The sequence below is a fragment of the Elephas maximus genome, chromosome 12 (genome assembly GCF_024166365.1).
Source record: "Elephas maximus indicus isolate mEleMax1 chromosome 12, mEleMax1 primary haplotype, whole genome shotgun sequence".
NCBI classification, from domain to species: Eukaryota; Metazoa; Chordata; class Mammalia; order Proboscidea; family Elephantidae; genus Elephas; species Elephas maximus.
In genome coordinates, this window is record NC_064830.1 from 88971105 (window position 1) to 89110509 (window position 139405).

At 46.8% G+C, this 139405-nt stretch overlaps 9 protein-coding genes across 14 annotated transcripts in view; 3 read left to right on the forward strand and 6 right to left on the reverse strand.

Annotated features, from left to right (window-relative positions):
- The window catches only part of CLN3 (CLN3 lysosomal/endosomal transmembrane protein, battenin), a 10132-nt gene extending 4210 nt beyond the window's left edge, over nt 1-5922 (reverse strand). For both annotated transcript variants that reach the window (XM_049903797.1, XM_049903798.1), the window contains exons 1-9: nt 5841-5922; nt 5591-5669; nt 3875-3971; nt 3018-3083; nt 2525-2604; nt 2299-2384; nt 1758-1830; nt 907-1050; nt 1-91 (exon numbers count right to left, since the gene is read on the reverse strand). The exon at nt 1-91 is cut by the window's left edge and continues 22 nt beyond it. In XM_049903797.1, coding sequence (XP_049759754.1) covers nt 1-91; nt 907-1050; nt 1758-1830; nt 2299-2384; nt 2525-2604; nt 3018-3083; nt 3875-3971; nt 5591-5669; nt 5841-5886 — 762 coding nt within the window. In that variant the 5' untranslated portion in view covers nt 5887-5922. The remainder of the gene's footprint in view (nt 92-906; nt 1051-1757; nt 1831-2298; nt 2385-2524; nt 2605-3017; nt 3084-3874; nt 3972-5590; nt 5670-5840) is intronic.
- Nucleotides 5884-12996, forward strand: APOBR (apolipoprotein B receptor). Of its 2 annotated transcripts, none has more exons than XM_049903796.1 (4): nt 5884-5972; nt 8654-11671; nt 11757-12022; nt 12111-12996. In XM_049903796.1, the coding sequence occupies exons 2-4, from the start codon at nt 8684-8686 to the stop codon at nt 12178-12180; spliced, it is 3324 nt and encodes a 1107-aa protein (XP_049759753.1). In that variant the 5' UTR covers nt 5884-5972; nt 8654-8683; the 3' UTR covers nt 12181-12996. The 2 variants fall into 2 exon arrangements, with proteins under 2 accessions (XP_049759753.1, XP_049759752.1); XM_049903795.1 differs by lacking the exon at nt 5884-5972 and adding an exon at nt 8022-8311.
- A 50-nt stretch (nt 12997-13046) lies between these two features.
- IL27 (interleukin 27) lies at nt 13047-17683 on the reverse strand. Its single transcript, XM_049903799.1, has 5 exons — nt 17578-17683; nt 15287-15459; nt 15106-15204; nt 13987-14145; nt 13047-13396 (listed from the first exon to the last, which is right to left on the reverse strand). The coding sequence occupies exons 1-5, from the start codon at nt 17606-17608 to the stop codon at nt 13139-13141; spliced, it is 720 nt and encodes a 239-aa protein (XP_049759756.1). The 5' UTR covers nt 17609-17683; the 3' UTR covers nt 13047-13138.
- A 16317-nt stretch (nt 17684-34000) lies between these two features.
- NUPR1 (nuclear protein 1, transcriptional regulator) lies at nt 34001-35591 on the reverse strand. The gene is made up of 3 exons (XM_049904653.1): nt 35382-35591; nt 34775-34924; nt 34001-34295 (listed from the first exon to the last, which is right to left on the reverse strand). The coding sequence occupies exons 1-2, from the start codon at nt 35494-35496 to the stop codon at nt 34788-34790; spliced, it is 252 nt and encodes an 83-aa protein (XP_049760610.1). The 5' UTR covers nt 35497-35591; the 3' UTR covers nt 34001-34295; nt 34775-34787.
- Nucleotides 35592-44722: 9131 nt separating this feature from the next.
- On the forward strand, nt 44723-88288 carry SGF29 (SAGA complex associated factor 29). Of its 3 annotated transcripts, XM_049903087.1 has the most exons (10): nt 44723-44901; nt 72964-73054; nt 78574-78649; nt 79322-79394; nt 85444-85508; nt 86419-86548; nt 86635-86781; nt 87012-87047; nt 87155-87317; nt 88081-88288. In XM_049903087.1, the coding sequence occupies exons 2-10, from the start codon at nt 72980-72982 to the stop codon at nt 88195-88197; spliced, it is 882 nt and encodes a 293-aa protein (XP_049759044.1). In that variant the 5' UTR covers nt 44723-44901; nt 72964-72979; the 3' UTR covers nt 88198-88288. The 3 variants fall into 3 exon arrangements, with proteins under 3 accessions (XP_049759044.1, XP_049759046.1, XP_049759045.1); XM_049903089.1 differs by lacking the exon at nt 44723-44901 and having other exon boundaries at nt 72968-73528; XM_049903088.1 differs by lacking the exon at nt 44723-44901 and having other exon boundaries at nt 72968-73054; nt 73443-78649.
- A 164-nt stretch (nt 88289-88452) lies between these two features.
- LOC126086615 (sulfotransferase 1A1-like) lies at nt 88453-92428 on the reverse strand. Of its 2 annotated transcripts, none has more exons than XM_049903086.1 (8): nt 92339-92428; nt 90681-90865; nt 90466-90591; nt 90286-90383; nt 89665-89791; nt 89476-89570; nt 88767-88947; nt 88453-88640 (listed from the first exon to the last, which is right to left on the reverse strand). In XM_049903086.1, the coding sequence occupies exons 2-8, from the start codon at nt 90826-90828 to the stop codon at nt 88528-88530; spliced, it is 888 nt and encodes a 295-aa protein (XP_049759043.1). In that variant the 5' UTR covers nt 90829-90865; nt 92339-92428; the 3' UTR covers nt 88453-88527. The 2 variants fall into 2 exon arrangements, with proteins under 2 accessions (XP_049759043.1, XP_049759042.1); XM_049903085.1 differs by lacking the exon at nt 92339-92428 and adding an exon at nt 91844-91923.
- Nucleotides 92429-93070: 642 nt separating this feature from the next.
- On the reverse strand, nt 93071-95983 carry SLX1A (SLX1 homolog A, structure-specific endonuclease subunit). The gene is made up of 6 exons (XM_049903090.1): nt 95489-95983; nt 94931-94982; nt 94525-94851; nt 93482-93609; nt 93239-93326; nt 93071-93157 (listed from the first exon to the last, which is right to left on the reverse strand). Exons 1-6 carry the CDS (start codon nt 95674-95676, stop codon nt 93128-93130), a joined length of 813 nt encoding a protein of 270 aa, XP_049759047.1. The 5' UTR covers nt 95677-95983; the 3' UTR covers nt 93071-93127.
- BOLA2B (bolA family member 2B) lies at nt 95763-96889 on the forward strand. Its single transcript, XM_049905044.1, has 4 exons — nt 95763-95846; nt 96032-96250; nt 96340-96437; nt 96747-96889. Exons 1-4 carry the CDS (start codon nt 95763-95765, stop codon nt 96844-96846), a joined length of 501 nt encoding a protein of 166 aa, XP_049761001.1. The 3' UTR covers nt 96847-96889.
- A 2079-nt stretch (nt 96890-98968) lies between these two features.
- Nucleotides 98969-104747, reverse strand: CORO1A (coronin 1A). Its single transcript, XM_049904227.1, has 11 exons — nt 104625-104747; nt 102790-102988; nt 101410-101532; nt 101162-101291; nt 100885-101069; nt 100605-100724; nt 100253-100357; nt 99995-100140; nt 99826-99883; nt 99510-99725; nt 98969-99182 (listed from the first exon to the last, which is right to left on the reverse strand). Exons 2-11 carry the CDS (start codon nt 102985-102987, stop codon nt 99078-99080), a joined length of 1386 nt encoding a protein of 461 aa, XP_049760184.1. The 5' UTR covers nt 102988; nt 104625-104747; the 3' UTR covers nt 98969-99077.
- Nucleotides 104748-139405: the final 34658 nt, after the last annotated feature.

A 139405-nucleotide genomic window follows, 5' to 3' on the forward strand; every position in this document is an offset into this window, starting at 1 on the left:
AGGGCTCATCAGGGGCTGCCGAGCTGCCGTCTCTGCCTCTTCTTCCCCTCCAGGGTTCTGGGGTGCCGGGGACGTGAGCGAGAAGAAATAGCTAAGAGTGGGGAGAATGAAAACAGGGTCAAAGAGCCTGTGTTGGGCTGGCAAGGCCCTCAGAGGCCATCTAGTCCTCTCCCTCTCAGGGTGGCCCCCCAGTTGTACACTTCTGAAAACAGAGCGCTCACTACCTCTCAAACACCCTATCCTGTGTTAGAGAACACCAATTGTGGAAAAAATTTTCCTTCTTTGGAGCCGAAATTTGTTTCCTTGTTGCTTCTACCTATTAACCCTCATTGTAACTCCTGGAGTCAGCTCCGTTTTCTTGTAATTGTTACTCCACAGGTTGTCCTAGCTACCTTATGTCATGTGCTCTCCCTGCTAGGGCAGAATTTCCCAAGTTGTAGTCACTATGTTTTCCCTTCATGGCAACGGCCAAATCCACACGCGTCCTGTATGTGATATTCTTTACTTAATATTTTACTTCAAACTGACTCACTTTCTCAATATGGCCTTGTCCTAAGCAATAACCTGGGGAGCCACAGGCGAATACATGTGAAAATACACACAGATTTCATAAAGTCCACCCTTATACCACCAGAAATCATCTTGGGAACCATGCTGTGCTGGGTGCTTCACACACGTCACCTCACGAAGAACTAAGGACAACTGTCATCATTTGCGATATGAGAAAACTGAGGATCAGAGAGGTGAAGTAACTTACCCAATGCCACGCAGCTAATAAGCAACATTAGAAATCAAACCGAGGCCTACTGGAGTCCAGAACCCACATCCCCTCAAAACAAGGCTGCAGGTATCTGAAGACTGGGATCGTGACCCTCTCTACCTTCATCCCAGCCCAGAGCAGCTCACCTGGCCAGCAGGAGGGCGGGGATACCCAGCATAGACAGCAGGGTGTGCTGTGGGGAAAGGCCAGCCTGGGTGAGGCCCAGGTAGGACAATGCCCCCAGCAGCCCTGCTCCCCCAGTCCCTGAGGACCACCAGGAGATCACAGCCCTGGGAAGAGAACACAGGGGCATTCAGAAGGATCCAGGCCAGCAAAGGACAGTGAAGAACAAAGACACAAGGTAAACATGACCCCAAGAGACAGAAAGGGCACATAAACCAGAGACTACATCAGCCTGAGACCAGAAGAACTAGATGGTGCCTGGCTACAACCGATGACTATCCTGACAGGGAACATAACAGAGAATCCCTGAAGGAGCAGGAAAACAGTGGAACGAAGACCTCAAATGCTCATAGAAAGATCAGACTTAATAGTCTATGACTAGAGGGCCTCAGGAGTCAAGGTCCCTGGACCTCCTTTTAGCCCAAAACTGGAATCATTCCTGAAGCCAACTCTTCAAACACATATTGGACTAAACTATAAGATAGAAAATGATACTGGTGAGGAGTGAGCTTCTTGGCTCAAGTAGACACATTAGACTATGTGGGCAGCTCCTGTCTGGAGGCGATATGAGAAGGCAGAGGGGGACAGGAGCTGGTTGAATGGACACGGGGAATACAGGGTGGAGAGGAAGAGTGTGCTATCTCATTAGGGTGAGAGCAGCTAGGAGTACACAGGAAGGTGTGTATAAGTTTTTGTACGAGAGACTGACTTCACTTGTGAACTTTCACTTAAAACACAATTAAAAAAAAAAAAAAAATGTTTCCAGGTCAGCAGTGAGCATCCTCCCCTCTCACCACCCACTCTGCTCACTTACCTGGGGTAGAAGGAGGTAAGTGAGAGGAAGGTGATCTCCCCCAGGCCTGACGAGATGCTGGCCAAGACCACACCTGCGGGAAGACAAGCACGGAGGTGGCCACACCTAGCCTGTCCCCGACTACCCCAGTCCCCTAAGGTGTTTGACCACAGCCTCCTCTGCTCAGTTCAGGAGAAAGGCTAGGCTCCAGACCTGCAGTGGAGCCAACCACCTCCTCCACCATGTCTTCTCTTGGAAAACGGTACTTCCTGACTCCCGGTGATCAAACCCTTCATGTCTCTTCCACCCCCAGCACAGCGTTGTGGCAACTCTTCTCATCTCAGACCCCATCCAAGCCCTCCATGTCCTTCCGTCTTCAGCATCACCCCCCCCTCCAAGTTGCCCTCATCTCCTGCTCATGACAGCCTACCAGGAAACAGCCCTTCTCAGGGTTACAAAAATAATCCTTTTTCATCTGGGAAATTAGGGAGATTCTCCCTACCCCAAATGCTCTGTTGAGGTTTCTCTGGGCCCCACAGCCAACACGGAACTTCACACTCACCACATAGGCTGGTCTCCACGGAATGAGAAAAGGCAACCAGGATGAAGCTTCCAGCAGCGCTAATGCCACTGACGAGAACTCGAGGGCTGAGAGTGAGAAGGGGAAGGGAATGAGGAAAGGCAGGCCTCTGCGCCCAGTACCCCAGCCCTGCTGCCACCTCCTTCACCCTCCCAGCCTCCCACTCTCAGAACCCACCTGCCCTTCCTCCCGCCACCCCCGCTCAGACCTGTAAGGCAGCAAATGAAGGCCAAAAGGAGCCAGCAATTTGATGAGGAGGGTGGGGAGGATGTCTGCCAGGAGCACCGCCTGGGACAGGAGAACAGAATGAGACTCCAGGCTGTCCTAGGAACATCCCTCCCAACCAAGTTGCTGAGGAAAGCAAGGAACCAGCCAATCAGACTTGCTACAAATATAGGCTCTAGAGTTGGACAGATCTGGGTTTAAGCTCCAGCTCTGCCAGTCCTTTGTTGTTTTTCAAGGCACTTACATTCTCGGAGCCTCAGTTTCCTCATCTGGAAAATGGGGATGATGACAGTGCCTGGCCCACCGGACTACTGTGTGTATTAAATGAACTAATATATGCTATATGCAAAAAGGGCTCAGTAAATGGTTGTTTTAATTATCCTAATCATAACAGTCCTGACTTGGTGCCAAACAGTTGGGAGTGAGGCCTATAGAACCAGAGGGCCTGGGTCACGGGAGGACGAGGTGGCACTCACAGCTGTGGAGACAGAGTTGCAGTCAAAACGAGATGAGCCATTGTGGGGGACAGGTGTTGGGTCCACCTGATGGAAGAGAAGAAAATCTTCATTACTCAGGGAGGCAAGAGGGTACACAAACAGGATCTGGCTGCAGTCCCAGCTTTGCTATGACTTGAAGGGTGGCTTTACGTCAGCAATGGCTTCATAAGACCTCAGTTTTTCTATCTGCACAATAGTGGGAGGGGAACCACAGAAGTCTGAAACTAATGGCCCACAGGCCAAAGATGGCCCTACAAACAGACTTTGTTTGGCAATACATGCAGGAGCTCTCATATAAAAATCTGAATTTCCAGAATCTGATCTTGGGTCAGCAAGGTGGTGTCTGCTCCCCTTGGATGGGGCGTGTGCCTTCCAGTTCACCACAGACGAGCAGTTCTTAACCAGGGACAGTTTTACCCTTCAGGGAACATTTAACTATAAACGTCTAGAGACATTCTTGGTTGTCACAACTCAGGGGTGGAAGTGACTACTGGCATCTAGTGGGTAGCTGCCAGGGATGCTGCATCTCACAATGCACAGGACAGCCCTTCACAACAGAGATCCAGCCCAAAATCTCAACAGTGCCATGGCTGCAACACTCTACCGTAGACCATAATCCAACCCAGCCAACATTTGAGTTTGCAAACCCCATACTAAGTGATCTCTTGAAGACCCTGCCTACCCTGAGGGTCTAGGAGAATGAGAACTTTAGCTCCTCTGCCCTACTTCTTGGCCACCCTATTGAGTTTTTCAAGGGGGTCTTTGCCCCAGGGTGAGTCCATCATCTTCCCATACGGGCCAGACATGGTGGTGGTGGTAGACAGGGCAACACTTACATGGCTCTGGTTCCCAGGCGCCCTCTGGTGTCTGAGGATGTCATGGGCAGCACTGAGCATCACCACGTAAGAAAAGTTGTTGCAAAGGCCCAGGAGCCTGGAGTGAGCAGGAGAGTCCTTAGTCTCCTTTAAGTCTACCATAGCCCTAGCACAAAACCTCCCCCTTACCTGTGCCTTCAATCAGCTCCCCCTTTTTAACCCCACATCACCAGATCCCATTTCCATTCCGTGTTGGGGTTAGAAACATGGGCCTTAAGATCCCAGACATGTGTTCACATCCAAGCTCTGAGATCTCTCCCAGGAAGGTTTCCTTGATCACTCTCTCCTCTGAGTTCTCACTATGATTCAATCCTAGGCATTTCTCATCCACTAACCCACTGCTTCTGATGCACTGTGGTACAGGAGAAAGATTCCCAAGGCTTGAAACCCAAAGAAATATGTTCAGGTCCCAAGTCTACACTTCCTACTTGAATGTTCTCCGTCTACTCATGTGTAAAATGGGGATACACATTCTTCTCCTGGCTACCTCACAGTGCTGTGTAAGGATCACAACAAGATAACACAGAAGCCCTTTATGATCCTTGAGGGATTTTGTTTGCTTAATCTCATCTCTGCCGGACAATGAATACGGAAGACCAAAAAAAACCTGATGCCTGTGAATTGTGGTGTTGGCAAAGAATACTGAATATACCACGGACTGCCAAAAGAACAGACAAATCTGTCTTGGAAGAAGTACAACCAGAATGCTCCTTAGAAGCAAGGATGGCGAGACTGCATCTTACATACTTTGGACATGTTGTCAGGAGGGATCAGTCCCTGGAGAAGGACATCATGCTCAGTAAAGTACAGGGTCAGTGCAAAAGAGGAAGACCCTCAATGAGATGGATTGACACAGTGGCTGCAACAATGGGCTCAAGCATAACAACGATTGTAAGGATGGCGTGGGGCGGGGCAGTGTTTGATTCTGTGGTACACAGGGTCCCTAGAAGTTGGAACCGACTGGATGGCACCTAACAACAACAACAATCTCATCTCCCAGAGCTACATATGCTTAGTGACGGGAAGAAAACTGGGCACAGGGCCAGGGATTTCATAAATGTTATTTTCACAAGTCTGTGAAGTAGTACTACTACTCTTCCCATTTTACTATCAGGGAAACTGAGGCTCTGAGAAGTTAAGTGACTCTTAGAAATTCTCACATGGAAAGTCATCTAGCCACTTCCAACACAATCTGCCACCAAAATCCTTGCTGTTTCGGTTAATGCTAGAAGTATTTCCCAAGGGGCAGTACTTGAATGGTTTTCAGAGTTAGAAGGATGACCTTTGAAAAAAAATCTTTAGTAATGATGTATTTATTTAAACGTGTATTAGTAAAGCATTGGCTTCCCATTTAGAGTAATGATTTAAAGACTTCTTAAAAACAAGCGTATTTAAAATTTTTTGAAGGGTGAATTGGTTGGAGGATAAACAAATAATCCTACACCTGGTATGAGGATCTGGCCAAAACACAAAGGTGGTAAGTAAATAAATGAGTGAACTTTGGGGAATCCGCAGGCAGTATCCCGGCAAAACAGGTAGTTCAATAAATATTTGTGGATTCCACTCCTTTTTCGAAGCCCAATCCTTTTCCCCGCTTCCTTCCTGTGCTGTCCTCTTCCCGTCCCTTTTCTTTTCCCATCCCATCTTCACTTTTGCTGAACTCTTGAGACCACTCACCAGAAACCCAGGGCGTTCCTCCAAAAGGCGCCGTGCTGGTCCAAGAGAGGGGACCGGCGTTTGCGGGTACTCTCCTCCCCTGGGGGAGAGAGAAGAAGAACATGACCCCGACTCTGCTCGAAGGTGCACGACGGCCCTACAGGGCGTCCCCCGCCCCGCCCCTTGCCGGGGCCGAGCCAGGTTCCAAGTCCGTCAGGTAGGTCTCAGGACAGAGGCTGTCAGTCCCCTGAAGGCGGGCCGGAATACTCACCCTCGGAATCCGAAAGGCGCCGCCACGAGCCCGCACAGCAAGCCATGGCAGCAAGTTCGAGTCCCCCGAAGGGGCCAAGATCAGCGAGAGCTCAGAGTTGGCTTCAACCAGGCAGACAGCCGTCTGTGACAGGTGAGAAGGATCAACGCCCCATGGCCGGGCCCAGCTCCGACCACTCCGGTGCACTCGCGCCGGACAATCCATCCCGCACAGCCCGGACTCCAACTCCCGCCCCTTCTCGCCCACCACGTCCTACCCGTCGGACTCCACCTCTGCCCCTTCTAAAGCTTGGAGCCCTGCAGCCTGTACCTTTAAGAGCAGCTGAGCGTTCCGCAGCAAGGAGCCGCAGGTTGGCGGGTCACGTGACAGCACCGGCGGGCCCCATCACGTGCTGGGAGGTCTTCTCCACTTCCGGGTCCTCCCTCTGTCTCCGCTTTAGGCCTTCCCCAGCTTCGGGGCATGGGAATGGGAGGAGCTGGGAGAACTCTGGAACCACAGATTTTAATTTGGAGCGGGTAGGGTTTTTTTTTAGGGTCAGCAAGAAGAGCCGGCAAGCAGAGCCGTGACGTAAAGTTAGCGGCGGCCGGGGCCCTGACAGTACCCTGCCAGCACTAGTCATGGCTGTGGGCAGCGTCCTGTGCTGTCTCGCGGCCCTCTCTTGCCAGAAACAAATATGGCCATCTGCCTACTAATTTCAGACAGGACTATTTTGCCAAAAACGAAGACGGCCAGTTTCAGGTCATTCGTTTGCCTTCCTATCTGTTGCCCTTACAAATCGTTTTGTTGTTATTGTTCTTGTCAGGTGCCCTTGAGTTGGTTCCGATTCATAGCGACCCTATGTACAACAGAGCCTCACAGTCGTCCTTATGTTTGAGCCCATTGTTGCAGCCATTGTGGACAGTATGGCAACTGGCAGACGCGTGGTGCAAACAAATCGTTTCAGGAACCGAAAATAAATACTCGCCTAAGAGATTTGATAAATTATCTATTTGCAGTATTCTAGGCGTTAAGGGACCCCGTTTTTCAAAAGACCCTAGAATCAATAATCACAAATGAGAAAACAGGTACAAAAAAGAAAAGTTACCGACAATCATACAAGCTTCTAAAGGTGACCTTAGAAAGCCTTTCAACAGTAAGATATAAAGCTTTAGCCACAGGGAGCCATTGTGAGGGCTGCTGCGGGATTCCTGCTTGCTTCGGTGTACCTAGACCAGATGATTCTAAGGCCTAATATTCAGATTCTGTAATCTTATCGAATTCTTCTAATTTCACAAAAGAATGGGGCTGCGGGTGGAGGTGGGAGATCACTTCACATATTCTCAAATATGGAGTGATTCTTTTATTCAACTTTCCTCTAGGTGGCTGCCAAGGCAGCCTCCTGAGTTCTCTTAGTCGAGTCCCTCCCCTGCGGATCTCTGCTATGGGCTTCCAGCAGCCTGTGTCCAGCCACCTCCACCAGCTCTGTGCCACCACCAGGTCTTGAGTGGTCTTTAAAATGTGCCCCCTTTGGTGTGCTTCCCAGCTCACTCAACCAATGAAAAATGGGCTCCTACTACTCAAGCACAATGTTTAAGAGCTCGGCTGTTAACCAGAAGGTCGGCAGTTCGAATCCACCAGTTGCTTCTTGGAAATTCAATGGTGGAGTTCTGTTCTATCCTATAGGGTCGCTATGAGTCAGAATCAACTCTCCAGCAACGGGTTACTACTCATGCAAGTCTCTAAAAATTCGGCAGTTTCTTACATGGTTCCTGCTCTCAAGGAACTCACAGGAGAGTGGGAGGCAGGCACAAATAAGCACAATACAAAGTTTAGCCAAATTCTCTTTCGCAAGAATGACCACAGATGGAGCCACCGATACAAACCCTTTTTCACCGTTACCCAAAACCAAACTCGTTGCAGTCGAGTGGATTCTGGCTCATCCCAAAATGAGAAGCCAGCCTGCCTTCTCACCAGGCTCAGAGCCCCCTCCTCACTCCCACTCCTGTCCCTGGGCAAAACAGGAACCACAAACCCCAGCTTCCTCTCATAGAGTGGCTGTGGCTTGGGGGGAGGCGGAAATGGCTGAGGTGTGAATATAAGACCTGAGTCACTTGAGCTGCAGCTGCCACATGCCCCCTCCCCGTCCCCAATTCTGAGATCCTCCTGCTCCCTTTTTTTTTTTTTTTCTCTTTCTGGCCTCGCCCTTGCTCCTTAGCTCCAAATGTGCACCTGAATTCCCTGTATGATGCATACCCATTTCCCAGCCTGGGGTGGAGGCTACCCGTGGGTATTGGGGAAGAAGAGGGCAGAGCCTGGGGTGAAGATGCGTCAGGAAGAGACAGGGGAAGAGGAAGTGTCTTGCGCCTCAAGAAAGACTGGCTTGTCTTAGTGTGTGGGGACGGTCATTGTCGACTCTCAGGACAGAGACAGACAGGATGGACTTCCTTCGGCTACACCTCCCTGGGCTGCATCAGGCCTTGAGGGGGGCACTGGTGAGAAGGGCAAAGAGATGCCAGAGACTTTCACTCTGCTCCCTGGGGCCTACACCTTCCCTTCCCCTTTGCGCCTCTCCCTGTACTGGAGATTCCTTCCCCAGATCAGGCAGCCTTCTAGTCCAGTTTTTTCTGGGTATAATCCCCCCACCTCCACAAACACATCCACATACCTAGGCCTTTTCTTCTTCCTTCTGCACACGCTGTCTTCCCTCTCCCCCAGATCCCAGAACCCTTCTCCCTTATCCAGGACGTCTCTGCCACTCCTCCTCTGGGCCAAGGCCCCTAGGGAGAGACTGGGCCTTACCTCAAAGCCCTTTCCCCTTCCCCCTTTTCTTCTAGGATTCCTTCAGCACCTTTGTCTCGTACCTCATGGGAGATGAGGTCCCCACTGCAGAAGGGAGAGAGGCTCAGGCAGCCAAGGAACTAGGGGAGGTGGATACAGGGAGGCCAAAGAGGGCTGCGGAGAAGGAGGAAGCTCAGGAGGCCCTGGAGCACCTTGGAGGCAGCAGAAAGGAGGGGAATGGAGGGCTGAGTGGGCCTGCAGAGGTCGGAAGACACCAGGAGGAAAGTATAGCTGCAGAACAGACCTGGGGTTGGGGAGGAGGCAGCTCCCATGGGTCCCAAGCAGGCAGACAGGACACTGGGGCCTGGGAAGCAGCCAAGGTTGCCAGGTGCCAGGAGCTGAGTGCCCCCTCAGAGGCTGAGAAGTCTCAGGCGGGGTCTGTGGTTGGCAGAGACAGGAGCTGCCAAGCCCAGGAGAGGCAGGAGCCTGGTGAGCAGGAAGTGAACACAGAGGAGAGACTGAGAACCTGGGAACAGGTGGAGGAGGAGGAAGAGGTCAGGGCAAGAGAGCCAGAGGTGGCCGAAGGGGAGGAGTCAGGATGGACCCAGCACAGGGAGCCTGAGGGGAAGGCTGGTGTTGGGTGGCAAAACGAAGCAAAGGATGGCAAGGAGGCAGAGCAGGCGGTCAAAGAGGCAGTTGCAGAGGAGACCCAGGCGCCTGAGGCCAGAGGGCCTGAGAGCGAAGAAGAGGTGGTGGTAGTGGTGAGGGGTGACCAAATCACAGGGGCCCAGGAGCCACAGGGCCCAGGGACAGAGCCCGAGGTCTGGGTGACCTCAGGCAGGGAGGAGGTCAGAGCAACCTCAGGTAGTGAGGAGGCCTGGACAACCTCAGGCAGGGAAAAGGCTGACCATCCAGCAGTCAGGGAGACAGAATTTGGGGCAGTCCCTGGAGAAAGGACCCCAGAGGGTACTGAGAGTATCTGGGCCCTAGATGAGGCCTCCAGGGGAGACTGGGAGGAAGAGGTGGATGAGAAGAGAGAGGTTGAAGAGAGCCTTTTCCCCAGGCAGACCCAGGCCCTGGGAGCTGAGAGAGTGGAAGAAGGGGCTGGGGGTCAGGCGGCAGGGAGGGAGGCTGCAGGAGCCCTGGGGTCAGAGGAGGAGGTAGAGGAAGGCTTTGAGGACCAGGCTGACCAGAGCAGGAAAGAGGGTAAGGGGAGGCAAGACTCAGAGATTAGGGCTGATCAGGCCAGGCTGGAGGAGGTCGTACAGGCAGAGGAGGCCAAGGAAGAGAAAGGGAGTGGCTGGGCCGCAGAGGTCCAGTTGCCCCAGGACAAAGAGGCAAAAGGGGCTCAAGGTGATGCTGACTTAGAGACAACCCCAGAGGCCAGGTCTGAGAAGGTGTTCACAGGGCAGGAGAGTGAGAAGGAGGCTCAGACAGGCGGAGAAGCACTGAGGGTGGGGTGGGGAGGCCTTGAATGTGAACTAACTGAAGGCCAGGAACCTGAGCTGATGCTAGGGGCCCAGTCCCCAACAAAGAAACCTGAGGGAGGACAGGGGGTTAAGGAAGAACTCTGGAGAGCTCCAGCCTTGAGCAAAGAGGAAACAGAAGGGAAACTGGAGGAAGATTCCAGGTACTTAGAGAATGTACAGCCTGATATCCATGTCTCTGAGGGAGAAGCCTGGAGAAACCAGAGGAGAAGGGATGTGGAGGCAGGAAATAGCCAGGAGAAAGCAGATGCTGAGGAGGCTGGGGAGGAGGCTGCAGGAGGCCAGGCTCTGGAGGCTGAGGCCGAAAGAGGCCAAGAGTCTGAACTACTGGCAATTGCAGAGGCAGATAGGGAATGGAAGAAAGCAAAGGACACTGGGCGTGGGACAGAGGAGAACGAGGCCCTGGAAGCAGAGAATCGGGAGCCAGGTGGGAGCCGAGGGGCAGGAGCATGGGCAGGCCAGTCACTGGAAGATTCAGAAGCCAAGGATGTGGAGGTAGAGGTTGTGGTACCGTGGGGAACAGACAGAGCACCTGGGAGAGAATGGAGGCTGGAGGAGGTGGCGCTGAACCTCCAGGACAGCGAGGACGTGCAGACCAGAATTTCTTTGGCTACAAAGATTGTGGAAGATAAGGCAGCCCAGGGTGTAAAAGAGACCGGGGTGGAGGAAGGGCCAGAAGAGGAGGCTGGGAATACCTGGGAGAGGGAGTTCAAGAGAGGGTGGGACTCAGAGGAGAGAGAGGAGGCTGGAGGAGATGGGGAGCTGCCTGAGGCCCAGCATGGGGAGGCTGCAGAGGGAGAGGTCAGAGGTGGGCAGGAGTTCAGCCTGGAGAGCTCGGCAAAGGTGGGGGTGACTGGCAGAGGTCACCAAGCAGAGGCTTTTGAGGCCAAGGAGGGAGAGTCTGAGGTTGGGGAATCTGCAGTGGCAGAAGGAAGCTGGAAGATGGATCACTTTACCTCAGGCTCTCATGTGGTGACAGCAGAGGGGACTGTGGCCATGGGGGAGGCTGAGGGGCTCCCAGGAGAGCAGACAGTGGAGAGAACAGAGGTTGGGGTGTGGGAAGCAATGGAGCAGAGGGTAGACAGTGAGGGGCAACGTGGGGACCCTGAGGGAGGGGCACAAAGGCCCCTTGATTTGGAGGATGTTGAGGTGGCTGGAGGCCACAGGCCAGAGGCTGAGGAGGCCGGGGAAGCCAAGGAAGCCAGGAAAGGCAAGGAGGCCAGGGAAGCCAAGGAAGCTGGGGAAGCTGAGGACATCACCGAACCTGAGGAGCCTGGGAAGCCTGGGGAAGCCAAAGAGGCTGAGGAGGCAGGGGAAGCTGGGGAGGCCAGGGAAGCCAAGAAGGCTGAGGAGGCTGGGGAGGCCGAGGAGGCTGGGGAAGCTGAGGAAGCAGGAGAAGCCCAGGAGGCTGGGGAGGCCAACGAGGCTGAGGAGGCTCATCCAGAAGGCCTGGAGGATGTAAAGGGCCAGAAGGAACAGCCAACAATCCAAGACCCTCCAAAGGCTGAGCCCAAGCTACATGAGGCAGCAGAGGCTGCAGAGACCACAGGAAGTGCCAGAGAGCATGCTTGCAGCAGCTGGAATGAGGTGAGGACTCTGGGCAGGGTCCAGGACCAGACAGAGCAGAATCTTGAAGCCAGGCCGACAATACTCTGTGTCCCCTTCCCCGCAGGCCCTGCTTCCTGGGTCCCGCCTGGATGTCTCTGTCCCGCGGAGCCGTGTACTTCTCTCCCGCAGCTCCTCACAGCGCCGCTCCCGGCCCTCTTTCCGTCGGACCCCTGCACCTGCACCACAGGAGGAGCCCCCCAGCCCACCACCGGAGGCAGACCTGTCAGCCCCCCAGCAGAGACTTCTCCAGTCAGTGGAACCCCCAGAACCAAGCCCTCCAAAGCCTGAAGGGACCCCAGTGCCAGCCAGAAAAAGGCCCCTGGGACACGGGTAGGCAAGGGTAAGGTGACTGGACTGGGATAGGGAGGAGGCTGTGGACCCGAGGTCCAGCTCCCATGGGCCTGTCTTCCATCTCCAGGTTTGGCCTTGCACACTCTGGCATGATGCAGGAACTGCAAGCCCGACTGGGCCAGCCGAAGCCCCAGTGACTGGGATCTGAGATCCTGGGAGACAGGCCCTGAATGCCATCAGAAGGCCCTGGTGGGCCCTGCTCCTGCCAGCTCCCTCTGCAACCTAGAGACAACCTTTCCACACTCTAGGCCTCAGTTTCTTGTTGTGTTGTTCGTGGAGCTGACAAAACCAGATGTCCCTAAGGACCTTGAACTTAAAGAGGCTGATTCTCCAGTGCAGGCTGGTGGACCACCTACCCCACTGGGGCTACTTCTCACGGTTCCTGCCCTGATTACTTCCCCAGTCTGTCTCAGCTGTCTGGAGGTTTGAAAAGACTTGGAAGAGACAGGGACAATTATCCCCACAGCCCTCTCCTCTCTGACTCTCCCTCTGCCCCACCCCCCACACCCACACAGAGCTATGTAGGTGCAATAAACCTCCGGAGAGGGACCCAGCCCATGGGGAAGGGGTTTTGGAGGGTCTGAGGAACACCACTTAGAATCAAAGGTTGATGGATAGCAGACCAGCTGTCTTGGGCTTCCAAAATGGTAGCTCAGCCTCAGAATCCTGCTGGTTATTATGGAAACCACGAGCTAAGCAAGCCAGAATGGGGGACCCCAAACATGTAGGAGCAGAGAGGAGTCCAGGGTAGCCAGAGGCTGTAGACTCCATTCCAGGCCTTCTTGCCCTTTGGGTCCCTTCTCTGAAAAGAAGTCGAGGCAGAGAGAGGAGCAAGAGTGCTTTATTAGGCACCCAGCACAGTGGCCCAGCCCAAGGAGGACCAGCAGGCCCTGAAACAATAAATAAACCATCCTCTCCCTGAACAATAAATAAATATCTAAGAAATAAATATCTGTCAAGGATTGGAGGGGCTTTAAGTTACTGGGTAGGGGCTGGGGCTGGGGCTGGTAGAACCGTGCCTTGTCTAAGGCAAGTGAGCTGGAGGCTGCCGTGTTGGTTGAGATTCCAGTCCCAAAGGGTGAGGGTGAGAGGAGGCTAAGAGGTCACACTGTCAGGTCTGGGAGCTGGGTATCCCAAGGCCTGGGCTGGGTTCCCAGCCTGGGAGAGCAGCAGCAAGTCCCGCATGGCCCGAGATAAGACAAGCTCCAAGGAGTGCAGCAACTGGTAGGTGTAGAGGAGCTGGGGCCAGGACGCCTGGGCCGACATCTGTGAGGGGCTGCCCAGAGCCGCCAGGAGCAGCTCCTTTCCCTCCTTATTCTCCTCCTCAGGGAGGTTGAATCCTGCAGCCAGCACCTGTAAGGAGAGGCCCATGGGTCAGAAAATGGCCAGTTTGAGAACCTAAGAAAATCCTTATTCCTTTTTTGTACCTAATAGTTTATAATGACATCAGTGACTACAGAGTCACCCTTTTCTTGGACAACCCCTGCTTCACATCTTCTGTTATGTCATCATCTCATGTGACATGCCCAACTTTTTGGTCAAGAAAATGGAAGTTATAGACCAAGATGATACTCATGGGGCTGAGTCACTCCTCCAGGATGGCCTTGTGGATCTGGGGCTCAGGAAGTTCCTCTCTGCTCTTAAAAGTTGTCTCAGTACCAGAAACAGGCAGAAAGGTGACGTAGCTGGTTTTGATTCTACTTGCATTTTCTATTCTCCTTTGATTAAGGGTAAAATTCCTATTTCCCTTTGATGTTTAGGAGGAGCCGGGTGATGTCAGAGGAAGAGAGGGAAAGGAAACCAACTTGGCTGTAGGCCTGCTGATGGAGCGTCTCCCTGTAGACTTGCCCAACCTGTGGGCAGGGAGTGTTTTAAAAAGGGAGCCAATGAGCCTCAATTTTGTGTGTCAGACTCAGGTTGAGGAGGGTGAGTGGGCACCCTACCTGGAAGTGAAGGTGCTGTTGCAGATCCCGGAGATCTAGCCTCATGGCCCATAGCTGCATCCTCTCTGAGCTGGTCCAGCCGTTCTGGCTCCCCAGCCCTCCCAGCAGGGCATGGAAGGGGCGAAGCATCATAGAGAGGAAGCAGAGTCTTTCTGGGTCCTATGAAAAAGGAGGGCAGTGGTCAAGAAAGGCCCCCAGGCCAAGGATGACACATTTCAGACCCAAACTCATCACTATCTAAGTAGCATTTCCATCCTCATCTTTAACCCCTGTTCCCATCCCAAACCCCAACCCTATTCCATCCACATATCTGTTCTCATCCTCAACCCCATCTCCATCCCCATTCCCTTCCCATGTTTATCACCATTACCGTCTCTAGTCTAATCTTTCACAGTCTTTGATCTCTATCTCATCTCTATTCTCAATCTCATTTTCAGCCTCACCCCAAACTCGTCTCTAATCCCAACCCCAAACCCAACCCACGATACTTTCAATCTGCAACTCCATTCAATTCCCATCTCCAGCTTTGTTTTCACCCTCTTTTCAACAGTCCCCAGTCCCATTCCATTCCTATCTCCACATCCCATCCCCAACTTCTCACCTAGTTTTCATCCTGCCTTCAACCTCTTTGCCATCCTCATTCCCATCCCTAATCCCAACTCTGTCACTCCTTTGTAAGTCAACTTCATTCTCACCATCTTTCCATCCCGTCTCCAACCCCATTCCAGTCCCATCCCCACAAGCAATCCTCATCCCTTCTCCATTCCCCATGTCATTTTTACCCTCATCTCCAACCTTCTTCCCAACCCTAACCCATTCCCATTCTCATCCCTAACACCAACTCCATTCCTCCTCCATACTAATCTCTATTCCCAATCCCATTTCATTCCCATCCCCACCTCTTTCCATGGCCAGTGTCACTCTCACCCTCTCCCTAACCTAGTTTCCTTATCGCACCCTATTCCAGCTCCTTTATATCCAATGGCTTACTCAACCTCATCCAGAATCTATCCCCAGATTTACCCCCAAATCCATCTTCGATTCCCAACTTTACCCCATCCTCAGCAGTCCCAGCCTTATTGGCAGCTCCCCTCCCACACCCCACCAGCCCTCACTCACAGGGAGGTGGCGCCAGGCCTGGAAGGTCAGGGAAACATTGGGGAGCTGCTCTCCCAGGGGCAGAAGGTCTAGGCTGACTCCAGGCAGGTGATGTTCAGCCTGTGGGGGAAGGTCTGTTAGTGGAGCCAGAAGAGGTTTGGGGTCTGACCATCCCCAGAGCCGGCTGGATTAAGGAACTCACAAAGCGGTGGGCCAGACCCTGGACCTCAGAAAGCAGCTTCCTGGCCAGACGTAGGCTGACAGTGAACTCCCTCTGCAGCTCCTGCAGGCTCAGGGGGGGCCTCCCTGGGGGTCTTGGAAATCCCCAGACACCAGCCCGGGCCAGGAGCAAAGACAGCAGCAACAGGGTGAGCCCTGGAGAGATGGGCAGAGAGTAGGCAAGATGAGGGGAGACTCTGGAGAAGGAAGGCGAGGCACCTTTCTGAGCACGTGTTATGCCAGCACTGTGCGGGCCGTTTCACAGGCATCATCCCACTGACTCCTCAAAACCGATAATGAGAGTCCACCATGTGGCATTAGGTGCTATACGGCATCTCTGCATGAATGAAAGGAAGGCACCCTAGCCCCCAGGCAGACTCAGCCCTGCATGGGGAACCTACCTTTGCAAGCAGATCGCAGGCTAGATTTTGACCCCCGCTAACACCCCTGGCCAAATGTCTTTTTCAGTGAACAGCCTGCATAACTGCATATGGCAGCCTGTGTGCTATTATTCTCCCCATTTTGCAGATGAAGAAAGTGAGGCTTAGTAGGTTGCCTTGCCCAAGGTGATATAGGCAGAAGGTGGATGGCTGGGACTGAATTCTAGATTTGTCCAAGCCTGTGTGCTTCCCCCAGGGACCTCAGAAGAGGCAGCCATCTGCCCCTGCAGTGGGCACATTTTGTTCTGCCAAGGATTCCTTGGGCTCAGCCAGGTGGCTCTAATGGCCTGAACTGGCCACTGGGGCCTGCGGGATGGGCTGGCAACATCAGAAGTTCTATCCCAGGGAGTCAAAAGGACAGGTTGGTCCAGTCTCCACCAAAGCAGGTAGGTCACTGTGCAGAGGGGCCTGCCTGGGGCAAACCAGACCTTTATCCGCATGGTGGGGGCAAGAAGGAAAGGGACTGCCAGGAGGGGGAGTAGGGCCAGAATGGGAGGCTGAACCTCCGTTTCTCATCCTGGTTCTTCCCTTGAGCAAGTCAGGGTCCCATCTGTAAAATGGGGGAGCTGAATGGCTGGTTTCTGAGGGTTCTCCCTGCCCTGTGTTTCTTGGACAGAGGGAAGAAAGGTAGTGGGATGGGAGCTCTGGGAAGAGAGCTGTGATCAGCAGTTTCTCCCGCAGGAAAAGGAAATCTAGTAATCACTGGAGTTACACAATTCTCCTCGAAACACAAACCAAAACTGGCCCGTAAGTCATCCCTGCTCTCCTTCTTCTCCATGCCTCTTCCCTCTCCATTCTCATTCCCCAACCCCTAGGCTTTGCTTCTCGAAATGTCCTCTCGTTGAAGGTTAAGGGGAGCTTCTATGGACTTCTACTTCCCCACGAACTTCCATGGGTAGTGGCAAATGCCTAAGGTCTCTGAAGTTCAGGTTTCCTGGCTTGGGGGCCACTTTGACCCTCTGGCATCCTAGAGACTTAAAGCAGAGTAGAGTTCTTCCTAATTCTTTGGAGGGCACAGAGTAGGTGCTACCAGTCCTAGGCGGATATTGCACACCCAGAATTGAGTTGTACCACCAGCCGCTTACTGTCCCTCCCTTCCTGTCTGAGCTCTGGAGCCCCCAGGCCCTTCCCCTAACTTCTCCCTACCCTTTGCAAAACAGCCAATTCCAGATCCTTGGCCCTGGCCCTTGAAGGCTCTGTCTATATATTCTAACCCTTGGCCTCTACCTGGCTCTGCCACTTGCTTCTCTGCCCAAGCTCTGGTTCTAGTCTTTGAGTAATCCAGTCACCAACTGCAGTCTAGACCTTCTTCCAAGCTTCGAATTTAAGACCCCTGACCCAGTCAGGCTGCTGATTCCTTGGCTGCAGCCCCTCATTCACATCAACTCCCCTGTTGTTCTTCTCTGGCCAGCTCCAATTCCCAGTCTCAAACAAGATGCCTGGCCCCTGCTCATTCATTCCAACTGCACTCTTCATTCATCTGCTCAGTTCTGATTAAACTGCCTGTCCCACGCTCCCAATTTCTGCCAGCCAAACTCTGGGATCCCCTGCCCAGCCCTGGCCAAACCACCCACCCCTCTGCCCCAAGCATCCCACCCCATTCATGCGAGTCAAAGCTTTTCATCTCTGCCCAGCCCAGATACCCTACCCACCCTTCTCCCCAGCCCCCCCAACCACATTCATGCCAGCCAAGGCTTCCCATCCTCTAGTCAGCTATATCCTCAGTCTTGCCCCCCAGCCCTTGACCCCCATCCACCCCAGCCATGCTCTCCCATTCTCTACCCAGTTTCAACCAAGACTGCCCCTCTGCCCCCAGCCCTGGCCACAAACTCACGCCAGCCAAGGTCTCCAGTCATCTGGCCCATGTCGGGGCCCAGCCTCTTTGGCCAGCCATCTCCTGGGTGGGAGAGTCTTATACTGGGGGCTGTACCCGGTTTCACTTTCCGTCTGCTTGTACTTTCAGCTTTGTGTTTACTCAGTCTTCCCTCCTCGCCACCCCTTGCTAAAATGGGGAAATATAATTTCACTTCCCAGAGGAGGTGGGAGGGGTGAGGGGGAATAGCGGGAAGCTGGGGTTTTGGGCAATCCAAATTCCTGGCCCCTTTCTAAGCTCCCAGCTCCATCCTTCACCTCATTTCCCTGCTCTTGAGCGAGCCACCCTAGCTCTATTCACTGGTAGGTCTCAAAGACTTGAACCCTGCCTTGCCTCTCTGCTCTGTCACCATCAACCTAGGGCCATCACCAGGCAATGTTCCTTCAAAAGGTGGATGACCAGGTAAGGAGGCTGCCCACCAAAGGGGACTGTGGGTTTTAAGTCATCCTTACTCTCTTCTGGTTCATCAGATGGCAAAAGGAGGGCGTGGTGCAAGGGAAGTCAGGGTTCTATAGAAGGCTAGGATGGGGCTTTGTTTGGGGTGGGCAGGGTCTCAGCCTGGACAGAGTCAAGGCTCAGTCTGGTGGTATCAGGGCTGGGATTAGAGCCCATTCTGTAATTAGGGTCAGGGCTGGATGAAGCCAGGTCCAAGGCCATGTCTGGGGCAAGGATTAAAGCTTAGTCTGGGACCAGGGTCTGGAATCCATCTAGGGCTGAGGTCTGGGTTCAGTCTTTGACCAGGATCAGGCTTAGGATTAGAGCTCAGTCTGTAAACAGGGTCAGGGTTTGGTATAGGGCTGGGTTCAGAGTTTAGTCTGGGTCCAACGCCTTGGCTGTGTCTGTTTGGGGTCAGAGCTATCAGTGACCTGGGAGCTTGGCTGTGGTGAGTCAGGGTTGGGCTTAGAGCTCAGTCCACATCAGGGACAGGACTTTGTCTGTGGCCATGATTCTGACAGGCTCTGTCCTGGGTCAGGACTCAAGTTTGGGCTGGGATAAGAGCTCAGTTGATGACGAGGGCCAGGGCTCAGCCTGTGGCCAGATTTGGGTTGTGTGAGTTCAGGATCAGGGATCAGTCCAGGCTCAGAATAACCTGGCGCAGCCAATAATCTAAGCTTCTGTTCTGTAGATACCCCTGTTAGGGCTGGGCTGTATCAACTACAGAGCTCTCTTCCAGCACAGCCCCGCCCTGGATTTCCCATCTTCAGGGAGAGGATGGGGGTTTCTTCGTCTTCCCCAAGGTCCACTTCTGCCACTTTCCTTTTGGGACCTGTGGGGTTTCCCTGTTGGGTCCCTTCTGTGATACAGAAACCAAAGGGGCTTCCCCTTCCTGTGCCCTACCCCCCAGCTCTGCCAGGATACTGTCCACCGAGCCCACCTGGGACCAACTGCCAGGGAAGTACCAGCATCTGCTCAGGGAACAGTCTCCAGAGAGCTGCTGGAGGAGGAGGAGGAGAAGGAGGCGGGGCTGGGACTACCCATGCAGCACCTCCTAGTGGTGGCCGCTCATTCCCCCACATCCCATGTGGCAGGTACTCCCCTCTAGGGGGTCCCATACATCCTGAGGCTGATGGTGAGGACACACAGAGGCCCTGGCTAGTCTTTCTCACATCCCAAGTCTTGCAGGGCCATCCTACCCACCCTCTGACTACGTGGGTCCTCACTTAAACTACCTTCTGCACAGCCACTCCTGACCTTTTGCCATCACCTAGAACTGCTGCACCTTTCAATCTCAAACTTCACCTCCTGCTCTCTGGCCACAGTCTCCTGGCCCTGCAGCTTCACTTAACTGCCCTGCCCTCCCATCTTCTCCTGAGACCACTAAGGCCTCCTGCCCATGGCTGCTTCTGCTTTCTTCCCCTGGCTGCAGCTGATTCCTCCAACCTTATCCCTCACTCCCACCTTATTCCTGCTCTAGCAACTCTTCATTTGTGCTTGAACGTGATGAGTCATCCATACTTCCTTGGCTCTGCACAAGCTGTTCTCTCTGTCTGGAATTTGCTCACCACCTCCACTTGAATTCCCTCTCCCCAACCATCTCTGCACCTATAGCCCTTGACACTGGCTTCCTCCTGAATGGCTTATCCCTTCTGACATCAATCGTGTCTGAAATGTACGTTTCCCATGTTGTTCTTCTCTTTCACTCTGCCCTCACTTATGCCATTCCAGCCACACAAGTCCTTCTAGGACATTCCACGCACATTCATGCCTCAGGGTCTCTTCACTTGCTGTTCCTTCTGCTAGAATGCTCTTGCAGTTACTGCAAAGCTCACTCTCTCCTTAATATCTCTGCGCAAATGTCACCTTCTCAAATGAGGCTTTCCCTGACTGCCCTACTAGAAAATACAACCCAGCCACTGGCATTCTCATCCCCTTCCCTGGATTGTTTTCCCTCACAGCATCTATATATCTTAGATATCTAACTTTTGTCTATTGACTTTTTGTCTGTCTAGACTAGAATATGAGTTCCATAAGGATGGGAATTTTTCCTTGTTTTGTATCCTGATATAGCCCTAGTAACTAATAATAAACAGTTGTCGTCAAGATGATGCAAATGCCATGTGTATCAGAATAGAACTGTGCTCTATAGGGTTTTCAATGGCTGGTTTTTTTATAAGTGGTTCACTGGGCCTTTCTTCTAAGGCGCCTCTGGGTAGACTCCTGCATTAGCCATTTGTACCGCCCAGGGACTCCAGAGCTAACAATAAGCCAAAACCAAACCAGTTGCTGTCAAGTAGATTCCAACTTATGGAGACCTCATGTATGTCAGAGTAGAACTGTGCTCCCTAGGGTTTTCAATAGCTGATTTTTCAGAAGTAGATTGCCAGGCCTGTCTTCCGAGTCACCTCTGGGTGAAAGTGAACTGCCAATCTTTCAGTTGGCAGCTAAGCGTTAACTGTTTGTGCCACCCAGGGACTCCGGAGTTCACAATAAACCAAAAACCAAACCCCTTGCCATTGAGTCGATTCCGACTCATAGCGAACATATAGGACAGAGTAGAACTGCCCCACAGAGTTTCCAAGGAGTGCGTGGTAGATTTGAACTGCTGACCTTTTGGTTAGCAGCCATAGCTGTTAACCACTACACCACCAGGGTTTCTGAGCTAACAATAAGTAAGCTCTTAATAAACAAGAGTTGAACAAATCTGTCTTCTGCCACAAGTACAGAAGGTTTTGCTCCAGCCGGTGATCTGTAAGCTGTCTGGACCGAGCAGAAGGTTTGGGGCCAGCCTGTTCCCTGAGGTCTTATTGTCAGCTTCTTCCCACTCCAGCCCAGGCTCCAGCCAAGTGTCTGCTAAGATCACTAGTCCAAGCCACATTGGCAGCCCAGGTGTCCCCGTTGGGTATGTGAATATAAAGGGAGGCCTACCTGGGCTACTGAGAACTGCCCTGGACTGGTGATCTTAGCAGACCTTGGGAAAGGCCCCAGAGGGCCAGTGAGGGTAGTGCCAGGTCTGTCCACATCCTTAGAGGATAGGCCTGGGCCAGTTTTTGCCCACCTAGGCCTCGGTTTCCATAAATGGGTCTTGGTTAATGGGCGGAGGCTTGGGCTGGGACCAGCAGGAAATGGAAAGGATGTGGTAAAGATGAAAAACTGCTGGAAAGGAAGTCAGGAACCCTAGGTTCTAGACTCCAGTGTGTCACTAACTTACCTTTGTGGTAACCTCAGCTGAGTCACTGCCCTGCTCTGGACCTCAGTTTCTTCATTGAAAAGTGATAGCAATTTTCAAATGTTACCATTGTCATTATGTAGAGAAATTAAAACCTAAGTGATGATTTAAAAAATCCAGCCAATTTTCTGATTTTCAAAGCCTGTTTCAGCTCTGACCCTCTGGGGTACTCCACGGGGCTGAATGGGAATCCTGGGCACAAGAAGCAAGAGTCAGATGCTTCAGATGTGACATCAGAAAGGAATCAGGGAAGGGGAAGTCTTGTTCAAGATCATACAGCAAATCAGTGAAGGAATGAAGCCTGGAAACCGAGTCCCCCATTTTGAGCTCGGGATAGTGAGGGGAATCCCTGAGCCCTGTGAGGTCAGCTCTGAGGCTGGAACTAACCTCTTGGTGAAATCAGTGTGGTGTCTGCTGAAGGCAGGAAGGCTGGGGGGAGGTGAGGCTCCCACACAGGATTGAGACCCTGAGGCCAGGCACAGCTCCCCTGGTCCCAGGACAGTGAAGGTGGTGAGGCCCAAATTCCCAACCCTGACTACTGGGGCTCCCTCCCTTTATGCTCACACAGCCCACACGGCACCACAACTGTGTGGCAGACCTAGGATCCACCAGGACTTCATTCTGCAGTGTTCACTCATGGCAGCAGCAAAGGGGCTTGGGTGTCCGCTCCCTTCCACCCAAATGTGGGGTCTCATGGAGTTACTCCCTGGGAGGATAGCCTAGCAAAGGGAAAAAGGCTTCTCTCCCTTGGTCTTGTCTTTTACCCACATGAAGTGGGCACTGTGTCCCCATTACTCTACAGCCATGGGCAGGCACCTGGGGGTGAGGGGGCTGGGAGAAAGGGGGCTAGTGGAGTTGTCTTCCCATAGATGCCATGCTCATTGCTGGGTGTCCTATGTAAATGACATGTGAGAGCAGGAAGATGAGTTGAGTAGGGTGGGAAGAGAAGTGGGAGCCCAGATGTGTTGGGTGTAGGGAAGGAAAAGTTAACAGCCAGGAGGCAGGAACTACAGAGGAAAACACCATGCCGGGGATAAAAAGCCCCATTCAAGTCCCGACTCTGCTCTGCCCTTCCCTATATGTGCCCTCTTGGGCAAGACAGTCAAATCCTCTGTATGCCCTTCATTTTCCCCATCTCTAACCCATGACCATGATCCCGGTCCACCCACCTCTCAGACAGACATGAAGATAAACTCAAGAGGTCATAGGGCCCAGGCTCAGAGTCAGACCACACTTAATTCACAGCTCCAGTGCTTACCAGCTGTGGGACTTGAGTCAGGAATCCATGGGTGGCACAGATGGTTCATGAGCTTGACTCCTAACTGAAAGGTTAGAAGTTCAAGTCCACACAGAGGCCCCTGGGAAGAAAGCCCTGACAATCTAATTCCAAAAACTTAGCCATTGAAAACTCTATGAAGCACAGTTCTACTGTGACACACATGGGGTCACCATGAGTAGGAATCGGCTAGATGGCAATTGGTGGGACTTCAGTTAAGGCACGTAACCTCCCTGTGCTTAGCTCATCCACAAGGTAGAAATGCTCATCACACCAGCCAGATAGGACTTTGGAGTTGGCACTGCTGCCGAGTAGCTGTGTGACCTTAGGCAAGGTTACTATCTGTGCCTCAGTTTCATACTTTACAGCATAAGGAAAATAATACAAACTCAAGACTGTTTGGAGGATTCAGTGAGCTATTTTGTTTCCAGCAGGTAGATCCGGCAAGTGGTGAGGCTCTATGGGTTTTAGTGGCTATTAGTAGTAGTACAGGGTCTGGCCCACAGGAAACTCAAAACATGCTAGTTATCATTAATAACTGCAAGGGATGGGTATCATCAACAAGGAAAAAAGGGCTGAAGGAAAGGTGGTGAAAGAGCATGAAGAACAGGAAAGGCTACAATTAGAGTTTAGGAGATAGAGTGGGTTGGGTGGGTCACTTGGAGCCACAGCTGGAAGGAGCCTGGTGACATAGAGACATGAGTCAGAGCAGAGTGGAGGCCAGAAGTAGACATCCCAGGGAGCCAGGTAAGGGGCCCCTGGTCAGGGATTGGGCAACCTCCAATCTGAGGACCTCTGGGTGGGGCATACCTACTGGGTTAAGTGGGTGGGGGTCTTCCCCAAGAGCCCCTCGTACTCAGGATCCCCCACCCCGCTCTTCAGCAGGCGCCTCTAGCAGGCTAATCTCCAGTCTCCCTATGAAGTGGACGTAGAGCAGAGATGGACCTTGGGCTGAGCCCCAGGACAAGCCCTGCCAGAAGCTGGGCAAGGCAGGTGAGCCCTGGGACCGGAGCTATGTCAGGGTAGCAAAGGCCTGGGGGCTCAAGGGCAAGGGGCTGGGCAGACACACCAGGTCCTCTAGCAGCCCCAAGCTCCCAGGCTGACAGTGGGCCCCAAGCCGATCCTGGGGCCCTCACCCAGCTGCCTCCATGGGTCTGTCACCACTGGCCACCATTGCCCCTCACTTGTCCTGCCTCCTTCATGTGGAATCCACAGGTGAGTGGACAGTTTACTCCTCAGGAATGGGATACACCCAGCAACACACGTCCACCCACTACTTATATTTTTATGTGCTATCTGATTCCTATAAAAGAATAGATACAACATACAGTCAATTCTCATTAATCACAGTATTCATTTTCTATAAAGTTGCAGTGAACACTAATTACTGTAACCATTGTTCATGGGGAAAATACAGGGTTCAGTTCCTGCAAACCTCAGGTCACAGCATTTTCGTGAACTGATCATTGCATAACCTTGTTTTATATGCATTTCTGTTTAAAGACACTTAATGTAATATATAGCATTGATTCGTTAACATTGAACTCACAGCCAACAGCACTGTAGCTTGTGCCTGAACAAAGCCTTCCTAACACATGTACTTTATCTGAGGCATGTTACAGCCTTCTTACGCTTAGGAACACCAGACTTCACACTGTGGTTGGGGGCAATTTTAAACAACTAAATCATCAACAAAAAACCACAAAAATGTGAAAAACGTGACACAAAACAGACCAAGAAAAGAATCCTTATTTACAGGCTGAGAGCTAAACCAGAAGGCAAGGCATAGCCTTGTTTGACCTTAGCTGGGAACGTGCACGATCAGCAACTCAAGTTTTTCGCTGCTCTGTGCATGTCTACAAATGATCATGAATTGGCCACGAGGATTGATTTTGGGGTAGGTGAATTCACAAATTTAGGATCTGCAAATAACTTCCCTTCTTCAGCCTCAGGCTATTAGCATTCCGAACGCTCCCCATTTCATGCTGAGTAAAAACCAGAGCCCTTGTGATGGCCAACAAGGTCCTCATGGTTCCACCCATAGCTCCTCTGACCAGCTCTTCTACTCCCCTCCCTGGTTTCCTGGCTGCCCCTCCAATACACCAGGCACACTTCTACCTCAGGGTCTTTGCACTTGCTATTGCCTCTTCCTAGAATACTCTTCCCTCAGCTCTTCAAATGACTGCCTCCTTTTTCCTCATTCAGGGCTCATTGCCTCATAAATGCCTTCTTTCTTCTGTTAGCCATTACCACCTCCACTGAAGACCCTGTGTATAGCCCTAAGATTTAGACATTAGACTCTTAGCCCCTCAATTTTTCTGTACATCCTGGGTCCTTCCCAAACCCCTAGAGTCTTCTCCAGGCCTCAGACCTCTACCTACCTCATCAGACATCTGGGTCTTGTTGGTAATACTGATATGAACAACTTCTACTTCCTTCCATGTTTCTGCATTGAGATGGTGCACCCAGGTGGGAGAGGGGAAGACAGAATTAGGGGCTGAATACTGAGATACGGGAGCCATGGTCCTTGCCCACAGTAGTGGCTACCTAGCTGAGAAGATCAGACACACATGTGACGCCAGTGAGACCAAGCCAAAGCATGGGAGTTTGTAACTTGCTGGGAGACTCTGGCAAGCCACTTTCTGACCTTCACTTCTTTACCTGGAGAATGGGCACAGCAATACCTTCCACACAGAGAAAGAGAGATAACATGTGCTCTAGAAACTGTAAAGTGCTGTTAGTATTGAGGAACCATAAAGCAAAGCTTATTAACTGGCCAGTAGACGGGAGGGTGAGAAGAGCATTTCTTGGGATATAGTTGCCATCTGTTTTTCTGCCTGCACCCCCTTTTCTCCTTTTTAAATAAAAACAACAACTAAAAAAAACAAAGCCATTGCCTTCAATTTGATTCCAAGTCATAGAGACCCTATCTAAACACAAACCTGGTGGCGTTGATTCCGACTCATAGCAACCCTATAGGACAGGGTAGAGCTCCCCCATAGAGTTTCCGAGGAGCGCCTGGCGGATTCGAACTGCCGACCCTTTGGTTAGCACTTAACCTCTACGCCACCAGGGTTTCCAGAGACCCTATAGCACAGAGTAAAACTGCCCCCTAGAGTTTCCAAGGAGCGGCTGGTGGATTCCAACTCCTGACCTTTTGGTTAACAGACAAGCTCTTAACCACTGCCCCACCAGGGCTCCTTTTAAATAAAAGCACCTGAATTTTCCTTCGGCAAACTGTCCTGCCCTTTCTCTCTCCAAGTCTGACGTCCCCGCCCCGCCCCCACCCCATGGTGAGCACATGAACCAGGACTGGCCTGGGTCTACAGTGACGGTTCAGGGACAAGCACGGGACCCACTGAGACTCAGCCCCTCAACTTACCCTCAGGAAGGAGGCTCTCTCTGCAGGGGCTGCTGAGCTGGAAGGATGTGAATCTACCCTGGTGGCTGCCATGAGGAAAGACTGGAGTCAGTACATGGGGAAGCAGAGGGCTGGAGAGGGAGACAAGAACCCCAATTATTTACTTGGAGTTCCCAGATCCAGCCAATCCTGAAGCAAATTACTTCTATTGAAATGTTCAGTTTCATGAGCTGGTCATTTTTTTCCTCTTTCCTCCTCTTCCTTTTTTGGTTATTTTTTTAATTGTGCTTTGGGTGAAAGTTTACAGCTCAAGTTAATTTCTATACAAAGATTTATGCACACATTGTTTTGTGACACTACCTGCAATCCCCACAATGTAACAGCACACTCCCCTTTTCCTCCCTGGTTTTTCTTTTTGTTTTTAATAGACTTTGCTTTTTAGAGCAGTTTTAGGTTTACAGAAAAATTGAGCAGAAAGAATAGAGTTCCCATATTTCTGACCCCCCCCACCCCCGTTTCTTCTATTGTTGCCTGCTCCCTACAGCCAGACCTTCAGATGACTGCAGCTCTGGCCAACACCTTGATCGCAGTCTCTGGGAGGTCCTGAGCTAGAGGCACCCAGCAAAGTACCATGCCCAGATTCCTGACCCACGGGAACCGTGAGATCATAAAAGTGTGTTGTTTTAAGCCTCTAACTTTAGGGGTAATTTGTTACACAGCAATAAATAACTAATAACCCAAACCCATTGCCATCAAGTCGATTCCGACTCATAGTGACCGTATTAAGACAGAGTAGAACTGCCCCATAGGGTTTCCAAGGAGCGCCTGGTGGATTCAAACTCCTGACCTTTTAGTTAGCAGCTGTAGCTCTTAACCACTACACCACCAGGGTTTCCAAATAACTAATACCCACTAAAAAAAAAAAAAAAAAAAACCCATTGCTGTCAAGTTGATTCCAACTCATAGTGACCTTATAGAACAGAATAGAACTGCCCAAGGAGTGGCTGTTGGATTCAAACTGCTGACCTTTTAGTTAGCAGCTCTATCTCTTAACCACTGTGCCACCAGGGCTCCAAATAACTAACACACACTCATATTTTCATAGGCTCAATTCCTGGTTGTAATCATTTAGGTCTCAGCTCAAATGCCATCTCCTGACCTCTCCCATCACCCATCAGTTACTCTCAACCATATCATTCTCTTTATTTTCTTCAGAGCATTATTTAGTCAGTCAGTCCATAAATATTTATTAATCACTTATCGTGTTCAGGCACTGGGGAGACAGTGGTAAGTAAATCCAACAATAAATAAGTAAAATAGTATATCAGATGGTACTGTGTTCTCAAGGAAATAAACAAATTTGAGCATGACTCACTCCCTTACTTCCTTATGGCCTTTGCTTAAATGCCACCTTCTCAGTAAGGTCTTCCTTAACCAAGGCATTTAAGATTACATAAGCCATGGCGAAATTCTTGTTTATTTGTTCACTTGTAATTGTCTGTCTGGCCCCACTAGTATGTAAGCGTCACGATGAAAGGACAATGTTTCTGTAGTTTACCAGTACATAATAGCTTTTAGAATAATCCTTAGCATATGGCTGTTGTTGTTAGGTGCCGTGAAGCTGTTTCTAATTCATAGCAACCCTATGCACAACAGAATGAAACTTTGCCCAGTCCTGTGCCATCCTCACAATTGTTGTTATACTTGAGCCCATTGTCGCAGCCACTGTGTCAGTCCATCTCATTGATGGTCTTCCTCTTTTTCACTGACCCTCTACTTGATCAAGCATGATGTCCTTCTCCAGGGACTGGTCCCTCCTGATAACCTGTTCAAAGTATGTGAGACAAAGTCTCACCATTCTCGCTTCTAAGGAGCATTCTGGCTATACTTCTTCCAGGACAAATTTGTTCGTTCTTCTGGCAGTCCATGGCATATTCAATATCCTTCATCAACACCATACTTCAGAGCCATCAATTCTTCTCTGGTCTTACTCATTTACTGTGCAGCTTTCACAGGCATGTGAGGCAATTGAAAACACCATGGCTTGGGTCAGGTGCGCCTTAGTCCTTAAAGTGACATCTTTGTCTTTGAACACTTTAAAAAGGTCTTTTGCAGCAGATTTGCCCAATACAGTATGTCATTTGATTTCTTGACTGCTGCTTCCATGGGTGTTGATTGTGGATCCAGGTAAAATGAAATCCTTGATGACTTCAATCTTTTCTCCGTTTACCATGATGTCGCTAATTGGTCCAGTTGTGAGGATTTTTGTTTTCTTTATCTTAAGGTATGATCCATACTGAGGTTCCATTTACTCCCATGTCTGGCAGCGAAGGATGACTTTCAGCTGGAAGCTTGGCTGGGTTGAAAGCCAGAACACCAGCAACATGCTTCCCTGTGGTCTCTGTCCGTGTGCTGTTTTGGACTTCCTTACAGCATGGCGGCTGGGTTCCAAGAGCCCCAGGGAGCAATGTGGAAGTCCGTGTTTTATGATAACATCATATCTGCCATACTCTATCACTCAAGGCAGTGACAAAGGTCTTTCCATGTTCAAAAGAAAGAGAGACAGCCCTCTCCCCCCTGTTTGACAGATGGCTGTCAAGATCAGACTGTAAAAAGAACACATGGGATGGGAACTCTTGTTGAGGCCATCTTTGGTAGATGTAATCTGTCACAAAAGCCACCATTTCAGTGCTCCTCAAACTTCACGTTAGAATCACCTGGGGAACCTTTAAAAGTTCAGTGCCCAGGCTGCACCTCAGACCAATTAAAGCAGAGTCCCTGGAGTGAGAACCAGGCATCAGTATTTTTATTAACTCTCTCATCAGCCCAGTGTGCAGCCAAGGCCTTCCCCCATGTGTGCAAAGCACCTGGTACAGTGTCTGGCTCATGAATAACCGGTGTTTCCCCACGTGAATTTTTTTCTTTAAGTTATAATTAGTTGTTTCTTTTTACAGTTATCTTCTAATTATGGCAAGTGATTGTGGTTTTTCCATTTTGGGTGGTTATAGAGTTTCCTTTTAAAATACATACGAGTAAAAAGGTAAGGAAGTGATTTTTTAAATGCTAAGTAAATAATGGTGTAAAAATGTCATGAGGTTGGCATCTGACCTCCTGTCTCTTCCCAAGGGGGTAGAAGAATCAAGATCAACAGCCCAAGGCTGAATCCTATGAGGCAGAAGTCGGGCATGCCTCATCTCTCCATCTTTACAATTTCTGACACCAAGGGTCCCTTCCCATGGCAGTCTGTACTTCTCTGCCGGGTTCAATAATTCATTGCAATGGCCACACAGAACTCATAGACAATTCTCACAACTATGGGGTTTATTAGAGAAGTAACAGGTGCAGTAGGGGAAAAAAATCACAAAGTTTAGTAAAACAAAAAGGAAGTTTTATTCGGCACATATAAGCAGACAAGCATGATGTCAGAGCTAATGTCTGCCCGAATCCAAGGAAATATTACAGGATAAGCAAGAATGGGAAAAAGGACAACCATGCTGCCACAGCCATGTCTGCCTGAGTCCAGAGAATATTAATTACACAGTGAACAAGAATGGGAAAACAGACAAGCATGCTGCCACAGACATGTCTGTCTAAACCCACAGAATATTACAGAATAAGCAAGAATGGGAAACGGACAAGCATGCTACCACAGCCATGTCTGCCCGAGTCCAAGGAAATTACAGAATAGGTAAAAGTGCGAAAACGGACAAGCATGCTACCACAGTCAAGTCTGCCTGAGTCCAAGGAAGGTTAGAGTCATCAGTATATATCAACATTACAAATGGGCAAAGCCATTGAAAGCTCCACCTTTTCACAAATTGGCTAGAAACTGTGATCCTACATTTTGAATTGTCTTTCTTAACAATCACTGGTACAGGTTTCAGTAACGACAGTCAGGAGGGTCTTCATTGGTCCAACAAATTTCTATTCACTAAACGTTAATAGAAAAAGATAAGAGTGGAAAGTCTTCCGTGTTCTGGCTTATGTGAAAGTTCCCCTAAAAGATATTTTCCAAGATTATTCCATCTATTGTCTGTATACCTCAGGGCCCAGTTATTGTGTCGTTGTGAGTCCTTGTGAGCCCAACTCCAGCCGGGTCACATTCTCTATGCTCAAGGACAGGGAATAATCATTCCAATATTTTTTCCTAAATCATAGGTTACAGTTCAGGTTGAGGAACGCTCGGATACAGGTCTTCCATCAGGACTGCCTCTTCTCAGCTATGCTCGCAGGCCCGCCACCTCTGCCTTGCTGGGGAAGGTGTTACAAGCTCTTTTAACTTTGCTGATAAGGGCCCAGAGGCACCCTACTCCACGAGTAACCTTGGCCTGAAGGCACTCAGCTCTAGTCCCAGGGGTTGGCAAACCTAGCTCCAAGTGCCAGTAGGCACCCTACTCTACCAGGAAGCCTTCTGCCCAAACGCACTCACCTTTCTCTCTTCTTGGGCTGGGAAGCCTACCACGCTGCCTTCTGCCAGTCTCTCCTGCTGCCGTTTCTCTGCTACCGCTTCTCGCCATCTTCAGTGTTACGGCTCTCTCTCTCCCTCAGTCTCCTGGTTCCAGGAGCTTCTTAGTGCAGGGATCCTGGGTCCAAAAGACACACTCTTGGCCCTTCTTCCTTGGTGGCGGTGAGATCCCCTTTTTGCTTTGGAATTGGCTCTATTATAAGCCCAGCAGGATGGCAAAACCTACCACTCCCTTTTGTGGGCCACAATTAATCTTATTTGCACAGTCCAACCCAAACACTTGGATGGGAGTTACAAGACAATGGCGAGAAAGGCCACACAAAGGTAATCCGTCGCACAGCAAATGGTATAGCTTGAAGGCACATATGGCAGAAATCACGAAAGGAGAAACCCAGAGGCATATATAGTCAATAATGGTAGCTGTGACTATTGCTGTTATTGGTATTGCCTTTGAGGAGTGCCTTTAAGGTGGGCTTTGAGAAAAGGGTGGGTGGAGGAGGCCCAGGACTTTTGCAAAACAAACAATCCATAATGAATGTCTCAATTCTCTGCAAGGTGCTGTCAATCCTTTGAATCGTGGAAACCTGTAAGCCTCTGGGGAGAAAGGGGGGTTATTGGTCCTCCCAGCCCTCAGGAAAAAAACCAGGAAATTGGGGCAATAGACACGACATCCAACCAGAAGAGAAAAAAAGAAAGAGTGTAGGAAAAGTGTGAGTGAAGGCACAAAAGTGAGGTTCTGGAGAGCAGAGCCAGGTGCCTGTCTGGGACCCTAGTCCTCTGTGTCACTTTAACCCAGCCCAACCCCTGAACCTCCCCTAGGCCTTGATTTCTCCTTCTGCAGAGTGGGGGAGCTAGCCTCTGACCCCCGGGATCCTTCCAGATTCAAATGCCTGTAATACCAAAAATTGCCTTAAGCCTCCTGAAACAGCCACTTAAGTCTTCTCAGCCAGTGGCTGTGCCATTGAAGGGTGAAGCCAGGGAAGACCAACCAGAGACCAGGAGTGAGGGGTGGTGTAGGGCCTCCTGACAATGTCAGAGGACCCACTACACCAGGAGTGGCCACATCAGCTAGGGACATAGCATTTCCCAGCCCTTGTTTTCTTCTTTGAAGTTGAAAAGGAGGAGAGGCTAGTCGTTCCATTTGACAAGCGGGAAAACTGAGACTCAGAAGGAGTAATTGACCAGAAATTCGCTAGAACCTAGAATTCCCCACTGTCAGTACGTGGATTTTCCCAGGCTTATAGTAAAAAGGAAGCAGGCTTTAAAAATCAGACAGACCTGAGTTTATAAACCCAGCTCCTACAGGTTCTGGCTGTGTGACCTTGAGCAAGTTACTTAACTTCTCTGAATATCAGTTTTCTGGTCTGCAAAATGAAAGCAATAATAGTATACCCTGTTGGGTTGTCATAAGGATTAACTGGAGCAATGCCCATAAAACACAGAGTAACAACCCTATACAAGAGCTCTTACTATGATTTTCCAAACTTGACCCACCAAATCTGTGCTGAGCTAAGAGCTCGCTGCCCAGTGGTGCTCCTGCCATTTGCCTCCTGTGCTCAAGAGCTGACAGTGGCCCTAAAGCCTGATCCGAATCATACCCGCCTTGCAGTTTATGCCTTGAGCCAGGCCCTGATAAGGTAGTCCAATAAACATTTGTTGAATGAATAAACAAATAATCATGGAAAGAGGCATTTGAGAGAAAAACTGAAGGAGCTTCATGAGATCCTGGCATAGACTTACCTTGCGATCCCAAGGAGGGATCTGCCTGGGGTGGAGGTGAGGAGACTGGTGATGGAGGGCAAGTCAGGGAAGACTTTGAAGAGAAAGCAGCACTTGAGCTGAGCCTTGCAGGGTGGGTGGAATTAAGGGCATCTCAGACAGAAAGGACCAGAGAAACGGAAGCATGTTCAAGGGCAAAGAGGAGGGACAGCAAGTCAGGTTTCAGCTCACATCAAGGAGTTGTCCTGAGGTAGAAATTGACAACCTTCAAGGACAGTAAATCTTCCATCCCTAGTGATATTCAGGAAGCCCTGGTGGCGTAGTGGTTAAGTGCTACAGCTGCTAACCAAAAGGTCAGCAGTTTGAATCTGCCAGGCACTCCTTGGAAACTCTACGGGGCAGTTCTGCTCCGTCCTATAGGGTGCTATGAGTCAGAATCGACTAGACGGCACTGGGCTTAGCGATATTCAAGCAGCAGAGGCAATCATGGGGTGGGGTGGGGTTGGACTAGATACATTTTAATGTCCTTTCCACTCATGGATTCTGGGAATCTGTTATTAGGCTGGACTCAGAGGAGGTGGATGGATAGAAGGCCCGGAAGGTCCAAGCTGGTCTTTGTCTACTATGCGTGTGTTACTGCTCCAACGGGTGTCTCATTTCTCTGTCAACACTCTTGGGTCCCTAAGAACAACAGGCTCCAAGTTCTACAGACTTGGGCTTATGTGGAAGTTTACAGAAGAAGAGGAAAAAGGCTCTGCCCAGGGCCAGGCCTAGGGATTTTGTCCCCCCACTTCTGTTGAATCAGCCTATGGGCAATGTTTCTTGCTAGCATTTTCCAGTATCCATTCTTTCCTGTTTCCTTTACTAGTAAAATCCTGCCCTTCCTGAAATTTTGGTTAGCAGCTAAATATATACTTCATTTTCCAGTGTCTCTTGTGGTCAGGCATGTCTATGTGACTAAATTCTGAGCAGATGTGGTTTGTGGTCCTTTTAGGTTATACCTTTAAAAATGAATACGTGCGGACTACCCTGGTCCTTTCCCCCTTTGCTTTCCACAAGATGAGATGCAGATGTGATGGCGGGTCTCAGAGCAGCTATCTTGTACCTCGAGACGGAAGCCATCTTTTGAGAATGGCAGCACGAGCTAAAAGCATCTGGAATCCCTGACACAGTGGGATTGCCATTTTAGCCCAGGAGTACTTACCCTTGAAGATGTTACAAGGGAGAAATAAGTTTCTATCCTGTTTTGTGTGACTGTTCATTACAGCAGCCTGAACCTGTATCTTAACTAATATATCCTCTTAGCTCCAACCACGTCTCTTATTTGTCCCACATTTTTGCTCAAATGCTGGTACTGACACTGATACCACTGAGTGAAAACCTTCCTTGCCCAGCTGACCTCCTAGAACCCTGTCCTGGCAGCCCCCTTGGGAAGGGGACCCTCCTTGTGCTTGAGGACAGTAAGAATCCTTGAATTTGAGCCCTGAGTAAGCCAGTCCCTTCATGTTTGTAATCTTAGTTTTCTCCACTGTGTGGCTAGCACCAGTAAACACCGTTCCCTTCAAAAGGTGGTTTTATGCAACCACAACATAATCATCAAGATTTTGATCTTGGGTAGAGGCTGGGGAGGAGGGTTGTTTCATGGACAGTACTGCAAAGAAAGAGGAAATTCCCACGCACCCAACAAGAGACCACAGAAACGTATACATCACAACACATGCATAATAAACACACGCTCATGGCAGTCGAGCTCTACAAAACCAAGAACACCCCCAAATACGTGCACACAAAACGTTCTCATCGGTTCATGCAAATGCAGACACATGCAGACAGAAAGGTGCCCCAAAAAACACCCCCACAAAGAGAGAGGGGATACAAACACATACACAAGCTGCAGCTGCTGTATTTTATCTCTTTATTGTTGCTGTCACCCAGTTTCTTCAGCATCTTTTTTTGGGGGGGGTGTACCTCCCTAACTCTGCCCCTCCATTCTTTGTCTCATGCTCTCCATCTGGCCCTTTTGTTAGGGGCCCGGGATGCTTCCTTGGTGGCTCTTGGGGCCTCAGTCAGGTGGGGTAAGTCCTGGGGTCAAGGAGGCCTGGACCCTGCTCCAGGTCCTAGTTCCTCTGCAGTTCCGCCGCCGTGGTCCTGTCTCCATTGCCGTGGTGTGGTGTCTGTGCTCTGGCCTCATCTGCGGGGAGGGAAAGGCACAGAGACCTGGCTTGAATTCTGCCGCTCCTGCTCACTTGCTCTGTATATGCACCCTAACCTCTCTGGGCCTGTTTCCCTTTCTGTAAACCAAATTTCCCTCTAACTGGAAATACTGTTTCCCTTTTTGCTCTGGCTATTACCAAACCAAACCAAACCCAGTGCCGTCGAGTCGATTCCGACTAACAGCGACCCTACTGGACAAAGTAGAACTGCCCCACAGAGTTTCCAAGGACTGCCTGGAGGATTCGAACTGCCGACCCTTTGGTTAGCAGCCGTAGCACTTAACCACTGTACCACCAGGGTTTCCGCTCTGGTCATTAGGATATTTTATTCTGTGTAGAGACAACAGGAGTTCTGCAGACCCCTTTTCCTGCTTCTCCAAACCACACACATGTAAGCCTGTTCTTTTGAGGCAGAGGGACCTCCTTTGGTGCTCAGGGGGGCCCCCTGACTCCTTACCTCCAATTCTGTCTCAGGGACGTGCCCCTCTCTTTTTCTGCTCTGCATTCTGGAACTTGGTCACCAGTTTTCTCTCGTGCCCACCAGGACTGGGGCGGTTGGTGTTGGCAGCAGCTTCTCTCTTGGTGCGACCTTTCCGGCCACGTCCTCCTGGAAGCCAAGGCTGGTGTCAGAGGGGAGGTGGGCTGAGGTGTGATAAAAGAGTTCACAGGAGAGGCAAGTAGGCAGACTGTGGCAGGGTAGGTAAGAGCTTGGGCTGGAGTAGGGAGACTGGGAGGTTGTCACCCTGTAACTCTGGGGCAGTCACAATCCCTGTCAACTTGTTTCCTCATCTGTGAAATTAGAGACCCCAGACGATCTGTAAGTGTGTGCGGTCCCAGGCTGATTAAGACAGGGTTCAGTGGATGGGAGATCAAAAAGGGAGACTTAGGGGTCACAGGCTGACCTGAGGGGCCATGAGAATAGGTTGTCTGGAAAAGGGCGAGTGGTGAGGAGAAGTCCAAGGAGGGGTCCTGATTCGGGGTAGGGGACGGGGTTGTCAGCATTTGTGGAGGCCAGGGATTAAAAGTGGAAGGACCAGGAAGGTGGCAGAGCCCTGGGGCCTTACCCAGGTAGGAGTGGGTCAGGCTGTACAGGTCATACTCATCCAGGCTAGAGTCCTCGTCCTCTGGGCCCAGGGGTTGCTGGGAGGGGCTGGCTGCTCCTGGAAATGCGGCCATCATGTCTGGCTTTCTCTCACTGCCTCTCTTCTTTGTCTTCTTGTAAAGCTTTGTTTGTGTCTGGTTTCCTGACTGGGCACCTCTCCCCGTCCAGTTCACTTGCCCCAATTTATAAGGCCACGTCTCCTCCTCAGCCCACAGTCTGGCTCCAGTCCCTTAGGCTCTGGCTGATGCAATCTGGCCCTTTCCCAGAACCCGGCCTAGTAAACACAAGTCACGAGAGGGGAAAAGAGTTGGATCCTGTGAATCCCAGCCTCCCTCACCCTCTCCCTCTCTCCGGGGTCACCCAGCTGGGGATTTTTCCACAGAGGTGACCCCGCCCTTCGGGGAAGAGGAGAAAAGAGGGAGAGCCTAGATATAAACAGTTATTGGGATCTTGGCCAGTGGGGACCTGACATCCTCACCTGGGCTGATTCCTTCCTGTCCATCCCCCCTCTGATCCTGTACCCTTCCTGAGCCTGGGGTTATGGCCACACAGATCATCTTCTCCCCCAATTCTGGTTCAGATTCAGGACTGTGATGGCAGAATATAGAGTGAAGAAGGAAGGGGAAGGGAATATCAACATGTGTCCTTCTTAGTTCAACTCCACTACCATTTACTCTCTACCTACTGTGGGCTAGGTCAGTGGTTCTCACCCCTATCACACCCAACACCCCTTTTTTAAAGAACTATCTTGGAAAATCTCCTTAATATTCTGAAATGGGGTCCCTAGGTAATCTCCCTCCCATGAGAGGGAGCTAGCAGAGTAGTTAGAGAGTAGATTTGTGAGCCATACGCTCTGGGTTCAAACCCCTGATCCACTACTTCCTGTACGAGCCTCTCTGTGTCTCAGTTTCCTCCTCTGTAAAATGAGGATAATAATAATCGTACCTACAGTAGGAATCAACTTGACAGCAATGGGTTTGGTTTGGTTTTTTACCACATAGAGTTGGTGTGAAGACCAAATGAGATAATACATGCAAATGAACTCACAACAGTACCTGGAACAGTGTAAACACTATGTAAGGGTTAGTCATATCATTTCAAAACAACTCAGTGCCCTAACTGAAATATAAAGGAGACACAGAAGGAAATTAATTTATAATACAATGTGTTTCGTAACATGGATCTACTGAGGTAGAAGACATAATGAAGTAAACAGATATTTGTGCATATTATGAATTAGTATGAATTTAAGGAATGTGTTCCAATAAGGAGCCCTGTGGTGCAGTGGTTAAGTGTTCGGCTGCTAACCAGAAGGTCAGAAGTTCGAATCCACCAGCCACTCCTTGGAAACTCTATGGGGAAGTTCTACTCTGTCCTATAGGGTCGCTATGAGTTGGAATCAACTCGGTGGCAGTGGGTTTTTTTTTTTTTTTTTTGGTTCCGATAAGAAACAAGTGAAGATGGAACATTCCACTCTTTTCTCAAGGATCTGAACTGTGTGGGTCATGTTGACCCAGAAAGGCTATGGCCTCAGTTGTTCACTCGTGTTTTCCTAAGGCTTATACATGGACTCCCAGCTCTTGCTGTCCAGGGTGAGAGAACTAGGCAGTCACAATATCACAACAGTCTTTTTTTTTTTTTTTCTTAACCTGATTTTAAAGTGTGAATTTAAAAAAAAGTTTATTGTTTTGTTGAGAATATGTACAGCAAAATGCAGGCCAATTCAACCATTTCTACGCAGCAATCCTATAGGACAGGGTAGAACTGCTTCGATAGGGTTTCTAAGGAGCAGCTGGTGACTTTGAACTGCCAGCCTTTTGGTTAACACCTTTAGCCCTTAACCGCTACACAACCAGAGATCCATGTACAATTCAGTGACATCGATTACATTCTTCAGTTGCGTAACTATTCTCAGGCTCCTTTTCTGAGTTGTTCCTCTTGCATTAACGTAAACTCATTGCCTCCCAAGGTTCCTCCCTAATCTTGCCAGTTGCTGTTGTCACTTTGATCCCATATAGATAGTTGTTCACTATTTTTTTTTTGTAAACTCTGTAGTTTCCAAACAAAACAGGACCTTTTCAGCCTGGGTCAGTTGTTAATTCTCTGCTCACACCCCCACTTTGCTTTGAAACCATTAAACTACTGTTCTGTTTCAGTGTTACCCAAACTTCACCCTTTCCCCAAACCCTATAATAACCTGTCTTGGCCTTTGTTTAACAAGAAGCAGCACTTTCGCCTGACTTCCTTCCTTGCCTGAGCCGGAATTAAATTTAGCTTTTGTTTTCCAGCTTTGAGGTGGAAAAATTAGGAAATACGATGTTCTTCCAAAGGGGTGGGCTTTATTACTGAAGGCAGTAGAAAAACAATTTCCTCTAATCAGACTTGGAATGAGGTTGTTATCGTTGTTAGATGCCTGAGTCGGTTTTGACTCATAGCCACCCCATGTACAACAGAACTAATCACCTCTACAGTCATTATCTTTATTTAAATTGAGGTTATTTCCCTCTTATCATCTGGCCTGTTATAATCACAATCCTGTGTTTATTCAAGTGTTCCCCTGTCCTCACTTTCATTTTCATTTTCTGGGTGTCAACTCACAAACCACCCAAAGCTGGAAAACAAAAGCTTAATTTAATTCTGCCTCAGGCAAGGCAGAAAGGCAGGCAGAAGTGGTGCTAGAATGAGGTTCAAACCAAAAAAAACCAAACCCACTGCTGTCCAGTCGATTCTGACTCACAGTTGCCTTATAGGACAGAGTAGAACTGCACCATAGAGTTTCCAAGGAGCGCCTGGCGGATTCGAACTGCTGACCTCTTGGTTACCAGCCGTAGCACTTAACCACGACGCCACCAGGGTTTCCAGAATGAGATTAGGTTCAGATAATTATAAATACGTTTTTTTACCTTCATGAATGTCTAGCAGGACAGTCAAATATCATGTAGGACGTGAGACAACACTTTACTTGTGGGACTGTTCTGCCCTTTCCTTTTCAAAAACACCCCCACGAATCCCACATATTCCCAAGATGTCCCCTAAAGGGACATCCTGGCCCTGTTGAGGAATAGGTCATTCACTCATTTCCCTCTTCAGCCAGACTTCACTAGTTCCTAGCTGGGAGATATTGGGCTCCCTTCTGAGTCTCAGTTTCCTCATCTGTAAAGGGAGTGTAATAATAGTGCCCAATGCGTGAAAGGGCTTAGTCCAGAGCCAGGCACAAGGTGAGTACTATTACTTCCCCCATTCCCTCAAAGAAGGAAAATGAGGCTCAGAGAATGACTTGCTCAATGCCACATAGCTAGTGAGTGGTGAAGGATTCCTCCCCATGGTCCACCTGACCCCAATTCCAGTGCTCCTTCTAAGTCAGCACAGCTGGTCAAACAGTGGCACAGGTTTGGCTGCTCTGTGTGGAGGCACCTGTCAGGGGTTACAGAAAACTACACAGGCCTGCAACCTCTGGAAGGTGTGTGATGGGGGAGAAGGGGTCCTTAGCACATTAATGCACACCCCTCTCTAAAATCCCACACATGGGGAGGGAGGAGGAGAGGAAATCACTAACTAGTTAGTAGACAAGGATCAACATTGGTGAAGGGAAGGATAACACAAAATACAGAGGAAGTCAGCACAACTGGACCAAAGCAAAAACAAAGAAGTTTCCTGGACCTATCCAAACACTCTGAGGGACAGAGTAGCTGGGGCTGGGGCCTGGGGATCATAGTTTCAGGGGACATCTAAGTCAACTGGCATAACAGTTTATTAAGAAAATGTTCTACATCCCGTCTTAGTGAATGGCACCTAGGATTTTAAAAGCTTTCGAGAGGCCATCTAAGATACTTCAGTGGGTTCCATCCTACTCGGAGCAAAGGAGAATGAAGAAAACCAAAGGCACAAGGAAAATACTAGCCCAAATGACTAAAGGACCAAATGAACCAGAGATTCCAGCAACCTGAGACCAGAAGAACTGGATGGTGCCCAGCTACCACCAAGGACTGCCCTGACAGGGAGCACAACAGAGAGTCCCGCACAGAGCAGGAGAAAAATGTAGAACAGAACTCAAAATCGCATAAAAGGACCACACTTAATGGTCTGACAGAGGCTGGAGGAACCCTCGAAACTAAGGCCTCCAGAGGCACTATTAACCCAAAACTGAAACCATTCCCGAAGCCTACTCTTCAGACAAAGATTAGACAGGACTGTAAAACAAAAAATAACACACGTGAGGAATGTGCTTCTTAGTTCAATCAGATATACAAGACCAAATGGGCAGCTCCTGACCAAAAGCAGGGTAAGAAGGTAGGAAGGAACAGGAACTTGTCAAATAGACACAGGGAACCTGTGGTGGAAAGGGGACACATGCTGTCACATTGTAGGTATTACAACTGTCACAAAATAATATGTGTATAAATTTTTGAATGAGAAATTAACTTGAGCTGTAAACTTTCACCTAAAGTACAATACAAAAAAAGAGAAGAGAGGAAAAAAAAGAGAAAAGAAAAACACCACACATATCCCCCAGTTATTCTTTTTTTTCTCTCTCTTTTTTTTAATTGGGTGAAAACATACACACCAAGACATCCGCCAACACGACTTCCACATTTACAACTCAATGACACTTATTACATTTTTCACGTCGTGCCGCCATTATCGCTATCCTCATCCAAAATATTCCACCACCATTAACTTAAACTCAGTGCTCTCCCCCAACAAAAACTCCCCTTTTCCACCTTCCTTCCACACCTGCTAACTATTAACAATCTTAGGTTTCTATGTGTTTGCTTATATTTCATATAAGCGAGATCATCCTTTTGTGACTTACTTTGCTCAGCACAGTGTTTTCAAGGTTCCTCCGTGTTGTGGCATGCACCAAGGCTTCATTTCTCTTTATGGCTGTATAATATTCCATTGTATGTATATACGACATTTGTTTATCCATTCATCTGTTAATGGGCATTTCTTTCAGCTGTTTCCACCAGTTTGCTATTGTTAAAAGTGTTGCAATGAACATTGGTGTACAGGTTTCTGTTTGCGCTCCTGTCTTTATTCATCTGGGTACATACCTAGGACTGCGATTGCTGGGTCATATGGTAGTTCTATGTTCAACTTTTGAACCATTTTCCACAGTGGAGGCACCATTCTACACTTCCACCGACAATGGATGAGTGTTCCAGTTTCTACAACCTCGCCAACACTTGTTTTCTCTTTTTTTTCAATCATTGCCATTCGAATAGGGGTGAGGTGATATCTCATTGCAGTTTTTATTTGTATCCCTCTCCCCCAACAGTTATTCTTTATCCCACTACCCTGATTTTATTTTACTTTCTTCATAGCATTCAGTCATTGCTAATCGAATGTATGTTTTTATTTGTTTACTTCTCTATTATTTGTCCACTAGAATGCAATGATTGGGTCTGGTTTAGTTACGGTGAAGGCAGTAGGATCTGGAGCCCTACTGCCTGAGTCCAAAGCTTGGTTCTGCCACTTGTTAGTTGCATAGGCTTCGATAAGTTATTTAGCCTCTCTGTGTCTCTCAGTTTCCTTTGTTAAAAATGGGATTAATAATGGTACCTACATTGTGGGAGTATTGTGGGGATTAAAAGACCAATTCTTATAAAGGCTTAACACTGTGCCTAGAACATTGTAACTGTTCAACAAACGTTAGTTATTATTATCAGTATTAATTGGGGAAGGAATCTTTTTTTTTAATTGTGCTTTAGGCGAATGTTTACAGAGCAAATTAGTTTCTCATTAAACAATTATTACACATATTGTTTTGTGACATTGGTTGCCAAACCCACAATGTGTCAACACTCTCACTCTCTTGACCTCAGGTTCCCCATTTCCAGTCGTTCAGGTTTCCTGTCCCTTCCTGCCTTCTTGTCTTTGCTTTTGGGCTGGCGTGCCCATTTAGTTTTGTATACGTGGTTGAACTGCGTGTGTTATCGTTTGCTTTGCTTTATAGGCCTGTCTAATCTTTGGCTGAAGGGTGATTGTCTTAGTTATCTAGGGCTGCTATAACAAACAGAAGTTTACTCTCTTACAAAATAGTAGACTAGAAGTCCGAATTCAGGGCACCAGCTCCAGGGCACCAGCTTCAGGGCACCAGCTCCAACTCCGCTCTAGAGGAAGATCCTTGTCATCAATCTCCCCCTGGTCTAGTAGCTTCTTAATGCAGAGACCCAGTCCAAAGGACGCACTCTGCTCCTGGTACTACTTTCTTGGTGATATGAGGTCTCCCTGTCTCTCTGATTGCTTCTGTCTTTTATATCTCAAAAGAGATTGATTTAAGACACAACCTAATCTTGTAGATTGAGTCCTGCCTCATCAACATAACTGCCTCTAATCCTGCCCCATTAACATCATAGAGGTAGGAGTTACAACACAGAAAAATCACATCAGATGCCAAAATTGTGGACAATCACACAGTACTGGGAATCATGGCCTAGCCAGATTGACACTTGACACTTATTTTAGGGGGACACAATTCAATCCATGACAGTGAACTTCACGAGTGACTTCAGTACTGAGTTAAAAAGGTATCTTGGGGTTTCTCCAGTCTCTGTCAGACCAGTAAGTCTGGTCTTTTTTTGTGAGTGTGAATTTTGTTCTACATTCTTCCCCTGCTCTGTCCCAGAAACTGTATTGTGATTTCTGTCAGAGTAGTTGGCGGTGGTAGCCAGGCACCATCTACTTGTGCTGGACTCAGTCTGGTGGAGGCTGTGGTAGCTGTGGCCCATTTGTCCTTTGGACTAATCTTTCCATTGTCTTTGGTTTTCTTCATTTTTGCTTGATCCAGACAGGGTGGGACCAGTAGATGTATCTTACATGGCCATCCAGAAATTTTAAGACCTCAGACACTACTCACCAGAGTAGGATGTAGAACATTTTCTTTATAAACTATGTTATGCCAATTGAGCTAGATGTGCAATTCAGAGGTCCATCGCCACGGGTCTGAATAAGTAAAATATGGGTGCCCACTATGAATATTGCACAGTCGTTCTAAGTAACAGGTTAGGTGTACCTACAACAAGAACAGGTCTTAAAAGTACTGTGCTGAGTGGAAAAAGTAAGAACTAGAATGAGGTTTATAGCACAATGCCATTTAGGTAAATTAAAAATACATGCACACTAAAGGAAGAAAGGAAGAATGAAGAAAACTAAAAATACAAGGGAAAGATTAGTCTAAAGGACTGATGGACCACATCTGTCACGGCCTCCACCAGTCTGAGTCCAGTACAACTAGATGGTGCCCAGCCACCACCACTGACTGCTCTTACAGGGATCACAATAGATGGTCCTGGACAGAGCTGGAGAAAAATGTAGAACAAAATTTTAACTCAAAAAGAAAGGGCAGACTTGCTGGCCTGACAGAGACTGGAGGAACCCTGAGAATACGGCCCCTAGACACCCTTTCAGCTCAGTAAGGAAGTCATTCCTGAGGTTCACCCTTCAGCCAAAGATTGGACAGCCCCATAGAACAAAATGAGACTAAAGGGGCACACTAGCTCAGGGGCAGGGACTAGAAGGCAGGAGGGGACAGGAAAGTTGGTAATAGGGAACCCAAGGTCAAGAAGGGAGACTGTTGACACATCCTGAGGTTGTTTACCAATGTCATAAAACAGTATGTGTCGTGTTTAATGAGAAGCTAGTTTGTTCTGTAAACCTTCATCTAAAGTACAATTAAAAAAAAAAATACATGCACACTCAACCATGCCCATGTTTCACAAGGATACACATGTACACTATTGGGGGAGGAGGGAAGAGTGGAGAAGGGATAGAAGGTTATTAAAACATAAAATGAGAGGGCCGTGCAGAGCCCAATGACGACAGTGCACCATGAAGTGAGAAATATGAGTGTCTCGACCTCTGTACCTGGATTAAAAAATAAAAATCTTTTGCAGTTATGCAGGCAAGGGCAGAGGCAGCATGAAATTGGGTGAATGTGGCAGAGGTGAAAAGTGGGTGAATTGTGTTACAGGAATGAATACCTGTAAAGCGTTTTCAATAGTGCCTGATACATAGTAAGTGCTCAACAAATGTAAGCAGATATTTTTAAATTGCAGACCCTTAGTGACAGATTAGATGTGGGAGGGGAGGAAAAGGGTGATGCCAAGGATCACTCCCAGGTGCTGGCTCCTGTCATTGTGCCCAGTAGGAGGTGAGGAAATGAAAACCGACGATAAATAATTCTTTTGAGAAATCTGGATGGAGCGGGGCGGGGGGCGGGGGTGGGGGGGGCGGAACAGAGCTATCCCTTCTGTGTGCAACACTCTAAAACACTGTTTTTTTTTTTAATTATCCAAGTAATACATGTTCATTATAGAAAAATTAGAGATTAAAGATACATCAGTTGCCATCAAGTGAATTCTGACTCACAGCAACCCCATGCGTTTCAGAGCAGAACTGTGCTCAGTAGTTTTCAAAGGCTGTGATTTTTCGGAAGGAGATCAGGTCTTTCTTCCGCAATGCGGCTGTGTGTATTCAAACCGTCATCCTTTCAGTTACTAGCCAAGTCCGGGGGCTAGAAATTAACGTTACATTAAAAAATGTATAATTGTGAGCCCCGAATTTCTCCTGATGAGTAACTGGGGGGGGGTCAATATTTAATCTTTAGGAGAGAAAGCCCCTGAGACCTTTACAAACACAAAATTTGCAAAGTCACTGCTAGTACAACCTTCATAAAATGTAGTATATAGAACTGAGACTGGTTAGATGCCATTTATTGAGATAGGGACTACAGGAAGAAAGCTTGATGGAGGAAAATCATATGTTAAGTTTTGGGCTGAAACGGCTGCAGAGTTGAAGTTTGAGATACTCTAATGAACAGAAAAGTATTTACTGAGGTCCTAAATTTTTTTTTTTATTATTATGTGCCAGGCACTGTGCTAGGTACTGGGAATACATAGGTAAGACAAATGATCCCGACCTCATGGAGCTGGCCAGTCCACCAAATAATCAAATATACATATCAAACTTTGGTAGAGGTTATATAAGAAATTACAAGACACTATGATATCCTTTGATAAAAATCTTTGTAGCTAAATGTTTGTTTGCCCAAACCCTTAATATCTTCCTGGGGAGAATTCCGTGTGATTTCTGGGTCTAAAAATATGCCCATTTATACATACATATATATGTGTTTAAATAGATGTTTTTGGGAATTGAGAGAGGACACTGAAAACACACAAGGACCCTGGTTTATTAAGATTCAGCTGAAGAATCGGAAATAGTGTGTCAAAGTAAAAACTACATTTCCCAAGGGACAGCACGGCACGTCACAAAAGGCCGGACCGCGCAAGCGCACGGGGGTCCTCCCGCTGCGCCTCGGTTCATGAAAGAGAAAAAAGCGCGTGTGAGGCTTGACGTGCGGCTAATCTTCGAACGCAAGTGCGTTATCTTCTGCGGACCCTGAAGAGGTGTTCAAGGACCGCGCCTGTTTCCCGCTGTCGCAATTTCCAGCGCGACGTGCTTGTTTCGTCAGTGACACGGTAGGTGGGATGGGTCGCGGTCTGGGACCTCCAGAGAATCGCAGCCGCAAAGGGCGGAGGTCCCCCTTGGCGTCTCCCCTCGGGCCCCGCCGAGGCGCTGCTGAGAGGGATGCGCACGCGCCCTGGGTAGGGAGGGGCGGGGCCGGGCGGTGGCACGCTCGGCTCGCCTTGGGGTCTGCGCCTGCGCCCTGGCGACCCCGGGAAGAGGGTGGGAAACGGCGGGTTGGGAGCTTCGCGAGGACGCTGGGTGGCGTCCGGCAGAGGGTGGGAGTGTGGTTGGAGGTGGGGTGTTCAGCTCAGGTGCGAGAAATATTGAGGATGGGCCCCGAACTCGAGCAGTATTTTTTTTTCTCAGAATGTACCCATCTTAATAACAAAATAACCTCAGCCACCTTCCGGATACGTCCAGTTATTTTATTTGCCTGCTCCCCTTTGTAGGCAAAGGTTTTGGTGTATACTCACTAGCACCTCTCCAGTCAGGCACCCCCCACCCCCCGCCCCATCTGCTGCCCTACAGGGTTGCAATGAGTTGGAATGGACTCAGTGGCAACGAGTTTTTGACTCCATTGAAATAGCTCTTATCAAAGCCACCAATGACCTCTAGTTAGCCAAATTCTGTGTTAAGTTAGTTGTCAATACTTAAGCATTCTTTGATGCAGTTGACCACTGCCCCTTCTTCATTTGTCTTCTGGAACATTCTCTTAGGCTCACCTCTCTCCGACCTCTCCTCTTTCGTCTGCTGTGTTTGTCTCATTCACTACTGTATATCGCTCATGCCTGGCATAGAGTAGGTGCTTGATAAATAATTACCGAAAGAGTGAAGAGGGGAAGTACCTCTTCTCTACAAGTGGCAAATAGAGAAACCCCTTAGAGTGTATTGGTAATGATTAATTTTTTTCTATTTTCCTGAGACGGGGGAGATGATTTTTGAAGAGCTCATCTCCAGAACAGTTGCCATATTCCAAAGTTGAGAGAATGTTCTAAGGGGTTTCCAGGGTTCTATTCAGTTGAGCAATCCATTTTGAGGACATAGTAGGTGCCAGGCACTGGGCTGGGTATTGGAATATAAAGATGAGTAAAAATCCATTCCTCTCCTGTAAAAGCTCAGGAGAAAGTCTGGTGGGAGAGACAAGGCCTTTCCAACAATCTTATTTGGGATGGGGGTTGGAAGACTGGAACTGTTCAGTGCAGCTTTTGTAGGTAGGGTTAGTAGGATTGTTGGAGAACTGCTGTCTAGGGTCTGAAGCAATATCTGGGCAGTGTTAGTAGAATGTCCATTTGATGAATACTTGGCTCAACCACTAGACACCCTGTTCTCAGTGGGTAGGTCCATTGGAGTCCATGGTTATTATGACCCTCTTCCTGGAGCTAGAAGTGGGGACATGTGATAAGGCAAAGGCTTTTTTTTTTTTTTTTCTGATTTTTAAATGTATGTGTAAAGATTCTTACAGAGCTTTTAAAAATAAATCTCATTTAGTTAGAAGTTTGATGAATCACCTGCATTGGAAAAAAATACTTAAGTTATGTCACTTCAGGATTTGTAGTCATTATAAGGTGCAAGTTCTAGAGCGTGGTTCTAGAATGGGTTTGAATCCCACTTCTGCCGTTTATTAGTTGCTTGACCTTTGTAAAGTTTCTCCAATACTCAAGTTTCTACAAATACTAATTTAATAGGAGTGTTGGGAGGATTAAGTAGAATAATTTACATAAAATTTACATAAAAACACTTAAACCAAACCCTTTGCCATCGGGTCTATTCCGACTCATAGTGACCCTATAGGACCGAGTAGAACTGCCCCATAAGGTTTCCAAGGCTGTAAATCTTTACAAAAGCAGACCTCCACGTCTTTCTCCCAAGGAGCGGCTGGTGGGTTCAAACTGCTGACCGAGCGCTTTAACCCCTATGCCACAAGGGCTGCTTAGTAAGGATTAGCTGTCATTATTACCTTGATTTTCCTACCTCTTTTTCTTCAGATGCCACAGTGACCACCACCTTACTGGTGATAATTTCTGTAATCTGTCAGTGTAATCGCAATAACAGTTTACAGGAGACACAGTGCTTCTACTTCCATGATCTCTGTGCTGAAATTTGGACATAACTTGCAATTAGTTGAAAGAGCATAGATTTTTAGCTTGCAGTCTTGCATTCCAGTCCCAACTCAACTGCCTGTATTTCCTAGCTGAGTTACCTAGCATAATTTAGCCTTTCTAACTTCAGTTTTCTACATGCTGATAGCTACCTATCTTATAAGACTGAAGTAAGATTTAAATGAGAAACTCCGTGTAAGCTCCAATGCAGAAGCAAGGCAGGTACTAAAAGCAGAAAAACGCATTGTTGATTCCAACTCATAACAACCCTATTGCACAGAGTTTCCAAGGAGCAGCTGGTGGATTCAGACTGCCCACCTTTTGGTTAGCAGCTGAGCTCTTAACCACTGCACCACCAGGACTCTATGGCAGGTACTAGGTATTGAAAAAAAAAAAAAAGTATTTTCTGTTCTCAACTTTTTTTTTTTTAAACAGTTGAATGTAGATTCTCATTATTAGTGACTGGATTGAGGGTGTGAAATCTGAGTGTAGAGTTTTAGGTGCCTCCTTTCTCTTTGACTCAGGACAAGGGCTCTGGGTTGTCACAAGCCTCGTGGGATTAATTTTAGATTGGTTTATGTACTGGATGTTTGGATTTGTTTATATGAAGCTTTGGCCACTAGTAAGTAGACAGATGGTCACCTTGGAGCCAGAGAACAATTTTAGGCTGGTGTTTAGCAGTTAATATATACAACCTTTGACATAAGAATAAACTGTAATTTTGTCCCTAAGAATAGCCCTAAGAATAGAACAGGCCCTGCCATTGAAAGTTCCTATTATTAGTCAAGGTTCTTAGTTACTTAGTAATAAAAAACTAACCCAAACTAGACTAAGCAGAAAAGGGGAATTTATTGACTCTGTAGGGTCGCTATGAGTCGGAATCGACTCGACAGCAGTGGGTTTGGTTTAGTTAGGGTTTAACTAAAGAGTTAGGGGCATTGGTGGCAGAAATCTCACCTTCCATGTGGGAGGCCGGAGTTCAGTTCCAGCCAGTGTACCTCGTGCGCCGTCTCCACCTGTCTGTCAGTGGAGGCTTGAGTGTTGCTGTGATGTTAAAGAAGTTTCAGCAGAGCTTCCACACTAGGGAGAAAGGCCTGACAATAAAAAAAAAAAAAAATTTTTTTTTTTTTTTTTGGACAATATACGTGAAAAAATCAGCCTTTGAAAGCCCAATGGATCACAATGGCCCAATCCACAACTGATCACAGGTATGGCGCAGGACTGGGCAGCATTTTGTTCCATCCTGTAGTGCGAGTGGTTACCATGAGTCAGGGTTCAACTTGACGTCAGCTAACGACGACAACTAAAGAGTCACGGAGTACCAGCTGAAGGCATGGCTGTATCCAGAAGCCCAAATTACGTCACCAGTATTCCATGTCTTTCATCTCCACTTTTTGCCACGTTGATTTTTCTCTCAGGCAGGCTTTCCACACTGGGGCCTCCCGCACCCAGTTCCAGGTTCCCATGCTACCCTTTTAACAACTAACTGAAACAGGGTGCCTCTGCAGATATCTCCAGATCTGAAATTGACTTTGATTGGGCAAGCTTGGGTTACATATCTTTTTCTGAACCAGTTACGGTGGTAAGAGAGAGTGTAATACTGGGCCAGTGAAATTAAAGCCACAATGAAATACCACTTCATGCTGAATGGGATGGCTAAAAAAAAAATTTTTAATTGTACTTTAAGTGAAAGTTTACAGATCAAGTCAGTCTCATACAAAAATTACATACACCTTGCTATATACTCCTAGTTGCTCTCCAGCTAATGAGACATTGCAATCCTTCCCTCCACCCTGTATTGCCCTGTCCATTCAGCCAGCTTCTCTCCCCCTCTGCCCTGTCATCTCCCCTCAAGACAGAAGCTGCCCACAGTCTCATGTGTCTACTCGAGCCAAGAAGCCCACTCCTCACTAGTATCATTTTCTGGCTTATAGTCTGGTCCAATCCTTGTCTGAAGAGTTGCCTTTGGGAATGGTTCCGGTCTTCGACTAACAGAAGGTCTAGGGACCGTGACCTCCGGGGTCCTTCTAGTCTCAGTCAGACCATTAAGTCTGGCCTTTTTACGAGAATTTGAGGTCTGCATCCCACTGCTCTCCTGCTCCATCAGGGATTCTCTGTTGTGTTCCCTGTCAGGTCAGTCATCATTTGTAGCCAGGCACCATCTAGTTCTGGTCTCACGCTGATGTAGTCTCTGATTAATGTGTCCCTTTCTGTCTCTTGTGCTCATAATTACCTTGTGTCTTTGGTGTTCTTCATTCTCCTTTGCTCCAGGTCAGTTGAGACCAGTTGATGCATCTTAGATGGCCACTTGCTAGCATATAAGACCCTAGACACCACTCTCAAAAGTGGGATGCACAATGTTTTCTTAATAGATTTTATTATGCCAGTTGACCTAGATGTCCCCTGAAACCATGGTCCCCAAGCCTCTGCCCCTGCTACTCTGGCCTTCGAAGCGTTCCGTTTATTCAGGAAACTCTTTTGCTTTTGGTTTAGTCCAGTTATGCTGACATCTCCTGTGTTGTGTGTTGTCTTTCCCTTCACCTAAAATATTTCTTGTCTACTGTCTAATTAGTGAATACCTCCCTCCCTCCCTCTCTCCCCACTTTCATAACCATAGATGGGATGGCTAAAATTTTTTTAAAAATATATGACCATCATGTGTTGACAAGGATGTAGATCAAATAGAACTTCCATATACTGTTAGTGGGTGTCTTAGTCATCTGCTGCTGCTATAACAGAAATTCCACAAGTGGATGGCTTTAACAAAGAAAAATTTATTTTCTCACAGTCTAGAAGGCTAGAAGTCCAAATTCAGGGCGTCAGCTCCAGGGGAAGGCTTACTGTCTGTGTTGGCTCTGGAGGGAGGTCCTTGTCATCAATCTTCCCCTGGACTAAGAGCTTCTCTGCGTAGGAACCTTCAATGCTGCTTTCTTGGTGGTATGAGGTCCCCCCTCACTTCTGAATTCCCTTTCCTTTTATCTCTTGTAAGATAAAAGGTGGTGCAGGCCATACCCCAAGGCAACTCCCTTTACATTCCTTCAGGGATGTGACCTTAGTAAGGGAGTTACAATCCCATGGTAATTCTCTTTAACATAATCTAATCTTGCCTCATTAACCACAGAGATTGGGATTTACAACACATAGGAAAATTACAATCACAAAATGGAGGACAACCACACAATACTGGGAATCATGGCCTAACCAAGTTGACACGTATTTCTGGGGGACACAATTCAGTCCATGTCAGCGGGGGTGTAAAATGATACAACTACTCTGAAAAAAGTTCTTATCTGGCCGTTTCTTATTAAATATACATCTGTCATGGATTGAATTGTGTCCCCAAAAATATGTTAACTTGGTTAGGCCAAGAGTCCCAGTATTGTGTGGTTGTCCTCCATTTTGTGATTGTCATTTTATGTTAAAGAGGATTTGGGTGGGATTGTAACACCACCCTTACTCAGGTCACCTCCCCCATCCAAGGTAAAGGGAGTTTCCATGGGGTGTGAATGGCCTGCACCACCTTTTATCCCTCAAGAGATAAAAGGAAAGGGAAGCAAGCAGAGAGTTGGGGACTTCATACCACCAAGAAAGCAGTACCAGGAGCAAAGTGCATCCTTTGGACCCCGATCGCTGCACCTGAGAAGCTCCTTGACCAGGGGAAGATTGAGGACGGAGAGTTTCCTCCAGAGCCAACAGAGAGAGAAAGCCTTCCCCTGGAGCCGACACCCTGAATTTGGACTTATAACCTACTAGCCTGTGAGGAAATAAATTTCTCTTTGTTAAAGCCATCCACTTTTATGGTATTTCTGTTAGGGCAGCACTAGGTAACTAAGACAACACCTTAGACCTAGGTATTTAAAAAAAAAAAAAGGTATTTACTGCTGGGTAAATAGTCCTAGGTATTTACTGGAGAAAAATGAACATATATTTACAAAAAGTATAATGCTAATAGTAGTTTTATTCATAATGGCCAATAAGTGGAAACTGCCCAGGTGCCATCAACAGAGTATGTTCATAATAGAATGCTACTTAGCGAAAAAAGGAATGAATTATTGATACACACAAAAACAGGAATGAATCTCAAAAAAAAGAAAGCTAAGTGAAAGAATCCAGACACAAAAGAATATATATTGCATAATTATATTTATATGAAGTTCTAAAATAAGTACAACTAATCTGTATTGAAAAATATCAGAGCAAAGTTTCCTTCTGTGGGTAGAATAAGGTGTTGCCTTCTAAGTGACAGTGGAAAAAAAGAGTGCTAGGAGACAAAAACTTTAGGGCGCTGGACCTTGCCTCAGAATTCATACTTGAAACAGCTTTGCTCATAGCATGGAATAATGGTAAGATCAGCTGGGACCACTGGACTCAAAGAATGGCAGCTTGGCCTGGAAGTTCAGTGTCTTCCCAGCTGAGAGATGCCAGGCATTTCAGGTTCTAGTCCCCAGTGCCTGCTTTACACCAGCAGGCTTTGGCATTCTTGGAGTGGAGAGCCACGGAAACCTTTGCCTCTACTTAGGATGTATTTTCTGGGAAATTCAGGTGCATGACTGACTGGATCCTGAGATAGTAACCCACCCACTGCTGTTGAGTCGATTCCGACTCATAGCGACCCTATAGGACAGAGTAGAACTGCCCCACCTGAGATAGTAGTGACTTATAAAATCATAAAATGAGGTTGTTCTGGTCAGACAGGAGAGAGCCCTTCAATGCCATGGTCTTTGGATAGGCCATGGTTTCAGGGTGAGTCACCCAGGCTTGGGATGCATCTGCGTTTTCTTTTGCTTGGGTTTCTGACTGCTTTGCTCAACCTAACGCAGTCCCTGTCTCTTTTTCTGGCAGTCACCTGGCCCATAGCTCCTACAGATAAGGAGGAGGGCAACTAATAGTCACTAAGTACATGCACTCTGCCAGGCAATGACTAGGGTCTTTCTTGTGTGTTTAATCCTCGCAGTAACCTTGCCAAGTAGGTGTTCTTGTTTTTATTTTTTGAGAGTCAGAAAAGTTGAGTACTTACCCAAGGTCACACAGCTGGTATATTGCTTTTTGAGAACTTTACAGCTTTTCTGTCCCTATTCCTTCTCTTTGGAGCACTCCTAAAAAGGGAATGTCAGTTCATTTCTTTGATGGCTATATTGCAGGTGGTATACAGGTAGTCCCCGACTTAAGACAGGGTTCTGTTCTGACAACGTGATCATAAGTCAGTTTTGACATAAGTTGAATACCTTGTGTTTTTTTAGTTTTCATTATTATTGCCTTTTATTATCAGTGTCTTTATAAATCTGATCTGTATTTGTATTTGGGGGTTGGAAATATTACATATAAACTTGCAGATATGTTTTAATACATACAAACATAAAAACATACACAAATCATAAAAGTTTACTCTGACAATGAAGAGTTGGACAATGTTGGCATTTGGTCAATTTTGATATTAAGTCCACTTTTGGAAGGTTCCGAATCATCTGGATTATCCCTGGGAATGGGAATGGCTTTTCTAGTCAAAAAATTAGTGAGAGTTGTCCATATGGTCCTTTTCTTTTTTTCTTTATATATTTCATGGTAACGTCTCACTGCTTCCCGAATCTGCCTATCAACTTTAGCAAAGCAATCAGCATTTGGATCCATGTTTTCAAGCAACTGAAGCCCCTGATTTAGTTTAGAAAAAACTCCAGCTGATCCTTTCACTGTAAAAATTGTTGACAACTTCTCTCTTTCCTCTTCCTCGTTATTTCTTCCTTCTTCATCATTTCTTTCCTCTTCAAAATCCATTATGTCCTGATCTGTCAGTTCCCCTTCTTCATGATCTATGAGCTGTTCCACATCGGTGACATCAAATTCTGAATTCAGTGTTTGTCTGAATTACCTAGTGCGGCCATAACAGAAATACTACAAGTGGATGGTTCTAACAAGCAGAAATTTATTCTCTTACAATTTAGGAGACTAGAAGTCCGAATTCAGGGCACCAGCTCCAGGGGAAGGTTTTCTCTCTAGGTTCTAGGGGAAGGTCCTTGTCATAATCTTCCCCTGGTCTAGGAGCCTCTCAGTGCAAGGAACCTGGGTCCAAAGAACATGCTCTGCTCCTGGCTCTTCTTACTTGATGGTAATGAGGTCCCTCTCCTCTCTGCTAGCTTCTCTCTTTTTTAGCTCAAAAGAAATGGACTCAAGATACAACCTTGATTAGAACTGCTGACTTTTTGGTTAGCAGCCAAGCTCTTAACCACTGCTTCACCAGGGCTCCCGTTAACGTCACAGAGGTTAGGATTTCGTCACATGGGATGATCACGTCAGATCACAAAGTGGAGGACAACCACACAATATGGGGAATCATGGCCTAGCCAAATGCACACACATTTTGGGGGGACACAGTTCAATCCATAACAGCATTCTTGCCATATGGATGATTTTTCCAGCAATCTCTTCAATCATTTTATCCTGGTCACATGCTTGGAGTGTGTTCACATAACACAGCAGTTTTTCCCACATTCCCTGCATGCATTTTCCTGTAACTCCCTCCCAGGAAGATACAATGTTCCAAGTACACTGATGGTCATATGTGCAGTTTGTCATAACTTGAATATGTCATCGGTCGAGGACTACCTGTACTTCATTTCTTTATGTGGGTTTATATTGTATTGGTACTGGACATGCTGTTTGCCTCGTCCTGTGTTTACCAAAGCAAAAGTAGGTTCTGACAAATGGCTTTCAAGACCTCTTATGTTTGTGCTCTGTCGGTTACCAACAACAAATGACTTCTAAGACTTCCTATGTGCCAAGATATGAACATGGTTAAAACTTAATCTTTGCACTTAGGAGGCTGGAAGTCTGGGAAGGGGACTCATACACAGATAGGAAGCAGTCTTTAAAAGAGCATGCATACTTTGATTGGTGTAGAGAATGGAAATCATTTTAGATTGCTGGGATTTGCTCTAAAATACTCTTTAATGTATTGTTTTTTCACATAAATTGGGGGAAAAAATGGAAAGCTTGGAAAAAGGGTGGCCAAAGTGCTCTGGGGAGACAGAGAGTAGCTGATTGCTGGGTAGTTAAAGAGTGCCTCAAAGAAGAGAGGGTGTGTGAATGGTAAGAATATGCTGCCATTGAAGTCCCAAGGGGAAGGGACAATCAAGGCAGGGAAACAGCTTGGTGGTCTGCTTTGAGAGGGAAGTAATTCTTAGAATCCTGTCATTCGTCTTAATACTTACCCTACGTAAAAATTATTTTACGTAGGTTAGAAGTGGGGTGAGATAAAAGCATTTTGAAAATCACAAAAGCACCGTATATATGTGTTGGGGCTGAGTGAGACATCTCTCTTGAAAAATGGGGCCGTCCTTTCGCACTGCTACTTAGTAGTTGCAGGATTAGGCCCTGTCTGGTTTTGTATTTGACGTCCTCCTTCTCCTCTAGACCACGTGGATTAACTTTTCATTTTGGTTTGCCAGAGGTTTCAACTTCAATTTCTCGTGTGTGTGTATGTATTGCACACACATCTGTGTCTAGCACTTGCAAAAGGTTTTATGAGACACACATACGTACTTTTTTTTCTTTTATATACATGGAGCGTCTCTGGAAGAATACCCAAGAAACAATAGTGGATGCCTTTAGGGGTAGGAGATTTCATTATACTTCTTGAATCATTTGATTTTTTTTTTTTAACTGTGTGTGTATTACCTATTTAAAGTTTGTTTTTCCCTTAAGAGAAACAGACTTTGTGTACAACCACAATGGGATGGGAGGCTACTGTGATAAATTGATGAGAGTCTAAACTGGGACACAGTGACAGGTGTGATGGAGGAGAGGATGGCTGGATTTGAGAGATATTTCTGAGGCACAATCAATAGAATTTGAATGGGGGTTGATCAGGGAGGTGAGGGATTGGAGATGGAGAAGGAAGAATTGATGATTCCAGGATTTCCAGCTTGGGAAGCGGGCCGGCCAGTGATGCCATCAGCCAGTGTCCAGGAGGCAGAGCAGCGCAGGATGGGATGTGTGAGGTGTCTGAGGGACGTCTTTGTAGAGCTCTGCAGGAGGCAGTTGGAAATCTAAGTCAGGAGCCCTGGAGAGCAGTCAGGACTTGAAGCTGACGAGAATGCTCAGGGAATAAGCAAGAGTGGATGAGAAGAGGATCACAAGGTGCCCTTCCACAGGACAGAAGAAGAAATTAACAGAAAGACTAATGGGGTGTAATGGATTGCTTTTGTGTGGCCTTTCTAGCCATGTTCTTGTAACTTCCACCCGAGTGATTGAGCAGAACTGTGTAGATATGGTAATTGTGGCCCGCCAAAGGGATTGGTCAGTTTTGCCATCCCACCAGGCTTGAAATGAGCCACCCTAGAGGCAGGAGAGAATCCTGCCACCATCAAGAAAGGAGAGCCAGAGCATCCTTTGGACCCAGGATCCCTGCGCTGAGAAGCTCCTGGAACAAAGAGAAAGAGAACCGTAACACTAAAGGCAACGAGAAGTAGCAGCAGAGACATGGCAGCAGGAGACAGTGTGGTGCTTCCTGACCCATGGAGTGAGAAAGCTGAGTGCCTTTGGACAGAGGCCTAGGGCCAGGGAGATGTGTACCTGTGAGAAGGGCTGGGAAGAGACTGTCCTGGTGGAAGAGCTGTATCCTTGAGTGTTCTTGATCCTGAATTATAACCTGTTACTTCTCTAATAAATCCCGTAATCGTGAGTATGGTCTATGAGTTCTGTGTAGACGTTGCAATGAACCCAGCAGAGAAGGGACAGTGGGGGGACAGATGGTGTCAGAATTGGTAAAGATGGTGGAGGGAAGAGGACATCTGACCCCCGCCTCATAAAAATCAGCCTTGGGCTGTTGATCTTGATTCTCCTTCCTCCTTGTAAAGTTAGAAGAGATCAGACACTGCCCCCACACCATTTTTACAACTAACCAGAGTGGTTGGAGAGACTGGAGGCCTGGAAATTCAGAGAGCAGAGCTCTGAGAAGCAGTGTGTGGCCAGAGCAGCAGACTGGTCCAGGAACTGACAGGCAGTCACTGGGGACTTGAGTGAGGGACAGACTGTAGTGGGGTGAGGAGTAATGGTGAGAAATCTGGATGGTGGGGATATGCTTTTTTTTTTTTTTTTTAAATAAAATATACATTTTTATTTAAAATGCTGTTTTGTAAGTAGTTTTGTGGTAAAGGATGGGGATTCATCCTGTGAATATTTATTGAGAGTCACTGTGTGCCAGACTCGGTGGTAGGTACTGAGTCTAAAGTGGTCCCCACCCTCAAAGATCTGACAAGCTAGGGGAGGAAACAACTGCTTACAAGGAGAATTTAATATGATCTGGTAGATACAGTGGTAGAGGGATACACAGGTTATTACAGGAACACAAAGATAGGCACTTTAACCCAGCCTAGGAGACTGGGGGCTTCCATCAGTGATTAGTGGAGGAGGTGACTTGGTACTAAGTTAAATGTTAAAGAATAAGTAGTTCAATCAGGCAGAAAGATTAGGATTGATCTGACTGTGGGAAGAACATCCCAAATAGAGGGAAGAGCATGAGCATAGGGTGTGGGGATAAGAAATTACACGCGTCATGTGTGGTCAAAAGACGTAGTTTAGTATCATTTGAATATAAAACATGAGGCAGAGAGTGATGTAAGGTTAAGGGGGCAGGCTGGGAATGGAAGCCTCTTCATGGGAACCTTGTGCCCTGTGTTAAGGGCTTGACTTATCCTAAAGGTAGGGGCTTGGAAGCTTCTGGTAGGGGAGCAAAATGATCATATTTGTCTTTTAGATAGGTGGTTCTGGGGTCTGTGTTGGGGTGGATTTGATGGAGATGAGAATGCAGGGAGGGAAACGACTTAGGAGGGTCCCGCACAAGTTACAGTGAGACAACCTGACATGGCTGGAACAGATGACTGAGGGGTACAGAGGAGTGGCCTGAGCCCAGAAATATTCAGGCAGGAAATCAACAAGAGTGGTGATTAAGTGGACATGGGAACTGAGGGAGAAGGGGGAGTTGAAAATAACTCAGTTTCTAGCATAGGTGGCTGAGAAAGCATGCTACCACAGAGGAGTAGTTTGGGGAGTACAGTGTGACGCAAGGTGTTGTCTAAATTCATGAGGGATAAGAATGGGAAACAGCACAGAACTGGTTCCTATGAGGTGGAGGTCAGATACACTTCTGCCCTCCAACTCCTTCACCATTTCTGACACTAGCTCTTCCCCACACAGCACTCTCTGTACAATAGTCACCCCTTATCCGTGGTTTCGCTTTCCGTGGTTTCAGTTACTCACGGTCAACCATGGTCTGAAAATGTTAAATGAGCAGTGTGATGAAATCTCACACTGTCCCACTCCGTCATTCACATAACTTTAATTACAGTATATTGTTATAATTGTTCTATTTTATTATTAGTTATTGTTGTTAATCTCTTACTGTGTCTAATTTATAAATTAAACTTTATAAAAAAATAAAGTTGCCATTTTGTTGATTCCAACTCATAGCGACCCTATAGGATAGAGTAGAACTGCCCCATAGGGTTTCCAAGGAGCAGCTGGTGGATTTGAACTGCCGACCTTTTGATTAGTAGCCTAGCTCTTAACCACTGTGCCACCAGGGCTCCAGGCTTTATCATAGATATATACGTATAGGACAAAACATGGTATATATAGGGTTTGGTACTATCTGCAGTTTCAGGCATCCACTGGGGTCTTGGAACATATCCCCTGTGGATAAGGGGGGACTACTGTATACTTCTTGGCTAGGTTTGGTAATTTGTTGTAACAGCTACACAGAACTCACAGACCATACAGTTATGTGGCTTATTAGGGAAATAGTGGACTACAACTCAGGGTCAGGATCAACTTGGAAGTAACAAGAATAGCTCAGGAGACAGGAGGTAAATTCGTCAGGACAGCTTTCTCACAGGATAGTCCTTGGAGCAAAAATGTTCCCTGCCAATACAGATTAAGACCTCTGACCTCGGACATTTCTCTGCCAACCGTGGGACCTTGCTTCTGTCGACTTCTCTGCAGCTAACTGGCCCAGCTCTTAGCCAGTGTATCAGCTTTAGACTCTTCAGCTCTTAGCTGGCAGCTCTTTCAGCTGCAGCTGTTTTTTCTTTTTTTACTAGACTTGGGAGTGGCTTCCATGTCCCATGCTCCCCTCCAGACTCCTGTCAACCAGGAGGCCTTGAAAACCTCTGTGTTTGAACCTTTCATATATACCAGGCCACATGAGTTGTAAATTGGGGCCTCCCTCACCAGACCAGAGTTGAACCAATCATCAGTTACCCACGAGATGTCAGTCAACTCAGGTCTTGTGCAAAAGTAACATTTTCTGCCAGCAGACACACTGGGTGCTCCCCTGGGCAAAAGTAACAAACCCTCTGGGGTAGAAAGCAACCTTGAAGGTCCCGCAAGTTGCTTCTCCAAAGAACTAGGGCAAAGGCAACAACTAACTCCTCGGCTTATGGGAAAAATATTCTCTCAAGCTGTTTTTCCAAAGAATCAGGGTAAAAGCCCACATAAGAGAACTCATTGCACCATAGGGGACAGCAAGGTGATGAATTCAGTTTCCATTTTATTGAGATACAACTCACATCCATAGAATTCAGTATTTTTTTAGTATATTCATCAGGTTTCACAGCCATCACCACAATCTAATTTCAGAACATTTTTTGGACATACTTATTTTTTTTTTAATTTTATTATGGATAATTTCTAACATACAGAAATAGAATCAGTAAGAAACATCCAAACTGAACATAGTGATTGGGATCATCCCTGGTAGAGATGTGCAGCTGACATGAGGATCTATGATTCTGAGTCTTAGGTAAGTCATCTGGCCTAGAGATAGATTTGGGAGCCATTACCATGTGGTTCACAGCTGATATGGTAGCATGCAGGGGCCAAAGAAAAAGCCTGTACATTTAAAAGGTTTGGAATAGTTGATGTACATTAAAAATGTACCTACTAGGAGGGCAGGATGGAGAGTGGAGGTTCATGACAGAAGAGAGGTGGTATGGAGTAGTAAAAATTATTTATTGAGTTCCTGCCAAATCACTGATACTACTAATCATTGGGGTGGAGACAGTGGAGGGGGGATTGTTGATGAAAGCAGAGCTTTCCATTCTTGGCTGAAGAGCTTCCAGTCTGGTTGGGAAAGAAAAGATACACCTATCTCAATTGGCTAGAAAGTCATTTATTAAAGGTGTGTTGGTGTCTTAGAGCCCTGGTTGCACAATGGTTAAATGCTCAGCTAATAACCAAAAGGTTGGGAGTTTGAATCCACCAACTGCTCCTTGAAAACCCTATGGGGCAGTCCCACTCTGTTCTGTAGGTTGCTATCAGTTGGAATTGACTTGATGGCAATGGGTTTGGTTTTTGGTTTGGTTGATGTCTTAGTTATGTAGTGCTGCTATAACAAATACCACAAGTGGATGGCTTTAACAAACAAATTTATTTTCTAACATTTTAGGAGGCTAGAAGTACAAATTTAGGGTGCAGGCTCCAGGGGAGGGCTTTCTGTCTCTGTCAGCTCTGGAGGAAGGCCCTTGTCTCTTCTGAGCTTTTGCTCATGGGCAGTTTTCATGTGGCTTGGCATCTTTCTTCCCCCATCTCTGCTGCTTGTTTAATCTCTTTATATCTTAAAAGAAATTGGCTCAAGATACACATTATACTAATCCTGCCTCATTAACATAACAAAGACAGCCCAGTCCCAAACGGGATTATAAACAACAGGCATACAGATTAGGATTTACAGCACATATTTTTGGGGGACATAATTCAATCCATAAATCCCACCCTTTGGCCCCCCAAAACTCATGTCCTTGTTACATGCAAAACACTTCATCCCATCACATCATCTCAAAAATCTTAAATCAACTCCAAGTCCAAAATCTCGTCTTCTGAATCATCTAAATCAAATACGGGTGAAACTTTAGGCATATTTTGTCTGGGGACAAAATTCCTCTTCATCTGAAAACCTGTGAAATCTAAACTACAAGTTATCTATTTCCAAAGGACAATGGTGAAATAGGTACAAGGTAGACATTTCCATTACAAATGGGAGAACTTGGAGGGAAAGAAGAGGTAACATGCATAAAACAAGTCCAAAGCCCAGCAGAACAATTTACATTAGCTCTCAAGTCTTGACAATAATCCTCTGTTCTCTGAGACTGTCTAGGCAATGGCTCTGCCTTTTAGACTCTGGGTGTTGGCCACACCCCCTGGATTCTGGGTGAAGGCCCCTCGGCCCTGGGCTTCAGCTCTGCCGTCCAGGTACTCTGGGATGGCAACTCTGCTCCCTTGGCTTTAGGTGGCCCCATTCTCCTAGTCCATCTGAGTGGTGACCCTGCCCCCTTGGCCCTGGCAGGCCCCATTCTTCTGCCCTTTGGACATGGCAGCCCCACATCCTCAGCTTTGAGTGGTGGCTCCATCCCCCTGGCACACCTCAACAGCAGCCGTACGCTCTAGATCCAAGTCATTGAAATCTATGCGGCTGTGGCCCTACCCTTTGAGATTCAGGAAACTATAGCCCCACCCTTTGAAACCAGCAAAGCCCTGCTTCCCATGCTCCTTCCAACAGTTCTGCTGATCTGCGAGCTACTCCAGGAATGGGCCTTTTCTTTTCTTGGAGGACAACAGATGAAGCTCCTTTGGCGTGTTTCCTGCCTCTAGAATTCCAAGAGGCAGACAGCATTCTTTCCTTTCGTTCTTTCTCTGTCCCCTTCATCCTAAGCTGATGGGTTTTCTGTTGTGGTAGTTTTTTAGATCCATCAGTCACAGGCTTAATCTCTTTAACAAAAGATTGTGTAGCTATGTCCTTGGTGAACATTCTAGGATACATGTCCTTAGTCTGTACAACAGAATTTTCCAAATCTTTTAAGTTCTGTTTTTATTTTTCACAGTTCATTTTTAAGTCTATCTCTTTCCTTTTCCATTTCACTGTAAGCAGCAAGGAGCCAACAGAGAAAGGAGGAAACCATGCAGCTCCTTTAAGATCTTGCTCAGAATTCTCCTCAGCCAGATATCCAAGTTCATCATTTATAAGTTCTACCTTCCGCTAAACATTTGAGTATAATTCAGACAAGTTCTTTGCCACCGAATGAAAAGCGTCACCCTTCCTCCATTGTCCAGTCCCATGTTCATCATTTTCTTTTAAAGCCTCACCAGAAGCACATTTCACATCCACATTTCTACAGACATTCTGTTGCTGGTGCCATATGTATTCTCTTCAGATGATGGAGACTTTCTTTGTGCTTTCCTCATTTCCTTCTGAGCCCTCACCAGAATTAACATCCATAATTCTACCAACAGTCTCTTCAGGGCAACCTAGGCTTTTACTGTTAGGTACCTTAAAACTCTTCCAGCCTCTACCCATTACCGAATTCCAAAACTGCTTCCACATTTTAGACATCTGTTAGAGCAGCACCCCACTCTTTCTGGTACCAAATTCTGTCTTAGTTATCTAGTGCCACTATTAACAGAAATACTACATATGGGTAGCTTTAACAAACAGAAGGTTATTTTCTCACAGTTGAGGAGGCTAGAGTCTGAATTCAGGGTGCTGGCTCTAGGGAGGCTTTTCCTGTTGGCTCTGGAGGAAGGTCCTTGTTTCTTTTACCTTCTGCTCCTGGGCAGTCTTCTCGTGGCTTGGCATTTCTCATCCTCCATCTCTGCTGCTTGTTTATATCTCAAAACAGATTGATACAAATACACCCTACATGAATCCTGCTTCATTAACATAACAGGACAACCCATTCCCAATTGGGATTATAGCCACAGGCATAGAGGTTAGGGTTTACAACATATATTTTTGGAGGACATAGCAGTTGGAAAGTCTATATTGCTTCCAGGAAGAGTCAAATAAAAGTTTGACTTATTTAGGGTTAATTAAGCAAGATAGCCTTGAGCTGGTCCTTGAAGAAAATGTAATGGACCCTTGGCAAGCATCAACCCCTTTTGGGGGGAGGTCAGCGTAGTACAGGAAATCCTGTGTCTTATGTGTCAATAAGACAGGCTAAAACAGAGATGACACTGGATCCCCATAAAGGCAGGATTCCATCTCTCATCCCTCCTGTCTCTTCAAATACAGCTCCAGTCTCTTATTCTTGGACCTGTTCTCAATTTGCTCCTTCCTCTCAGACGTAGCACCACTTTTTTCTCCACTCAGACAACATACTCACATTTCTTCCACCTGTAAACTTTCCATCTACTCTGCCTCCCCCTCAGGCCTCCACCCTCTCTCCTGTTTCACAATCCTCCTATGTGAGATAGTTGTCTACATTTGCTACTCTCCCCTCCTGTGTGTTGGCTTCTGTCTCCTTCACAGAAACCGTTTTCCTGAGGTCCTCAGTAATATCCTGTCAGATTCAGGAAATACCTCTGTGTCCTATTCTGTGCCAAACGGGCTAAGGCCAGCTTCTTCTGGCCCTCATTGCCTCCTGTGGGTTCATTAATTCTCTAGAACAGTTCACAGAAATGTATGGAGACTGCCTGTACTTACAGGAGCCCTGATGTAATGGTTAAGCGCTTGGCTGCTGAGAGATCAATGGTTTGAACCCATCAGAGGCTCTTCAGGATAAAAGACCTAGCAGTCTGCTCCCGTAAAAACTGCAGCCTACAAAACCCTATGGGGCAGTTCTGTTCTGTCCTATAGGGCAGCCACGAGTTGGCATCAACTCAACAGCAATAACCACTGTTGTAAGGTAAAAACATCACAAAGATTAGTAAAGTAAAAAGAAAGTTTTATCCTGCATATGTTCAAAGAGGCAAAACCAGGAAACGAACAAGCATGCTGCTAGGGCCATGTCTGCCCAAATCCAAGAAATATTACAGAACAGACAAAAGTGGGAAAACAGACAAGCATGCTGCTACAGCCATGTCTGCCCAAGTCCAGGGAAATATTACAGAATAGGCAAAAATGAGAAAACGGACAAGCATGCTACTAGAGCCATGTCTGCACCAGCCTGAGGAATGTTATGGAGTCATCAGTATATATTGACATTACAAATGGGCAAAACCATTGAAAGCTTTACCTTTTCACAGATTGGCTAGAAACTGTGGTCCTACATTTCAGATTGTCTTAACAATCATTGGTACAGGTTTCAGTAACAACAGCCAGGAGGGTCTTCATTGGTCCAACAAATTTTCTATTCACTAAATGCTAATAGAAAAAGATAAAGAGTGGAAAGTCTTGTGTATTCTGTTTATTAGCTAATGTGACCTGTTGCTGCTCTGATGCTAACCACCACCAGTTAAGGTGCTTGCTGAGGGCAAAGGGAATACGGAGTGGGTGGTGGAAGAAGGTAGTTCTGAATACCAGTTACATCCTATATGACCAGTTACAGAAACAAGGACTGTAATTGTTACGAATATTTCTGCATCAAATATTTTTGCTTTCTTCACTTATGAAATATAAGATGTAAACGGGGCTAGTGTATTTTTGGTTGTATGGGTCTTAGTTGTATCATGTTAGGTGCAAGTATGACTTTGTAGTTGTCTTTATTCAGAGATTATATGTGGTTTGGGGAGATGTGTATAGGTGTCAAGTTGACAAGGGGTGGACTGTGATGGTTAAGATTGTATGTCATCTTGGCTGGGCCATGATTCTCAGTGTTTATATGTGATCACCTCCATGATGGGATCTGCTGTGAGTAGGAGTTGAAAGGGAGTTTCCTTGGGCATGTGGTCTGCATCCATATATAAGTGGACGTTCTGGCTTTTGCCGTCTCTGGATCATGCAGCTGCCTCCTGTTCTTCTGACCTCTGGTTCTTAGGACTTGAGCTAGCAGCTTACCTGCTGATCTTGGAATTCGTAGATCTTCACAGCCTGTGAGCAAGAGCCCTGCTTTCCGACCTGTCGATCTTGGGTTCGCTAGCCCCGCAAATACATGCATCAGGAGAAGCCCCTATACTGATCCACGGACTTTGGACATTCCAGCCTCTAAAATCTCGTGAGCCGTTTCCTTGATACAAATCTCTCTCTATATATATTTATACGCTTTACTGATTTAGCTTCTGTAGAGAACCCAGCCTAAGATGTCTGATACCAGGAGTGGGGTTGAGTCAGAATCTACTCCACGGCAACAGGTCACATAAGCTAATAAACAGAACACAAAAGACTTTCCACGCTTACATTTTTCTGTTAGCATTTAGTAAATAGAAAATTTGTTGGACCAATGAAGACCCTCCTGACTGTGGTTACTGAAACACAATTCAAAATGTAGCATCACAGTTTCTAGCCAATCTGTGAAAAGGTGAAGCTTTCAATTATTTTGCCCTTTTGTAATGTCCATATTCACAGATGACTCTGTAACGTTCCTCAGACTCGGGCAGACAAGCGTGCTTGTCCATTTTCCCATTCTGTAATATTTCCATGGACTTGGGCAGACATGGCTGTAGCAGCATGCTTTTCTGTTTTCCCACTTTCATCCATTCTGTAAAATTCCTTGGATTTGGGCAGACATGGTTCTGGCAGCATGCTTGTTCAAAAGGTTCTCTAAAATATATTTTCCAAGATTGTCGTAGCTATTGTGTTTATATCTCAGGGCCCCGTTGATATGTCCTTGTGCTTCCAGCTCCAGCTGGATCACATTCTCTGTGCTCGAGGACAGGGAATAATGACTCCAATATTATTTCCTAAATTACCACTTATACTTACAGTTACCTATTATAACCAGAAAGGATACAGAGCGATGTACCAGGTGAAGTTCCACATAAGGCTTCCATTGTCCCCAAGGACATGCCACCCTCTGCCATGCATGGATGTTTTCACCAGTCCAGGAAACCCAACTATCTCCATGTTAAGGGCCTTTTATAGCATTGCATAGTCATGATTGGAGCCTCATGGCATATGCATGATTGATTGAATCAACAGATATGCATGATTGATTACATCCTGCCTTTGTTCCCTTCCTCAGGTTAACTGCCAGGTGGGGTCTACATAGCTCCCAATCATTTGCTCCTGTTTAAGTGTTGTTTTTAGAAAACAAAGAAACCTTGATTGCTAGCAAATTCCAAGAGTTATTTTTAGGAACCAGGGATAAAGGCCAAATTGAGTTCTTTGTATTACAAGTAAGCCCATGAAATTTCAACACCCTAAAAAATTTCCTGTCTTATTCTTTCCAGTCCACTCTTATTTTTAGGCATATGTCCATTTTCACCTAGTTATAATAATTTACTCTTTTTCTCACCTTTTATTATCGTTTTATTCTTTAATTGCCTTTCATTGTATAAGAAAATTTTATCAGAATACATTCACCTTACCTTGCACAAGATATTTTTTAAGTAGTGAATTTTTCTCGGCTGTACAGTGTTAAAAAAAAAAAATCAAACTCAAAGAAATTGAAACACAAAGTTTATTCTGAGCAGTTATTTTATATGCATAGAAGATCATTCTGATTCCAGAAAAAGTCAAATGGCTTGAAGCTTGCTAGTCTCAATGAAGCTTATAAAGAGATAAGGAGGGAAAAGAATAGAAGGTCAGGCATAGGCTAATCTTGACATGATTGATTGAACCCTGCCCTCCCCCTTTTACTGAGATCAGCTGTTACCAGGTTACAAGGTGGTCCCTGGCCTTCCATCCACCTTCAGCCATGCCTTTTGAAATTCAAATTTGGTAAGCCTGGCTTCCAACAAGAAAGGAAAGATTAGCAACTCTCAATGAAAGAAAAGCCACTGGCAGGATTAATTTTTTGTCAGAAATTTCTTTACAGTGAATATTTGGTTTTATGGGTAAGAACCCTAGGATCAAAGTAAGATGTCTGTTATTAATTTTCCTCTTTGACACAGTAAAAAAGTAGCAGTGCTTTATGACTTGGAAAGTGCCTTCATATCCATTGAGTTTTTTTTTTTAATAGTGTTGGAGAGAAACGCCAGCGCTGCTTTAATAAACAGAGAGGTTTATTAAGGGTTTTAAAAGCAGTCTGGACTGGGAATGACACAGCTCATGAGGATGAAAGCATGAGTCTGAGGCACAGTAATTACACAGACATTTTATAGCATTCAGACAAAGAACAAGGCTTACAGTGTTTTGATTGGGTTACCTTGGTTGAGGTCATAAGAAGGGTGGGTTAGGAGGTGGTGAATGGGCATCTATTGGCTACATGTATACAAATGGACTACATGATTGGTTAAAAAAAAACCAAACCCAGTGCCGTCGAGTCGATTCTGACTCATAGCGACCCTATAGGACAGAGTAGAGCTGCCCCATAGAGTTTCCAAGGAGTGCCTGGTGGATTCGAACTGCCCACCCTTTGGTTAGCAGCTATAGCACTTAACCAGTACACCACCAGGGTTTCCACATGATTGGTTACAGGAGTAATTTTTCCTCAAATTGGTGTCAAGGGATTTATCTTCAATCTCATTAATTCTAACTTCCATTGTCTCAATTCTGCTCCTGTGACCTTCTATTGAGTTGTCTAATTCTGAAATTTTATTGTTAATCTTTTGGATTTTAGTTGGAGTCTGTGTTTTCTAAAAAAAAAAAAAAAAAGTTTTCTAGCAGCCTGTTTATTTTGTTGTTTCGTTCTTATTTTGTTTTCTCAAATTATTCTATTGCTTTGTGTGTTCCTTGGCTTGGTCTGAACTTTGCTTGATCTCCTTCTTGATCTCTGTATATTAGTCTTCTGAATTCTTTCTCAGGTAGTTCTATTGTCTTATCTTCCTCTGGAAGGTTTCCTGGTTCTTTATTTTGGTCACTTGCTGGAGTCATCTTGACCTGCTTCTTTATGTGATTTGATATTGACTGTTGTCTGTGAGGCATCAATAAGTTAATATATTTATTTATTGTATGTTTACTGCATGCTGACTTTTTGTTTTGTTTTGTTTCAATATGCCCAAGGAGGCTGGGTGGGTGAGCTGCTTTGGTTGTTAGCATCTTTGAAGCTCTCATGTCCTGTCTCTAGGTGATTAGAGCAGCTACTAGGTGTGTAAGCCCAGGAATCTGTTCACTTTTCTTGTGGGGGTGCAGCCCAGGTGTCCAGGTTGTCGGCCACCGAGTCTGTGGTACAGACTCGCACCTACAGTCCTAGGTAGACAGGGCTGTTGGGAGTGTTCAGAACAGGGACAAGTATCTGGCTACAGTGGGCGGCTATGTGTGGGACAAGGCAGGGGGCTGGAAGGTTTCCTGGTTCCTTATTTTGGTCACTTGCTGGAGTCATCTTGACTTGCTTCTTTATGTGATTTGATGTTGGCTCCCTTGATGTGGCGAGCTTGTCCCTGTCCCCTAGACCACGTAGTGGCGGGTATTGCAGCCAGTCTTTGGGTACGGTTGTTGGCTAGAGGGACTGGGAGGCACCACTAATTCTCATACCCCTGTCATGGGTGGCTAGATGGAGGGGTGGTACCGCCAGTCCTCAGGCCCCTGGTGTGGATGGGTAAGGCCCCTGCCTAGTGGTCAGGGTGCCGTCAAATGTCAGGAATCTGCAGCTCCCCCTTGGCTGATGCAGTTGAAAATGGGCTTCAGGTGTATGCTCTGCTGTTCTATTGCAATGAGGGCGTGCAGTGTTGCATTGGCCCACACGGGTCTGGTCAGGGCCTAAGGGCACTGCAAGTCTGTGGGCCCCTTAAGCCAGCGGCTGGGCAAAGGGCCAGGGCTTTCCTACCAACTCGGAGTTCCCAGCTTAGGGAGCATAGTGTTTTTGAATACTCTGGGACTGGTGTCCAGACCAGAACAGGGTGAGGGGTAAGTGAGCAGTTGGTGGAGTCGAACTGCCGACCTTTATGGTTAGCAGCCAAGCTCTTATCCACTGAGCCACCAGGGCCCCATATTCAGCCCATGGTAACCACTACTTTGTTTTCTGTCTCTATGTATTTGTTTTATATATTTCATGTAAATGGGATCATACAGTATTTGTTCTTTTGTGTCTGAATTATTTCAGTTGGCATGATGTTTTCAAGTTTCATCCATGCTGTAGCATGTGTCACAGCTTCATTTCCCTTAATGACTGAATAATATTCCATATAACCTATACACAGGCAGTCCCCAGGTTATGAATAATGTGGAATATAAATTCAAAAGAGGCATCTCTCCTAAAGTAAAATGGCTAAACTAGTGCTAAGGCAAGGAGCCCTGGTGGCGCAGTGATTAAGCAATCAGCTGCTAACCAAAAGGTCGGTACTTCAAACCCACCTGTTGCTCCATAGGAGAAAGATGTGGCAGTCTGCTTCCATAAAGAGTTACAGCCTTGGAAACCCTATATAGCATTGCTGTGAGTTGGAATTGACTTGATGGCAGTGGGTTTTTGGTTTTAACATTAAGGCTCGCTATAACCTTTCACACAGATTCGAGCACCATTGCTTAGGACCCAACCCTGTTATTGAGGAAATGTTTTCTTTATGGTCAGGGTCTGTAAACAAACCTTATCTAAATTCTTTTGTGTTAGATCTCCCTAGGAAATCTTATACTCTGAGCAAGATAATGTTTAACAACCTGTTCCCAACAGTATCTATCATGCCATTGTCATGCCATTGTTTAGTGATGGTCACGAGACACCCCCCCCAGCCAAATACCAGTTACCATCGAGTTGATTCGGACTCATAGCAATGCTATAGGACAATAGAACTGACCCTTAGGACAATAGAACTGACCCTTAGGGTTTCCAGGGAGTGGCTGGTGGATTGGAACTGCTGACCTTTTTTTTAGTTAGTTTCTCATACAAAAATTTATACACATATTATTATGTGACCCTACTTGCCATCCCTATAATGTGACGGCACATTCCCCCTTTCCAACCCGGGTTTCCGATATCCATTCAACCGGCTCCTGTCCCTTTCTGCCTTCTTATCGTGCCTCTGGACGGGAGCTGCCCATTAGTCTCCTCTGTCTACTTGAACTAAGAAGCACACTCTTCACGAGTATCATTTTATGTTTTATAGTCCAGTCTAATCTTGTCTGAAGAGTTGGCTTTGGGAATGGCTTCAGTTCTGGGTTAACAGAGAGTCCATGGGTCATGTCTTCTGGGGTTCCTCCAGTCTCAGTCAAACAATTTTCTGGCCTTTTTACGTGAATTTGAGTTCTGCATCCCACTTTTCTCCTGCTCCATCAGGGACTCTCTGTTGTGTTCCCTGTCAGGGCAGTCATTGGTGGTAGGCGAACTGCCGACCTTTCGGTTAGCAGCTGAGCTCTTGACTACTGTACCACCAGGGACCAAATACCTTATAATTACGTCTTTTAGCCAATAAATATATTCCAGCTGTATTAATGTAACCAATAATTTTAAAAATCAGCTTTGTAGAGACTGAAAAAGAGACTAGTACACCGATGTTCATTGCAGCACTATTCACAATAGCCAAAAGGTGGAAACAACCAAAATGCCCATCAACAGATGAATGGATAAACAAAATGTGGTACATACACACAATGGAATACTACTCAGCCAGTAGGAGAAATGAAGTTTTGATACATGCCACAGTATGGATGAAGCTTGAAGACATAACGCTGAGTGAAATAAGCCAATCACAAAAGGACAAATGTTGTATGACTTACATAAAAAGACAAGAAAAAGCAAATGTGTAGAGACCAAAGTTTATTAGTGGTTACCACGGGCAGGAGGGAGAGGGAAAAAGGGGGTTAACAGATGATGGAAAAATCACATTGATTAAGGGTAGGGTTCACAGCTAATTATTGTTAAGTGCTGTCAATAAGTTGTACACCTGTAAAAAGTTGTCTTAGGCTGGGTTCTCTAGAGAAGCAAAACCAGTAAAGCGTATAAATTTATATAGAGAGATTTGTATCAAGGAAACAGCTCATGAGATTATAGGTGTTGGAATGTCCCAAGTCCTTGGATCAGGATAGAGGCCTTTCCCAATTCACGGAGCTGCAGAAGCTGGTGAACCCAAGATGAGCAGGGCTCCTGCCCACAGGCTGTTACGGTGGAGGAATCCCCGAGGTTGACAGACAAGACCACAAGGTTTCTCCTGAGTCACATAGCTGCAGGGGCTGACAAACCCAAGATAGTCAGGTCGGGGAGCAGGACTTTTTTTCACAGGCAGTGAAGATTGGCAAATCCCAAGATGGACAGGTAAGCTGCTAGCTCAAGTCCCAAGAACCAGAGGTCAGATAGGAGACAGCTGCGGGATCCAGAACAAGCCAACAACCTTTGCAAGGCAAGCAGAAAGGAAGTAGGCAGCAGAAGGTGGAGAGGTGAAGACTGAGGGAGCGGTGAGCTGCCACAGGCTCCACCCCTGCCGGTACTACTCAGCAGATTTCCATCATGGGGTGATCACATATCAGATTTCGACAGAGAAGTGAGCACAACATTATATGACTGCCAAAACACTGGGAATCATGGCCCAGCCAAGTTGACACACAATCTTAACCATCATAAAAGTTGAATTGGCGAAGTTATGTGATTGATATATTTATAACAAAGACAAACACAAAAAAGAGTAGCTGCTGAGGCTGCTTATGTACAACCAAATACCTCGTAGGATTTGGCTCCTTCGTTTGGAGGTTTAGGGTCATGGTTTCATGGGACATCCCACTTAATTGGCCTAATAATGTATTTAATGCTTCTGTTCTACCTCTAGTTCATTGCATAGTGCCTGGGGTCTTAAATGCTTGCAAACAGGTATCCAAGGCACAACAGTTGGTCTTTATTCATCTAGAAGAACAGAGGAAGAACGTGAGTCAGGAATAGGAGGAGGATATGGAATGTATGGCTAATAGCCTCCATGAACAACTGCCTCATTTGCCATGAGACCAGAAGAACTGGATGGTGCCCAGCTACCCTTATTGAACATTTTGATCAAAGATTCCATAGAAGAATCTTTGATCAAAAAGGGAAAAATGTAGAACAGAATCTCAAATTCTCATGGACTGCAGACTTTCTGGAGCCATGGAGGATAGATGAACCCTTGAAACTGTTGCCCAGAGGTAATCCTTGAACCTTGAACCAAAAATATCCCCTGAAGTCTGCTTAATACTGAACAATAATTTAGCTTAACTAGTAAAAAAAAGTCTTCCTTGAGCATTATGCTCTTTAAGAACTATATATGTGGGATCAAATTGACAATGGCAAATCAAAAGGTTGGATGGAACCTTAGGGGACAGTGAGTTTATGTTAATGAGGGAGGAACAGCTCAGAAAAGGAGGGTGGGAATGGTTGCACAACTCACAGAATGTAATCAATGTCTTTAAATGGTGATTAGTGGTTACCAGGGACTTGGGTAGGGAAAGAATGGGGAGTAGAAATGGTACATGTAGAAACTGTTGAGTTAGTATATGTTTTGCTGTATATATTCTCAACAATAAAATAAATAAATTAAAAAAAATAAAAGATAGGTACAAAATTCAATTTTGGAAGAATAATGATCTCAATCTTTGGTGAAAATCGCCAGTTTATGAAATAAAGTAAAAAAAAAATTTCAACAACAAAAAGAAAAATCACACTTCGCTTTGTCCCACCTTTGACTGACCTCAGTCATTGTAAACTAATCAGAATATTGTTCTTTGTAATTCCCTCTATGGCACTATACTATGTGTGATTTGCACTCCTTCCCTTGAATTCATGAGCTTCAGACCCTGAGGTTTGCAGGATTTCTCCATTCAAATAGTATTTTGGCGTCAGTAAACCTCTTTGATTTTACTTCAGTAGAGTTGGACAGTCTTTTCTCTACAACAGGAATGTCTGACCGTAGTTATGAACCAATCCCTGTAAAGCCTATTGTATTAAAAATTTGAGGTACATAAAATGATTCATAATAACAAATGGGTGCTACTTGCAACATGCATCAAAACATTATTATTATTACTGTATTATTATGTTAAAATGTTTTAGTGTATCTGGAAGTGCTTCTTTAATTTTTTTTATGTATAGAAATGTGCACTATATACTAAGACAGACGTTTAAGTAACTGATATTAGATACAAACTATACCTAACTGTTCCAACTTACATGTAAATTTGACTTAAAGACAGACTTAGGAACGGAACTCATTCATAATCCTTGGACTGCCTGTATCGCATTTTATTTATTTATCCTTTCTTCTGTTGATGGGCACTTAGGTTGTTGCCATCTTTTGGCTATTGTGAGTAATGGTGCAGTGAGGTGAGAGGAGGGGCACAAGTATCTGTTCGAGTCTCTGCTTTCAATTCTTTGGGAATATACCTGGGAGTAGAATTGCTGTGGTGATTGTTAATTTAACTTTTCGAGGAACTGCGATACTATTTTACATAGCAGCTGTACCATTTTATATTCCCACCAGCAATAGACAAAAGTTCCAGTTTTTCTATGTGCTCACCAATACTTGTTATTTTTCATTTAATAATAGTCATTCTAGTGGGAGTAAAGTGATGTGTCCTTGTAGTTTTGATTTGCATTTCTGTAATAACTAACGATATTGAGCATCTTTTCATGTGCTTTTTGGCAATTTGTATGTCTTCTTTGGGGAACTGCCTATTCAGATCCTTTGCCCATTTTTTTGATTGAGTTGTCTTTTTGAGTTTTAGAGGTTCTTTATGTGTTCAAGATATTGAACTCTTATCAGATACATGATTTCCAAATATTTTCTCTCATTCTGTAGGTTGTCTTTTCACTTTCTTGATAAGGTCCTTTGATGCAAAAAAGTTTATTTCAATGGAGTGCAATTTTTCTATTTCTTCTTGCTTATGCATGAAAAATACGAGGTCCTGAAAATTTACCCCTGTGTTTTCTTCTAAGAGTTCTATGGTTTTAGCTCCTATATTAAGTCATTGATCCATTTTGAGTTAATTTCCATATATGGTGTGAGGTAGGGGTATTGGAATCTTTTTGACTCCTCAAAACCATAGTAGGTATATCTATTTCACAGTTAAAAAATGGAGACTAGAAAGCTTGAATCATTTGTCAGGATATTAGCAGCAGAGCTGGGGCTAGGGGGTACTATTTTTGGAAGGCTTTTAATAAGTATGCCTTGACTTGGTTGAACAGACTGAATAAAGACATATTACTGGGTTGGGGTAAAATTCCAGGACAACTTGCCGTTAAGGCCACTAATGAGGCTCTCTCCTGTTCCCCCCACTCCTAGGCACCCCTTGTATACTATGGCCCTCGTGTCTGCTGACTCCCGTATTGCAGAACTTCTCACAGAGCTCCATCAGTTGATCAAGCAAACCCAGGTAAAAATCACAGGCCTCCATTCCTGCTGAGCTATAGAGGGAGTGAGAGATGGGGATTGTGTTAAGAGAGATTGGATGTGCAGGAACCGAGATGATATAATGAAGGTGAGAGGAGGGGAGTTTGGGATATGACTAACATTCCTGATGGATTTCCTGTCATACACAGGATTTCATGATTCTTGGAAGGTACAGTTCAATGGTTTTTAGTATATACGTAGAGTTGTTCAACCATCATTGCTATCAGTTTTAGAACATTTTTATCACTCAGCAAAAAAGCCTCTTACCCATTACCAGGCACTCCCTTTTTCCTTCCAGCCTGTCCCAGCTATAGGCAGTCATTAATTTACTTTCTGTCTTTATGGATTTGCCTATTCTGAACATTTCTTAGAAATGGAGTCATATAATATGTGGTCTTTTGCGACCGGCTTCTTCTACCCAGCGTGATGTTTTCAAGGTTCGTCCATGTTGTAGCAGGTATTGGTACTTTATTTCTTTTTTTTAATAACGTCCCATTCTGTCCTCCCCCAAGTCCCTGGTAACCACTAATCTACTTTCTGTCTCTATGCATTTGCTTATCCTAGATATTTCTTAAGGAGTTCTGGTGGCACAGTGTTTAAAGTGCTTGGCTGCTAACTGAAAGGTCAGCAGTTTGAACCTGCCACCGCTCCACGGTAGAAAGATGTGGCAGTCTGCTTCCATAAAGATTATAGCCTTGTAAACCCTATGGAGCAGTTGTACTACTCTGTCCTATAGTGTTGCCATGAGTTGCAGTCAACTCGATGGCAATTGACTTGTTGGTAGATATTTCATATAAATGGGATCATACAATATTTGTCCTTTGGTGTCTGGCTTATTGCACTTAGCAACTTCATTTTGTTTTGTTGCTGAATAATACTCCATTGTATGATATTGTGAGAGTCCCCAAGATGACCCTCAGGTTCAGTGATTTGATAGGACTTACAGAGCTCAGAACAGTTGTTATACTCATGGTTACAGTTTATTACAGTGAAAGGATATGGATTAAAATTAGCAAAGGCAAAAGGCTGCACAGGGCATAGGTCAGGAGAAACCAGGCACAAGCTTGGTCATCGTCTCCCAGAGGAATTGTACAAACAGCTCTTAATTCTCCCGGCAAACGTGTGTTAACACATGGAATATTGCCAACGAGGGAAGCTTACTCGAGCTTTGGTGTCCAGGGCTTTTATTGGAGTCATTCATGTAGGCATGGACCACCTGCATAGCTGACCTTAGTCTCCAGCTTCTCCAGAGGTCAAATTGATATTGCAAGTAGTCCAAGGCCCCCACCATAAATCACACTGTTATCATAAACCCTCTGGTGGAGCCAAGGACCCAGGTAAACCAAGACACTCTTATCAGGCAGGATATTCCAAAGGCTTAGAGGTTATCTGCCAGGAGCAGGGCAAAGGCTAGACCATTCTTTGGAACATGCAGGCTTTGAACAGCCCAGGGTTTCAGAGTTAATCCTTTACTGCACAGACCACCCCCCTGGCCCATGGCCTAGGCGCTCTTAAAGCAAAACAATCATATTTGTCTGCGCATATGTATTTAGTATAGTATAAGAGATACAACGATAGTATTATATGGAAGAGTCCGTGTGGGGTAGGGATTCAATTAAAGAGACAACTCATCTGTTCTATAGACAACTGTATCTGTTCCTTGACCTGCTTCTATTTGTGCCTTATGATAAGCTTGGCAGAACTATTTAGCATAGAAATTAGCTGATGATTAGCTAAGTTCAGTTCTTCCTCAGGCCAGTCATTTTTTTATCAGTATTATATCCAGAGGAGGCTTTGACTCAATCTCCCGATACATTTGATCGTCAACATCAATATTATCATATGGCTTATTTACATAATAGAGTAGTTGAATCTCACCAACAATGCCAGTGTTACACAACATCAAAGTATGGTCGTGATATAATTCAGTTTCATTACAGAACAAATCAGACTTACAGAAGTATTTGCTATGCCTTCCCAACAAAATCGGCCCTTGCCCATATGGCATATATTATTATGGACAGGGAGCCCTGGTGGGGCAGTGGTTAAGAGCTTGGCTGCTAACCAGAAGGTCAGCAGTTTGAATCCACCAGCCACTCCTTGGAAACACAATGGGAAAGTTCTACTCTGTCTTATAGGGTCGCTGTGAGTCGAAATCAACTCAACAGCAACAGTTTTGGTTTGGTATTATGGACAGGTATTATAATAATTAGCCATGATTTAGTTATTCCTGGGGTTCAGGTCAGTTGGGGACAAAGCGAGTCTCCCTGTCTCAGTTCATAGGCTTGTACTGACGCTGGTTTCCATTGTGTGCTGTTACATAGCAGGCCCCAATCTCCCTCCAACGGGGAGGACACGGGCAGTATTCAGGATAGTTCCTATCCCTGCCAATGGTACTACTCAATATGTCTTATTTTGATTTATTTTGGGGCAAGGGCAGTCATAATGCATTGATGTAAATTACACGTGCCCCCAGAGAGCTTACAAAGGTTTGAAGGTCCGTAAGATTCCCATAGGTGTTCCCCTTGTGCTTCAGAGCTAGGATCCAGGGCCATTGCCCATGGCTACTTCAGCCTGCATCTATAATAAAATAGTCCTGAGGCCCTATTGGGCCAGGATACAGGCCCTTTCCCAACACTAGGACCTAGCGTTATCCGGCATTATTTGTTGAGTTTTCCTGGCCCACTACACTAAAGCCTCAGCATCTTTTCAGGCTGACTCCCATCATTTTCCTGTCTTTTAGAAGAGAACTCCCTCTAATCTGCTTATTCTAGTTAATAAATATTTTTCCTGATTAAAATTTATTATGGATTGAATTGTATCCCCCCAAGATATGTGTTATAAATCCTAAACCCTGTATCTGTGGTTATAATTCCATTTGGGAATGGGTTGTCTTTGCTATGAGACAGCATTAGTATAGGGTGTGTCTTTTAAGTAAGGAGTCCTGGTGTTTTAAGCCAGTCTCTTTTGAGACATAAAAGAGATTAACAGGCAAGTGAGAGAAGCTGAGATGGGGGAAGAGAGATGCCAAGCCACATGAATATCAGCCAGGAGTAAGAAGCTCAGAAGAGCCAAGGACCCTACTCTAGAGCCAGCAGACAGAGAATGCCTTCTCTTAGAGCTGGCACTCTGAATTCAGACTTCTAGGCTCCTAAACTGCAGGAAAATAAATTTCTGTTTGTTAAAGCCACACTTGTGGTATTTCTGTTATAGCGGTACTAGATAACTAAGACAAAAGTGAACCTAGTTTTTCACAGGATGCCTAGGCTGGCACCTGTCTCCCCTAAAGCCCTTTTTGCTATCTTGTGGGCTAGTGTTCAATCCACTGTGCATGTTGTTGCCATTGTATACTAATGGCCTGAGTGCAGTTAGGATACATATTTGGTCCCTAAAATTGTTGGGCCCCCCCATACTAGGGTTAGATGAGTGGTAGTCACACCTAGATGTAATTTAGTTTGAATATGCCAAATGTCCTCCCATAGCCTACCTAGTCTCAGGGTGGGACTCTTCCCCAGAGGAAATCACACCCACCATGTGATGCCTACTACTACTTTAGTCCCATCAGAAACTTGTTTTTTTTTTTTCCTACTTAATAGCTTTCCACTCACAAAAACAGAGTGATTTGTATTTGTGCACAGCACACAAGTCCAATGGCCTAGTAGGGAGTAATTCCGGGAAATTCCTTCCCAAATGAAATCCTTTGTAGTACATACAACTTGAAAACAAAAGTCAGAAGATACTAGCACATTACTTAAGTTTCATTCAGCCATCAATAGTTGGACCATGTCATCATCATATCTTAGTATGACCAACATGTCTCCCAGAACAATGCCACCCATGTTTGCAGGCTTCCATTCGACCTTTTCAAAAGCAGCAGTCTCAGCAAACACATGGCTTCATCTTTTCAGGCATCTGGTATAAATGTGCTAAAAAACAATATTATTCTCTTGCTCTGAGCCTCTCTTGAGTCACCAGTGTAATATTAGATTTCCCTCATTGTATAACCCATTTATTTATGCCTTTACCCTCAGCTATTCTCCTTCTATTTGCCACTGATTTTTATCGAAACTTCTCCACCTTTGGAAAAGATGTTAGATCTGGCCATTGTGTTGATCCAGCATGTTGGCAGTGATACTAGTCTAGTATGAGCCTCCCCTTCAGTCTGCTCCTGTTCATGTAGGGTAGGGTTACATAGGTACTAGACTAGTTGGCCATTTCTGCCTCTAGGCAATACAGCTGTCAACCGTATTCAATTCACTGTCAACCCCAATTTTGCCAGATGGGGCGAATCCACTCCATCAAGCCCTTAGGAATTCTGGCATAAAGGTTTAAAGGTATAGTTACAGCTTCTTGCTTAGGGACTGTTATGGATTGAATTGTTTCCCCCCAAAAATGTGTATTCCCATGATTCCCAGTATTATGCAGTTGTCTACTATTTTGTGATCTGATGTCATTATCCTAAGTGTTGTAAATCCTAACCTCTGTGATGTTAATGAAGCAGGATTAGAAGCAGTTATGCTAATGAGTCAGGACTCAATCTACAGGATTAGGCTGTATCTTGAGTCAATCTTTTTTGAGATATAAAGAGAGAATCAAGCAGAGGGAAGTCGGACTTCAAACCACCAAGAAAGAAGAGCTGGTAGTGGAGTGCATCCTTTGGACTGAGGTCTCTGTGCTGAGAAGCTCCTAGACCAGGGGAAGACAGATGATAGGAACCTTCCCCCAGAAGCGACAGAAAAAGAAAGCCTTGCCCTGGAGCTGGTTCCCTGAATTCAGATTTCTAGCCTCCCAAACTGTGAGAGAATAAAACTTCTGTTTGTTAAAGCCATCTACTTGTGTATTTCTGTTACAGTAGCACTAGATAACTAAGACAGGGACCATCCCTGCTTCCAGCACCCATAGTTGCGGCCCTGGTCCAGGGACTACTGCATCAGGGAGGAAAAAAGAAAGTTGAGGTGATGTGGGGAAGACTTGTACAGCATCCTCTCTCATTCCCTCTTCCCCAGAACAATTGTCCCTAAATGTATGGGTTAATTTCTGGATTCTCAGTTCTATTTCATTGGTCTCTATGTCTCCCCATATACCAGTACCACACTGTTTCTATTACTGTAGCTTTGTAGTAACGTTTGAAATCAGGAAGTGTGAGTTCCTCCAAATGTATTTTTCTTTTTCAAGATTGTTTTAACTCTTCTGGGTACCTTGAATTTCCATACAAATTTTAGACTCATCTGGTCAATTTATGCAAAGAAATCAGTTGGAATTTTGATGGGGATTGCACCGAATCTGTAGATAAATTTGTCTTGATAAGGGAGAGTCTATTTATAGTTTAACCTTCTTCTCTTTTGTGGTGCTTTTGTATTAATCAGGAAAAAATCCTTTGAACTCATCCTGACTGTGGATTTAGGAAATGAGGGCCATATTTATCGGGCCTCTGGCCTGGGATGCAGGTGCCACAAAAGGATGAAGGGCCTCCCTCTTGTCCTGTGGTTCTTATCTTTGCAGGAAGAGCGTTCCCGGAGCGAACACAACTTAGTGAACATCCAGAAGACCCATGAGCGGATGCAGACAGAAAACAAGAGTGAGTAGCTGGGCTCAGGAAAGGAAGGGGATGGGAGAGGGGAGCATGGCTGTTACTGACTTGGAAGGGGACCTTTGCATGTACCTGCCATATTCCAGAATGAACTGCTCCTTGGGCCAGAGAGATAGTCTTAGGCTGGGTGACCTGAGGTGACTCAGGAGACTGGTGGCAGACTGCCAATAGTAGGGAACCTTAATATCCCTCAACTTTGGGGACTGGAGAGTCAGTGAAATGAGGATACATCCAGGGAAACCCCTGAGAACACACGGGTACCCCAGTCCGCCGGTGTTTTCTAGAGCAGAGTGTCCCTTCAGTTTGTCTGCACGTGCACCAGGGTGTCGACACCTCAGATCACAGGTGACAGACTCTTGAGTTGGTTCTTTCCAACCCTGAGTAGCTTTGAGAATTGTGTGTTTCCCCCAGTGTGCTGACAAACATTTTCTGCATATGTCACGATATAGAAACGGTTAAAAGTGCTCTCCTAGATGTAGTGATGGCATTGGTACTGTGGAAGTGTGAGCTCATTGAACATGGGGTTATCAGCCTCAGGAAGCACTTCTGACCAGTAAAGCTCAGACCTCGGCCCCTGGCCTCTCTGATTTCTGGTGTGCTAGAGGCAGTGCCACATTACTGCCACTGCCCTTTGCCTCTTTGTCCATGTTCACTCTGCAGTCTCTCCCTATTACCGGACAAAGCTGCGAGGCCTCTACACAACTGCCAAGGCCGATGCAGAGGCTGAGTGCAAGTGAGTACCACCTACTCTGCCAGCCATTCCCTCCCACATCCTGGGCACTGGCTACCAGCACCTACGCACCGCAGCCCCTGCCTGCCTATCCCCATGGATGAGTAGATTCCCTACTCTCCAGCCTCCCCTTTGGGTCCTACCTTCCCCAAAGCCTGCTTCTAGGCCCCCTCTTCCCCTGGGCCCTACTGCATTATAGATGGCAGCAAGGTGTGGATCAAATTCATCCCAGCTCTGCCATTTACTAGCTTGTGACCTGGGGCAGTCACTTCAGGTGAGACTCAGTTGCTCCATCATTAAAGTGGGATAATGGGATAATAAAAAACAAAAACCAAATCTACCGCCATCGTCAAGTCAATTTCAACTCATAGTGACCCTAAAAGACAGAGTAGAACTGCCCCGTGGGTTTCTAAGGCTGTAAATCTTTCTGGAAGCAGACTTCCACATCTTTTTCCTGCAGAGCAGCTAGTGGTTTCAAACCACCGACCTTTTGGTTAGCAGCCAAGTACTTTAACCACTACACCACCAGGGATCCATATGGGATAATAGCTACCTAAAAAAAAGCCAAACCCCTTGCTATTGAGTCTATTCCAACTCATAGTGACCGTATAGGATGGAGTAGAACCACCTCATAGGGTTTCCAGGGAGTGGCTGGTGGATTCAAACTGCTGACCTTTTGGTTAGCAGCCAACCACTGTGCCACCAGGGCTCCTAATAGCTACCTACAGAAGTGTGAACAAAATAGTATCTGCCATTCTACAATGCCTATAAAGTGCCTAACACCAGTGTTTTTCAAACTCTTTTGGCCATGACCCATGGTAAGAAATACATTCGCTACTGTAGCTCAGTAATAGTAAAAACTAACTCCTATATGGCAGTTAACTGTGTGCCGGGTACTATTCTAAGCATTTTATACACTGACCTCATTTAACCCTCACAGCAACCCTGTGAGGTAGGTTGTGATATTACCCCCATTTTACAGCTGAGGAAACTGAGGCACACGGGGATTACGTAATCTTCTGAAAATTATTTAGCCAGTAAGTGGGGAGCCTGATTTTTAACCGAAAGTCCATATTCTGAAAATACCACGTTATCATGCCTTTCCACAGAGTACCAGTCTTAGGCATCTAGAGCTGCTATAACAGAAATACCACAAATGGATGGCTTTAACAAAGAGAAGTTTATTCTCGCACAATCCAGTAGGCTAGAAGTCTGAATTCAGGGTGCCGGCTGCAGGGGAACGCTTTCCCTTTCCATCAGCTCTGGAGGAAGGTTCTTGTCATCAGTCTTCCCTTGGTCTGGGAGCATCTCAGCACAGGAACCTCAGGTCCAAAAGACGTGCTTTGCTCCTGGCACTGCTTTCTTGGTGGTCTGAGGTCCCTTTGTCTCTCTGCTCACTTCTCTCTTTTATATCTCAAAAAAGATTGGCTTAAGACACTTATCTTGTAGATCTCATCAATATAACTGTCACTAACCCATCTCATTACATCATAGTGATAAGATTTAAACACACAGGGAAATCACATCAGATGACAAAATGGTAGACAATCATACAGTACTGGGAATCATGACCTAGCCAAGTTGACAGATTTTTGGGGGACACAGTTCAATCCATGACAGTACCTTTATTTTATATGTATATGTATTACACAATTGGAGCAAGAGTTTTGCAATACCATTCTTACTATTTATAGTCTATCCTATTTTTTTAAAATGCTGACCGTTGCTCAAGAAATTAATTTCATAACTCACTAATGAGTTGCAACTGGCAGTTCAAATAACTGCCCTCATATCCACAGTGATGGCTGACATTCAGGCATGCTAAGCATCCATTACCAACAGCCACAGGGCTCTTCCTCTCCTCCTGGCTCTGTCCTGTCCTTGTCGTCCCATATTTTCTTTGCCTGCTCCAGCCATCCTGCAGACCTTTGCTGGTGCCCAGCCCACACCTGGCACCAGGCCCTCTCCATATAGAGATGCAAGTGTGAGTCATATGGAGAGGAGGGACAGGACAGTGTAGTGCGTGGGCCAGCAGAGATGTGGCCCCATTGCCCGGAGATCTCGGATGGCCTCAGGGAAGGGGCAAGACCTGAGCTGGGATCACAGGCAGACGAAGGGAGGGCAAATAGCCCAGGCAGAGGGGACAGAGTTGACTGCAAAGCCTGTGTACATGGGGATGGGAAATAGTCCCCTGTGGCTGGGGAAGGGGAGGTCAGGCCTTGAAGGCCTCCAACACAGTGAATTATCCTGAGGCCACAGGCACCAATGAAGACTCAAAAGCAGGAAGGAAACCTCTGGCCGCTGTGTGGAGAACGGACTGGGTGAGATTCAAGCAAGTTGGGAGACCAAGCAAGAGAGGGCGCTAGGGCTGAGCCAAGACAATGGCAGTGAGATGGAGCAGCAGGAATGGTTCAGGAGCAGTTTTTGAGATGAAATCCAAGGAGTGGGTGACCAGTTAGAAGAGAAGTTCAAGTTTCTGAGGTTTTTAGTTTGGACAAAGGGATCTGATTGAGCTCTCTACGCCAGGTTGGAGAGCAGAGCAAAACAGCCAACTTGAGGGAAGGAGGCAGTAAATTCTGACCGGAGGCATTCCCTCTGAGGTAGCACCCTTCTCTTGGCTTCTGGTCCACCCTTCCCCAACCCCATCTCCTCCCTGATTTGCAGATTTACAGTCTGGCCACAACCAGGCCCCTTCCCACGCTCCTGGACCAGAGAGTGGCTTGATAAGTCAGAGTGAATCATATTGATCTGAGAGTGTAGGTAAACTGCTCCTCCTGGCATTGGTGAACCCAGAGTTAAAGCAATTTGGGGAGCTCCTCCTGGCATTGGTGGACCCAGAGTTAAAGCATTTGGGGGAGCTCCGCCAGGCATTGGTGGACCCAGAGTCAAACATAAGCTTGTTCTATAAACACAGTTCCCAACACCTTGCAATCCTGCATCTTTTTAGTTCTTCACACTCTCAGCCCTTCATACATGCATTCAGTAAACACTGAGCATGGCCTTGTCAGGGCCAACTGCCGGCCAGGAAGGGGAGAGTGCAAGATGAATGCAATGCCTGCAGGGAGTGCCACGTCTAGATGGGAAGACACGTTTACTCTAGGAGAGGCACTCATGGAGGTGCAGTAACACCCATCAGCTCGTTTTCTTAAGAGCTTAATGTAAGAACCATTAGGAAATTGAAGGTGCACTAAGAGCCAGTGTCAGGACCTAAGCCCAGTCCTGGGACTCTCTGTTCTACTGCATGTGCCACAGGCTCCTCCCAGCTGGTTTTCCTTTTGCTTTGCACAAAATGGAAAGAAACCCTGTGACGTTATGTAACATCTCATTTTTTTTAAAGACCTTGAGATGCACATTGGCAGCAGAGATCAAAGGGAGACAGGGTCAAGGATCTTGCTTTCCATAGCAGAGTGGATGATGGGTATCCCTTCCCCAGGGGAAACAAGTTATTTTCTGGCATTAGTTCAGAAAACACTTCTGAAGATTCATCTGTGTAAGGGTACAGTAACCAGTGTGACAGATGGTATCCTCAGGGACACTTCTGCCACAGACAGCAGATAACAGCCTTAGTAATGGCAATGCCAAGCTAGGGAAGGCAGTTTTATTTATTGTACTTTAGATGAAGGTCTCAGAACAAACTAGCTTCTCCTTAAACAACTAGTACACATAATTGTTTTGAGACATTGGTTACCAACCCCACAACGTGTCAGCACTCTCCCCTCTGTGACCTTGGGTTCCCTATTACCAGCTTTCCAGTCTCTTCCTGCCTTCTAGTCCTTGTCCCTGGGCTGGTTGTACCCCTTTAGTCTTGGTTTGTTTTATGGGCCTGTCTAATCTTTGGCTGAAGAGTGAACCTCAAGAGTGACTTCATTACTGAGCTAAAAAGGTGTCCAGGGGCCATACTCTCAGGGTTTCTCCAGTCTGTCAGGCCAGAAGTCTTATCTTTTTTCTGTTAGAATTTTGCTCTACATTTTTCTCCAGCTCTGTCCGGGACCCTCTATTGTGATCCCTGTCAGAGCAGTCAGTGGTGGTAGCCGGGCACCATCTAGTTGTGCTGGACTCAGTCTGATTGAGGCTGTGGTAGTTGTGGTCCATTAGTCCTTTGGACTAATCCTTCCCTTATGTCTTTGGTTGTCTTCATTCAGGGAAGGCAGTTTTATGAGTGTCTAAGGCAGTGCAGGCAGAGGAACAGTTCAGCTCTCCAAGGGCCTGAGTGACTCACAGGCTTAAAGTAGCCCGTGCCTGGAGGAGAGAAGGCCCACCACAGCCCCTGGGGCATCTTCCTGACCCAGACACTGGGCCTGGGCAGCTGGCCGTTTGCCAGCAGGTGCCTGCAGCTTGGCTACTGTTCCATGTTACTGACTGGAGGTGGTGCTCTAGCCTTGATTGAGTCTGTGACATGTCAGCTCAGAAGCCAGAGGGAATGTGGCCCCACCCCTGCCCCAAGCCACTTCTAGGCGGGCAAATAAGCCATATCCTGGGAGACTACCCTGCATTCCCTTATTCTTCTACTGTGGCCGCCTCCTCCAGGAGAAGGCTCCTTCTGAATCAGAATCTACATTTTAACAAGATCTACACATAAGAACCACCTGGGGATCGTGTTAAAATGTAGATTCTGCTTCAATATATCTGGGAGGTGGAAATGCAGATTCTCAGCAGGGGGGTCAAACCAGAACTAACTGGTTTGAAGCCATGGCTAGGGCTCTTGGCCAGACTTAAAAGCTGTCAGCTGGAAAGAAGCCCTACCTCAGTTGTCCCAGATGCAGTGGGCCTCCTGGGACAGTACCATCCTGAGGGTCACTGCCAGGCTAATGGCTGCCTGTCAGACAGAAGGGACTCAAGCTCTGGCTGGGAGGTCAGACCTTAAGTTTCAGTTGCAGAAAATTGCCGCTTTTGGAATAGTAAATGGTCTCTGAGTTGAACTACACTAACTTTAGGGAGTAGAACATTACATTTCTCTCCTGGAGAGTCACAATGCAAACTAAAGTCTTAAAGGCTCTGATAAGCTCTGCAGTAATGATTTCATTTAACTCAGTATTTCATAAACTTGTGTAGTTCTCAAGTCTGGCTGCACCCAGAGGTTCTGCTTTAATTAGGGTGGAACTCAGACACTGGTATTCATTTAATTTTTTATTGTGAAATGACTTCAGACTTACAGAAATTCAATACTTTACTGCATTTTGTTATTCTTTCTATATACACATATATGTTATTTTTCTGCACCATTTAAGGTGCAAACATGATGCCCCTTGAACCCTTGTTATACTATTCTTCGGGGAGCTTCCTCAAGGTCTAGGGTAACTGGGCCTTCCTCTAGAAAGGAAGCCCGTTTGCTTCTCCCAGGTTTTTGGGGCCTCTCTGCCACTCTGGAGGAGTCCCTGGGTGGTGCAAATAATTAAGCACTCAGCTATTATTGGAGAGGTTGGTGGTTTGAAACCACCCAGAGGCGCCTCGGAAGAAAGCTACTTCCAAAAGGTCACAGCCATTGAAAGCCCTAGGGAGCAGTTCTACTCTGAAACACATGGTGTCACCGTGAGTCAGAATTGGCTCAAAGGCAACGTTCCTGTGGGTTTTCTGGGCCACTCTGGAACCTGCCATAAACTAAATTCGCAGACGTTTCCTGGGGCTGCAAGTCCATGCAAGCGTCTGCCTTTCAGGGACAAGTCTGTCCTCCCACAAGCCTGCTGTGTGCCAAGACAGCTCTCCCCACAGCGCTGGGCAGGGCGTTCTCCTTTTACATGTCCCACCTTGGGCAGACCCTGGTTTTAACTTCTGTCTACCTGGTCCCTAGATGCTGTCAGGACAGCAGCAACATCTCCTCAGGATGTGTCATATGCTCTTAGGGCAAAAGCAGTCCTGTCAGCCTTGTGCACCTCTCTGGGATCCTGCTTTCTCTTAGGTTGTTGGCCTGCCCTCCTCCCTGTCTTGTCAGTTCTGTTATGCTTTTAAGATTAAAAAACATGTATTTAGTGTTCCCAGTTCTCAGCAGTACTAGATAAGGAAGTCTGCTATATGCTTCAACCAGACCTTTGTCCTCCCTTCTCCCCACCTTCAGCATCCTCCGGAAAGCCTTAGATAAGATCGCTGAGATCAAGTCTCTGTTGGAAGAAAGGCGGATTGGTGAGTTGAAAGGACAATTTTAGTGTTCCTTGACCAGGAGCAGTGAGGGTTCCTGAGGGCAGCGGTCATGTCTCCCTGCGGGGGCCTCTGTAACCTCTGCCCATGTCATCATTCCCAGGGGTTTCTAACAAAGGAGTGAGTGGGTCTGGGCAGCCTGGGACTGGGACGTGAGTGGAGCTGGTTCTCAGCCTCTGGGAGGCAGGGTTTTGCTAGATCTCCTCTGCAGACCCAGTGGATCCACACTTGCCCTCCTGCTTCACCTCCCTCCTCCCCCAGCCCCTAGTCTCATTTCTTCCTTTGTGAGAACTTGCCTCTTTTTTGTGGAGCAACACCTGGGTGTCCTAAAGCTGGCCTTCCAGGTGGAGTCTACAGTGTGTGCCTACCCATCAGACTGCCAGTTTCTTGGCCTTCCCACCTCTGCCCTGCCCTTCAAATGAACCTCGGTGGGTGGAGCCCTCACTCCTTAAAGATCTCACATTGCCAGACTGGTTGTGTATGAAGTTAACTGGGTGGCTGAGCCGTGACTGAGAGCTTAGGGACCCACATTTGATAGTTTAACTTTCTGCTGAATTACAACATACAATAGAAAAGTACACATATGTGTACAGCTTAATGAATTTTTCAGTAAGTGAACACAACCATGTAACCAGCACCCAGATCAAGAAACCATAAGCTGTCCTTTTGCTCCCTTCTAGTCCCTTCCACCCTTCTAATCTGTTGAGTTTGGTAGTCTCTTTAGTCTCGAACATCTAGTGCCAGGGGCGCAGATAGTGCATGGGCCCTTGGGTGCTAATTCGGGATGCGGGGGCTCCAAGCTGAGCCTCTGAAAGCTCAATGCAGGGGTGCTGGGGTGGTCTGGGGACAGGTCCTTCTCCCTGACTCAGGAGGGGGGGCTGACTTCCTCCCACAGCGGCCAAGATTGCAGGCCTGTATAATGACTCGGAGCCGCCTCGCAAGACCATGCGCAGAGGGGTGCTGATGACCCTGCTGCAGCAGTCAGCCATGACCCTGCCCCTGTGGATTGGGAAGCCTGGAGACAAGTGAGAGTGGGCCAGGGTGGGCAGTGGGCACAGGAGGGGCTCGTGCCCGAGGGCTGGATGGGACTAACAGTTTCCTCCACTCACAGGCCCCCACCCCTCTGTGGGGCCATTCCAGCCTCAGGGGACTATGTGGCCAAACCTGGAGACAAGGTGGCTGCCCGGGTGAAGGCCGTAGATGGGGATGAGCAGTGGATTCTGGCTGAGGTGGTCAGTTACAGCCATGCCACCAACAAGTGAGTGGACCCTGCTGGTTGCTCTCTCAGCACCACACCGCTCAGGCTGCCCTGTTTCACCTGTCTGCAAAATGGGCGCAAGGCTTTCCCGAGGGTGCTAGGGGGGTGGTGGGTGAAGCACTAGCTCCGGCAGCTACTCTACCTCTCCCCTCTCCTTCCTCCCCTCAGCACCCCATGACCTGGGCTGTGCTCATCACCACATCCGGTCTTTTCCTTTTGTTTTCCCACAGGTATGAGGTAGATGACATTGATGAAGAAGGCAAGGAGTGAGTGTCTGGGCCAGGGAGGGGCAACAGAAGCCTGGGGCATAGCCAGGATCCTGGAGAGGAGTCCCCCTATCTGGCCATGGGTTGACATAAGGCTCCCCCTCCAGGAGACACACCCTGAGCCGGCGCCGCATCATCCCTCTACCCCAGTGGAAGGCCAACCCTGAGACGGACCCCGAAGCCTTATTTCAGAAGGAACAGCTTGTGCTGGCCCTGTACCCACAAACCACCTGCTTCTACCGTGCCCTGATCCACACGCCCCCACAGCGGGTAAGGCAGGCCCTGTGACATCAGGACCCGGCTGACCAGATGGGGCCATGGGGTTGTCACCTTTCCTTTTCTTCTCATCTTAGAGACTCTGAGCTAGAAGGGCCGAGTCCCTTCTGCTTGGTCAGCTCTATAACACCCCACAGCCCTGTCTTCTAGAGCTGGCCCTGCTCCTTCCACCCTTTAGCACCGCAGCAAGCCCTGGGCGCATGGGCCTGCTGTGTCTTCTAATCTAAGCTCATTTTTGCATTTACACTGAGACAGCCAAGCCCTGAGAAGGGAAGCGCCGTGCCCAGGGCCTGTCTTCAGATCTGGATCCTGAACTACCATCCCTTACTTACCTGAGGCTGTGTCCCCTGGTGCTGCTGCACCCAGGCCACACATGCCTGATGGCAGTATGAAGGCTGTTCTCCCCTCTTTCTCCAGGATCCCTGCCTGATGCCCTTTGGGATGTCCTTGTTCCCTTTAACACAGGGCACATCCAGTGATGGCCGACCACAAAGGCGGTGCATCCCCTTCCTCTCCCTGCTTTGTCCCCTGCCCTTGGCCCTTTGTTGTGAAAAAGGAGCTCTGTAGCAGCAGGGACCAGAGTTTCAAACATCTAGGCTTCTTGGCTCTAGAGAGTGAAAGATGAGGACAGGGAGGCTGGGAGCCCATGGACCAGAGGATCCTGGCAGTCTATGTTGGGGACGGGAGGTAGTATCGGAGACGGGAGGCCTTGCCTGGGAGCCTCTGATCAGCTTCTCGTTTCTGCCTCCTGCCACAGCCCCAGGATGACTATTCGGTCCTATTTGAAGACACCTCCTATGCAGACGGCTATTCCCCTCCCCTCAATGTGGCCCAGAGGTACGTGGTGGCTTGTAAGGAGCCCAAAAAAAAGTGATGCAGGCTGGCAGACCCACAGTCTCTTGCCACCTCTGAGGGGAAGGCAACAAAAGATTCTCTGCCATCAAATAAATATTCTTCCCCCCTTGCCTGCATCCGTCTCTTGGGTGTTACTTCTTCAGACCCTCTTCCCCTCTCCAAATAGGGCAAGTTGAGGACCTGGAGGCTGCACGGGGAGGTGGCCTTATTGGTCCCAATGGGCGTTTACTCCCTTAGCTCAGGTTTTCTCTTTGCTTCCAGTAGAGGCTCTCTGTTTAACACAAACCATGTTTTATTCTTGAGGCCACGCCAGCCTTGTTTTACACCACTTCCTTTGGAGTAACACCACTCACAGCTGTGAACGGAAATTGAGGTTTGAGCCTGCCATCTTCTCAGCGTACTGAATGTCAAAGCGCTCGTTCTGGGCCACAGTGAAGATGTTTTTCCAGTCCCCTGGGGTGCCTGAGGGATGGAGGGAGTGAGGCTGGAGGTCCCGGCTGCACAGGAGGCCCCAGGGGGCTCAGGTTTGGCTCTAGCTGCTGCTTCCATCCTCCCTTCCCTGAACACTCACCCCAGGCAGGCACTCACCTTTCCTCATGAAGGCAGAAACGTTGTGGTCCATGATTTCAGAGGGCAAAGTAGTGTAGTTAGTCATGGGATTCTTCTTCATCTCTTTGAAAGATGTACGTTGGACGATGTGATCTACAGTCTCCTCGGGCAGGGAGCGCCCCAAAAACTCCAAGATCTTCTGAATCTCCCTTTTGGGGTCCTGGAGTAGCAGAGGGGCTTTTTTCATTGGAGGTTTGGACTGCTTACTGAGCAAATAGAAATGGAGCTGCTCTCTTAACATCCTAGGAGATCTAGCAATTTCTGCTTAGCAACCTCTCAAAGCCAGCTCCTTGGCTCTGGTCCTCTTTCCCTGGAGCAAAAGAAGTTGCTTTCTACCCTGTGAACCTGCAGTAACCCATATTTGGTTACTTATGGGTGAGAACGGGCAGTCCTCTTTCGTAACTGTGGCCCTGGAGTCTGGCCCAGCACTTCGCAAATACCGGGAAAAGCAAGAGCAGTAAATAGCTGATCAATGATTGAACGTGCGGCTGACGCAGGGGCTAGGAGATAAGAGCTGTACAAAGTACTGTAGCTGAGGAGCCCAGCCGGAGGGGATGGGGTCTGCTAAGGAAGACGGGATGAGGGGTCCAGGAGCCTTCACAGGGAAAAGGGCGGAGAGGGGCTTGGCAGGTCCCCGTGGGGTTCCTGACTCCCGAGGTGTGACATGGAGGGAAGCAGGTGGTCTCACCTCCTTTATGTCCTCATAGAAGAGGTAGAGAACAGGGTGGGTATGACTCAGCTCCCACCACTCCTGCACGTGCTGGTACCAGGACCCGTAGGACACTGGGGAAAGGGTACCGACACAGAGGTGGTTAGTTTTAGCTGGCTGCCACGCAGTCCCCTGCCCCCAGTCCCCTTCCTCTGCAGTAAAGCCCACCTTCCCCATCCATGAACATCTCCAGGAAGTTGTCCCAGGTGCCAGGATCAGGGTGCACTTTGGCCATGAGGTAGAAGTGGTAATAGGAGACAGCAACATCCTTCGGATTGCGGGCGACATAGATCACCTGGAGGGGCAGATGACCATCCCTGGCACCATTACCACCCAGCATGCCAGGTCCTTCTGCCACCCCTCAACATCTCTGCGAGAGAGCCGTCTCTTGATTTGGCAAAGGTTGAAACTGAAGCTTAGAAGTTGGCCTACTTGAATGAGCGCAACTGCAACTGTGCTGAGATTTGACACCAGAGTCCTGGGAAACATACACTATACTATTCTTAATTCCCATCAACGCCCCTACGCCCAGATTTGGAGCAAGGGGTGCAGGTACCCTCTCCGTTCCCTTCCTGGGCCTGTGAGCACCTTACTCTGTTTCTCTTGGGTCTGCAATGGGGAAAAGTCTCACTTTCCGGGATCATCTGGCCCCCACCAGTGCATGAGGCAGATGGCAACCCCCTTAAAATGAGACAAGGCTCAGGGAAGTCAGTAGACCTTCCTGGAGGAACAGGGCCAGGTCTGGGATGGCACCAGCAGCCTCCTTCCCTCGCTTCCTCTGCTACTTACCTTGATCTTCTGATCCAGCAGACACTGGGGGAGCAAGGCCAGGGGCAAGTGCGTCTTGATGATCCGGGGGGCTGGTGCATCCTTCAGGGACTCAATACCTAAGCCATGGTAGAGAAAGGTCCAGTGAACTGAAGCCCTGGTCGTCCTCCTCTCACTTGGCTCCAGCACCCACCCACATACCTGAGGGAACCCCTGGGGCCTTGAACTCAAGGAAGGGCACCCGGAAGAAGATGGGGTCCTGGCAACACTTCTCCAGATCACCACCGTGGTAGATCAAGTCCAGGATCTCGCTCACCCAGGTGGTGCCTACACAGAGGAGGAAAGAGCTTGCCCCTGTTGGCCTAGGTTGGGGACTGCAGCTGGGGCGGGGGTGGGGGGTGACCCTTATCACCTACCAGATTTGGGGTAGGTGCTAACAAGCACATCATCAGGCCAGGCTTGGAAGTTCTGCACTGGCCCCATTGCTTCTGCAAAGTACTTGACAAGTGGGACCCCCTTCACATACTCCAGGGGCACACGGAGGCTCTCTTGGACTAGTTCCATGGTGCTGAGTCAGGGGCCAGCAATGTAGCTCACTTCCCTGGGTAGCAACACAACAATGCCACATGCTGAATTCTTGCTTTGTTTTAAAACAAGGACTGTCGTAGTCACCTAGTGCTGCTATAACAGAAATACCACAAGTGAATGGCTTTAACACACAGAAGTTCATTCCCTCACAGTCTAGGAGGCTGAAGTCCAAATTCAGGATGCCAACTCCAGGGGAAGGCTTTCTCTGTTGGTTTTGGGGGAAGGTCCTTGGCTTCAGTCTTCCTCTGGTCTAGGAACTTCTCAGTGCAGGGACGCCAGGTCCAAGAGACATGCTTTGCTCCTGGCACTGCTTTCTTGGTGGTATGAGGTCCCCTGTCTCTCTGCTCACTTCTCTTTTATATCTCAAAAGAGATGAAGTTCTGCCTTATTAACATAACTACCTCTAATCCTGCCTCGTTAACATCAGAAGAGGTAGAAGTTAGAACACATAGGAAAATCCCATCAAATGACAAAATAGTGGATAATCATACAATACTGGGAGTCATGGCTTAGTCAAGTTGCCACATACAATTCAATCCATGATAAGGGTGATAAGTGTATTTCTCTTAACTACAGTTTTATTTTTCTTACTGTTTCCCACTGCAGCTCTCAGTCCAGGCCCAGTCGGCCCTTCTTCCCATTGTCATGAGCTCCCTGAGCTCCTCACATGCGGAAACCTCCCCTGGACCTGTGATCCCGCTCCATCTTGGCTCTGGGATAAACAGAGCCAGCTGGGCAACTGAGCTTGGTACATGCAGGAACAAAACTGCTGACTCAGCAGAAGAGGAAAGTGGGGTTGAAGCCAGAGTTGACGGTGCTGAGATGGGACAGCCACAGGAGAGGGCAGGGTGGCAAGGACCTTGCAGGCAGGAGCAGAAAGATTGAGTGATAGGGGTTGAGGATCATAAAGCCCCGCTTGGGGGGTGTGGGAGCCAAAAGCTGAGCAGGGTGAGGGGAGGTGTGCCCCAGCCCACCCCAACCCAGTGCTCACCAGATCCCACGGGATCCCGGCCTTGGGACTGTCTCCGTGTGCAACAGCTTAGTGTGGGCAGTGTGAGCGCAGAACCGCTCTCCAAGCAGAGAGTTTATAGGTCCAAAGTGGGAGGGGTCTAAAGCCCGTCACAGGGCTGGGACTTGGCTCTCCTCCAAGAAGGAAATGGTGGAGTTTGGGGGTGAGGGGACTGCTCTGCTGCTCTCCTTAACACCCCAGCTGGAGGCCAAGCTTAGACTGGCCTGGAAACTCAACTTCCAGACTGAAACTAGACAAAAGGGCCCAGTCGTTGGTGTTTTGTTTGAGCTGTAACCCTGCCTCCCGAATTGCCCCTCTAAATGCCACTCCTGCAGGGCTAACAGCTTTTTCTAATTGACCCAGTCAAGAGAAAAGAGAGGAGGGGAGGGCAGAGGAAAGGGAGAAAGGAAAAGAGAAGAAGGGGTGAGGAGGAGAGAAGGGGGACTCCTGAGCTGGCATAAGGACAGGACCACTTACCTCCAGGCCAGTCTTGAAGACACCAAGAGCTGAGACCTGGTGGCTGCCAAGAGGCCCCGAAGCCCACGGATTCCAGGAACTGCTGGCTCTGACCACAAGGCTGGTACAAAATGATGTGGGTGGGACAGTGTGAGGGATTTAGGGCTGGGCGGAGCAGCACAGTACAGGGAAGAGAAAGAATGCCAGAGTCTGAACAGCCCTGGGAGTGAGCCCCAGCTCCACAGCTCCTGTGGGACCTCATGGGGCCTCACCCTCATTTTTCTTAAGACAGGGTGATCCTGCCTCACTCATGATTGATGAAAACAAGCAGCCCCAGAAGGTGCTTTTCTTTCTCTAGGCTTTAAAGGGGCTCCCCAGACAGGCAAGAAAGGGTTGGGGCTGGAGAGCTACAGGGCCCCACAGTAAAGAACATTCCCCCCTGCCCCACTTTTGTTCCTACTCTTTGGATTAAAGTCCAGAGTGATGCTAGGCCTGGAAGTGGGTGGGCTGAGTCAAGAGGATGAGTCTCCCAAGCCCTCTAAGAATGATGTAACCTCAGAGTCACACTGGGGAAAGCTGAGGCAGAGGAGCCTAGAGCAAAGGAGAGGCTGGGGACATGTGGGCCCGTAACCCCTCCCCCTCCTCTCACTCCCCACCCAGCCTCAGTGCCGCTTGGGTGGCAAAGCCTCTGCCTCCTTCTCTCTCCACCCCCCTGCAAAAACCAGAAGGTACCCTTAACTTAGGCTCTTTATTTTACACAAGTGAAAAACAGTGGCAGAGAAAAGCAGTGGGGGTTTGGGGACACTGGGGTCAGTTCTCCAGTAAGTCTGTCCAGTGTTCCTGTGGAAACAAGAGAGCTGGTCAGAGGCAGCCTAGAGGATGGGGAGGGAGATGGAGGCTGGGACCAGTGCCACGTCTCACCTCTTCTAATTCTGAGTCTTCCTCATTCTCCTTGGTTCCTGTCTGGGACAGCCTTATCAGGTCTCCCCACAGCAATGAGTTCTTACAGCTACCAAGGAAATGCAGAGTTGGGCATCACAAGCCTCCTCCAGGCCAGGCTCTAGGTGCCAAGGTAAGGACTCACCTGGCCTGGGCCTGGTCTTGGGGAGCTGGGCACCCTTTTGCCAGAGCTAGACTGGGTTGGGGCAGGGGTGTTGGACTCACCCAGGGCATTGGCCCTCTAGGGGCAAAAGTTGCCCTGGCTCCTCTTGAAGGAATTCCTCTGCGAGGCAGATCACGTGGGCCCTTAGAGGGCAGCCAGGATGCGGGCAACACAGAGGGCTTTCTTCATCCTGTCAGAGATGACAGGCAGGTGAGAAAGAAGGCAGTAACGATGTGGCTCATATTCATTAAGCATTTCTAGGGACTGGACACTGTACCGAGGGCTTGACATAAAACCACTCTATGACACAGGTACTACTATCATCTGCATCTTACAGATGAGGAAACTGAGGCACAGAGGTTACAATACGTGACCACAGTGACTAAACTAGCCAACTTCTGAAAGTTAGCAGGGACTTCGTTAAGAGTCTATTGCAGCTCCTTACAGGCTAAATGATCTCAGGTAGGTCACATGACTGAATAACAAGTACAGTTTATTTCCTTTACTGCTTTCTTAAACCAGACCCTACCTTTCGGTTCATGTATTTAATAAACGTTTATCACCTACCTGTTCTGCGCACTGACACTGTCCTAGCAATGAACAAGATCTGCCCTCATGGAGTTCAGTATGAGGAGTGGGACAGACGGTTAATCAGAAAAATAAGTAAAACATAGTATGCCAGATGACAAGTATTACGATAAAAAAGGCAGAGACTCTATCAACTGATGAATGGATAAGCAAAACGTGATATACCCATACATCAGAATGTTTTTCGGCCATAAAAAGGAGTGATGCGCTGACACATGCGTCAGAGAAGTGCGTAAGAAAGCTGCAATTTTAGACGGAGAGCTTGAGAACACTTCACTGAGAAGGTGGCACTTTATCAAACCAAAGGCCGAGGGAAGATACTTCCAGATAAAGGAAAGGGCAGGTTCTGAGCCAGAGAGTTCTGTTGTGTCGAGGAATGACTGCAAGTATCACCATCTCCATTTTAGAGACGGGGGCACTACGGCCAGCGGTGTCAGTGAGTGGCCCTGTCCCTCAGTGAACAGCCTGATCCTACGTCGTCTGAACCCTAGACCCCCGGACCTGAGGTGGCTCTCACCTGGAGGGTGCGGGCGCACACAGCGCAGTGGGCCTCGGCGCCCAGCTCCGACTCTCGGTCGACACTGGGAACATCTCCACGCCTCGGGCCTCGCGGCGGAGGCGGCCCAAAGGCCAGCGGCATGTGGGGCGGCGGCGGTGGGCAGAGGTCCTGGCGGAAGTCGGCGCGCAGCCAGCGCACGGTGAGCGGGAGGCGCGCCCAGGGCGGCACCTGTAGCATGTGCGCCAGCACGCGCAGGTGGAACGCAAAGGACGCCTCGCCGCGCGCGCGCTGTCCCACGTGCGCCAGGCGGCGCGAGGCGTGCGGGTGCTGCCAGGCCCATTCGAACTGCAGCGCGAGAGCACCAACGCGTTAGGGTCAGGCGCCGACCACCCCATCCGCCCGCCGCCCCTGCCTCCTTTCTTACCCGAAGGGAGGCCACGGCGGACGGGAAGCCGTGCACGACGAGCACCATCTCCCTGCGGAGGAGAACGCGGGTGCGGCTTATGAGTCCTGCCACCCGTGTCAAGGCGACTCCCTGGCCATGGAGCGTCCTACCCCAGGGGAGGCCTCAGGGGGGGCTTCAGACCCAGCCCACGAGGTCCCGTCCCCTTCGTGGAGGGCCGTCCCTTCGCACCCGCCACCCTAGGCCCCGCCTCCAGCCACCGCTACCTACCTGCCCTACTCAGTTCTTGCCCTTCCAGGCGTAATTCCCACCCCAGCCTTGTTCACCACGCACCCCATCGCGTCACCCCAGCCTTGATCCTCAGACCCCTCGCTACCTAACCCCCTCCGCGCTGAACACCGAGTTTCACAGAGCTCCACCTCCCCACGAAAGGCTCCTCCCCTGCCGGAGTCCCCGCCCACATCACTAAAAAAAAAAAGGCGTAGCCAATTTGTCAGACCCCACACTGGCCCCGCCTACTGCCCCAGGCCCCGCCTCCCACCAAGCCCTCCCCTTGGCCTAGGGGCCGCCCCGTCTTACCAGGGCCCTCTACCACTCGTCCGCCAGGCCCCGCCTTTTCTGCGGCCCCCGTTGTGCTGTTGAACTCGGCGAGCAGGGTTAACGGTGAACCCTACGTAGACGCGGCCCCGATGCCGAGGGTTCAGACAGTAGAGCAGGTAGACACCGAAGAAGCGCCCTGGCCTCGCCGTGCCTTCCGTGGGGCCCATCGGGACTGGTGGGTCAGCGGCCGCCGCTGCAGGTTGACTGCTGTGGCCTTTGACCCTGGGGAGGCCCGGATTGCTAAGGCTGCAAGATGCTTGTCTCGGAAAACGTGCTTTGGGACGATCCTGAGGCACCCAAGAGGCCACAGCAATTCATGTTCATTCACCGTCTCCTGGCCGGAGCTGGGATGTCCAAACCCAAGCAGCCATGAGGTAGAGAGCTCCAATTAGCGTTCGCTTCGGCCGAGTCCAGCCTCATGCAGGCTCTGATTGGCTAGTTGATGGTACGCGCGGAAATCCATAACTGTTGGAAACCTGGGCTTGCGTGAGGGCGGAAGTGCTTGGGTTACAGGCGCCCTAGTTAAGGGCGGAAGAAGGTGCTTCAGCGGAAGTGGCGCAAGTAAGGGCGGAAGAAGGTGCTTCAGCGGAAGTGGCGCCAGTAAGGGCGGAAGCAGTATCTGGGGTCCGGCCTGGGGTGCGGTCCCCGCCGGGCTGCAGCCCAGTGTGGGCTGCCGCGATGGAACTCAGCGCCGAGAACCTCCGGGAGAAACTGCAGCGAGAGCTGGAAGCTGAGCATGTGGTGAGTTGAGCTGCCCGGGCCCGCCCGATGAAGGGAAAAGAGCTCCTGGTGGGCGGATTCGGCACCGTCCACACTATTCTGCCCCGCAGGAGGTAGAGGATACCACTCTCAACCGTTGCGCGTGCAGCTTCCGAGTCCTGGTGGTGTCCTCGAAGTTCGAGGGGAAGCCGCTGCTACAGAGACACCGGTGAGGCCTAGGGAACACCTCGCCCAGCGCGGCCCCGGCTCCGGGATCATAACCCCGGTCTCTTCCTCCACCCTACTCCCCCACCCCCGCCGACGCAGCCCCACCACCGGGAACCACGACTACGAGGGTCTCGCCTTTGTGGCCTCTGCTTCGAGGATTGCGACTTCGGCCCTCACCCCGCGTGTTCCCAGGTTTCAGGGACTACGACCTCGGGGATACCTTCAGCCCTTCAGTCTCCCGGGTGACCCTAGCTGTGTACTGAGACTCAGGCTCAGGCCGGCTGTGAGCTAACCTCATCTCTCGCCCCAGGCTGGTGAACGCGTGCCTAGCAGAGGAGCTCCCGCACATCCATGCCTTTGAGCAGAAGACCCTGACCCCGGAGCAGTGGACCCGTGAACGGCAGAAATGAGGGCCTGGGACTTGCACAGCCATTAAACTGTCATTCAGGACCAGCTAATGTGTCAGTGGTGTGTGTGTGTTGGTGTGGGTAGGCGGGCGATGAACCTGGCAGTCTGAGGCCTGGCTTCTCGCTGCTCTGCCACTGTCACTTTTGTTTTACTTTGGGCAAGTCTTTCTCCCCGTGTTGGTCTCTGTGTCCCCCATTATAAAATGAAGGTTTTATTTTCCAGGATTGGTCTTGCAAGTCTGCTTTCTATAATTCCCAGTGTATCTTCAGGGGTCAGTGCTGCCATCACCCACCCAGTTATTGACCTTAGTTGGGAGTTTCTGCTCTCTGACAACCCTCATAGATGAGAAAGTGCTCAGGGTTTCAGGGCCTTGACCCATTTAATAAAGACTCCTATCTTTTCCCACCCTAATATCAAAGGTGTGATAGAGAATTCCATGGCCCCTGCAGGTTTCCCTAGCCCTTAACAGGCCTCAGGGGATATGGTACACCACCAGGGGCTTCCCAGCACCTGGAATGCTGATGTTTTCTGGCCCACTGGAAGAGATCTGCTGATCCTATAACCCTGCTATGGCCACAGCTGCCCCCAGGGATGTGGGTAGAGGGTGGGGATAGGGCTAAAAAGAGAGTTATTGGGGCAGGTTAAGTCCCTGGTATGTCTTAACCATAGATACCAAGGTTGGTGAGGCATTGCACAAATGAGGTTCCTGAGACCAAGCAGGAACAGCAGGTGACTCAGTTGGGACCAAAACTCTGAGAATGTGAAATTGCGGGTTTCAACCACTCTGTTTCTTTATTCTCAAGGCCAGTTTCTCAGCTCCTAATTTAGCTCCACCTCGCGCTCTCATTCCTGTCAGAGGGAGAATAGTCAGATAAAGCCGGGGGTCATGGTGATTACAAGTTGTCTCTTCTGGGTTCCAGGAATCATTTCCTGAACTTTGTTTAGTTCCCCTGGGCCAAGAGAAGACTTAGTTAACTGATGTCTCACAAGGACCCCAGAAAGGCCCATCGTCACCATTGGTAAGAAAGAAGGGACATCACCTTTTCAAGAGGCCCAGATCCCAGCTTTTCTGACTCCTTTCTTTACCACACCCCTGCTTGGGGTCATTTGCATCCACCCAACTGCACTCACAGTGCTGCAATGGTATCGCTTCCCATTTTATAGGTGGGCAGCTGAGGCCTGGAGAGAAGCGACTTGCCCAAGGTCCCATAGTTTACATAAAGGGTGAGACCCAAACAGGCAGACAGAAATGTTTGTGTGTCTGCTTCATTCAGTTCTCCACCCGCTGCCCGGTTAGTTTTCTGTGACATGCTGAAGAGAAGGGTACTGGGAACAGGGCCCTTGGTTCCTATGGTCCCTACGTGTTCTAAACAAGCCCTGCTATGACCAGGACACCCATTCCTAACAACCCTTTGCTCTCCCAGATGGGGGGTCACCCACTAAGACTTGGACATCAGAAACCTACCCTCTAGCACCCTCTTGATAGGGTTGGTGTGTCCATTTCCCCTAGTCCTCCCAAAGGGGCCAAGCCCCAGCAGAACCCATAGTGAGGGCCCGCAAGGCAGCAGCACTGTGCAATTAGTTGGGAGGGCTCTGAACTCCAAGGTCATGAGATGTTGATCGTGACTCCAGATATGCCCTTCAGCAAGTTCGTGTCCTGCTCTGTGCCTCAGTTTTCTCACCTATAAATAAGGCTAAGATTTGCTTTGGTTCTAAGCTGCTTCTTTACAGAAGATTCCCTTATTATTTTTATCCTTTGGACATGTGGTTTGAAAGATGTCTACCAAATAAGTGCTGCTTGGTTCATTTCCTTGTTAGCACCAGCGTCAGTACAGTTGTATACAACCTGATGTTTTTGTTGACTAGAAGAGGCAAATTTTGGATAAATATGGGAATTATTGAGGCTCCGTACTAGGGCCGTGAATAGCTCAGACCTCTCAGCTCTGAGAAGGAGTTAGGAGACAGAACAGGCTCCAGACCCACATCAGCATGAGTGGGTCTCACTTATCAAGGGCCCATTCTTATGAGTGGGCACAGTCCAATGAGGACTAATGAGGGGGAAGCTCAAGGGCAGGGCAGGGCAGCAGCCACAGCACCCAGGTAAACAGTCATCAGAGTCGGAGATACCAGAAAATAAAGCCATTTTATTATTTTTTTTTTTTCTTATCTGCTGTTGTGGCCTGAAGAATGGGGGTGTGAATGGAAGGAAGGCCCACTGAAGGCCTTGGGTCTTCTACTTGGCCTGGACTGTTTCCTCCAGTCTGTCCAAGCGTTTCTGTAGCTCTTGCACTGTGGCCTGGAGCTTCCTTATCTCCTCCTCCAGCCGGGACACTGCATCCTGGGGGAACCCGGTACTGCATTAGGCCCAGCTCCTTGCTGGCTCAACTTATCCTGGCATCTGCTGAGTTGCTCCCAAGAGCCCTGGGCTTATACTCTTGTGTCTCAGCCATTTGCTGCAAGGCAGCTGCAGGCCTGTCAGCCTGAAACTTGTTTTCCGAGGCCTCAGGATTATCCATCCTTAGCCCCAAAATGATCCCCAAAATTGTAAGTTTGGGCCGCCCCAAACACCAGCCTCTTTCCCCTGGGGCACTGACCAGATCAATAGCAGCTCCCGCCCTACACCATTTAGCCAGCCTGGCCCCCCATTTCCGCATTTGCCTCTCACCGAACTAGGAGTGCCACTGGCCTCTGGCGTTGCCTTCCTGCGCCCAGTGTCCAGGCCCCGGTTGACCCTCAGCTCCCGACTCTTTGGGGGTACGTAGCCATCCTTGAGGGAAATGAGGAGGGGCCCAGCATCCCGACCCCCGAGCCACTCCTCAGCCGTGAGTGCGGGGTCAGGCCCTGCAGTGGGCGGGTACAGATCCTCCTGGAACAGGTCCGACTGTAGGCAAGGGCAAGGCTGGTTAAGACAGTGCTTAGGCCCCAACACCACTCTGCAACTTCATGAGGCCAGTGCCCGGGGAGGGACAAGGGAGCATCACCTTTCTAGGCACAGTCATGGCAATGGGCTCACATCTCCGCTCGTGCAGCTTATAGAATCTGTGGAAACGGGAAAGTGAGCAGAGCCTACCTCATGCTTGGGCTGGACTGAAAGCACGGGGTCAACACTGCCCTTGGAGCATGCTCAGGTCAGTGTCAGGGATCAGTCACCTGGCAATCTCACACTTGTTCACTTCCAGGCCACGTTTGGGCATGTAGCCCATGCCACGCTGGGACTCTTTGGAGCTGAACATGGAGAGATAGTGCAAGAATGGGGCCTCAGAAGTGATCTCGAAGTACCGGATAGAGCTGTCGCCCTGCAGGTAGGAGGTGTAAAGGGAGGATCAGCCCCAAAGTGTGCCTCCAACCATGGTCCTCTCCAAGCCCCTACTGCCCACCCTTGCCGCATCCCCTGCCTGACAGGGTCACCTTGCCACAGAGGTAGACAATGTTGGTGTCAGGGTCGAAGAAGGGCAGCAGGACGCCACTGCTCGTGTCCAGCTCCTGGAGGGACAGCGGCTCCTCCAGGTGCTTCTGTAGACACAGGGAGAAGGTAACAATGAGCTGGGCCACGTCAGGCGCTGGAGTGGTGATCTGTACTGGGCAGTGGCCCTCACCACCACCAACCAGGGGAGGGCCTTCGGAGACCAGCCAGGGGAAACCCGCATCCCATGGTAGCTAAACTGAGGCCAGGCAGGTGGCAGGGTAGGGACTAAGAGTCTTGATCCCCAGCCCTGGGCTCACCCTCCCACAGCCCTCTGCTTCCCATCTGGGCACTCACTGTGTCCCACAGCGCCACCTGCCGCTCACTCATGCGGCTGAAGCCTGTGGTCAGGATCTTTCCATCTGATACAAACACAGCCCTCACCGGCCGGGTTCCCTCATGGGGACGATCCTTCTCCTGGCAGGAAAAGGGAGGTGCTAGGTCAGGAACCATCACCCACACCCAAAGGGGCCAGACCCCAGGTAGAAGCAAGGGAGAGCAGCGCCCAGGGGCTTGGTTGGTGGTGGTTGGAAGGTAAAGGTCCCAGAGTGAAGAGTCGGGGTTCAAAGCCACTCACAGCTATCACGGTGCCTTTGCGAGGCTCAATGATGCGCACATGCTTGTCGCGGCAGGAGGTGCAGATGAGGGCACCATCACGGCTCCAGTCCACGCTGTAGATTGTGTCCGGGTGCACGTCCGGGCCCAGTGTCAGCACAGCCGCCCCAGTGCCCACGTCCCACACCAGAATCACGTTGTCACAGCCTGGGCAATCCCCCCCCAGTGTCAGAGCCCACGAGCCTACCACCCTCCCCTGAGCAGGCCACCAGCCCCACCCCACCAGCCCCCCATGGCACCTGCACTGAGCAGCACATTCTGGGCTGTGGGGTGCCAGGTCACGATGCCCACACGCTTGGTGTGGCCCTCCAGGGTAACAACGGGCTCCCGTAGGGGCAGCATCAGGCCCCCATCAGGGATCTCCCACACCTGTAGGGAAGGAACTCGTGAGTCTTTGGGGTTCAGCTTTCCTCAGAACTGGAGGCCTTGGCCCCAAATGTCAGATCCCTGCATGGAGCCCAGCCTCTGGATCCCCACCACCACTCACCATGACCATGCAGTCCTCGGAGCCACTGGCAATGACATTGTCGTTGTGTGGGCACCAGGCAATGTCCAGCACAGGGGCTGTGTGGCCACAGACCAAGGGCACATTCTTGTCCACACGTCCAGTCTAGAGGGCACAGCAGGGCCTTGAGGGAGGCACTTTTGCCTTCCAAACCTCCCCATGCCCCCTTCAGAAAGACACAGAGAGGAAGGCCATGGGGTCCCTGGGAGGCAGACCAGGGCCTGGGGTGGAAAGGGATGATTCCTCTCTTTGCCCCAGTCCCAGAGCTATCTGGGCAGACCCCGGGAAGGCTGGCCACAGGTAGCGCAGGATGGAGGTGTGGGCTTGGCACCAGGTGGCACTGGGTCCTTTTCCTGCTTGCTGTGTGACCTTGGTCAAGTTTCTTATCTCTATCTCAGTTTCTTATCTGTGCCCTGAGAGTCAGCACCAAGTGGACTCTCTGGTCTCCAGGCTGCCCCCAGCTTTTCCTGTCGGGGTGAGGCTTCCATGGGTAAGACAGGCCAAGGCCCTGCCCCTGGTATAGGTGTGTGTGCGTACAGTGTGAAGGATGGGTCGAGTTGGGCTAAGGTTCTGCAGAGAAGTGTGTGTGAATGGTAGGGCTACAGGGATGGAGAGGGGCTGGGGAGATCTGTCATAACTGGCCCCTAGGAAAGAGCAGAGGTTTAGAAATGGCCACTTCCGGGGACAGCTCGTGCAGCAGCGCTTCCTGTGTGCAGAGCCGCCCAGGGTGCGGGCCCAGCTCTCACCCCAACAACCACTTCCTCTTCTCTTTGCCTCCATCGGCCCTTTTAAGGTAACAACCTAGGGCCCATCTCCCCTTCCTGTCTCACCCTCCAAAGAGCATAGGAGTGTGCTGATAGCAGAGGTCAGCGGACAGCAGGGGAAGGGGGAGCAGGATCAGAGGGGGCAGGGTTGGGGGAAGGGAGAAAGCCTCTTGCATCATCCATGCCTGTGAGCTGGGGGCTGGGGCTTCAGCCTGGTTACTCAGGCAGGACCAGACTCAGGGTACTCCCAGCCCCTGAGAGCAGTGCTGGGCCTGCCCAGCCCTCATCCCAGCCCACTGTGTGCTCCTGACCGGAGGAAGCCCTGGGCTGAGACTTGGGAGACCAGGCCCTGGAACTGCATGGACTCACTGTGTGACCCTTCTCATGTCATCTCCTGCCTCTGAGTCTCAATTTCCATATATCCACCGCATGTACGAGCTAGAGGAACCTTAAGGCTCATCTGGCCCAGCCCCATTTTACAGATGACAATACTGAGGCCCAGAGAGGCTTGGTGACAATCAGGAACCCCAGGGACCATTGGATGGCTAGAGGTACCCTTTGGTGGAGGAGCTGCTACTCCAGGGTGCCAGGGGCTCACCTTGCCCAGGGGCAGCACCAGGAAGGCCCCTCCCCCACTGGCTTCACAGATCAAGGCCACAAACTTGGGGTTGACGGCGCAGAAGCCACTGTCCCAGGTGGTCTGTGAGACCCGCACATCCTCATAGCACTGGTCGGCCTTGGCTGGCTGTCCGAACACATGGCGGAACTTGCTGGAGCGGACCACCTGCCGGCTCATCCTAGGGACACACAGGTCGGGGCTTTTTCTCCCTTCAGGCCAACTCTGACCTTACCTGGCCCCCTACCTTTCCCAAGACACCCCTCAGTCTAGCATGGAGCCATGAGCTCATTTCCCCACCATCATCTCCTGGGGCTCCTGCCCCTTACTCTCCTCTTGGGCACCCCGCTACCCCCACTGTTAGCCTTCCCCACCCCCTCCTCACTCCTGTTTAACCTGCAAGGCCTGCCTTCACCCAGCCAGGTCACTCTAAGCCACCCCTCAATTCTGTGTCCACAGAGCATGGTGTGGTGCAGGCAACCTAGTGCGTATTTGTTGGTGGATGACAGCCTTTTCTTTCTAATGGTTCAGTGTTGGGGGCCTCAGCCCTGGCGGTTTTGAGGATGGTTCTTTCTCGGTCACGGTCACGATGCTTAGACCTCACATCCCTCGCACCCACATGGGGAGCTTCCAGAAGGCAGGGGCAGGGGCTGGCCCACCCTCCCCTGGCACACGGCTGAACACACAGGAGGCAGTGGCGTGAAGGTTTGCCCAGGGGCATGAGGTGGCAGGACAGCTTCCCCAGGAGGTCTCTGGGCACCAAACACAGACAGATGGCTCCAGTCCCGGTATGGCCTCCTCCCCCACACCTCTGCCTCCCGCCTTTACTCAGAAAATGCAGGTGCCTTGAAGGGCCATCTCCACCCTCACTGCAACTCCCTGCAGGAAGGGAGAGGCTGGCGCTGGCTTCTCTGCCGTCCAGCTGGGGCCAGGCAGAGCGCATGAAGCCGAGGGGATTGCCTCCGGATTCCCCAGGCTCCAGCGCTGGTCCTGGCGCCACCTCGTCTCCTTCCTCCCCAGTGTAGGGCCCGTGTTGCCTCCTCCGAGGGACCCCCAACACCTCTGCACCACCCTCCCCCCGGCTGGCTGCACCCATTTTCTCTGCCCTCAGGCCTGTGCCCTTCTCAATGGGGCTCCAGCCCTCCTTGCCCACCCTATGACACCCTCAGGAGGCTGCTAGGTCTGCTGCCCATGGGGGTGGGGGTGAGGAGCATGTGTGAGAAGCAGCCTGGGGCGGGGTCAGTCGCAGGTGACAGGCCTGGGCCTAGGGAGAGGGGAGCCCCAAATCAGAGGCTGGGGGGCAGGAAGCCAGGGCCCCATCCTGCCTCCTCCCTCACCACAGGTACCAGGCCCGGAAACCATGAAAAGGGGAACTTGGTCTTTTCTTGTTTTGCTCTCAACCCCTTCCTGTCTCTAAGCTCAGGACAGCAGCTCTCCTCACCCTACCCTGCCCCTCACCCTCTGCCCACCCCCAGACTCCCATTTTGGGAAGACTCAAGGCCAACATGTGTCCTGAACTCCTCTGCTCGAGCTGCAGACCCTCTGGGTTCTCCCACCTCCATCTTGTCTGTGGTGGTCCCACACCCTCACCTCTTCAAAGCTCCCCAGACACACAGATGGATATGCACACACTCGCAGCCCACACTCAGGGCCAGTGCCCTCCATGTGGGGACGGTTAGAGCCAGCTCTCCCTGACAGTCTGTCCACCCCCACAGCCACGGCTCCCACGCTTACGCCTGCCCCACAGGTGGCCCAGGGCAGCAATGCCCAGCCCTCCAGCCAGCCCATTCCCTCTTCCCCAGAGGTCCCAGCCTTACCTGCTGCGAAGAGATGAGAGTGACCCCCCAGATGGAGGAGGAAGAAGAGGAGGAGGAGGAAGGAGCTGGAGGAGCTCGAGGCTCGCTGAGGATGCTCTTGTCAAGACAATGAATGAGAACCGCCGACCGCCCGCCTCCTTAGGGGTGGCAGTGCCCCTTTGGGGCGGAGCTCTTAAAGGGACTAGCCCTTCCCTCCTCCGGAGGGGCCCGCCCGCCTGCCTGGGACCCGAGCACCGCCTCCCTTCCCTTCCCTCCTTGGAGAACCTCAGTCAGTGCCTGACGCTGCCAATTCCGAACCAAAACAGCTGCCGTTGGATGGTCGCTAGGACTTTAATCTGAATTTTTTATAATGTCAAAATGCAAAAATACTCTGTTCTTTCTTCCCCTCTTCAGTCCACCCCCAGCCTACTCACCATCCTTTCACTGTTACTTGTAAGAGCTCCCGCCCCCACTTCGATCAGGCCTTTGTAAGAGCCCCCACCCCACCCCCAGCTAAGGCTGTGCTGCTTCCACCTTCCCCTTCCCAACCCCACAGACTGGGGTGGGGGGAGGAGGCGCGGGGAGGGTAGGGAGACAGGACAAGGGAGAGCCAACTGGACCTGGGCCCAGGGGACCAGGGTTCTTGATCTGAGCCTGAATTTACAAACAGGTGGCCCTGGGAAAGTCACCTGACCTCTACGGGTCTCCTTCATCACTTGACCTGCCTGCTTCACAAGTCTGTGGTGAGGAACAAATGAAATTTTGGAGCACCTACTTTGTGGCACGGTGGTTAAGCGTTCAGCTGCTAACCAAAATGTCAGCAGTTCGAATTCACCAGCCGCTCCTTGGAAACCCTATGGGGCAGTTCTACTTTGTCCTATAGAGTCTCTGTGAGTCGTAATTGACTTGATGGCAATGGGTTTGTTTTTTTTTTTACTTTGCAAGGAGCTGCAGAGGTGAATAGTTGAGGGTCCCACCTTTAAAGAGCTCTAGTGGAGGAGGGACAAGCTGGTAACAGCGCTAAGGGTGCTAAACCAAAACCAAACCAAACCCACTGACTTGAGTCAATTCTCATAGAGACCCTACAGGACAGAGCAGAACTGCCCCATAGAGTTTCCAAGGAGTGCCTGGTGGATTCAAACTGCGACCTCTTGGTTAGCAGCCATAGCACTTAAGCACTACACCACCAGGGTTTCCTAAGGGTGCTAGATGGAGGCAAAGGCACAGCTTGAGAATCAAGAGGAGGGAGTTCATTTGACTCGGGCTCAAAGGAGGTCTCCTGGAGGTAACAGCACAGGAGACTGGAAGGGCCTACTCTAGAATGAGATTGTTTTGAGGGTTTGACTCCTGGCTGTCACACCTACAAAGTAACTTTGGTTACTCAGCCTTTTTCAGCCTCAGTTTCTTCCTCAATAACAGAGTCATATATCTACCTCTCAGGATTATGGAGATGATTAACTAAAATTATCCAAGGAAAGCAATAAGCACTGTGTCTGGAGCATAGCAAGTGCTTAATAAATGTTAGCTCTTATCATTATTATTGTTTACAGAACCATTTGGGCTGGACCTGGAAGGATGAGAAAGAGCCAACAGATACAACAGGAAGAGAGTCTTCTAGGCTGAGGGGCAGCCAGAGCAAAGGAACACCAAGGAGCTGGTTCACCACTTCTTGGCTGGGTGATCTGGGGCTAGACCTTGGAGTACTTACTTTGTCCAAGGAGTTGTAGAGGTAAATGAGTCAGGGTCCCACCCTTAGAGATTTGGGGCTGCTCCAGAAGACAGACATAAGGCCAGCGCATGGAAGTTATGGGGAAGCACAAGAGTTACTCCAATGGTAGGTGGTGGAGGCCCTGGCACGTGGCTTATGAGTGTTTAAGAAAGGGCTGATGCCTTCTGTGGGGTGTGCTGGGGTGGGTGTCCCTGAGGGTAGCCTCTCTTGTTGCTGGCCCAGCATCTTTTCTTACACTTCCCTTTACTGGTGGCAGCACCACCATTTTCCTTCGGTGACTCAGCCTTTCCTCACAGGCAGTCTGTGAGGTTTGGTTGGGGATCCAGGGTAAGCATAGGATGCAGACTGACCCAGTCAAAGCAACCTTTTTGGCTGGTTCAGGGATGGCTACATGACTGAAGTCTATACAATCAGAACCAGACTTATCTCGGACCTGCTAAGAAAAAGAAGCCTTCTTCCCACTGGGGGTTAGTAAGCTGATATGTTGGAAACCCAGCACTGGTCATGGCCATCTTGTCGCCATGTAAGAAAAGCTTGTCAGAATGAGTCCATACAAGGATTGCAGAGGCGAGATATAAAGGCTGACATATTCGTGACATCATTCAAGTATCTGGATCAAGCTGTGCCTGATCCCCTTACCCTTTCTCTTACATAAGACAATAAATTCCTTTTTGTGTGTGTAAAGCAGTTTGAGCTGGATTCCTGGCACTTGCAACTGAAAGGGTTCTGACTGGTACACTCACCCGGGAGGGACACTGGACCAGGGGATCGTCCAAGGTGCCAGATACATGTGGTAAAAATTGACTGAAATAGTGAACTATGGGATAAAATCCAAACGCCTTAGCGATGCCTGTAAGACCTTCTCTGATCTGTCCCACCCTAAAGGGGCTGTAGAGTTTGATGGAGACAGCCAGACCTGGAAAACCCTAGCTTTATCATCTCCTCGCTGCCCCTGAACAAGTGATGTTTCCTCATTTACAAAATGTACGCCATCATACTCACTATAATATAAAGACTAATTGAGACCACGTGTATTAAATGCCATGCCTCGTGCCAGTAATCACCCATTATTGTGTTGGCATACTTCTCCTCTCCCCGGATGTCCTAACTGGAGAAAGCCTGGCCCTAGAACCATGCAAGTAACATGTTGTCCTTGGGAAGTCACTTCCATTTGGGGCTTTCTGCCCTTCAAACGGTAAAGTGCCGTATAAACATATGGAAGGGACTGTTATTTCCCACCCTTTCTTATTCATTCATCCACCCATCTATCCATCCGCTCACCGGGTTATTATGTCCCAGGCAGTGTGCTTGGTGCTGGGGATCAGACACTAATTAGACACATCTCTGCCTTAGAGCACACCTGGCCTAGAGTGCCCTGAGACTTAGTTCCATGCCTTTAGGTGGAGCTGTAGGCAAAAGAGGAGTCCCTGGGTGTAAACAGTTAATGTGCTTGGCTGTTAACCGGTGGGTTGGAGGTTAAAGTCCATCCAGAAAGCCCTCAGAAGAAAGGCCCTGTGATGTACTTCCAAAAAATCAGCCACTGAAAACCCTGTGGAGCACAGTTATACTCTGACACACATGGTGTCACCATAAAGACAGAGTCCTGAGAACACTGTCAGAGTCCCTGGATCCAGCCATACTTGAAGCTAGCCCTTTTCAGTTACATAAAGCAATAAATTTTTTTTTTTCCCTTAACTAAGTTTGAGTTAGGTTTCTTTTATTTTTTTAGTTTTTGGTGGAAATAAGGTTCTATTTTATCTGTTCATTTAATTTTGAGTTAATTACATTTTTAAGCTTTTATTCTAGACATTTTCAAATACACAGCATAGAAAGAATTGTATTTAAGAAACCCCCTTTCACCCATCACCCAGCTTGAATAATTATCAACACATGGCCAATATTGTAAAACAAATTCCATACCTCATAGCATTTCAACTTAAATACTTCAGCATTTACCTCTAACAGGTAAGGACTTCTCAAAAAAAAATCTCTTCGCATGTTCAATAAAAATTGCATTAAATTTATAGGTTAATTTGGGAAGGATTGACATCTTTATGATAGTCCATCTATGAATGTGGTATATTTCTCCATAGATGTTATGTCTTTTATGTCCTTCAATGTAATTGTCAAAATGGCATGGGAGGGGCATCTGACCTCCCCTAACTTCACAAAGAAGGAGAATCAAGATCAACAGCCAAAGGCTGACTCCTGTGAGGCAGAGGTCAGACATGCCTCCTCTCTCTACCACTTCTACCGGTTCTAACACCAACTGTCCCTCCCCCAGTACTCTCTACTTGTCTGTTGGGTTCAATAATTCATTGCAATGGTCACACAGAACTCACAGACAATACTTATGATTATGGAGTTTATTAGGGAAGTAAGAGGTTACGATTCAGGCTCAGGAACGTTCAGGATACAGTTCTTCCATCAGGACAGCCTCGTCCGCTGTGCTCGCAAGCATGCCTCTCTCTGGCCCCTTGGCCTCTGCCCTACTCAGGCAAGTGTTACAAAGCTCTTCTAGCTCTGCCAATAATGTGGCCAGAGGCACCCTACTCCACCAGTAAGCCTCGGCCCAAAGGCACTCAGCTTTCTCGCTCTGTGGGCCAGGAAACCCACTGCACCGTCACTCTTGCCAAGTCTCTCCTGCCGTTTCTCTGCCACTGCTTCTTGCTGTCTTCAGTGCTACAGCTCCTTTTCTCTCTCTCTCTCTTTCTCTCTATCTCCCGGTTCCAGAAGCTTCTCAGTGCAGGGATCCCGGGCCCAAAAGACACACTCCACTCCTGGCTGTTCTGCCTTGGTGGTGGTGGGATCCTCTCTCTTCTCTGGAACTGTCTCTTTGTAAGCCTAGCAGGATGACAAAACTGACCAATACCCTTGGTGGGCCACAATTACCTTATTTGTACAGTCCCACCCAATCACTGGGTGGGAGTTACAAGAGCACGGAAAGACCACATAAAAGTGATCCATTGCACCACAATAATGCTTTGCTTCTCTTTGTAAATGTCTTACATAGCATTAGATTTTTTTCTCGACAGGCATACTATAATTGTGTGGCTATTTTAATTTTTTTCTAGTTGTAACTTAATTTTTTATTTTTTTCCTTTTTAAATCAACTTTATTGAGGTATAATTTCCATGCAATAAAATAAACCCATTTTAAATTCATGGGTTAATTAGTTTTGACGAATATATATACCTATATAATACAATGGACTGCCAGAAGAATGAACTAATCTGTCTTGAAAGCAGTACAGCCAGAATCCTCCTTAGAAGCAAGGATGGCGAGACTTCATATCACATACTTTGGACATGTTATTAGGAGGGACCAGTCCCTGGAGAAGGACATCATGCTTGGTAGAGAGTAAAAGAGAGGAAGACCCTCAACAAAATGGATTGACATACTGGCTGCAACAATTGGGCTCAAGCATGGCAAAGATTGTGAGGATGGCACAGGCCCGGGCAGCGTTTCATTTTGTTGTGCACAGGGTCACTATGATTGACACATAACAACAACAATCACCACCATAATCAAAACTTAGAATATTTCTATCACCCTCAAAAGTTCCCTCATGCCCTTTTTTAAAATCAATCTCCACCTTCAGCCCCAGGCAAGCACTGATCTGCTTTCTGTCAATATAAATTAGTTTTGCCTGTTCTAGAATGTTTCATACAAATGGGATCATACAGTATATACTCTTTTGAGTTTGGTTTCTTTGCTCAGCATAATGTTTTGGGATTCAATCATGTTGTTGTATGTCGGATAAGAAATTTTTTTATTTTACCTAACCACAGTGCCATAATTACACCTAACAAAATTGGCAACACTTTCTTAATGTCATCTAATGCCCAGGCAATGTTCCAATTTCCACCATTGCCTAAAAAGAACCCATCGATCAATTTTAACACCACAAAAAGTGGGACAGCCAGACATTACGTGTCTCCTGCTATGGTGAGATAGGATGTATGCAGCAGCACCTTTGAAGTATTCTTGCCAAAAAAAAAAAAAAAAGATATTGAATCTAATCAAGCCTCTAGATCTACTTACCAGTTTATAGGAAATAAGGGACATAGAAGAACAAGTTAAATAAAACCATAAGGAAGCAGTTACCTAAGTCAAGAAGATAGAAATTTTTATAGGACAACTAACCTGGCTTCAACAAATAAATGGCATAAAAAGAAAAGGAAAGGTATTATGGACTTAACTGAGTTCCCCTAAAAATGTATGTCGGCTTGGCTAGGTCATGATTCCCAGTATTGTGCGGTTGTCCACCATTTTGTGATCTGATGTGATTATCCTAGGTGTTGTAAATCCTAACCTCTATGATGTTAATGAGGCAGGACTCAATCTGTAGGATTAGGTCGTATCTTGAGTCAGTTGTTTTTTTTTTTAAAGATATAAAAGAATCGAGCAGAGAGGATAGGGATCTCATTACCATCAAGAAAGAAGAACCGGAAGTGGAGCGCGTCTTTTGGACCCACAGTCCCTGAGCTGAGAAGCTAATAGACCAGAGGAAGTTTGATGACAAGGACCTTCCCCCAGAACGAAAACAGAAAGGCATTCCTGGGAGCCGGTGCCCTGAGTTCGGACTTCTAGACTCCTAGACTGTGAGAGAATAAATTTCTGTTTGTTAAAGCCATCCACTTGTGGTATTTCTGTTATAGCAGCTGGGTTCTTTTGTAGCACTGGCTAAGACAACAGGGAACATTATTAAAGGAGCCTTAAGAGACATATCAACCAAATGCAATGTGTGGACTTTCTTTGGGTCCTGATTCAAACAAATCAAATGTAAAAAGAGATTTTGAATTAGCTTGTGTCACTTACAACCAAAAGAGTCCTGACAGCTACAAGCAGTATTGCATCTTAGGTGCTGCACTAAATGCCTTTATAAAAATTCCATCATTTAAAAGTCTCAAGGACCCTATAAGGTATTTTTATTGTCCCCCTTTTACAGATGTAGACATTGAGGCACAGAGGGGATAAATGATCTACCCAAGGTCACACAAACTGGGATTCAAATCCAAGTCTGCCTTACGCTGAAACTCATGAGTCCAACCAAACTGTCAAGTAGGCCTCTTGAATTAGAGATGTGGACAAAAGTGGAGAGCAGTAGAGTCAGGGAGGGTGAATGAGGAATGAAGCAAGTTAAGACACAACGGATGTTTATGGAATGGATGGGACACTACATTTGAACTGGGTCTTGAAGAACAGGAGAAGGGAGAAGAAAGCGAGATAAAGGCACAGGGCCTGGAAAAGATGATGACATTTTAGGAAATGGTGAGTTCTTTACCATGGCTGGAGCATCAAGCACTTGGGACAAAGAAGTAGGTGGTAGAGCTGGGAGAGTCAACAGGAGGCAGATAATGAGGAACCTCAACAAGTGCCTTAAGGAGTTTGCTCCTGCTGGCAATGAGAAGCCCAAACAAGTCTCTAAGAAGTGACAGGGTCTCATTTGTAAGAGATTACTCTGGTAGCCTGCCCCCTTCCCCTGTGGTCTGCAGGTCTTCTCACAGCTATAGTCTTCCATCCATCTTCAGGCTTAGTGCTGATCCGTATTCAGGAGCAAATCCTGGCCTTAAGCAGGGGCGTATATAAGGATCCCATGTCAAACAGTCTACAGGGTCAGGCCTAAGTCAACCTTGCTGGCTACTTCTCACTAGCCATCTTCTCCAGGCTGCCTTCCTCACGTTTATGAGATGATCATTGCTCCTATTTTCTGGAGGAGACAAGTGAAGACTCTTTCAACCCCTCTGCTACCATCTGCAACAGCATCTCCAGCTCCTATAAAAAAATCCTACAGTATTATTACAAAAGAGGAGGTCTCCTTGGGCCCAAGGCTGACTCCTCTCTCGGGACACATTTCTTCCCATTTCCTCAGTGACCTCACCCCATTGTCTAACCCCTCTCTCCTGCATTGTCACATTCTCCTCTCCACAGACTCTCTCTTTTCAGTTTAGTTTGTTTTAGGGACCCTCCCTCAACTTGGCAACCTCAAACCACTTCCCTATCTCACTCCTACTGTTCACAATCAAGTTTCTTGAAAGAGGTGTTTACATTCACAGTCTCCACTTCCTCATCTCCTACTTACTCTTGCACCTACTCTATCTCCACCATTCCACACAAGACTTGCCCTCACCAAGGCCATCAATAATCTCCTAATCAACTCAAACAAGCACGTTTTGATGACCGCCTGATGCTACTGATTACTCCCTCTGTCATGGATTGAATTGTGTCCCCCCAAAAATATGTGTCAGCTGGTGAGGCCATAATTCCCAGTATTGTGTGGTTGTCCTCCATTTTATGATTGTAATTTTATGTTGAGAGGATTAGGGTGGGATTGTAACACCACCCTTACTCAGGTCACCTCCCTGATCCAAGGTAAAGAAAGCAGCACAATGAGCAGAGCAAGTCCTTTAGACACAGGTTCCCTGGACCTGAGAAGCTCCTCGACTGGGGGAAGATTGAGGACAAGGACCTCCCTCCAGAGCCGACAGAGAAAGCCTTCCCCTGGAGCCGACGCCCTGAATTTGGACTTGTAAGCTACTGGGCTGTGAGAAAATAAATTTCTCTTTGTTAAAGCCATCTACTTGTGGTATTTCTGTTATGGCAGCACTAGATGACTAAGACAACCTCCCTCTTGAATTTTTTCTTTCTTTGGCATTCAGGATGCCGCTCTCCCCTGGTTTTCTTTTTTCCACTCTAGCTTTCTCTCTCTATCCCTTCCATGGATGTGTCATCCTTTTATTAACATGTTATATGCAGAGAGCTCCCCAGGACTCTGCATCTTCTTCTTTTTTTTTTTAATTGTTTACTTTGTGTTGTTGAAAATATACACAGCAGAATATACATCAATTGGATAATTTCCACACGTACAGTTCAGTGACATTGATTATATTCTTCGAGTTGTGCAACCATTCTCACCCTCTTTCCGAGTTGTTCCTCCATCAACATAAACTCACTGCCCCCTAAATTTCCTATCTAATCTTTAGAGTTGCATTCTGCCTCTTCTTGATGAAACCAGACTCACCACACTATCTCACCTACACCCACAGCTTCAACTACAAACAAAGGTTGACAACTCCCAGTCTGTCTCTCTGGCCCAAACCTGCCTCCTGTGTTCCCTTGTTCCTACTGCCATTGATGTTGCTTGACCTGGATGTCCCATGGGAAGCTCAAGGAGGGCTTCACAGAGGAGGAAGTCTGGACCAGCATCTCTCCCATTCCCTCCATCCCCACCACCACTGCCTGAGTTGTGTTGCTTGTGCCACTGCACCAGCCCCCCCACTGCACTAGCCCCCTAACCTGTTTGCCATCTCACCGTTCTCTAATTCATCTTCTACAGCACTGCCAGAATAATCTTCCTAAAGGGCAAATCTGATCATAATATGTATCTTAGGCTGGGTTGTCTAGAGAAGCAAAACCAGTGAAGTGCATGTATATATCCCAATCAAAACCAAACTCATTGCCATCAAGTTGATTCCGACTCATAGCGACCCTATAGGATGGAGTAGAACTGCCCCATAGGGTTTCCAAGGAATGGCTGGTAGATTTGAACTGCTGACCTTTTGATTAGCAGCCAAACACTTAACCACTGTGCCACCAGGGCTCCAAATATACACACATACACAAATGCATATAGAGAGAGATTTATCTAAAAGAAATGGCACATGCAGTTGTAGAGGCTGGCAAGTCCCAAGTCTATGGATCAGGCACCAGGCTGGAGGCTTCTCCTGACTCACATAGTTGCAGGGACTGACAAACGCAAGATCAGCAGATAAGCTGCTAGCTCAAGTCCCAAGAACTGGAGGTCAGATGACAATGAGCTGGTTGCAGGATCCAGAGCAAGGAAAAGTCAACGAATTTTGCCAGAATGTCCACATATATTGGATGCAGACCAGACCCTCAAGGAAATTCACTTTCAACTGATTGGCTGCTCATAGCAGATCTCATCGTGGAGAAGATTACATCATTACATAACTGCCAAACTACATCATAAGCGCTAAACCACTGAGCATCATTGCCCACCCAAGTTGACACACAACTTTAACCATCAAAATATGCCTACTTTAAAAAACGCTACCACCATCCAAGGCATAACAACTGGTCTCTATTCACCCGGAGCAACAGAGGAAGAAGGAGAGTCAGGAAGAAGAAGAGGAAATGAAATGTGTGGATAATTTCCTCCATAAACTGCCTCATCTGCCACAAGACCAGAAGAACTGGATGATGCCCGGCTACCATCATGGAATATTTTGATCAGAGATTCTATAGAAGAGTCCTGATCAAAAGGGAGGAAATGTAGAACAGAATTTAAAATTCTCATGGACTCCAGATTTTCTGGAGCCATGGAGCCTTGATGAAGTCCCAAAATCATTGTCCTGAGATAGTCTTTAAACCTTAAACCAAATATATCCCCTGAAGTCTTCTTAAAACCAAACAGCAGTTTAGCTTAATGTAAGAATAGTGTGGGGGAGGTGTCTGACCTCTTCTAACTAACTTCACAAGGAGAAAGAACAACCAAGATCAACAGCCCAAGGTTGGATTCCTATGAGGTGGAGGTCAGACATGCTTCCTGTCTCCATCCACCATCTTTACCAATTCTGACACCAACTGTCTCTCCCACGGCAATCTCTACTTCTTTGATGAGTTCGATAATTCATTGCAATGGCCACACAGAACTCACAGACAATAGTCATAATTATGGGGGTTATTAGGGAATTAACAAGTTATGATTCAGGTGTAGGAACAACTGATTGGGTGGGAGTTACAAGACTATGGTGAGAAAGACCACACAAAAGCAATTCATCACACTGTGCTTAACTAGTAAAAAATGTCTGTCTTGAGCATTGTGCTGTTTTAAGAACTATCTATATGAGATTAAGTTGAAAACAGCAACTCCAAAGATTAGATAGGAACCTTGGGGGCAGTGAGTTCATGTTAATGAGGGAGGAACAACTTGGAAAAGGAAGGTGAGAATGGTCATACAATTCAAAGAACATAATCAACGTCACTGGATTGTACATGTAGAAATTGTTGAATTGGTGTATATTTTGCTGTGCATATTCTCAACAACAACAAAATAAATAAATAAAACTCTACCTGCTCCTCAATACTTCTAGGAGAAAGTTGAAATTCCCTCTGCAGGGCATACAAGGCCCTTCATGATCCTCCTCCACCCACCTCTCTGGCCTTGTTGCCACCCCATAGCTGGGTCATTCTGCACTGCTCATCATTACCCAAACTCAGTGCCTTACCCTCCTTCCTCTGGGCCAAGGCTGAACCTTCAACCTACAAGGAAAGGGGCAGGGTGGGGTGGTCAGGTTATCTGTAGCTTTGTAACAAACCATCCCAAAACTTTGTGGCTTAGAACAACCACTGTTTTATTATTTCTCACCATTCTGGGGTTTTGAGAGGGAGTGTCCCAGGAGAGAGCGCTCCAAGAGAAATGAAGCAGAAACTGCCAGACTTCCTAAAAGTTAGGCCCATATCTGGCACAGTGTAACTTCTATCACATTCTTTCGGTTAATTAAACACTCACAGACCAGCCCAGATTCAAGGGGAGCGAAAATAGATGCCACCTCTGGATGCAGAGAGTTACAAGGAATTTGTAGCCATCTTTAATCCACCACAAAGGGCAAGGCAGGTAACATGAATAATTGCTACGGGGCAGATGAATTATACTAGTGAACTGGACTGTGGTTGACCAGCCCTTTGTTGTTATGCATGAATGTGGCCCTGTGTAGTCAAATCTTCTGGTTTTCAAAATAAATTGGAAAGAAGGATTTCATGCGAAAGCTCCGGATCTCTCAATATTGGCAACTGATTTTTAAAATTTTTAAGTGATGTGTTAGCAGAACTGAGTATGTCTCTGGATGTTATGTCCTGGACAACATTTTTTTTGACCTCTATTCTTTGTCCCTGGCACAGGTCCAGAGTCTCTTACTCCTTGTCTGCCTACCAGACTTTTGTATACCCTACTCATCCTTCAAGACTCAGGTCAAGATCTCCCTCTGTATGAAGCTTTCCCTGACAACCCTCCCTTCACACACAGCTGCTCCTCGTGATTTCTTCTCCCCTATACTCATGGCCCCTGGTTGGTAACTGTTTTCATGTTCAGCAACTCCACCAGACTGAGTTTTATTTGCCTTTTTAATTTTCTTTCATGGCTGATCCACCCTCTGTTCCCACTACTGTTACTTTGGTTCAGCTGCTCCTTACTTCTGCCCAGAATGATTTCATGAGCCTCCTAACAGGTCTCCCCAACTCCAGTCTCTCCCATTGTCTCCTAATCCCTGTCCTCCTTCTCCCCAATGCACAGATCTGACTATGTCAATCTCCTACTCAAATGTTTCCAAGTTTCCTCCATTATTCCTCAGCATAAAACACAAATACCATGGGCTCAGTTAGTGGATATAGGTTTCGTGCCTGTCCAGAGGAGGGGAGCAGGGCTAATCAGTGTCAACCCTGGTCATTTCTCTGAGCCTGCTGGTTCTTTCTCTCACTTTGTAGAGACAGCCTGCCTGAGAATGAAGCCAACAGACAATAACAAATTGGGGTGGGAGAGCAAGAACGAAAGCAAGAGCAAGAATGAGAGATACATACTTGATTACCTTGTTGAGCCCTGGATCTAGTTGTGCATGAAGCGAGTTGCACCCCTGGCTTTCCTGGTCCTCAGGGTCTGGAGGTGGAATTGAGGGCTGGCTGCTTAAAGCCCTAGAGATAGAATCAGGGGCCTGATTTGACTGATCTAAGGAGCATTTTTTAAGGAGCATAATTTATACAGTACATAGAGCAAATGACATTCAGCAAACAAGGCCCAGCTTGATTCATTTCCACAATGCCACATTTTCAAAAAACCAGCCCAGCGACCAACTTCCATTTTAGATGTGACAAATCGAGCTCACCACACATGACCTCCAGGGAAAACTTTATCTCAAAGCCGTCTCAGCCCCAGGTGAGGTCTCTCCAACCATTCCTTGCAGCCTCCCTTTGGAGTTCTGCAATAGAATCTTGGGACATTAATACTAGGATGGGTCTTAGTCCGAGCCTCTCTTTTTATATGTATGATTTATTTTTATGAATAAGTCATTGGTTTTGCAAAATTTTATCATGTGTTCTCGGGCATAGTTTCTATCACCAAAGCCACATTTTCCAACTACTGATCCTTCTTCTTTGTTTCCAACTTTTGCATTCCAATCACCAGTAATTATCAGTTCATCTTGACTGCATGTTTGATCAATTTTAGACTGCAGAAGTTGGTAAAAATCTTTAATTTCTTCATCTTTGGCATTAGTAGTTGGTGCAAAAATTTGAATAAAAGTCATATCAACTGGTCTTCCTTGTAGGTGTATAGATATTCTTTCACTGACGGAGTTGTACTTCGGCGTTGATCTTGGAATGTTCTTTTTGACAATTAATGTGACTTCATTCATCTTTAATTTGTCATTTCTGGCCATATGATTGTCTGATTCAAAATGGCCATTACAAGTCCATTTCAGCTCACTAATGCCTAGGATATCAATCTTCATGCATTCCATTTCATTTTTGATGACTTCCAATTTTCCTAGATTCATACTTCATACCTTCCACATTCTGATTATTAATTGCCAATAATTAATAATTAAGGGTCTTTCAAAAATTGTTAATTATTATATGTCAATAAATATATTTTTGCATATTTAAAGTGGGTATTCCTAATACTTCAAGAAGGAATTGGAGGGTCCCTTCACCCTTATCACAAGAACAAATAACCCGAAGTTTAACTTTAGGAAGAGAAGACCAGCAGCACAGATTCCCCAAGCAATCTGTTTGTAGCTATTTCAGAATCACAGAATGTGGTCATCTTTGTAAAATATAGATTTAATGTCTCTTTCTTGCTTTATAAACTTGAATAGTTTCCCATTACCCTCTTGATAAATTAAAACTCTTCCTTGTAAATTCTATGTGCAGTGCAGTAAATTACTTAATTTGTCCCTTCTAGCCATTTTTTAGCCATAGTCTTTGTAACTCCCACCCAATGACTGGGAGGGACTATGCAAATGAGGTTCTTGTGGCCCACCAAGGGGATTGGATAGCTTACTAATAATGTAAATAAGGTGCATGGTACCCTGGTGGGGGTGAGACCAGGTAAATAAGGTATGTGGAACCCTAATTGTTTCCTGAAGAATAAGATATATAAAAAGAACAGAAATAAATAATTTTTCTAATTAAAAAAATATATATATAGAAAAAATTAATTTCACCATTCCCCTCCATTCCATGGCACTGAAGTAACCAATGTAAACAACTTCATGTGTATTCCTGCACACCTAGTAAAGAATACCTTAAATGTAGGTGTTTCCCAGAGAACCAAGGAAAGTCCTGGGCAACATTAGCATTAAAAGAAAGATGAGCCTAAAAAAGAGAACAAAAAGGAGCAACCAACTGACTGCAAACAGGAGTGATGGAAATGTTCTAATACCAGATTATAGTGATGGTTGCACAACCCTATGAATTTACTAAAAATCATTGAATTGTACACGTAAAATGGCTGAATTTTATGGTTTGTAAATTATACTCAATAAAGCTGTTTTAAAAAAAAAAAAGAGCAGCTAGGAAGACTGGAAAACCAGGTGTCAGAGGACATAGAGACAAGATGTCAGAGAACTCTTCTACTCTTTAGAATCCACCTAGGTAGTTCCGGTAGGCAGACCAGTGGTGTCCCAAAGATGTCACACCCTAATCCTTGGAACCTGTGAATACGTTACCTTATATGGCAAAAGGGACTTTGCAGATGTAATTAAGGTTACAGACCTTAAAATAGGGAGATAATTTTAGATTATCAGGGTGACCCCAATCGAATCACATAAGGCCTTAAAAGCAGAGAACTTTCTCTAACCAGAAGTAAGAGAGACATGGCAGAAGGAGAAGTCAGAGAGATTTGACACGCTGTTCTCAGGGTAGAACTATGCTCCAGTGGTTAATGTGCTCAGCTGCTAACTGAAGGTTGACACTTCAGGTCCACCCAGAGGCACCTTGGAAGGCCTGGCAATCTAAAAAAATATATATATATATCGATCTACTTACAAAAAATCAGCCAGTTGAAAATCCTGCGGAGCACAGTCCTACACCGACACTCAGGGGGTTGCCAGGAGTCAGAACTGACTCAATGGCAACTGAGTATTACCTACAGCCAAACAGAATCTAAGTTTCTTAATGTGGTACGTGTGCACCGACCCTAATGTGGTCCATGACCCTCTGTGCTCCATAGCACCCTCTGCATAGCTCCATCATTATATTTATAATCCAGTAGTATGATAATAATTATATAGTGTGTAATTATAATCATAAAGTATTATTATTAACTGCTTATGTGTGTGTACCCCCCTCTTAGACCATAACTTCCCTCAGGATAGGTTCAAGTCTTATTCATCTTTGCTTTGCCAGCACCCTATACACAATGCTTGCTCAACAAATACTACTTACATACATTTGGAAGAAAAAGCGTTGGTAACTAGCTGGTGTCTAACAGGTTAGATTCTGAAGAGCTATTCACTTATCAATTTATTTGTAAGTAAGTAAGTGGTACTTGCATTCCCTGGATACATTTCCATTAAAATAGGCTCCTGTTTTCTTTATCTTCCTTGCAGATAATGTTTTAGAGAGCACTACTGTTGACATGGAAACCCCAGAGGCGTAGTGGTTAAGTGCTATGGCTGCTAACCAAAAGGTTGGCAGTTCGAATCCACCAGGTGCTCCTTGGAATCTCTACGAGGCAGTTCTACTCTGTCCTATAGGGCCGCTATAAGTCAGAATCAATTTGACTGCAGTGGGTTTTGGGTTTTTTGGCTGTTGACATCTGTGGAAGAAGGAAACCTTCCTTGATGATCTCAATGACAGTGGGAGCTCCTTAGCAGGTATCCATGTCCACACTTGCCATCCAGTTACTCATTTGAATGTTGTATACTTTGGAAAGGGCCTTAACACATGAAACTATCAGAATCATGTGACAAAAGTTTTCTTATCAGAAACTTCACCAAGCTAAGCCTATACCCAAACCCTATAAGTTTTCTAATTAATATCAGGCTAATAGTCATTGGAGTCATTTGTCAATCCCTTTTCCTCTTCTTTTGATGATTAAAGTCAATGACACATTTTTTTCAGGTTCCATAACTTTGTTCCTCAGAATGGCTTTCTATTGAGGAAAAATTCATCCCACATGGGCATAATCTTTCACAATTTTCTTATGACTTTTGTCAAAGACTAGTAAATGCTTAAATTAAATTAAAGTAAAGCAAGGAGATTTATTTAAGGATCGATAACAGTCTGGACTAGGGGAAACATCTGATTTTTACAGAGCAAACAAACACTTCCAAAATGAAGAAGCTGCGAAGACCTTTTAAAGGATGAGCACAAAGGACTTGAGCTGTACTATTTTGATTGGCCGTTTTACAAACTTAGATTAATACAAAGGCAGGTGACTGGAAGTGGGGGCTAGGAGGCGGGAAGTTTACAGGATGTTTACTCTCTCAGAGATAGCTTGCTTAAGTGAAACTTCTCTTGTGAGCAGTTGCCTAGGAGACCTAGATGAGAGTCAGCATCAAGGTCTTCTTCCTGAGACACTGTTTCAGGAAGGGCCTTGATAGCTCCTGGGAAACAGTTTATTGTTATTCTTTCAGTTTAACCACAGAAAAAAGGAGAAGTTTACATTTAGTTACAGGCTTTAAAGAATAAGTCAGGGGTTTGCATATATTAAAAGAAAGGCAAGATGGATGGAGTAGAGCCCTAAACTCTAAAGCAGCCGTTTTTACTTTAGTCAAGTGCCTCAGTTTGCTTGCTCTTAAAAACCAAAGCCGGTTGCCGTCGAGTTGATTCCAACTCATAGCCGCCATAAGGGACAGTGTAGAACTGCCCCGTAGGGTTTCCAAGGAACGGTGGATTCAAACTGCCTACCTTTTTATTAGCAACCGGGCTGTTAACCACTGAACTACCAGGGCTCCAACTTGCTCTTACTCACTTTCAATTATTCGTTGCTGCTATAATACTTCCTGGAAACCCTGGTGGCATAGTGCTTAAGAGCTACGACTGCTAACCAAAAGGTGGGCAGTTCAAATCCACCAGGCACTCCTTGGAAACCTACGGGGCAGTTCTACTCTGTCCTGTAGGGTTGCTGTGAGTTGGAATCGACTCGACCGCAATGTTTTTTTTTTTTTTTAATAACACTTTCTAACTAGTATTTTTAACACTGATGAAATATGGAAGGATTAGCAATGTTTCTGTAAAACATCTCAAAAACAAGCATACGTCACAAGCGTGAACAACAAAAGAAAAAGTAGAAAAATTGGATTTCATCAAAATAAAAAACTTCTGTGCATCAAAAGACTTAGTCAACGAAGTGAAGAGACAGCCTACAGACTAGGAGAAAATATTTGGGAACCGTATATCTAATGAGGGTTTAATATCCAAAATACATAAAGAACTCATACAATTTAACAACAAAAAGACAAAACCTGATTAAAACGTGGGCAAAGAACTTGAACAGACGTTTCTCCAAAGAAGACATAAACCCATTGCCATCAAGTCAATTCTGACTCGTAGTGACATAGAAGTGGCCGATAAACACATGAAAAGATGCTCAATGTCATTAGTCATTAACCTGTTGCCGCTGAGTCAATTCTGACTCATGGCGACCTTACAGGACAGAACAGAGCTGCCTCATAGGGTTTCCAAGGAGTGGCGTGTGAATTCAAACTGCCAGTTTTTTGGTTAGCAGCCATAGCCAGCAACCTCTGTGCCTCCAGGGCTCCATTAGTCATTAAGGAAACACAAATCAAAACCACAATGAGATACCACTTTACACTCACCAAGATGGCTATTATCAGAAAAATGGAAAATTGCAAGTGTTGGTGAGAACGAGGAGAAATTGGGACTCTCATTCATTGCTGGTGGGAATGTAAAATGGTGCAGCTGCTGTGGGAAACAGTTTGGGGGTTTCCCAAAAGTTAAACCCAGAATTACCATAAAACCCAACAATTCCACTCCTAGGCATATGCCCAAAAGACTCATATACAGACTTGTATGCCAACGTCCATTGCAACATTATTCACAATAGCCAAGAGGTGGAAATGACCCAAGTGCCCATCAATATATGAAAGAACAAAAAGTGGAATAAACATACAATGGAATATTATTCAGCCATAAAGAGAAATGAAGTTCTGACACACGTTACCACATGGATGAACCTTGAAAACATCATGACGAGTGAAATAAGTAAGACACAAAAGGACAAATATTGTATAATCCCACATAGGAAATATCTAAAATAGGCACACGCATAGAAATAAAAGTCTAGTAGTGATGGAAACCCTGGTGGCGTAGTGGTTAAGTGCTACGGCTGCTAACCAAAGTGTCGGCAGTTCGAATCTACCAGGTGCTCCTTGGAAACTCTATGGGACAGTTCTACTCTGTCCTATAGGGTCGCTATGAGTCGGAATCGACTCGACGGCCCTGGGTTTGGTTTGGTTTTTTGGTTTAGTGACTGCGGGGGGGACAAGGGGGAGTTATTGCCTAAATTCCTGTTATTACCTGAGTTTCTGTTTGGGATGATGAAAAACTTTTGGAAACAAGGAGTGGTGATGGCTGTACAACATGATGAATGTAATTAATGTCACTGGACTGTATACTGAAAAATGGTTAAAAACGGCAGTTTTTAAAATATATTTTCACAATTAAAATAAAAAACAAGCACAAACTTAGCAAAACACACTAAAGATCAAGGGATAATTCTAATGCTGAGTAACGCTAAAATGATCACATGCGACCACTAATTCCATCTGTCAGTGTTGAGCAGAATTGGCGCATGCTTTTACTTGGGTACAGCTCGTTTTTTTTGTTTTTTTTTTTAATAAACAATTATAAGCTGCGCAAATAGGAAAAAAAATGTATTTTCATTTGAAATTAAAATGATGATGTTATAATATCATAGCACACACATTTAGAGACAAACATTCAGAATGTTCACCACTACCTTCTATAGATTGTTGAGAATGGTGAACCCTAAACTGACAAGTGTTTAGTTTTCCATATTTTCTCTTGCTGATCTCCTCTGTTCGGATAAATGAGCACCCAGATAAGCTCTAGCTCAAATTTATCATTTAACCTAGAGGTGGTTCCATGTGTTGATAGATGAGTTTCGTATTTATGTCTCCAACACTGTTGAGTCTTCAATAACATTTTCCTTTTCCTTAAAATCTGTTTTTGACTCTTAAACATCAGACACTATCCTGACATCCTGAAATTCTACTTTTTCACCCAACTATAATTGGTGCAATCATATGACATATCGCTAACACCCAACCAAGGATTTTATCACAAGCAGTGCAAATTATCACATTTTGTCTATATTTGTAAATGTCTTCATCAACATTCAAATGTGTAAAAGTTTTATCGCAACACTCTGAAACTGAGTAACATGATAAAATGTTCTCTCTCCTTCCAGCAGACCATTCAGTCTTCTTATCCTAACCCTCAGGGTTTCTTTATAACATACCCCTATGCCTTTCCACAAGGAACACTGGTGTTGCAGTGGTTAAATGCTTGGCTGCTAACTGAAAAGTCAGGGGGTTTGAACCCAACCTTAGGCTCTGTGGGAGAAAAGACCTGGCAATCTGCTCCCATAAAGATTGTTGTTGTTGGGTGCCAAGGAGTCGATGCCAACTCATACCGACCCCCTGGTGACACAATGGTAAAGCACTGGCTGCTAACTGAAAGGTTGGCAGTTAGAACCCACCAGCCATGCAGAGGGAAAAAGATGTGGCAGTCTTCTTCCACAAAGATTGGTTTTCCTGGTCAACACACAATACTGGGGAAGTCAACACAACTGGACCAAAGCGAAAGCAAAGAAGTTTCCTAGACACATCTAAACACTTTGAGGGACAGAGTAGCTGGGACTGGGGCCTGGGAACCATAGTTTTGGGGTATATCTAGGTCAATTGGCATAACATAGTTTATACAAGAAAATGTTCTACGTCCCACTTTGGTGAGTAGCATCTAGGGTCTTAAAAGCTAGTGAGTAGCCATCTAAGATACATATGTTGGTACCATTCCACTTGGAGCAAAGGAGAACGAAGAAAACCAAAGATACAAGGAAAATACTAGCTCAAAGGACTAAAGGACCAAATGAACCAGAAACGCCACCAGATTGAGACCAGAAGAACTAGATGGTGCCCGGCTACCACCAGTGACTGCCCTCACAGGGAATACAACAGAGAGTCCTGGACACAGCAGGAGAAAAATGTAGACGGAATTAAAATCCACATAAACAGACCAGACTTAATGGTCTTGCCGAGACTGGAGGAACCCCTGAAACTATGGCCCCCCAGACGCTTTTTTAACCCAGAACTGAAATCATTCCCAAAGCCCACTCTTCAGACAGATTAGACAGGACTATAAAACAAAAAACAATACACGTGAGGAACATGCTTTCTAGTTCATTCAGATATATGAAACCAAATGGGCAGCTCCTGTCCAAAGGCAGGATGAAAAGACAGCGAGGCACAGGAACTGATCGAACGGACACAGGGAACCTGCGGTGGAAAGGGGGAGTGTGCTGTCACATTGTGGGAATTGCAACCAATGTCACAAACAATATATGCATAAATTTTTTAATGAGAAATTAACTTGAGCTGTAAACCTTCACCTAAAGCACAATTTAAAAAATTGGTTTCTCTTGGGAACCCTATGAGGCAGATGTGCTCTGTCCTATAGAGTCTCTAGGAGTCAGAATCAACTCCACAGCAACAGGTTTCCCATAGAGATTGTTGTTGTTGTTGTTGTTAGGTGCCATCAAGTCAGTTCCAACTCATAGCAACCCTACATACCACAGACAAAATACTGCCCAGTCCTGCGCCATTCTCATAATCGTTGTTATGCTTTGAGCCCATTGTTGCAGCCACTGTGTCAATCCATCTCTGTTAAGGGTCTTCCTCTTTTCCACTGACCCTGTACTTTACTAAGCATGATGTCTGTCATGAATTGAATTATGTCCCCCCAAAAAGTGTGTATCAATTGGGCTAGGCAATGATTCCCGGTATTGCGTGATTTTCCTGTATGTTGTAAATCCTCCTCTATGATGTTAATGAGGGAGGATGGGCACTGGTTGTGTTAGTGAGGCAGGACTCAAGCTACAGGATTGGATTGTGTATTAAAAGAGGGAAGCGAGCAGAGAGACAGGGGGACCTCATACCACCAAGAAAGCAGTGCCGGGAGTAGCGCACGTCCTTTGGACCCGGGTCTCTGCATGGAGAAGCTCGTAGTCTGGGGGAAGATTGATGAGAAGGTCAACAGAGAAATAAAGACTTCCCCTGAAGCTGAAACCCCGAATTTGGACTTTTAGCCTACTTTACTGTGAGAAAATAAACTTCTCTTTTTTAAAGCCATCCCCTTGTGGTATTCCTGTTGCAGCAGCACTAGATAACTAAGACAATGTTCTTCTCCAGGGACTGATCCTTCCTGACAACATGTCCAAAGTAAGGAAGATGCAATCTCCCATCTTTGCTTCTAAGGAGCATTCTGGTTGTACTTCTTCCAAGACAGATTTGTTTGTTCTTCCGGTAGTCCATGGTATACTCAATATTCTTTGCCAATACCACAATTCAAAGGCATCAGTTCTTCTGCAGTCTTCCTTATTCATCGTCCAGCTTTCACATGCATATGAGGCAATTGAAAACACCATGGTTTAGGTCAGGCGCACCTTAGTGTTCAAGGTGACATCTTTGCTTTTCAACACTTCAAAGAGGTCCTTTGCAGCAGACTTGCCCAACGCAATGCGTCTTTTGATTTCTTGACTGCTGCTTCTATGGGTGTTGATTGTAGATCCAAGTAAAATGAAATCCTTGACAACTTCAATCTTTTCTCCGTTTATCATGATCTTACTTATTGGTCCAGTTGTGAGGACTTTTGTTTTCTTTATGTTGAGGCGTAATCCATACTGAAGGCTGTGGTCTTTGATCTTCATCAGTAAGTGCTTCAAATCCTCTTTGCTTTCAGCAAGCAAGGTTGTGTGTGTCAGCTTTCCTCCAATCCCGATGCCCCGTTCTTCTTCATATAGTCCAGCTTCTTGGATTATTTGATTACAGCCTAGGAAACTCTATGGGGCAATTCTATTTTATCATATAGGGTCACTGTGAGTCGGAATCTACTTCACGGCACACAAGAACATGCCTCTCCACACAACTTTTTGTTCACGAGCTTTCACTTCAAGCAAACTCATCATCTCTCGCCTTTGGCAGTTCTCATCCCCCCTTGTCCTATCCAAACCCAGCCCATTCCCTGAAGTTCTAACTCTTTCATGAATTGATTTCTTCCTCTTCTGAACTTCTAAACAATTTATTAGGAAGCAGAAAAGTTATAAGCAAATCGGACATCTGTATGCTATACTTCAAGAAAATTTTTATTGAAAACAATTAGATTGCTCCGGGATAAACACAGTAAGTTGAACACATATATTTACCTCCTTTCTTGCCCAAACCCTACTAAAAATGACAGTAAGAGGACAAGAACAATGAGATGGGGAGAGAAGACAGTGGAAAGAAAGTTGTGGATGCTGGCAAATAGAAACATTGTAACTGCTTTACTAGAACTGAGAAAGCAGACTCTTAAGCTGGCAATGGAAAAAAATAAGAAGTCAACTGGTTCTTATTACAAAAACCAAGAAGGGCATAAAAGATGGCAGCTTCAGGCAGGAGATTGATGTGCCTTCTATGGGGAATCTGGTCAACCCAAGAGGAAAGATCTAAAGACATTGACATGAGGCACTTCCTAGGGAAATGGCCAGCTTTTTAATGGCCCCATATTTAATATGAGCAGACAGCCAATCATCACTAGACATTTGAGGAAAGTATCTAATAGACAAAGGCCAAGACAGACACAAAGAAGCAACTTGGAACAGAATGCATAGGCATCTTAGTCATCTAGTGCTGCTGTAACAGAAGTACCACAAGTGGATGGCTTTAACAAAGAGAAATTTATTTTCTCACAGTCTAGTAGGTTACAAGTCCAAATTCAGGGTGTCGGCTCCAGGGGAAGGCTTTCTGTGTTTGTTGGCTCTGGAGGAAGGTCCTTGTTCTCAATCTTCCTCTTGTTGAGGAGCTTCTCAGGTGCAGGGATCCCACGTCCATAGGACACGCTCTGCTCCTGGTGCTGCTTTCTTGGTTGTATGAGGTCCCCAACTCTCTGCTTGCTTCCCTTTCCTTTTATCTCTCAAGAGATAAAAGCTGGTGCAGGCCATACCCCATTGGATCTGAGTAAGGGTGGCGGTACAATTCCACCCCAATCCTCTCGACATAAAATTGCAATCACAAAATGGAAGGCAAACACAGAATACTAGGAATCATGGCCTAACCAAGTTAATTCACACATTTCTGGGGGGACATAATTCAATCCATGACAATAGACTATGAGTCAGTTTTTATAAGGTGAAAACAGGCAGAACCAAACTGTTTTGCTTAGGGATTTATATAGGGGAAGAAAAACTGTAAAGAAAGGCAAGGAAATCATTATAATAGTCACAATGGTCATTAGACCCCTAGGGGAGGGATAGGCTGGGATTGGGATTGGGCGGCTGCGGATGTTGGCAATCTTTTATTTCTTGACCTAGGTGATAGTCACATGGGTCTTCACTTTATAATTATTTGTTAAGTTGTACATATGTATTTTATACACATTTTTACAATAAAAGAAGGAGGAAAAAAATTTAAGGATTGAGTTTCCAGATTGAAGAGGCCCAACACGGTGAAGGAAAAAAGATCCAGACCAAGACCATTACCAAGAATTTTAGAACACTATCCTGAGGATATGGCCCCTGGACACCCTTCTAATTCAGTACTGAAGTCATTCCTGATGTTTACCCTTCAGCCAAAGATTAGGCAGGCCCATAAAATAAAATGAGACTAAATGGGCATACCAGCTCAGGGGCAAGGATGAGAGGGCAGGAGGGGACAGGTAAGCTGGTAATGGGGGAACTAAAGGTTAAGAAGGGGAGAGTGTTGACATGTTGTGGGGTTGGCAACCAATGTCACAAAACAACATGTGTATTAATTGTTTAATGAGAAACTAATTTGCTCTGTAAACTTTCATCTAAAATATAATTAAAAAAAAAAAGAAAGAAAACGAATTTTAGAATACTGGGGCACAGACTGATGGCGCTGTGGTTAAGCATTTGGCTGCTAACCAAAAGGTCTATGGTTCAACCCCACCAGTCACTCCATGGGATAATGATGTGGCAGTCTGCTTCCATAAAGATTTATAGCCTTGGAAATCTTATGGGACAGTTCTACTCTATCTTACAGGGTCACTGTGAGTCGGAATCAACTTGACAGCAGTGGTTTTGGTTCTGGGGAGGGAGAGAGAGGACTCCCTGAGTGATGAAAACAGTTAATGCCCTCGGCAGATAACCAGAAGACTGGAGGTTTGAGTCCACCCAGAGGTGCCTTGGGAGAAAGGCCTGGCAATCTATTTCCAAAAAATCAGCCACTGAAAACCCTATGGAACACAGTTCTACTCTGACATGCCTGGGGTCACCATAAGTCAGAACCAATTCCATGACAACTTCTTTTTAAGGGGCAGAGAATAATTCCACATGCTTCTGAAGAGACATAACAGTTTTCCAATAGTCAAGAATCAGAATGGAAGTGGGTTTCTTCATGGCAACAATGGGAACCAGAAGACAGTGGAGCTGTGCATACAAATACCGAGGCGAAATGATTCCAGTTTTGAATTCTCTATCCAAACTATTAATTAAGTGTGAAAGTAAAATAAAGACACTTGCAGACATATAAAGTCTCAAAAATTTATCTTCCATGCACCCTTAATTATCAAGATACTACAGAGTATGTTCCACAAAAACAAGAGAATAAAGCAGGAAAGAGGATCCAGGAAACTAAGCATCCAACTCACGAAAGACATGAAGGAAATCCCCAGTAGACGATAAAGGGAGATCTCAAAAAGGCAGCTGTGGAGCAGACCTAGAGAATAACCACTCCAGATGGAAGGTCTGAAGGCTAAGGGGAGATGTCTTTAAAAAAACAAGACTGTTAAAAAAAATTCTATATGTTTGAATGAAATGAGAGATTTACGCATTCAAGGGAGAATTTAGGATAGAATTAGTATTACGAACAAAGATGTCACTTTGATGACTAAGGTGTGCCTGACCCAAGTCATGGTATTTTCAATTGCCTCATATGCATGCGAACGCTGAATAATGAAAAAGGAAGATCAAAGGAGAACTGCTGCATTTGAATTGTGGTGGTGTTGAAGAATATTGATTATACTGTGGACTGCCAGAAGAATGAACAGATCAGTCTTGGAGTGATTATTCCATCTGGAGTGGTTATTCTCTAGGTCTGCTCCACAGCTGCCTTTTTGAGATCTCCCTTTATCGTCTACTGGGGATTTCCTTCATGTCTTTCGTGAGTTGGATGCTTAGTTTCCTGGATCCTCTTTCCTGCTTTATTCTCTTGTTTTTGTGGAACATACTCTGTAGTAACTTGATAATTAAGGGTGTATGGAAGATAAATTTTTGAGACTTTATATGTCTGCAAGTGTCTTTATTTTACTTTCACACTTAATTAATAGTTTGGATAGAGAATTCAAAACTGGAATCATTTCGCCTCGGTATTTGTATGCACAGCTCCACTGTCTTCTGGTTCCCATTGTTGCCATGAAGAAACCCACTTCCATTCTGATTCTTGACTATTGGAAAACTGTTATGTCTCTTTAGAAGTGAGGATAGAGAGACTTTATCTTGCTTACTTTGGAAAGATGAATTGTTAGAAAAGGATATCATGTTTGGTAAAATGGAGGGTCAGAGAAAATGAGGGAAACCCTCCATGGGATGGATTGTCCTGATGGATGCAACAATGGTTTCAAATGCACTAAAGAGGACGGTGCAGGACTGGGCAATGTTTCCCCATTAGTAGGAGCCAAGTGGATGGCAACAAACAACAACAAAGTAATTGCATGGCTTAAAAAAAAAAAAAAGCTTAGCTGGTGTAAAAATGGTGTGGCAGTGGGTGGGGGGTCCTGAGTTCTCTAACTTCACAAGCAGGAAGGAGAATCAAGATCAACAGCCCAAGGCTGATTCCTGTGAGGCAGAAGGTAGACATACCTCCTCTCTCCAACTTTTTTACCAATTCTGGAACCAGCCATCCCTCCCATGGCACTCTCTACTTCTCTGCTGGCTTCAAGAATTCCTTGCAACGGCCACGCAGAACTCACGGTCCACACTCATACTTATGGGGTTTATTAGGGAAGTAACAAGTTACAATTCAGGATCAGGGATGACTCAGCATACAGTTCGTCAATCAGGACAGCGTCTTCTCAGCCGTACCTGCAGGTAGGACTCTTTCTGGTCCTTGGCCTCTCAGCCCCTCAGCTCAGCCTTTACCCTGCTCAGAAAAGTGTCACAAAACTTTTTAGCTCAGCCAGCAAGTGCCTAGAGGCACCCCACTCCGCCAGGAATGCTTCTGCCCAAAGGCACTCAGTTCTCTCACTCTGTGGGTCGGCACACCCACCGTAACCATCTTACTCCATGGGCCAGGAAGCTCACTGCGCCATCTCGTGCCAGTCTCCTGGTTCTGCTGCCACTGTTTCTCTGCCGCCACTTCTTGCCATCTTGCGTCGTCTTCAATGTTATAGCTCTCTCTCTCTCTCTCTCTCTGTCACCTGGGTCTAGGAGGTTCTCAGTACAGGGACCCCGGGTCCAAAGAATGTGCTCTGCTTTTTCTTCCTCTTGGTGGTAGTGAGGTCCCCCCTTTCCACCTCTGGGATGGCTCATTTTACGCCTAGCAAGATGGCAAAATTGACCAATCTCCTCACTAGCATTCCATATACTTTATTTGCATGGTCCCGCCCCCACAAGGGTGACATGCACCTTATTTTCATTATTAGAAAGCTATCTAGTACCCTTGGTGGGGCACAGGCACCTCATTTTCATAGGCTCACCCAGTCATGTGGTGGGAGTTACAAGACCATAGCAAGAAAGGCCATATAAAAGTGATCCATAGCTCTTCAGCTGGGGATAGTGTTTACATAGTTGTAGTGATGTAAACTCTGAATATCTAGGTAATCAAAATTGTGATACATGGTGAGAATGAAGAAGAAAGTGTGGAAGCAGAGAGATAAAATAGAGTTAAAGCCTCAACTTCTAAAATGATAATAGATAATGCCTAAAGCTGAAAAATTAAAAAGTAGCAATATGAACATACTATTTAGACATACAGGGGTAAATACAAAAGAATCAACTAAAAGCTTTTTAATGTAGTTGGCTCTAGAGAACAGGAAATAGGTGATGAGGAAACTGTGGCTTTTCATAATAAACCTTACAGAATTCTCAAAACATTTGCATATGTAACTTTGGGAAAGACATAAAAAACCCAATTGAAATGGTGAAGGATTTCCCCTACTTCCTATATTTCTGTATTTTTGCAAGAAGCGTATATTTGTTTATAAAAATATTTTAATTGACCAAAACAAGAAATTGGTTGAAAATAAATATTTCTAGTCACTGATTTGGCAACCTTCCAACCAGGGATGCATACTTCACCTTTATAAACAAGTATTCATTAAATTGATGGAGTTTTAAAACATAGTCACAAATTCTTTGACACTTCACCCATCAAGATGTGACAACTAAATTCCCTCCCCTAAATGTGGGCTGGCTTGTGACTGTTTCCATAGACTATGGTGGAAGTGATGCTATGTGACTTCCAAGGCTATGCAGCTCCCACTTTGTTCACTGGTACACTTGTTCCTGGAGCCCAGAGCTCCCTTATAAGAAGTCCAGCTACTCTGCCAAGACCATGCTGGTAAGGGCACATGTAGGTGCTGTGGTTGACGGTCCCATCTGTCCTTCAGTCATCCCAGCCTAGGCACCAGGCATATGAGTAAAGAAGCCATCCTGGAAATGGATCCTCCAGCCCCAGCTATTCCAACACTAGCTGTTAGAGTCAACTCCCAGCTGTTCAGGTTATCCAAGCTAAGTCCTCAGGTATAATGGAGCAAAGTATAGCTTTTCCTGCTAAGCTCTTTCCAAATTCATGGCCCACAGAATCCATGAGCATTAAAAAAAAAAAAAAATTTGTTTTATGCCACTAAGTGTTGCAATGGTTTCTTACCATTGTAGATAACTGGGACAATTAGGTAGCTAAGGGGAAAACCACTAACTAATTGTATATTAATGTACTCAGGGTGAATCAGACTGTAAAAATGGCAGCATGGTGGCATCAGCCCTTGTCGTCTGACTTCAAAAGGGGGAAGAGAGAGAATCAAGGTCATCAGCCCAAGTCGGATTTGTATGAGGTGGAACTCCACCCTCCAACCTTTTTACCAATTCTGACACCAGCTGTTCCTCCCACAGCAATCTCAACTTCCCTGCTGGATTCAATAATTCATTTCAATGGCCACACAGAACTTACAGACCATACTCAGGATTATGGGGTTTATTAGGGAAGTAACAGGTTACAACTCAGGATCAGGATCGGAATCATGTAGGCAAAGTCGCCCTTCTTCAGTGCAGAACAGCAATCTCAGCTCCTCTCAGCTGTACAGGGCCCCTCTCAGCCCCCTGAGGACTCAGCCCCCTGAGGACAGGTTCCTCTCAGCCCCCTCAGGACAGGTTCCTCTTGGCCCTTTCAAGACAGGCCACCTCTCTCAGCCCTCGGCCCCAGTTGGGCCAGGCCTCTGCCCTGCTCAGTCACGTGTTACACTGACAAGTGCCCAGAGGCACCCCACTCCACCAGGAAGCCTCCTGCCCGAGGTCCCTCAGCTCTCTCTTTCTGTGGGTCAGCATGCCCACCGTTGCCACCTTGATCCTTGGGCTGGGAATCCCACCACACTGTCTCATGCTGGTCTCCTGCCTCTGCTGCTGCCATTTCTCTGCCACACTTGCTGCCACTTCTCACCATCTTGTGATGTCTCCATTGTTACAACTTTCTCTGTCTCCTGGGTCTAGGAGATTCTCAGTGCAGGGACCCTGGATCCAAAGGCTGCACTCCACTCCTGGCTCTTCTTTTTTGATGGTAGTGAGTTCCCCTCCCTAGCCTCTGGGATGGCTCATTTTAAGCCTAGCAGGGTGGCAAAACTGACCAATCTCCTCATTAGGGTTCCATACACTTTATTTGCATGGTCCCACCCCCACAAGTTTCCATGCACCTTATTTGCATTATTAGCAGACTGCCCAATTCTTTTGGTGGGCCACAAACACCTCATTTGCATAGTCCCACCCGACCATAGCCAGAAGGGCCATATTAAGTAATTCACTGCACTGCAAAGTCAAAGCCTATGACTATTAGGATGCTAAATTAATGATGCATAAGTTAATCATAGGATGCTGAATTAATGAACAATTATCTCATTGCATGTACTAAATATTTCTTATCTCTTTATGCTCCAGTATTAGAATAGTATTTACATTTTTAATTATCATTTCGAGAGTATCCAACTAAAACAAAACAAACAAAAAATGGTCACTGGTCACTCCTTCATCCCTTTTGGATCCTGATGAGCAAACAACAGGAGGAGCATTTGAAGGAACTAAAGTGGTTACACAGGAAATTCTGTGATAAAAGAAGATGCAAGAGATACCCGCCCCGGGTTAAACACAAAAGGCTGGTATAAACCTGTAAGAATAATGTCAGGATGGCTGTAACTCGGAATGAGTTGAGATTGCAAAACATGCTATAGACAACAAACAGGGCTTTTTAGCTATATTTGGAGCAAGAAGAAGGAAGAAATAGGCGCATTGCTTAGGGTAGGTGGTGTAATATCAACAGATGACCAAGAGAAAGCAGAACCTCTCAGCTTTCATTTTATTTGTTTTTTTCCATAAAAAGAATTATGCTCAAGATCAGAATGGTTGAAGGTTGTAGTTAAGAGGAAACTTAAGCCCAAAAGAGGCAAGGAATGATAAGAAGACATTAACTCAGTTGAAATGTTTGAGATCCCATATTTGGATGCAGTCTATTCCCCAAGATGCTGAAAGAAGGACTACAGACAAACTTTGAGAAATTTTTGAAAACAAGAGAAGTACTGGAGATAAACAAACAAACAAACAAACAAACAAAAACCCATTGCTGTCTAGTCGATTTCAACTCATACAAATATTCTGATTTTCAAGAAATTTTAAAAAGTAATATACAAAACTACATACCAGTGACTGGTATTAGTCTCCCTAACAAGTTTCTAGATTCCGTATTCCTCAGATAATTTTTAAGCACCAAGTAGTGGGCGCAGTGAGAACTATTCATCCTAAATAAATCTTATTTCCCTTTCTGATAGCGTTAAGCCAAAACTAAATTCATTGCCCTTGAGTCAACTCCGATACACAGTGACCCTATATGACCCAGTAAAACTGCCCTGTAAGGTTTCCAAGGAGCAGCTGATGGGTTTGAACTGCTGACTTTTGGTTAGCAGCTGAGCTCTTAACCCTACCCAACTAGGGCTCCTTTGATAGCATTACAATAGGGTTAAAACAGACAAGGGGAACTTTCAGGGCTTGACTTGCTTTCTGCCTTGATTTCAAGGAAGAAATAAAGTCAGGATATCCTTGCAATGATATAAAGAAACATGAGCACAAGTACGGTAATTTGGTGGGTCTATTGTGCTTTTGGAAACCCCAGCAGCATAGTGGTTAAGTGCTACAGCTGTTAACCAAAAGGTCAGCAGTTTGAATCCACCAGGTGCTCCTTGGGAACTCTATGGGACAGTTTCTACTCTGTTCTAGAGGGTCGCTATGAGTCAGAATCGACTCAACGCCAATGGGGTTTGGTTTTATTGTGCTTTAACTATAAGTATTGATTAAAAGTTGATTTTGGTGATGTCAGCAAAAATGGCAGAGTAAGGACCTCTGGAAACTTGCTCCTCCAAAAAGCAATAAAAAGTTGGCAAAAATTTTCCAAATCAACTTTCTCAAAACTCTGAAAATTAACCAAAGACTTGCAGCAACTTGGGGAATGCTTATTCAAGAAAAACAGCTGAATCTTGGTAAGAACAGCAAACTTTGTAGCATTTTCACTTGCCCTAGTTCCATCCTCCACTCTCCAGCTCTGCTGCAGCCTTGACAAACAACAGTCCACATTTCTGGTGCAGCCTGGCAGCCACTGCAAGAAGCAGAATGGAGCTGGAGCTCTTTCAAAGCCTTATTCTCAAAGAATTGTCATTATTTGACCTGTTTTGTAGTTCCAGAAAGACTCCAAGGCTGTCTACATTTGACCTGACTTGGAGCCAGCCCAGTGGGAAAAGCCTTCGCCCTGTGGGCCATTTGTGGAAAATGTTTGTAGGCAAGTGTTTTAACTTTGTGGCTGCCTCTCAAAAAAAAAAAAAAAAAAAATTTCTTTTTTTTTTTTTTTTGAGGTAGTGAACAGCCACTGGGGCAAAAATAGACTAACCAAAAAGCTTACGGTTTCTGGGAGAACAAAGTCCAGGAGGACAGCACGAGAAGTTCTGCAGCCTACTCCACATCGAAACAAGCAAAGCTAGTGAAAACTGTAAAAATTCAACCACTTGAAGACTCTGAAAATTGTCTTAAGAGCATACGACAATTGAAGAAACATTGATTCAAGAAAATCTGCTAAAACATGGCAAGAACAGCGAGTGTCTGTGGCATTTGAGCCATGAATTTCTCCTTGCCCTGCAGTGTCCCAGCTCAGCTTAGCAGAAGCTTCACTTGGAATAGGTGCAGCCAAGAAGATGGGGCTCCCTTTCCTTTAGTTCCCAATCAAGGCTTACTGTATCTCACCAGGAGGGGCAGCCCTTCAGCATTTCTCATCCCCTCCAAGTTGAAGAGGCTAAATTCCTAGGGAGTGTGGTGGAGAAGCTGGGATTCCTTTCCTTCACCCAGTGCCTACCATAGGCATGACAGGCCAAGAATACTGGGGCCAATTGTAGGGCAGAAGTTCCATGTTGGAAGAGGTAAGTGAAGAAGGCAAGAGGCCACTGCTTCATTTAGGGCCTACAGTAGTCACTCAGAGACTTTGCCAGACAGAGAGGCAGTCCATAAGAAAAGAGAGAGCCAAAGTTCTCCCCAAAGGAACCGACTATTCAAAAACAGAATGGGAAAGTTCAATCCTAAGGGTGTTCTCAAGAAAAAAAATGTTGTTGTTAGCTGCTGTTGAGTTAGCCCCCAACTCACACAACCTTATGCACAACAGAACGAAATGCTGCCTGGTCCTGTGCTATCCCCATGATCAGTTGGAGATTGGACCACTGTGATGCACAGGGCTTTCAATGACTGATTTTTGGAAGTAGATTGCCAGGCCTTTCTTCTTAGGCCATCTTAGTCTGGGAGCTCCACTGAAACCTGTTCAGAGCAACATGCAAGTCTCCAATGACAGATGGGTGGTGGCTGCACATGAGGTGCATGGGCCAGGAACAGAACCCAGATCTCCTTCATGGAAGGTAAGAATTCTACCATGAGCCACCAATGACACTATCAAAAATAAATGTTGTTGTTGTGTGCCGTCAAGTCAATTCTGAGTCATAGTGATCCAATGTGGCAGAGTAGAACTCTCCCATAGGGTTTTCTAGACTGTAATATTTATGGAAGCAGATTGCCAGGTCTTTTCTCCCACACAGCAGCTTGTAGCTTCAAATCACCAACCTTCCAGTTAGCAGCTGAGCACTTAACCATTGCACCACTCGAGCTCCTATCTCAAAAACAATAGTTCTTCTTAGTTAGCAATGAGCTAAACCATAGGCCAGCCAGTTCACCAGAGAGATAACCAGGGAAAGAAACAGCTAGGAAGAGCCCTTTTGGGGTCAGAACAAACCTCAAAGACTAGCCTCAAAAATTACCCTGCTCATGAGTCACCAGGAAAATGCAAATCAAAATCACAATGAGATGCCACTAAACACCCACTAGAAGGGCTATTATTTTAAAAAACTGGAAAATAACAAGTGTTGTTGAGGATGTGGAGAAATTGGAACCCTTATTTACTGCTGGTGGGAATGTAAAATGGTACAGCCATTGTAGAAAGCCAGTCTGGCAGTTCCTCAAAAAGTTAAACATAGAGTGTGTTAACCATTTGCACTACCCAGGGACTCTAGAATCACCATATGATCCTTGAGAGCAGGACTCAAGCAGATACTTGACACCAATGTTCATTCCAACATTAATCACAATAGCTAAAAAGAGTCCAAAAGGTGATACAACAACCCAAGTGTCCATCAACAGATGAATAGATAAACAAAATGGGGTATATATATACAATGGAATATTAGTCATCCATAAAAATGAATGCAATTCTAATACGTGCTGCAACATGGATGAACCTTGAAAACATTATGCTAAGTAAAACAAACCAGTCACAAAAGGACAAATATTGTATGATTCCACTTATATGAAATATCTAGAATAGGCAAATTCATAGAGACAGAAAGTAGGCTAGAGGTTACCAAGGCCTGGGGGGAGCCAAGAAGAGGGAATTACTGCTCAAAAGGTACACAGTTTTCTGTTTGGGGTGATGAAAAAGTTTTGGAAATAGATAATGGTGATGGTTGCACAACCTGGTGAATGTAATTAATGCCCCTGAATTGTACACTTAAAAATAATTAAAGTGGCAACATCTTTGTTATATATATTTTACCACAATAAAATAAAAACTACCCCCACCCAAATTAAAATGCCTCAGGGCATTGTCAAAAACAGTAGAATCATCAAAAGGTAATTAGTGGAGCCTTTTTTTAACAGAAGGGGGGCAGTTGTGATTCAGTGAGAAAGGGAAACCAGCCACCACACATCTGTCTGTGGAGGCTTGTGTGTTGCTATGATGTTGAACAGGCTTCAGCTGAGCTTTCAGACTAAGAGGGACTAGGAAGAAAGACCTGGTGATCTACTTCTGAAAATCAGCCGACAAAAACCCCAAAGGATCACGATGGTCTGATCTACAACCAATCATGGGGATCGTGTAGACCAGCCAGTGTTTCATGTCATTGTACATGAGATTACTATGAGTTAGGACCCAACTCAACAGCACCTAACATCAACAACAACAACAAAGTGAATGTCAAAGACAGCCCACTAAAGTCACTGTCATCCTGGGGTAATTTGCATACTGCCAAGGGTGTACCCTCCAAGGAGCAACATCCAAGGCTTCTCACTGTGGGGGGAAATAGATTTAGCTAAAGTAGCCTAGTCAGGTCACAAAACAAACACAAAAACAACCCCAGAGAGGGGAAAGAGTATTCAGTACTCAGAGGTGCTACAATATAGCTCCTAAAAATGTCAGTTTTCAACCAAAAATTATGAAACATAGAAAGATACAGGAAAGTGTGACCCATACACAGGAAAAAAGGCAGGCAACAGAAAGTGCCTGTAAAAGGGACCAGATGTCAGATTTAACGAACACATCAAAGCAGTTATTATAAATATGTTCAAAGAATTAAAGGATACCATGCTTAAAAAAATAAAGTAGGATGACAATGTCTCATAAAAATAGATAATTATTGATCCATAAAGAGATAGAAGTTATTTAAAAAAGAAGTCAAAATTCTGGAGTTGAAAAGTACAATAACTGAAATGGAAAACTCATTAGAAAGGCTCAGTAGTAGATTTGAGCAGATAGTTTAAAAATAGTGAGTTTAAAGATAGATTGATAGAGATTATGTGATCTGAATAACAGAGAGAATAATGGAATGAAGAAAAATGAGTACAGCCTCAGAAAAATGTGGGACACCCTGAAGCACACCACATACAGGTAAGGAAGGAGAGGAGAAAGATAAAGGAGCAGAAAAAATATTTAAAGAAATAATGACTGAACACTTCCCAAATTTGCTGAAAAAATTAATCTACACATCCAAGAAGTTCAACAAACTCCAAGTGGGATAAAGGCAAAGAGATCCACACCCAGACACATCATAATGAAAATGCTGAGGAAGGACACTACATAATGATTAAAGGGACAATACACCAGGAGGATATGACCATATTAAATATTTATGCACCCAACGACAGGGCTTTAAGATACATAAAACAAACTCTTAACGGCATTGAAAAGCAAGTTAGACAGCCCACAATAATAGTAGGAGACTTCAATACACCACTTTC

Coding starts and splice junctions, on each gene's coding strand:
- BOLA2B (XM_049905044.1), top strand. CDS start 95,763: ATGCTTGTCTCGGAAAACGTGCTTTGGGACGATCCTGAGGCACCCAAG. Junction 95,847..96,031: donor TGTTCATTCACCGTCTCCTG/GCCGGAGCTGGG, acceptor CAGGCGCCCTAG/TTAAGGGCGGAAGAAGGTGC. Junction 96,251..96,339: donor AGCTGGAAGCTGAGCATGTG/GTGAGTTGAGCT, acceptor TCTGCCCCGCAG/GAGGTAGAGGATACCACTCT.
- SGF29 (XM_049903087.1), top strand. CDS start 72,980: ATGGCCCTCGTGTCTGCTGACTCCCGTATTGCAGAACTTCTCACAGAG. Junction 78,650..79,321: donor GATGCAGACAGAAAACAAGA/GTGAGTAGCTGG, acceptor TTCACTCTGCAG/TCTCTCCCTATTACCGGACA. Junction 86,782..87,011: donor TACAGCCATGCCACCAACAA/GTGAGTGGACCC, acceptor GTTTTCCCACAG/GTATGAGGTAGATGACATTG.
- APOBR (XM_049903795.1), top strand. CDS start 8,255: ATGGACTTCCTTCGGCTACACCTCCCTGGGCTGCATCAGGCCTTGAGG. Junction 11,672..11,756: donor CTTGCAGCAGCTGGAATGAG/GTGAGGACTCTG, acceptor CCTTCCCCGCAG/GCCCTGCTTCCTGGGTCCCG. Junction 12,023..12,110: donor AAAAGGCCCCTGGGACACGG/GTAGGCAAGGGT, acceptor TTCCATCTCCAG/GTTTGGCCTTGCACACTCTG.
- NUPR1 (XM_049904653.1), bottom strand. CDS start 35,496: ATGATGGCCGCATTTCCAGGAGCAGCCAGCCCCTCCCAGCAACCCCTG. Junction 34,925..35,381: donor CCTGACCCACTCCTACCTGG/GTAAGGCCCCAG, acceptor CTTGGCTTCCAG/GAGGACGTGGCCGGAAAGGT.
- LOC126086615 (XM_049903086.1), bottom strand. CDS start 90,828: ATGGAACTAGTCCAAGAGAGCCTCCGTGTGCCCCTGGAGTATGTGAAG. Junction 90,592..90,680: donor TAGCACCTACCCCAAATCTG/GTAGGTGATAAG, acceptor TCCTCTGTGTAG/GCACCACCTGGGTGAGCGAG. Junction 89,571..89,664: donor GATGTTCATGGATGGGGAAG/GTGGGCTTTACT, acceptor CCCTTTCCCCAG/TGTCCTACGGGTCCTGGTAC.
- CORO1A (XM_049904227.1), bottom strand. CDS start 102,987: ATGAGCCGGCAGGTGGTCCGCTCCAGCAAGTTCCGCCATGTGTTCGGA. Junction 101,070..101,161: donor GAATGTGCTGCTCAGTGCAG/GTGCCATGGGGG, acceptor GGGATTGCCCAG/GCTGTGACAACGTGATTCTG. Junction 100,725..100,884: donor GCAAAGGCACCGTGATAGCT/GTGAGTGGCTTT, acceptor TTTTCCTGCCAG/GAGAAGGATCGTCCCCATGA.
- IL27 (XM_049903799.1), bottom strand. CDS start 17,608: ATGGGCCAGATGACTGGAGACCTTGGCTGGC. Junction 15,460..17,577: donor GACTGGAGACCTTGGCTGGC/GTGAGTTTGTGG, acceptor CCATCTCTCCAG/GGCTCACCCTGTTGCTGCTG. Junction 13,397..13,986: donor AACAGCACCTTCACTTCCAG/GTAGGGTGCCCA, acceptor CTCTCCTTACAG/GTGCTGGCTGCAGGATTCAA.
- SLX1A (XM_049903090.1), bottom strand. CDS start 95,676: ATGGGCCCCACGGAAGGCACGGCGAGGCCAGGGCGCTTCTTCGGTGTC. Junction 94,983..95,488: donor ACGAGTGGTAGAGGGCCCTG/GTAAGACGGGGC, acceptor TCTCCTCCGCAG/GGAGATGGTGCTCGTCGTGC. Junction 93,158..93,238: donor AAGACTCAGAATTAGAAGAG/GTGAGACGTGGC, acceptor TTGTTTCCACAG/GAACACTGGACAGACTTACT.